General features: G+C 42.8%; 2 protein-coding genes across 5 annotated transcripts; both read left to right on the top strand.

Annotated features, from left to right (window-relative positions):
* Positions 1-46,680: 46,680 nt before the first annotated feature.
* LOC147617249 (AMSH-like ubiquitin thioesterase 3) lies at positions 46,681-138,163 on the top strand. Of its 4 annotated transcripts, none has more exons than XM_086776880.1 (14): positions 46,681-46,946; positions 47,034-47,098; positions 54,809-54,884; positions 55,128-55,277; positions 55,386-55,468; positions 96,542-96,647; positions 96,736-96,782; positions 96,894-97,215; positions 97,421-97,510; positions 97,680-97,742; positions 136,978-137,052; positions 137,145-137,207; positions 137,328-137,380; positions 137,460-138,163. In XM_086776880.1, the coding sequence occupies exons 1-14, from the start codon at positions 46,785-46,787 to the stop codon at positions 137,632-137,634; spliced, it is 1,530 nt and encodes a 509-aa protein (XP_086633006.1). In that variant the 5' UTR covers positions 46,681-46,784; the 3' UTR covers positions 137,635-138,163. The 4 variants fall into 4 exon arrangements, with proteins under 4 accessions (XP_086633006.1, XP_086633008.1, XP_086633007.1 ...); XM_086776882.1 differs by having other exon boundaries at positions 46,683-46,946; positions 137,486-138,163; XM_086776881.1 differs by lacking the exon at positions 97,680-97,742 and having other exon boundaries at positions 46,683-46,946.
* Positions 49,693-51,788, top strand: LOC147617250 (uncharacterized). The gene has a single exon (XM_086776371.1). It carries the CDS (start codon positions 50,557-50,559, stop codon positions 51,478-51,480), a length of 924 nt encoding a protein of 307 aa, XP_086632497.1. The 5' UTR covers positions 49,693-50,556; the 3' UTR covers positions 51,481-51,788.
* Positions 138,164-144,179: the final 6,016 nt, after the last annotated feature.

The raw sequence follows: 144,179 nt of genomic DNA, 5'->3' as shown, positions 1-144,179 counted from the left end.
GGGAAAATCCACCTTACAGAGACTGGTCTTCCATTGAGTACAAACTTTGGGAAAGGAGGGATGAAAAAGCTGGTTGAGGATATGGCTGCTAGTCATGCCATCTCTATGGTTGAGGCAGCAACCTATGGATTAAAGGCAGGTCAATCAAAGCAGGGATCTGAGAATGATGAAGATTATGAGAATGAAGATTTTTGGCCATCAACAATGGAATTAATTGCGTCAAAGAAGGTGTCTAAGCAAGCTTTGCATGAGGCAGGTGACTGTATACGTCTTAAGACTGGTTGGGAGGAGCCTGTGGATTCTTTATCTGTTCATGCCTACATTGCTAAATGCCAAAATAATGAGGCACAGGTAGAGGAGAAGCGTAAAAGGGAAAATGAGGAAGGAGGGCCATCAAAAAGAGTTACACGTGGAAGTGAAAAGAAGGATCCTGGGCCATCACATATGCCTCCACCGCATAGCAGACCTCCACAGGAAGTATCAATGGAAGAAGTGCCAGCAAAAATGAAGCATGAGAAGGAGAAGGGTAAAGGGAAAAGTCCACTCTACAAGCTTCAATCTGATATTGAAGCTGCAACAGATCTCAAAAAGGTGCTTGAAGAGAGGATTCTAAACAGCAGGGTGGAATTTACACTAGGGGAAGTCTTGGGGATTGCAAAGAAAGAATTTCATGATGAGATAATTGATATTATACGAAGGAAAAGGCAGTCCATAATTGAATCTATTCCATCACAAGGGGAGGCAAGCACTTCCAAGACTCATGGAGTACAGGTACAGCAAAAGGAAGAGAGAGAAAATGTGGTAGAATGTAATCACTCTGCTGATGGGGCACAACAAGTGCGCTTTATGGAAGAGGACGATGAAAAAGAAGTTCTTACAAAGAGTCATTACTCCAGAAGCCATTGGGCAAGAGCAACCACTGAAACCCTTGTCAAGATAGGTGATTTGGAAGAGCCATATGTCGCTCTAATTGATCATGGGTCTGAAATAAATCTTATGGCTAAAAATCTCTACAACAAATGTAAGTGGCCAATGGATGTAGATCATGGGTGGATGATTAAAGCAGCTAATAACTCATCTGGAGAGCTCTATGCAGCATGTCCAAATGTAAGGGTAACTATAGGGGATGTGAAAGATGATCAGAACTTCTTTGTTCAGGAGATGTCATCGTATCCCCTCATCCTTGGGCAACCCTACATTACAGCTGTGAGGATGGAAACAAAGGTTTTGGATGATGGCTCGGCATATGCAAGAATAAGGAGTAAAGATGGCAAGAAAGCTGTTCAGTTCTTGACAGTTTGCATTAACCATGAAAGGAATGGTGAGTCTCTTCGAGCACAGTCACTCCCAAAGATAAATAGAGAATTCATGAATTACAGGGAGATGAGGGATTTTGGTCAGGTGCCATTGTAAAGCGGGATTCCAATGGTACAAGGGAAAATGAGTTCTCGCAGGACTCAATCAATGTAAATAACTTTTCAGCAAATTTTCAGGGATTCTCTAGCTATGGGTCACTGGTCTTTGTAAAAAGCAAGGATTTGAAGCGTGGCATGCATAGACATGTACAAAATGAACAAAAAAGTCTTGAGCAGTGTGGTCTTTTGGAGAAGAATGAGTTTATTTCAGGGGTGCTTGATGAGGTGTCATTTGTAGATACTATGGATGTGCTTTTTGATATGGGAAGAGCATGCTTACAGGGTGGAAATGAGATGATAGAGGTGTCATCTGTGGAGATGTATGATATAATCCGGGAATTTGAGGTGGTGGAATGTAAAAACATGAATTGTGAGATGGATGCTCATGTTGATACAAAGTACAAAACAGTTGCAAAGAAGGTGAAACCAGTTGCCTTGCCTTTGCCACCAGGAAGCAAGGAGAAGATAGATGAAGCTTCTATGCAACCAAATCTCAGAGATCCGAAGAAAATTGGGCATAAGTTTACACAGGAAACTTTAAAAGAGCTGAAGATTGGTGAAAAGGATTTTCTGTTGCCAGTTGAAAGGGAATGCTTTGAGGAGATGCTTGTAAAACATGAGAAGGCCTTTGCTTTTCAGTCACATGAGATAGGCTGTGTTGATCCAAGCATAATAGCACCAATGGTGATCTTTACTGTTCCACATGTGCCCTGGAACCTGCGGCCAATTCCAGTACCAAAGGCTCTCTTGCCAAAGCTGATGGAATTACTAAAAGAAAAGATCAGGATGGGAATCTTGGAGCCATCATGCGCTCCATATTCCAACAGATGGTTTACTGTGCCAAAGAAAAATGGGACATTACGCTTTATTCAAGACATGCAACCTGTAAACAAAGTCACAATCAGGAATGTGGGAGCAGGTCCGATTGTGGATGAGTTTGCAGAAGCATTTGCAGGGAAAGCTATATACTCTATGGGTGATCTGTATTCGGGATATGATCAGTTCCAGCTGGATATACAAAGCAAGGACTTGACCACAATGAGAAATCCTTTGGGATTAGTAAGGATGTGTACCTTACCACAGGGAGCCACCAACTCAGTGGCACATATGATGAATGGAATGAATAAAGTCTTGCGAGACTTCATACCACAAATTACTATGCCTTTTTTGGATGACGTACCAATAAAAGGCTGTGATGAGAAAGACAAAGATGGGGATTTTGTTTCAAAGGGGTGCTGCAAGTTTGTGGCAAATCATATAAAGGATTGTGATATGATTCTATCCAGGCTTGAAGAGGTAAATCTTACTTTATTTGGACTGAAATCAGTGTTTGGGGTTGGTGAAGTGCTAATAGTGGGACATCTTTGTAGTACTAGTGGACGCCGACCTTGTCCAGCCAAGATAGATGCAATACAAAGAATGAAAGAGACATGCATTAATGTTACAGAGCTGAGGAGATTTCTTGGAGCATGTGTCTTTTATGTTATTTGGATCCCACATTATGCACACGTAGCAGATCCTCTTTATCAACTTTTGAGGAAAAATCAAAAATTTCTGTGGAGTGCAGTACATATAAAGCTATGCGGAAGCTGAAATGTTTGCTCCAATCATCACCTACTCTGAGGAAGGCAGATTATGAGTGTGGCAGGCCTGTGATTGTTACAGTTGATACTAGTCCTACTGGGATAGGATGGGCAGTAGGGCAAGATGATGAGGATGATCACAGGTATGTAATCAGATTTGGAGCAAAGGTATTAAGCATCCGACAAAGAAAATATCCGCAGATCAAGAGAGAGTTATGGGGAATAGTCACTGCTCTAAAATGTGAAAAAGAATATCTTATTGGGGCATCTGTACTTGTGGAAACTGATTGCTTGCCACTTCTTGGGATGATAGCAAGTTGTACCACTCAAGATATTGCTATGCTTAGGTGGATTGCCTATATCAAGTCACTAAATCCTGAGTTTGAGCATATTGCAGGAAAAGATAATCCAGTTGTTGCAGATATGCTATCAAGAGCCAGGTATGAAGATGAAAAAGAGATGATTAGTGACATTGATGATGTGGGTACAAAGTTCTACACTACTGCATATGCAAAGGGGGGACCATATTTGCCTATCAAATGCACTTGAGTCTTTTACTGAGGAAATGTATGAAGGAGATTGGTTGCTTATTGGTCAATACTTGAGTACTCTGACAAGACAGGAAAATTGGTCTGACTCAAAATTTAAGAGGATCCGCAGAAAAGCATATGGTTATTTTTTAAAGGATGGGTATCTCTGGAAGCATCCTAAGCAGAGGAATGCTATGCCACAGAGAGTCATAAGTGATAAAGAGACTCAAGGGAAGCTTGTGAAAGAATTCCATGAGAGTCTCTGGGCTGGACATCGAAGTGTGTGGGCCACCTTTACCAAAATAAAGGAAAAATATTGGTGGAAAGGAATGTACAAGGATATTTCCCAATATGTGGAAACATGCATGGTATGTCAAATGTACTCAAATGTGCGACATCGTGATGGCCTGCAACCAACCTACCCACCTGCCATGCACTACAAATGGGTAGTGGATCTAGTTACAATGCCTTTGGGAATTTGGCAGATGCGGTACATAGCACTTGCAAGAGAAGATTTGACAAATCAGGTAGAGGGGCGTGCTCTTAGAACAAAGAGTACGGAAACAGTATGCAAATTTCTCTTGGAAGATGTGATTTGTCGGTATGGTTGTGTTGGGAAAATAACAGCTGATAGGGGCGAGTTAGATGTTGAAGAAGCAAGGGAATTCTTTTCTAGAATTGGCATCAAACTGTCCCTAACATGTGCTTACAATCCTGAGGGCAATGGTAAAAGTGAGCGAGGACATCCTCCAATCATTAAAGCTTTGGCTAAGGCATGCAGAGAAAGAATGCGAGAGTGGCCAAGGCTGCTACCATATGCTTTGTGGGTTGACCGTACAACTCATAGCTCAGTGAGAGGATACATGCCTGCAGAATTAATGTATGGTCAGAAGCCAGTAATGCCAGTTGAAGAAGTAGTTCCAACTTGGAATGTATTACCCTGGGTGGAAGGATTGAGCAGGGAAGACCTCCTTGCATTGCGAATAAGGCAGTTGGAGAGGAGGCCTGAAGATGTAGAGCTTGCTAAAGCTCGCTTGAAAGATGCAAGGTTGAAAAATAAAGAAAGATTTGATAGAAGACACAGACTCCGGCCAAAACCTATTGAAGAAGGTGATTGGGTCCTAATGTATGATAGTAGCCTTGACAACCAATTCACTGTTCAAAGAAAATTTGCAAAAAGATGGTTTGGCCCTTACATTGTCAAGCATGTGCATAGAAATACCACGTATACCCTGTGTGAGCTTGATGGGACAGAGATAAAGAATCTTGTAGCAGGCAAAAGGATCAAGATGTTTAAAAGAAAGCTGGATAGAAATCCTTTTGATTCACAGGGAACTCAGGATGAGAGGCTTGATAGTGAAAACATGGACATGGCCGAAGAGGAAGAGGATGATTTTCCGAACAATGTAGAAGATGAAGACGACATCCAGCTATATGTGGATCTTGATGATGATTTGGCACATACCAGAGGATGTGCAGGTTTAGAGGGGGTGGATGTTGTGCCATGGCACGTCTATGGTGTGAAACCATGCATATGAGACTATCAAATGCAAATCTAGATGCATGGGATTAAGTGCTATGACGAGTCATTATATGATGCCATGTACATATGTTCATATTGTAAATGAGGCTCAATAAGACGAGCTGAGGCTGAGTCAGGTCTCGGAGTTTTTGTATATGAGTGTGGTGGGTGATGGTTCTGCTGTTACTCAGACCTCATGGATAAGTTGGAAACATTTAGTTATATATGATGGTATGAGTGGCTCGCCAAAGGGATATGTTAATGATGTTAATGGCTTCCCATGTGCATAATGTGTAGTAGCTTTTTTATGGTATCGATGGGCCGAGTCAGTGAATACCTCTTATGGGAGTGCAAACATGAGGGCATGCCAATGCACAAGGGAATGCATTTACGAAGACATGGAGATATATTTGAGTGAACAATTGGGGGATTCTACAAATCACATGGTCGATGTGATGACACTATAAACCATGGAGGCATCAAGAGCAATGGAGATCAATGGAGCATTAGAGTGACGAAGTCTTTATCGGATGCGGGAGACACAATTGAATGATCAACCTTGTATTGGAGAGCTTGCCTTGATGCCAATGTTGGGAGCATCACATACCTTTAATAAGAGATATTATAAGGGGAGCTTGCGTGGTAGCAACGAAAAAAGACATACCCGAAAATAATGAAAAAAAAAAGAGGGCGCTCTTGTTTTTCAAACGGGGAAATACGAAAATCTGGCTGCAAAAGGTGGTGGGGCGCCGATTTCCTTGCGGGAAAATAAGGAAAAACCAGAGAACGAGGGGAAGCGCAGATATCAGAATTCGGTTTGCAGAAAAAAGAGAGAACCAGTGCGCCTCGACCAGAGGCTCTAAATCCAAACTGGCGACTACTGTTCAAAGCTTGTAGGAGTTAGAATTGAAGAGTAAATTGAGTGCTATCTAGTGATGGGATTTTCAATATATACATGTTTTCTGCCCTTCGCGGCCTGCAGCAAAGCGTCGTATGGGAGTTAACAAAAATCAAGTGAAATTCGCCTTGCTACTTTCAGATAAGTGATGATTTAATTTTATTTTATTTCACTATCCTACCTACCTACGATTTGAAAAATCGTAAAGTCCATAAACCTTTAAAGGTTTTGTAAATCAAGAAGGACTTGATATGAAGAGTTGTGAAATTAATGCATCAAAATACGTGGAATCAAAGCATCAAAAATGCAGCAAGGATTCTGGTAAATTTGATTTGTTTCTACCCAAGTGGTTCTGGAATGCAAGTCATGGAATTTCTTAAAATCATGTGAGCATGTTATAGTTATGCCATATATCGTCTTTTGTTTGTGAGTTGTTGGAATTTAAAGGCAGGTTTTCAGGTGATAAAGAACATCATGAGATGATGGAATTGATGACACTGGATGTATGGAATGTAAATGGTCACATGTATGTTGGAAATATTTGAAGGTTATGTTATGCCTACATGTGATTGGTTTGAGGGATTTGGAAAGAGGAGCCAGTGAATCTATGCTTGGAAAGGGACAAGCACTTGGTACACAATTTTTGTGCAATCATCAGGTTGAATTCAAGGATGTATTGAGGTGAATTGACACATGTATATGTCATTAAAAATGGATATGTCCTATGCTCCTTGGAGAATTTTGTGTGTGAGTTTCCTTGTGGAGTTTGGTACCTACTCTCACAGCTAGAAGTCTCGTACTTTCCCAGCGACACCGTCCACGTCACGACAACATCCATACCCTGCTTGTCCATCTCCCCCTTCATGATTATTGCCTCTGCCTCTGCCTCTACCACGTCCACCACCTGTACTTCCCATTAAATTTAAGCTCAAATTCTTCATAAGATCAACCATTTGTTTCATATCCTGTCACAATCCCTCATCAGAACCTGCAGGAACCATAGGTACTCCTTGACTAGCTTATGGCACCATCTGCATAGCTTGGGCTTCAGTGGGCTTCATCCTCTCAATCACTGCATTCATGGGTGTAGCCCGGCTGTGCTACAACTGGAATCATCCCCAACTGATTCATCCGTTGCAGCTTCCAATCTTTTGATTTAGCAATTTTACCGCATCCTCATAAGACTTGGGCTTCTTCAATTCCACTTTCTAGCGAATACTCCTCTTAAGCCCGGCTACAAATTTGTTTTTCTTCATCATGTCAGGGGGTACCTGATCTTCCCCTAAAGCCCTGCATAGAGTCTCCCATAGCAAAGAAAATTTCTTCATATAATCATCTAATGATTCAAACTCACCTTGTGTCAGAGCTTGCACCTCATGCCAAATCTTGTCGGGGTCTTCTACCTTCTTGAACCTGTTGCTAAGTGCTGTCTTTAATCCATTTTCAGTCATATCAAGATGTGGAACAGCAACCCTCAATGACTCCTCATAAGTCCTGTACCAGGTCCTTGCATCCCCTTTCAAACAGATGCTCAGTAGCCGCAACACCTGTACCGACTCATTAATATGGTTGCTTATGCATGCAACCTCCATTCTTTCCAAGAAATCTGCCACATCCTCATTAGGGCTACCATAAAACTCTGGATAAGACATCATTTTAACCCCCAAACTTCACCTCAAATCCCAAGAAAAACCTTCCCTAAAACTCTCAATTCCTAGGGCACACACCCTGATAAACTGAAGAAAATAGCAGAGCAATCCTCAGTCAAACAATGCCTGAGCAACTCCTCAGTGGGGGCACCAGAAAGATGTGAGGCAGCTCAAGAACACAGGAAGGCCACTATAGCTCGCCGACTCTCCTCGAGCCACTTCAACGCTCTCCTGCGCCCTTGGCCCCAGCTGCGCCTTCTCGCTGCAGCTCCTCTACAAGGTAGTCCCTCGCTTGCACGTGCTTATCTCCACAATCTTCTCCAGCCAGGCTCAGCTCATGCACAAGGCAGATCATCCACTCTCCTTTTTCTACAACGTGGTCTCTCTCTCTCTTTTCCCGTCCGCTCACTGTCAGCTCCAAGGGCGGCTCCCCTTTGCGCACAACAGCAGCTCACATATGCTCTTCTCTCCCTAGTTTCCTCGATGACTTGGGCGCCTTCAATTAGCGCTGTTAGGTATTTTTTGGTAATATTTTCTTGGCATGTGTACACACTCATGCATGGCATTTACAAATAAAGGGTGTCCATCTCCAAGGGCTAAAGGGGGTATAAGGCCACATGTGGATGGATCTAGCAAAAATATGCAATGTGTACAGTTAGTTGTTGGTTTACCTTGATAAATGGGAAATGAAAGGGGTGTGAAATGAGAATCAGTTTCACAAGGTAGGTTTTAGCACTATCATATGTGGACAAGGTTGTTGACAAATAATGTGAGCATGCAGAGCACTATTTTTTTAAAGCTGGACAGGGACCCGTTAGAGGAGGTCAGCTACAGTATCGGTCCTTGGCATTTCATGGGAAACAAAGGTATGTGTGGTGCAAAGTCTTCCTTGAATGCAAGAGTCACCTTGGGATTTAATACAAGGCTTGCTAAAAATAGAAGGTGGCCTTGGATTGCTTCAAAGAATTCGTCAACTAGCCTCGATTGTCAAAGAAGCGCCGAGTGGAGGTGGGGGTGAGCTCTCTGGCAACCTGACATGCCTTGGAGTATTATGAATAATATAATGTTTTTTTTGGTTAAACGGGCAGCGCAGCCATGTGTATAAGAGTGTGTGGGAGAGCTCGTGTTCTAAGGCTCTCAGAGAGCTGCGCAGCCCATGTGTGTAGAGAGGAGAAAGCCTAGCTGTAGTTTTCAGAGTGTGTGGGAGAGCTCGTGTTCTAAGGCTCTCAGAGAGCTGCGCAGCCCATGTGTGTAGAGAGGAGAAAGCGTAGCTGTAGTTTTCAGTTTGTGTGATAGTGAGAGCTCGCGTAGCCATGTGTGTAGAGAGGAGAAACGTAGCCTTGTGTAGGAAGGCGCAGTCTTCTAGCACTCTCAGACAGCCCACGGCGCCCAGTTTGGGTGAGAGGAAGTGTTCATTTATTTGTGGGGAGAAGCTCTCAAGGAGAAGCGCAGACATGCATATAAGAGAGGCTGCGCAGTACTCTGTATGTTTGTGTGTAGGAGGGGAGGAGAAGCTGCAACACAACCTGTATGAATGACGAGAAGGTGCCACGCATAAAGGATGCGGCTCTCTGTCATGATGACAGCCCATGCATGTAAGTGACGGCTGGCCAGTTTTTCTTGTTCTCTTTTTTTGTGAAATAACTCATATATATATGAGGATCACCAATCTGTGGCTTTGGAAAACCCATGTATATGATAATCAGCTCTCTGATTTTGTGGAAAGCTTATGTGTATGAGAAAGACAACCCTCTGGTTTTGCTTGAGAAAATATGTATGTATGGTGGTACGCTTCTTCAACAGACAGAGTGAAGACCATAAAGTGATTGTGCCTCCTAGTCACACACTGCTTGCCAGGTTGGGAGAATTGAAGTTCCTTACTGATGTTGTCTTTTCTTGGGAAACTGAAGTTTTGCAGAAAGCTCATACTTGATGGAATGTAACCTTGTTTATGTCAAGTGGTTCTCTCACCATTTCTCTGTGGTTATCATTTTGCTTATGGCTGTGAGCCTATTTCATGGTGAGGGTGCACCTCTATATGCATATGAATCAATTGAGTAAAGGGTGGCAGATGTTGATGTGCCCATCTCCCCTTGCATGTCTTGATCAAATGTATGTAGGCTTTCCCCAGTTGCTTGGAAAATTGAATGAGGGTAGAGACAAAGTTCCATGCTTGAGATGTTAAATGTTGTGTCAGCTCACTGAGTAGTTGACTGGTGCCCCTTTTTCTTGATGTTGGTGTGTGATCCGAGCTGTGGAAAGGCATTGCTATAGAGGTGTTCCGTGTCTCTCCGCCTCCCTTCACAGCGCCAACACCAGCCTCCTTCTCTTCGACCTCCCGAGTCAACTCTTCTTGCCGAATCCTCAGAGAGCGACCATCACGTTGCTTTTTTCCCCCGGTGACTCCTCTCACCAGCGACCACCCAACCTTTGTCTCTTCAGACCCACCAGCCAGGCCTGCTCCTACATGGCGGCTGCCTTCTTGTGCAACTGTCCCTCTCCTGTACGATCACCAGCCTCTCTCCAGCACCAGTAGGCTGCCTACCTCTTCACGCCAGCTGCTGCAGCATCTCTCCAGGCGGCTACTTAGCCCACTTCCTCTGCCGGCTCATCTACGCTCCACCCGCCAGGCTCCTCACAAGGCGGCTCCTTCTTTACACTGTCTCCGCAGCGCCTTTGCAAGGCGACCACCTTCCCATAGACGGCAACCAGTCCACTCTTCATGCCTGTCAGAGTTACCCTCTACGCTTCATACTGCACTCCAGAGCCCCCACATCGGCGTCCACAGCTGGCACCCTCCAGCCTCTTCGCTGCACTTCGCAAGGCGGCTCCTTAGCTCCACACAACCTGCTGCCGGTTCATCTGTCCTCCTCTTCTCTGGTTCCCTCTCATACCAGCAAGGCGGTCATCTTTCCAGGCAGCGCTCGACAGCTTCCCTCTTCTGCAGCTCCCTTTCGCCGGTGCTAGCCCAAAGCTTCTCTTACTCGGCGGCTATATCTCCGAGGCGGCCATCCTTTCCTTCCTTCATGCTCTTGCCAACTTCTGGATGCTGCGTTGGCAGCCAATCAAGCCTTCTACGTGGTCATTATAGGGTGGCCACATAACATATTTATTTTTTGAAATTTTTTTAAAGCTTCAAAGCCACCAAATGATGGCCACCAATGCCCTCGCATCTCCTTGTTTCGGATCATCACGCCGTACCCACAACCTTTCCAAAACCAGAGCCGCCCACTGCCCATAATCATCAGTTACATCAACTTACCAATCATGAGTTGCCATTCAGTCTCGGTACCATGCATTTAGTAACCACCCGCTCACCATATGTTGCAATAAACTTCCAGATCTCCAGTGTTTGTTCCTTTAAAAAAACACGTGCTTATACCAGCTCACAACAAAACCACTTAGCCTATACATTTGCCAGGGCATTCAGGGCAAAGTTTTATTGCACACCATGCATCCCATATGTACACGGACTCAAAACACCTTTACAGAAAAACGCCTGACAGCTGCCTTACCACTTCTTCTCTGCTGGTGGGCAGCAACAAATGCCTGATCAACTACACGCTGTTGCGTAGCCCTATTTTGCCTGGACTGCGCTTCTTGCAAGAGCTTGTTGACTAAAGTATCATACTTGACAACATCAGGTCTGTCCTCAGTAACAAGTCTCCACGTGGAAGCAAAAGTCTGATATGACTCAGGTAAAGCATCAAGAACAGTCTGCACAAGAGAATGATCAAGAATAATCTCACCTGCAGAAATCAACTGTTCCTTGAGATCTTTAATCTCAGCAAGAAAAACATTCATGTCATCATCTTCTTGCATAATCTTCGATTCTAGCTCTTTACGCAGGTAAGAGATTTTTGCCTCGTTACGACCTGCATACAAACCAGCTAGAATATCCCAAGCCTGTTTTGTTGTTTTAGCTGAACGAATATGTGGAGTGATGTTACGTTTGACAGAAAGTGCAATCAAGGCATGAGCCTGCTCATCTTTACCATCCCAACAAGCTTGTTCAGTAGTAGTGGGTAAAACAGCAGCAACAATAGAGCTGCTAGAACCTGCAACATCCTCAACAGATCCTACATCCACAGAACCTGGACGTACATCCATACCTTGCACAATGTTCCACACTCCTTTTGCAACCAAAACATGCTGCATCATTCATACCCAAAGTGGGTAGTTGCTATCTCCATCCAATTTGTCATCAGCAACAGCAGACAACATGCGAAATACATCATTGCTGTTATCAGCCATGGCCACTGACTGAAACTAATGCAAAAGCTACCTGTAATGAAGCAAAGACTGTGAACAGAAAACAACTTGTACTATGTAGTACGGTCCACAATAAAATACGTATGCCTGTTTTACAGAAAATTGCACTGTCAAAATTTCTGTACAAAATGACGAAAACACCTGTACAGAACTTGTAATGCAAAAACGGAGCCCGAAACGACCTCAGATGTAATTTCTGAGAACGCAAAGCCCTACGAGTTTATCTACAGAGTATAGGGACCTGCAAGCACTCGTGAAAGCTCACCTCAACCAGAGAACATGAGTCGGAGGGTGCTAGCAGCGTAGCCCTGGTAGCCGATGCCTGCTCTGATACCAATTGTTGGAATTAGGGTTGCAGGAAAACACACAAAGCTTGGAGAAGAAGAAGTAAGAATGCACACATAACACAATGCATCTACAAATACATGAAAAGGTAACTCCTAATCTGGTGGTTGGAGAATAGGAGATAGCAAACCCAAATTTATGCGGGAGGTCTTACCTCTTGCCTTATTCTGGACAAGGACAGTGTCTGATCCCATATTTACACTGATGTAATGTGCCCAATACATAATGCGTATAGCATCCATTCTTATGCACATTCCCAAATGCAACTCTGGCTGTGAATAATCTTGAATTTGAGTGTAATTTGCAGGCATTAACCAAGGGTTAAATTCAAAATGATGATTTTCACAAATTTATCAGCACAATTTTACCAGAAATTACATTAAATCAAGGGTAACCAATTTGTACGGGATGGTTGGAGTATCAAACCAACTCCGAATTGCAATCTGAAGTTATAGGGATCTGTATCAGATACCTAATGGTTAATTTGAACCCTCAATTGCACCAAAATATAGTGATTAGCATTGATTAATCACTGATTAGCAAATTAATCCACTATTTTGTGTGCAAAAAATAGAGTATGCCAGGAGTCCAGATCTGCTGCCTTAGACTTCAAATGAGCTCAAATGCTTTCAAAGCCATCAATAGCAATGAGTCTAGTAGAGGATTAAGCTAATAAACACAAGATTTGACCAAATATTGAAAGCTTAATTTACCAAAGTCACCTGTAGATTTGATGAAGAGCTTGGATCTCACTGTAGACTTGATGAAACTGAATTCTGTCTTCACCATCTTGTAGAGAATGCTTGAAAGCACCTTGGGCTAAGAGGAATTAGAGTGATTCACCCTGAGTGAGTGTAGATCTGAGATCTTCTGCTAAAAAACGGAGCCTGCTAAAACAGCGATTTCTCCTTCATCCGACGGTGGTTTGCTATGTTGTTTGGATGAGCTTGAAGAGCTATGAGATACCTATCATTGGCTAGAAGGTTTTGGCCTAATTTTATGTGTGCAAGGAGAGGGAGCTCCTCCACTAGCTGGGGGTACAGAGGTGAGTTGAAAAAAGAGGAAAAAATATAATTTTCTACTAATCCTAATTAGCAAAATAATTAGCAAGATAATGGGCTCACAAATTAGCATGGCTCTAATACCATGTTGAAAAATTAGGGCATTGTGATGAGCTATGGTGGATCAAACACTAGAATTAACATCATTAACAAAGTGATTAGCAAATAATTAAGATGTAATTATTTGCTAATTAGTAGGTAATTAACAAATAGATTAATGTAGGCATGGATACTAAAAAACCAGCAAATTCTCATTAGGGCTATGCCTCAATTTATAGAGTTTACATCAAGCATCTAGTCCCACTGATTTCTCCATGATTCACTCCACCTCTTTTCTATGATTCTTTCCACCTCTTCACTTTTCCCAGAATATCTCCACACTTCCCAGAATATCTCCACACTTCCTAAATCTTCTCATGCTACCCTTTATTCTCTCCCAGTAGATTCTTCTCACCTTTTCACAAGTTCTTTCACATTTACATCTTCTCTTTTACAGCCTCTAACCAAGGGCTTGTTCCCGCACACACCCTATTCACTTGTATTTTTAACATAAATTATGGCTTTTTTTTACGTCTTCAAAAGCATGATATGGTGTCTGAGTTGCCAACTCTTGAGACCCCTGCTATAGACATGTATGTGAGGGGTGTATTCTCAGTAAAATGTATCGAGCATCATTTCCAAAGGTTGGATCTGTGAGAGCTATTAAGAAATTACAACTTATACATAGTGATGTATGTGGTCCTATGAGGACACCATCTATTGGGGGGTATCTGTACTTTGTTACTTTTATTGATGATTACTCCAGATATAGCTGGGTGTATCCATTAAAGTAGAAGTTAGAGGTTTTTATGTGCTTTAGGCACTTTGTATCCATGGCTGAAAATGCATGTGAATGTAAAGTTGGCACCCTTCGTTCCAATCGAGGGGGGGAGTATATGTCCAAGGAATTTCATGTATATATGGCTGAAAAGGCACAAGGCATCAACGTACAGTGCCATACACACCTTAGCAAAATGGTGTGGCTGAGAGGAAGAACAGATCTCTCATGGAGATGGCACGATGTATGGTGAAAGCCCAAGATTTACCTCATGGTTTTTGGTTAGCAAAAACTATATGCGCAAACTATGTGTTGACCTACCAAGGCCTTGCAGTCTAAACTTCCTTTTATGAAGCTTGGCATGGTAGGAAGCTTTCTATGGCTCATTTGCATGTTTTTGGTTGGCTTGCTTATGCTCTTGTGCCTGAGCAACAATGCAGTAAGCTTGATGATAAGGCAATTAAATGCATATTTGTGGGATACAATTCAGAAAGCAAGGCATATAGACTCTACCATATGGCCTCAAAGCAGATTTTGGTAAGTAGAGATGTTGTTTTTATCGAAAACTCAGTTCAGCCCATGCTTTCATGCAAAAAATAAAAGAATGTTTGCGCACATGATATATTTAATTCGCTCTTACCTTTGTTTAATGGAAGGCAGCCATATGTAGAGCAATTGAATGCTCAACCAAGTGCTGAAATTCAACCTTTACAGGTGCAAAATCAGCTTGCAAAAGAGCTTTTTGATGAGGAAGTTATTGAGGATGTAGTGGATGAGGAGAGAGTAGCCATAGAAGAATCTAGGCGTATGCCAAAATGGCTTGTGGAGACATTGACGGATAGCAACTTGGCAACTCCTTTACCTAGTAAAACTCATGCAGTTTCTCATCATGTAGATTATTCTCATGTGGATCATGTTCTCATTTCTACTTTATGTAATGGAGGAACCTATTTCCTTTGAGGAAGCACATGATAATGATCATTGGGGGATGCATGCTATGCAGGATGAGTATAACTCTATACTCAAGAATGACACCTCGTATTTGACAGATCTACCTCATGGCAAGAAGGCCATTGGTACTAAGTGGGTTTACAAGTTAAAATGCAAAGCAAATGGTAGCATTGATCGCTACAAGGTTAGACTTGTTTTGCAAAGGGGTATGCCCATCAAAAGGGCATTGATTATGATGAGACCTTTGCACCCACATCTCATATGACTACCATTAGGTGTCTCATTGCTTTGGCAGCACATCATGGGTGGAATGTACATCAGTTGAACATCAAGACTACATTCTTGAATGGTGATTTACATGAGGAGGTGTATGTATCACAGCCTCCTGGTTTTGCTGTGAAAGGAGAAGAGTCTAAAGTATGCAGGTTAAAAAAGGCTCTTTATGGCCTTAAGCAAGCTCCTAGAGCATGGTATGAGAAGATTCATGCATACTTGGTTGCAAATGATGTTTGCAGTCCAACAAAGAGAGTACCCTCTATGTGAAGAGGAGTAAGTACACATTTTTGGTCATCATTCTATACGTTAATGACATGCTGCTCAACGCGACTCGATATAGATCAGATTTTAGCCTTTAAGGCTGATTTGTAGTCATCATTTGAGATGTCAGATTTGGAGCCCTTGTATTACTATTTGGGGATTCAGTTTATATAGCGCAATGATGGCATTGCTATTCTGCAGTCTAAATATATACAAAAGCTATTGAAGAGGTTTAATCTTGAAGACTGTAAACCTGTGGCTACACCTATGGAGACAAGTACTTGACTTAGTCTTCAAGATGCAGGCGAGGACTAGCCTATTAGGAGCATTGTCTAATGTTGATTAAGAGGTCACACTCCAAAAAACATACCGTTTTGGAGCTTTGGATGTGTTAGATTCATTATTTTTTATTTTGTTTTGAATCTTGTTTGCATTCTAGTTTCAAACTTGGAAAGAAATTTTCATATTTTCTTTGGTGACGTGCATGATTTTGAAGCCCATAAGGCTTCGATTTCATTGCATTGAATCAAGAAATAGTTTATCATTCATGATTAAGATTGTAATAAGCTTTGAGCTCCATTTGGTGTAGATTAGACTGAACAAGCTAATTGTTTTCATGCATTATTAGAATTGGTTGCCTAGAACCATGTTAAATCAACCAAAGATAATAAAAAACACTCAATCACTTATATTAATACCATTAATTAAGTAAGAAGCTTAATCACCCCCCATCAAGTCAAAAAACCACAACAAAAACTCTAGAAACTAAGCCAAACTATCTCTTGGGTTGGGAGAGGTGAGCCCATAGTCCTGAAAAAAATAGAGTCCCATGAAAAACAGATGTGAGTTTGTTTTTCATGGGACTATGGGCTCACGTGAGTCTAGCATATGTCAGTATAGAGACATGAGCCATGATCTTGGAGACATTTGGAGAGTCTAGAGGTAAGTATACCTAATACCAACCAATTAAAATTGCCTTGAAGACTTGTAACCTACTCATATCCTATAAAGATTTTCCTGTCATACAATCTGGTACCAACAACAAATTCCAATAAAAATTCTTATCTTTTGTAATTATTAGAGCCTTACATATAATTATTATTTATAATTTCTCACCAACCATATCATAGGCCCGGAGCCACATGCACTACTTAAAATTTATGCCCAAGTAGGCCCATTTCATAAAAAACAAAAAGTGTTAGCCTATTTCATAAAAAATCTATGAACCCAAGTAGTCATGAGCTATAAGTCTTAAGGTGTGAACCCATAAAATGTGAGCCGATAGGCATGAGACCAAAGACGTGACTCCACAAGATGTGAGCCTCCTAGGAGTTATGTGACTCTAGCTCACTAAACCTACATGAGCCTATTTCATGCAAAAAAGGCATGAGTCTACCAGATTTGAGTCTAGATGCAGGAGACCACACATATGAGCCCAGCCTATAGACATGAACCTTGTAAAAACAAAAACAAAAATTCTCATACTAAAAAAACATCTTATTTTTTACAAATTAAGCAAAGAACACATGCCTGATTCCATTCAAACCGGCTGCTTTCAGAAAGCTCGAGAGTGACCCAGAGTGAAATGCTTCGATGCGAACTCATTCCAAAAACCCATCCAAACTTCACAAACGACCAATACTCGACAAATAGCCCCCTATTAAGAAGGAAATACTCCTTTGGATCTACCTCAAGTGAGGAGCTTTGGGATGATGAAATGAGCTATTTAAACAGAGAAATAAGCGGAGGAATAACAAAACCTCTGGAAACAAAAGTTGCCCATGAAACTTCGAGCATCGGATTCACTCACTAGCTTTAGTGAACAATGCCATTAACTTTGTAAAAATGGCATTAAACCACCCTATCTTTGGGCAGAGCTCCACTGAAGGATAAAGTGCAAGACTAGGAACCTCAAGCATGAAGCCCTCAAACCATGCCAAATGCCATAATGTTTCTAATATTTGGGAAGATCCTAAGGTGGTTTTATAATTACAGCAAATGGAGACATTGTTATGGCTCACCCAAACCCCCATTGAAACACATCCAACACAAGAGATTACCTGGTGAACCGCAAGTGTCGTGTGAGAATCTTTCCAATGGCCAAGCTCGTAACCCTTTAGGTCTCCAGCACTACAACTCCTTGAGAAGCTATTCCACCATGCCTCCCGCAAGCGTTGTCACACCGCCTCATTGCACTACGTGTACTCGTCCCTCCTCTCACCTCACTTCACTCACACACACTCACTAGCATGAATAAGAGAGAGATTAGCAAGAGCAAAACTCTATTGCACAATGGGAGAGTTCTTTGTATTATGAGAGATATTCACTTATATACATAGCCATAAGTGTTCACACCAGGCACTTTAGGCTCATAAGAGGCCTAATGTTATTACAATGACTACTCTCATAATATATCCATGAAGTACATCTCTTGGGACTTCATCCTAACTTACTACCACACGCTCTTGAAGCGAGAATCACCATAAGTATTCCATCGAACCATTACGAGTGCCCGTCCAAGTTATAGATTTGGACACCACTACTTCACATCTTGAATGTATGACCTTTTCATCACTTGGGACTTCATCCTAACTTACTACCACGTGCTCTTAAAACGAGAATCGCCATAAGTATTCCATTGAACCATTACGGGCGCCCGTCCAAGTTGTAGATTTGGACACCAGTGCTTCACATCTTGAATGTATGACCTTTTTATGTATCTTTGATATACGATAATGGTAGTAGCCCTTGTTAACCGTAGGAATGGGTTAACATTCCCCCTTTCCTGATGCCGATTGTATCTTCGTGATCATGTTGAAGACCTTTGTGTGGGGAGAATTGGCAAGCTTTGTTGATGGCTTTTGATGTTGAGTGACGTTCAATGGTCTTTGTTCCTCTAGAAGGAATAAGAAAGGCTAGTTAGTAAATGAAAGGGTTAGAGATTAGCGGAAAGTGCTAACAGGGTAGGGGTGGTGGGGGTTTTTTGCGAGTGATTAAAATTTTATATTTTTGTGAGCATTTTAAAAAAATACTTTTTGCTCACTTCTTTTTTAGCAATCATAATCAATGTTAGTACTTGAGAAATTAAGAGATGTTAATTATAGGGGAGAAGAGAAGGAAGGATGTGGAGGAACGTAGACATAATCATCATAACGAGATTGTAATTCTTAGTTCCTCATCTGATTAATTGAAGCAACATTCATCACTTGAAGAATTTAGCTTTTGATGATGTCCTTTTTGTAGCATGATTCTTGTCAAATGTTGTTGAGTAGGACATGTTCTTGCATGCTTCTTTCCATGTTCTTTTTATACTTTTATGTATATTTAAGTGCTCTATTTGTAGCATGATTCTTGTTAAATGTTGTTGAGTAGGACATGTTCTTGCATGCTTCTTTCCATGTTCTTTTTATACTTTTATGTATATTTAAGTGCTCTATGTATATTTAAGTGCTCTATGAAGTAAATAGACATGAAGGACATGAACTAAGTTAAATACTCTTATTGAGCTGTTACTTGTTGAAGTAGCCACTAGTTGGTGAGGCATGAAAGAATTATGTCGACTTGCAAGGCTAATATTAATATCTTCATAAAGGATTAAAGACCAATGTGTTGTGAAGATAGCTTCGTTTGGAGAGGTTTGCAATTTGAAGGAAAATTACAGAGGCGATGGGTTGTACATGGAAGGTTGTCGTCGATGATGAGGTTTTGGTGCAAATGGCTGCCAGTACATGAGTAATGAGTATGGATATGTACTCATGGAGTTTCTTGTGATCTACTATTTTAGTTAGGCCATTTGTGTGACTCCTTTTTGTTTTTGTTTTCTCTTTTTTTTTTTGTGATGGGAAGAGTGTTAGTAAAGTGAGCAATAATAACACTAGAGTGATGTGGGGAACTAGTAGAGTAATTATTTTGTACCGTGAAGCTTAACACGTGAACGCTTAACACATGAACGCTTAAAGCATGAAGTGTTAAGGCGAAGTGTTAAGACGTGACGAGCTTAAAGCGTGAAAGGCTTAAGACATGAAGGGCCTAAGCTATGAAAGGCTTAAGGCGTGAAAGTCTTAATCTGTGAAGGACTTAAGCCATGAAAGGTTTAACCCATGAAATGTTTTTTTAAAAATTAAATTAAATTTTGTTACCACACCTTGCGAACAACAGGTTCTTGTGGCTATTCTCCTTTTGTAGAGCACAAGTTCTTATGTCTGCCACGTAGCTTCTACATTCGTGCTTTTCATCCAAAGGGGTGAAAAGAGCATTATGAGATTTTCCTCGATGCACTCATAAGTCTTTGTTGTTGCAGACGTGGGTATTGATTTTTGAATTTGTGGCTCAAATGTTGTCGAGGCGGTAGGTAAGGCTAATGGTTGGTTGCCATTGGGATTGACTGAATAAACAAGCTCTTGTGTATATGTTATATGCACAAAAGGGGTTGAGTGGCTTGCCTGGTTTTGTATGGGTCTCCATTCTTGTTAAAGTGTAAATTAATTTATAATTAAAAATTAATTAAACTCTTAATTTTAGTATCTTTTCTTTATGCAAAATTAAGAAAAAGAGAGAAAAATTTCTCCAATTGATGTAATTAGGTGTTTTTCTACATCTAGATACTCTCAATACACTCAAAAACACTAATTTCGACCTCTTACATGATCAATTTTGACCCCAAAAAAACATCATCAAAGAAGACAAGGACAAAATCATCTAAGTGTTCTCTAAAAATTTCATGCATCAATCTATTGTAAGTATCAAGAGCATTTGTTAACCCAAAAAGGATTATTATAAACTCATAATGTTTATACCTAGTGAGTACCTAGTATTAAATGCTATCTTTGTCGCGTTGCTTAATTATAACAACCTAATAATATCTTGACTTTAAGTTAATTTTTATAAACCTCTATGTACCATGAAATCAATCCGATAGTTAATTCTTCTTTTGAAAGAGAACTAGTGCACCCCATGGTGATACACACTGGGTTGTATGAACTAGTGTTCCAGAAATTTCAAAAACTATTCTTTGAGTTCAATTCCTCTAGTAAAACCATCTTAAAATCTCACTTGGCCATTAGCTATGCTCCATGAATCAATTGTATTTCATGATTTACATCACGAGTAGGTGGCATTTACAAGCACGAGTTCCATAGTCTTTACTATATCCAACATAAATTCTAAACCTAAGGGTTAAGGATTAACCATAAGGTAAGATCCTACAAATAGATCTCCTTCTTATCTAAAATAAATCATAAACCTAAGGGTTAGGGTTTAACCATAATGGAAGAGCTTGTAAATAGATCTCCTTATTATTTAAAATCTTTGGTCTATTTTATACTCAATCCTTGATTTTAAAAATTAGAATTCTTTAATTTATTCAAGGTCTTCAATTCAAAAAAATAGAATTTGTCATGGTGTTTAAGTCCTTAGGCCTCTAATTGACTCAAAAGTTAAAGCTCAATTTTCCTTTTGACCATCCTTAAATTTGATAAATTTTGTTAGGTTTCCAAACCTTAGGCATATATTAAAAATATATTTAAGTTTGAGGTCATCTATTTTTTTGGGTAGAGCTTAAAGTGAGTTATTCCACAAGGGTTACAACCTAAAATTACTAGTTTTAAAATAGAAATCTATGTATTATTCTTTAGTGCTAATGTGCACAATTCTACACATATATTCCTATTCCTAATGATCTAAGGCTAATTGTATAGAATAGTTTTAAAATAGAAATCTATGTATTATTCTTTAGTGTGAATGTGCATATTTCTACACATATATTTCCTAATGATCTAAGGCTAATTGTGCACAACAGTGCTTAAAGCTTAGATCTTATGCCAATGAGTTTTTCTTGATTAATGATCCAATACTCCAAAATCAATTTCTAGATTGTAAAATTATAACATGAAAAAATCTTTAGTCATTTCCTATTATAAAAAATAAAGCTAAGGGTAAACACAACTCTTAGAGTCACTGACCAATATTAATTGGTCAAGGAGATTACTTTAAATTTTTTATTCTAAACCAAAATTTAAAGAAATACTTCAAGGGTCACTTGAATAATTATGCCACTATAAGCTAAGGTTTTTGGATCACTATTCTAAAAAATAAAGCTAAGGGTAAACACAACTCTTAGAGTCACTGACCAATATTAATTGGTCAAGGAGATATTACTTTAAAATTTTTATTCTAAACCAAAATTTAAAGAAATACTTCAAGGGTCACTTGAATAACTATAAGCTAAGGTTTTTGGATCACTTTCATAAAAATCAAAGCCCATGTGCATAGAGTGAGTTCAAAACAATAAATAATCATGAATTTTCAGTTATGTAATTGTAATTATAATTCCTAGCATAAGAGAATCTAATTTACATTATTCTTTAAAGGTTTAAGGTTATGTAATTGTAGTTCCTAGTATAAGAGGAGCTAATTTTCCATTATGTAATTGTAATTATAATTCCTTATATAAGAGAATCTAATTTCAATTACGTAATTGTAATTATAAATCCTAATATAAGAGAAGCTAATTGTAATTATAATTTTGAGTATAAGAGAATCTAATTTACATTATTCTTTAAAGGTTTAAGGTTTACATTATTCTTTAAAGGTTTAAGGCTATGTACTTGTAATTGTGAGCTATGTACTTGTAATTATTCTTTAAAGGTTTAAGGTTATGTAATTATAATTCCTATTATAAGATAATCTAATTTTTAATTATGTAATTATAATTATAATTCTTAATATAAGAAAATCAAATTGTAATTATAATTCCGAGTATAAGAGAATCTAATTTACATTATTCTTTAAAGGTTTAAGGTGAAAGGGCCTTTTTCCCATTATAGAGCTATATTGATTTTTACCTCTATTTATGGGCTTAACCAATAATTAAATTTAATAAATTTGAGTTTTAAAATTTAAAAACTAAAGTATTTGATTAATATTTCTTTATTGAAACTAAAGGAATTTGATTAATATTTCTTTATTATACTTTATAGAATTATTGTACTTTTGAATAGTCTCAGGAGTGAAAATGAATAAAGAGAGGTCAAAACACTTGCTTACTTATTGATCTGCTTTAAAACAATGAGGAAGGGATGCTTAATTTCTACATGCATGGAAGAAAAAGTCTCTTCTAGAAGCCTCAAAAATCACTTGGGAAACAATACAAACTCCCAAGTGTGCATGGTAGTATGACAGTTGTCCGTAGCCCTCATAAATTCATGAAAAGGATAGTACTATGTACCATTGTCTCCTCATAAATTCATGAAAAGAACTCTCACAACCTTCAAGGAGAAAATATGCCTACTTTCATGAGGGAGAGGGGCCTTTTTTTTAATCCCAAGGTAGGTCTAAACATGCAAAGTAACTAGTGCCAAGTGGTGGGATAACTCATTTTACTCAACTCCCTTTTTTAAAAGGAAGGCTTGAAATTAATAGGAAATGGACATTTACACCCAATTTGTGTAGACAACTCACACACACCATTGTTGGTAATTTGTACAAGAGAGCACATCCACAATAGTTAGTGAGGATCTAACCTAGGACCTCTGGGATAACAACCGTCCTCTTCTACTACTAAGTGAGCTACTACTGTGGTTGTAGCTCTCACTTTTGCATGTAAATAAACATGACTTATCTAGTTCTAATTTTAGTGGTGGTTAGATTTTGACTTAATTTCTTTTCAACTTCCACAACTCAATTCTCTCCCCTTTAACATCTAGTTCCCTATACTATTTAATATATTTAACCCGATTAACCCTTGCACCATAATTTACTAAGGTTTCTTCCTTACTTTAAATAGACCTGGGTGCATATGCACATCTATGCATGGTTTAACTTTATTTTTCCAAGGCTCTATTAACTTTTGAATTACTCCTTGCTCCAAGTTCCATAGGAATTTTATATTTTTAACTTAAATGTTTCTTGTTTATATGTACAAAATTTATATGTACAAAATGTATTTTTTGGGAGGGGTGTACTCACAAAATCTCAAGGTTCTTTAAATCTTTATTTCTAGAGTCAATCTCCTTGATGGCCTAAGTGTATTTCTCATTGCTCATGGCTTGTTGGCCATTTTCTTGTGGTGGGTAGTAAGGTGTCAACTTTCTATGCAGTACCATAAGAAATTCCACCACTTCATTCATAAAATGTGTACCTTGATCGTTTACTATTTCTAGTCACAAGTAACCAAAATGATTAATCACATTTTCAAGAGAAGGAACTTGGCGGTAGATCGCGCATGAGCTTTTTGTGTAGCTTTGGCCTTAGCCTACTTTGTGAAGTAATTAGTATGGTAACTATGATAAAGTACACTTGGGTTCCCTTAGTGGCTAGGCTAATGGGACCCATGAATTATAAGCCATGGTTGTTCCAAAATTGTGGCTAGGCTTATGGGACCCATGAAGTCTCAGCCATGGTTGTTCCAAAATTATGGGGGGTTAGGGGATATAATCCTTCTCTCTTAGTGGCTAGGCTAATGGAACCCATGAAGTCTAAGCCATGATTGTCCCAAAATTATAGGGGTTTAGGGGATATAATCCTTCTCTCTGGCATTCATCATAGTGTTTGATAACTTCATATGCATTTCCAAAGAGTGCAGGCCACCATAGTCTGGCCTTAAGAACCTTGTGGTATATTATTTATGTCTCTTATAGAGTGTTCTCTACCTATCCTAGAATGGGCTTGCTCAAGGATGACAACAAAGTCATCTTCGTCTGATATCTTAACCCTTCTTGTAAAGCATCCTCATTACAATTGATAAGGGAACGCCTTCTTGATGAGGCATCTGGCTTTATCCTTATATTCAATTAGGAATCCACTAGCTAATTCCTTCACTCCATTCTAGTACATGATCATGGAGCATCGAGAAGATCATCTTCCACTCCTAGAGAGGGTTCTTAGGATTTCTGGAAAGGTCATCGCCTTCTAGATGAGGTGCTTGGCTCTATCCTTCTTAATGGGATAATAATTAGAAATCCATTGGCTAATTCCTTCACTCCATTCCGGTACATGATCAATGCAAGATAATGGAGCATCGAGAAGATCATTGTTATGGCTTACCTTAACCCTCCTTGAAACACATCCAAAAAGAGCTTACCTGGTGAACCGCAACTGTAGTGAGGATTTTTCCAATGGACAAGCTCGTAACCCTTGAGGTCCCCAAGCTCTACAACTCCTTGAGAAGCAATTCCATCGCATCTTCCGCGAGCGTTGTCACACCGCTGCGTTGCACTACGAGTCCTCGTCCCTCCTCTCACCTCACTTCACTCACACACACTCACTAGCATGCATTAGGGAGAGAGACTAGCAAGAGGATTAGCAAGAGCAAGACTCAATTGCACAATGGGAGAGTATGTTGTATTATGAGAGAAATTCACTTATATGCATGGCCATAAGTGTTCACACTCACTTAAACTATGGTCGACCAGGCACTTTAGGCTCATAAGAGGCCTAATGCTATTACAATGACTACTCTCATAATATATCCATGAAGTACATCACTTAGGACTTCATCCTAACTTGCTACTACACGCTCTTGAAGCGAGAATCGCCATAAATACTCTGTCACACCATTACGGGCGCCCGTCCAAGTTGTAGCTTTGGACACTATTATTTTATATCTTGAATGTATGACCCTTTGGTGTATCTACCATGACTCCTTGATGTAAGATAATGGTGGTAGCTCTTGTTAATCCTAGAATTGGATTAACATTTTCCCCTTCCTGAGTGATGAGACGATCCCATCTGCGTGATTGTGTTGAAGACCTTTGTGTGTTGATAATGAACAAGCTTTGTCGATGGCTTTGATGTTGAATGACGTTCAATGGTCTTTGTTCCTCCGGAAGGAATAAGAAAAGCTAGTTATTGAATGAAGAGTTTAGTGGTGTATTAGGAATTCCTAACAGGATGGGGCGCTATGTGAATGATTGCATTTTTTTATTTGTGTGAGTCTTTTTTGTTTTTTGCCCCACTTTGTTTTTGGCATTCATCGACAAAGTTACATGTGATTTTTGTTAGTGGGGACACTAAGAGATGTTAATAATGGGGGAGAAGAGAGAGAGAAGGATCCGGAGGAACGTAGACTTAATCATCAGAACGAGATGGTGATTCTCAGTTCCTCATTTGATTCATTGAAGCGACGTTCATCATTTGAAGTAATTGGCTTGTGATGATGTCCCTTTATGTGGCAGGATTCTTATTAAATGTTGTTGATTAGGACTTGATCTTGTCTTCTTCTGCCCATGTGCTTTTTATGTTTTTATGTATAATTAAGTGCTCTTATAAGGTAGATTCTTCTTCTGCCCATGTGCTTTTTATGTTTTTATGTATAATTAAGTGCTCTTATAAGGTAGATTTACATGAAGTACAAGAATTGAGCCATATAGACTCTTATTGAACTACTATGTGTTGAAGTAGCCACTTGTTGGTGGTGAGGATTGAAAGAATTACGTCGACTTGCGAGGCTAATATAGATATCTTCACTAGGGATTGAAAATCATTGAGTTGTGAAGATGGTAGCATCATTTGGAGAGGTTTATAATTTGAAGGAAAATTCCAGACGATGGGTTGTACCATTGACCAGGCTTCCACCCACCATGGCCCCCCCATCTAGAGATGTACCTGGAAGGCTTTGGTGCAAATGTTCTCCAGTGCATGAGTATGGATATGTACTCATGGAGCAGCTGCTACATTAATTTAGCCAAAATAATAGTAAGCAATAAGCTTAACAAATATATAGTGGCTATTGTGTGATATGGCTTAATCCGTGATGAGGCTTAAATCGTGAAAGTGCAGGTTCTTAAGCCATGAGATGGAACTCCTTGAATTGTAATTCCGTGAGATGGAATTCCGTGAATTTGTAAATTTTGACTCTCTCTTTTTTTGGGTCTTCTAGGTTATGACTTGCAAGCAACAGCTTCTTGTGCGCTCATTTCTCACTACTAGAGGGGTGACAATAGCATTGTTATTCTGTTTTTGATGTGCTCCTAAGTCTCCGTATTTGATCTTGAATTTGTTGCTAAAATGATATCGAGGCAGTAGGAAAAACTGATGATTGTTTTCTTGAACAGACAAGCTCTTGTGTTGGTGCGCTGAATGCACGTGAGTGATTTGCGTGTTGTTGCTTGGGCCTCCATTTTTATCAAGCTTTAGGTGAAGTTGTTGGGGTTGAAGTTGGTGGTGAGGTTTTCTTCACACTATTCGATTTTGGCAACCATATGATGGAATTACCATCATAGTATCGTTGTTGAAGTACAGGCACCCATCTTTGATGAACACTGTAATTTGGTTGCCGATGTGCTTGGTGTTGAGGTTTTCTTCTTTGTGCAAGCTTAGGGGACTTTGTGATGCGCTTGGGGACCTAAGCTTTGGTATTTCTTTGGTAGTACCCTTGTGCTTGCAGTAATGTTTTTGGTACCCACACTTGTTGCATTGGTGGAGTTCTTCGAGGAACTCGCATAGGTTTTGTGTTTGTGGAGTACTTTTTTTCTTCCTTGGCTTTGGAGTGCTTGAGGAAGAGGTTTTGACTGTCGAGGCACCCAATTTTGATTGGCACCTTCATAGTAGCCTTGAGCTACAAGTAGCTACTTCTCCACCCACATTTTGATACTATTAAGATATCGTGATTGTGGGAATCTTGGTGGAGTTTTCTTCCTTGGCTTTGGAGTGCTTGAGGAAGAGGTTTTGACTGTCGAGGCACCCAATTTTGATTGGCACCTTCATAGTAGCCTTGAGCTACAAGTAGCTACTTCTCCACCCACATTTTGATACTATTAAGATATCGTGATTGTGGGAATCTTGGTGGAGTTTTCTTTTGGGTTGGTGTGGAAGGTTTGGGGCTCTTCGTGATTTGGGTTGGCGCTAAGGCTACAGGTTTAAGACTCATGGGCATTGTTGATGATGATGAGGTTAGAGTCTCTTGTGGAGTGGCTGTTGATGACGAGGCCTTTGAGCATGTGATTGTCTCCTTTGATGAGGCTTGTTGATGAAGATGCATAGGAGTCGGGGCCTTTCCTTCGAGTTCCCTATTCGAGTTAGATGGTTGGGCTCTGGGAATTTCTTCAGGAATAGCTGCTGATTGTGAGGTTTTGGCATCGAACTTCATAAATGAGGATGGGGTTGAAGGAGTAGAGGCTTTATCGGAGTTGGTTGTTGACGCAGATGGTAGTTCATTGTGTAGAGAGGCTTGTATCCTTCTGCGTTCAGCATCATAGATATCCATTAAAGTTGGTTCCTCTTCCTGACAGTATGGTATTGTCAACTTTTTATCGTTGATCATCATGATGACTCTATCGCTAGCAAAGCATAGTGGTGCTTGGGCAGCAACAGTCCATTTATGCCCCAAGATTAAATCTACTTCTAACACATACTCAACCACAAAAAACTTGCAAGTAAGGGGGTTAGTTTCAATATACATTGTATGTTCAAAGTACCCCAAACATGGCATGTTCAAGTCTTGTGTAAAGTGTGTTCTTTCAGGATATGCCGTGAGTGTTGGTTGACCTAACAAACCCATAGCTCGAGGGTCATGAGATTGTGTTCTCGTGTTGGATAAAGATGTGCTTGAGCTGTGGTGATTTTATTTGCAATTTCCAATCCAACCAAAATCCTAGGGATCTTTTCAGTAAGATATGTTGGAAGTTCCAGCTCCTACAAGGTTTCTTCCTCCCATAAATAGCAATTGTACATTGCAAGCAGGAGTGTTCAAGGTGACTGTTTGCATGGATTCATCTAGTGAATACAACGATTCACTTATCCAAGGTCTGCCAACGATGAAATCATACTCAAGGGAATCTAGAGTGACATGAAATGTAAATTCCATATCGCTATCGATTGTTTGAGTAGTGTATGTAAATTAACCTGGAACTTCAATGTTTTGTTCATTGGTTCCTTTTGTAAGACTATTGCTTGTCGGGGTGAGTTTAGGTTGTCCCAATGACACCCAAGTGTCTGTTGTCATGATGTTATGACTTGCTCGATGGCTAATCAATGCGCGTTTGCCGCTAAACATCATTGCCTATAGGGGAATCCAACCATACCATAAAATAGAATCTTCCAAAGGAACCATGGCTGTTTCGGTTATTGTTTCAGCTTCAAATCCTATGTTTGTTTCATATTCCCATTCACTTTCATCCTCTATTTGGGTCTCAGCTTTTTCAAGAGTACCCAATGCGTATAATGGCACACTTGGCCCTCTGACAATTCTTAATGAGGGCTGTTTGGAAACTTGCGAATCCTGACATTCCTGTTTTATGTAGTTCGTTATGTCCTTGTATAACTCAGGTTGAGCCATTAAAGGTGCAAGTGTTGATGTGATATTGGATTTATCATGAGAGAAGAGCATTCCTTCGAATGAGGTTTTGAGAGACTATTTTAATCTTGTAAGGGAATTATAAAATTTCTCACGTGCTTTCTCAAGCCTATAGTTCGTATAGTCTATTTCAAATGACTCTTCTGTAGAGAGTATGTCTTCCTCTTGAAAGGGAAAGCAGTACTCCTCTAGGCTTTGTATCTTAGTTGCTATTTTAGGTTTGGCATTATGAAATTCAATCACAACCGGTGATCCTGTAAGACATTCAACCAAAAAAAGCATGCTCTCTTGAGCTTGCTTTTTGCGTTCCGCATATATCATGTGATCATTATTATCCATTTGGGGTGGTTGGGTGGGTTCTAGTTTTTTGCTTGGTCTATGTGGTGCATTGAGTGAAGAGCAAGAACTTTTTCATCCTCACTTAGTGATGTACTAGAATTTGTTTCATTCTCTAACTTTCTTTGGTTTGTCAGTTTTTCATTATGTTTACCCATGCGATGAGATCGAATTTTCTTTTGGGTTTTTGTATCCTATGTCGCACGTATGGGTGTTGAGGTTTGTGTGGTGGTCTTTGAGGTGGATGCTTTTGCATCCTGTATAGCTTTTGGCTCTTTCGTGTTTATGTCCTTTACAGGCTCCTTTTCTCTGTCTTTTAACTCGACCAATTTGTTATCTTTTGTTTTTCTTGGGTTTAGAAGGTTTTGTTTTTTGTTTTAGGTTCTGTTTTAAAGCATGTTCTTCTACCCATGTTGAGGTATTGTCTTTTACGTTCTTTTTTATTTTTTGTTGTGCCTTTGCTTGTAAGCATGTAAGCACATTCAAGGGCATCGTGGACAATTGCCCGTTTTGTATACTTAAGATGTTAAGAGTTGTATTTTGTGAGACAAGTTGCATTGAACCAACTCGTCTTGGGCAATCTTGGAGCATGTGATCAATGCCACATCATTCACATTGGTCGCAAGGTGTTAGTGACTATGGGCATGGAAGTATTCCAAACTGTGCAGTCTGCCACGTTGTGAGGTCCATGACAATAGAAACACTGAAGTGTCCGATTAACTACTTCCTGAGCAGTTTCTACCCTTTGGACTATTTCTGTTTGGTGCACGGGAGATGGAGGTTTTGAGTCGATTGTGGATGAAGTGAGACACTTTTTACTATCATGGTCAAAGGTTTTATAATATATGCAGTATAGAAGAACAGGTGTCTTGTATGCACAATGAGGATTGGGATGGTCGTAGTGATTGCATTCAACACAAGGCATTTTGCTCGTCACTTTTATAGGCATTAAGGATGTTTAGTTTTGAAGGTTTACATCCTCTCTTATAGATGTTGGCTGTAAGGTTTTAAACAAGGTTGCATAAAATTTTGGGAATGTTAATTCGGAGATTGATCTTTCTGTTGCCATTGCTTCACTTGGTTTAGATGAGGAACACCTCGTGGCATGATCATCTTCTAGCATGTTGGCACCTAAACGTATTGCTTCTTTGCAACATTGATCGAATGTTTCTAGATTGGATACAATGATCAAGTTGTGTAAGCTGTTATTCTTCAAGCCCATCATAAAACATCTCCTCAATTGAACATCGTTTAATTTTTCCTATGACTCACAACGTGAGTCCAAGAGTTTTATCTGAAGGATAAAATCTCTAATGGATTCATTTGGTTGATGCTCAATTGAATAGAGTTCTGTTACTGCACTCCATCGATCACCTTGTCTGGAAAAGCCATGTATAAAGACTGATTTCAAGGTTTTGAAGTTGGTCTTGATCGCCAGCATTAATGTGATGAACCATCGACTAGCTTTTCCTTCTAAGCATAAGTTCAACGCATGTACCTTAATGGGGCAGTTGGGATTTCCAAATGCTTTACATCTCTGTTCAAACATTTGAACGAATTGAACAGGGTCTGTTGTTCCATCGTATTTGCCTATAATTTTAAAAATTTGTACGGCCGTATTTTTGTATGAATCATTGAGACCGTATGTGAGTGCTCTTGTTGGAAGAGATTTAGTGAGTCCTTGGGCCACCCCTTCCTAGACTAGTCAGTATGTCCAAGGTGTGGGCATCCAGGAAAGGGTTGGTACTTATAGGACTTGCGAGAATATTAGGCAAGGGGCTAAAGCCCGGTGGAATCGAAGTGACAGGGGGGGGTGTAAAACCCGATGATACACTTGTTATAGGCATGGCCAATGGCATTGGGAGGTGAATTTGTGGCATGGATCTCAATGGCTCGAAGATGTCAGCCATTGGATTTAGTCCTTGTGTGACCTCTGGCAATCCCTCCATCGTGGCCATGTCAGAGTGCCTAAATGCTTCTTAATGAGCAATTACAGTTTTTTTTTTGCTTTTTTTACTTTCCCTTGGCCCGTTATACAGCCTCAAGAGGCTTGGCGTACTCTTCGTTGGATCAAATGGGTGTCTGTTTGCCCTACGTAGCTTAGGTGTTATACGCACGTGAACCTTTATTTTTCGTAAAAAGCGTATGCTAGGAATTTCCCAGATGGAAGAGGAGGTCCTAAAACCTATTTTCCATCACTGTCTCAAGACGGAAAAAATTTCCGAGACCTCTCCCTATTTCGTAGCACGTTTTTAAGGGTGTTCTAAAAGGAATTTTGAAAAACTCTGTATAAGTGAGTTGTAGTATTTTTGGATTACTACAACTTTGTTTCCTTAAGTCATCCGTGATTTTGTCGTTTAGACCCTCAAAAACTAGCCCGAATATGGCTCGTCGTCATTTTTGCACTGTTTTTTTACGATTTTTCGTGGATTGACTGTTTTTGCCTCGATTTTTGGATCAAATTTTGAGGCTGCTAGTCGGAGGCCAAAATGATAGATTTTGACTTCGGACGACCCATCCAAAGTACCCATCCAAAGTCAAAGAGCTCAATGTCACCTTTTCGATGAGCCCTAGAGTGCCTTCATCAGATATATGGTTTAGGAGATATGGGCCTCCAAACAGGGGTGTTTTTCAGAGTTAAAAAAAACGCCAGATTTCTGTTCACGTCGTTTTTTCGTTCATGTCGTATTTCCATTCACGTTAGATTTTCGTTCACGTCATTTTTTCGTTCATGTCGGATTTTCGTTCACATCATTTTTTCGTTTACGCCATTTTTCCGTTCACGTTAGATTTTCGTTCATGTCGAATTTCCGTGCATGCCATTTTTTCGTTCGCGTCAGATTTCTGTTCAAGTCATTTTTTTTTGGCCACATGAACTGGTGTTTCACGCCATGAAATGGTTTTCATGTGGAAATTAAATTTCGCTTTTTTTCTTGGCCTGCGTCGTGAACTAGTGTTTTACGCCATGAAATGGTTTTCACGCGTGAACTAGACTTCATGTGGAAATCAAATTTTGATTTTTTTGGTCCGTGTGAATTAGTGTTTTACGCCGTGAAACAGTTTTCACATGTGAACCGGACTTCACGTGAAAATTAAATTTTAATTTTTTTTGAGTCTAATGAAAAATACGAATATCCCTTTTTTAGGGAAATATTTTTTGAATTTAAAATGAAAGGGATATGGGCATTTTTCCAAAAAAGGTAAGTGAAATAAAAAAATATAAGTGGAATAAAAAAAGTCAACCTTTTAATAACACACCTTACACCCTTCATAAATGACCCCCAAAATGGACAAATTAACAACTCATGAGCATCTTCTCATTGAATGCTCATTAGCTTTAATGAGTTATGTAAAAAAGTAATTAAGAATTAATTTAAAATTAATCTTTTTACTAATCTTTCTCTCTTTTACATAATCAAAGATCCTAATTAACTACTAATCCCTAATTAATTCACACAATTGAGCACACCATTGGATAAAGCAAGGAAAAACTAATCTTTGTGCATCAAAAATTATGTAAATTAATCTAAATTAAGGAATTAATTAGACTCTTAATTATAGTCTCCTCTTTAAGGCAAAATTAAGCAAAGAGAGTCAAATTTCTTCAATCGATCAAAAAATTGATGTGATTAGGTGTTTTGATGCATCTAAATGCTCTCAAAACACTCAAAAATCCCAATTTCGACTACTCATATGATCAATTTAGATCGCAACTAACCCATTTTCGACTACTCATATGATCAATTTAGATTGCAACTAACCCATTTTCTAAATTTTGGCCTCTTAAATAAGATTAATCACCCTTAATGACAAAAACCAGTCCATTAAGAGAAATTAGTCAAATTCAAGGATTTTTTGATGGTTTTAAGAATTTTTTTGAAAGATTAAGCTTCTCCTAATACTTACTAACACTCTAATCCAAACAATTTCAACAAAAAACACACAATAAAACTAGAATTAATGATCTTAGATCTATGTTTAAACTAAAGAGAGCTAACATTCACTAAAAATTGCATTCTATTGCATTGTTTGATGCAATGGATGCAAACTAAGCCTAATACAAACTATGTGCAAGCCCTAAGAACATGAAAAACCACCAAAACAATAAGAAAAACAACAATTTAATCTAAAAATTAAGCAAAAAACATTCTTTTCAAAAACAAACAAGAGAGCTATTCTACACCAAATCTCACACAAATCACCCCCATCAAATCCACATCTTTTTCATGGGAAACCATTAATCAAGATAATAGGCAATGGGTTATGCATAGATTAGAGACAAAACGATGGAAAAATCTAAGGGATGGCTCCCCGGTAGCGGCGCCAAAAATGTTATGGCTCATGTTGGAATTAGGGTTGCAGGAATGCACACACAACTTCAAGAAGATGAGGAAGCTTGAGCACAACACAGTAGTGTATTATGAGTGCCAAAAATGAAAGATAACAAGCCCTAGAAGATAATGGGCGTATATACAATGCACGGGGGAAAAAACCTCCTAGTGAGGGAAAAAGTGCCCCGGCGGTCCTAAGTGTGTTCACACACATCACTACTATAATATGGTAACAAATCCCCCCTGGAGTGATGCGGTGAACAAGAGCTAGCACTCATGTATAGGGAAGTGTCTAGCTATGTGGACGAATCCACAAAAGGGAGTAAGCCCAAAGCTTTGCGAAAAGCTTCGAACTTCTCACGAGGCAGAGCCTTTGTGAAAAGGTCTGCAAGGTTATCCTGTGTTGGCACATAAGCCAAACTGATCTCTCCTGCAGAGAGTCTCTCCCTGACATAATGGTAGTGCACCTCAATGTGCTTCGTACGAGCATGGAACACTGGGTTCCGCGCAACTGCCAATGCGCTCTGACTGTCAGTGAAGATGGTGGTGGCAGATGGCTGCCCAACACCCAAATCAGCCATAAGGCGTCTGAGCCACACACACTCAACCGTAGCTGTGAAAGCTGCCCTGTACTCAGCTTCACAACTAGAAGTGGCCACAGTAGGCTGCTTCTTGCTCAACCATGATATGCATGAGCTTCCAAGCATGAAGCAAAAACCACTCGTGGACACGCGTGTGTCATAACAACCAGCCCAGTCAGAATCTGAAAAAACATGTAAATCTGGCGGCAATGATCCCCCCTTGGGATAAAACAACCCAAGATGCCGAGTACCACTCAAATAGCGAAAGATACGCTTCACTGCCTGCCAATGCTTAATGCCTGGGCTATGCATAAATCTGCTCACCTGTGAGACTGCAAACTGAATGTCTGGCCTCGTAATGCATACATAAATGAGGCAACCAACAGCTGTCTGATAGAGTGTGACATCAAAGTGATCTCCAGCATCATGAAGACTCAACTTCAAACCTGTCTCCATTGGAGTAGCAATAGGCTTGCAGTCTTCAAGGCTAAATCTCCGCAACAATGTTTCAATATACTTTGTCTGACACAAAGCAATACCTCCATCACACTGCTTAAATTGTATCCCCAAATAATGATGCAAATGCCCCAAATCTGACATCTCAAAAGAGGCATTCAAATCAGCCTTAAAATCAGCAATATGACTCTCATTTGGTCCTGTGAGCAGCATGTCATCGACATAGAGAGCAATGATTAGATGTACACCATCCACACGTTTAACATACAAAGTGCTTTCTGTTGGACTATTCTGAAACCCATGTGCAGTCAAATATGCATGTATTTTTTCATACCAAGCTCGTGGAGCTTGCTTTAAACCATATAAAGCCTTTTTTAACCTGCACACTTTGTTTTCCTGCCCTCTTTGAACAAAACCACGAGGCTGCGATACATACACCTCCTCATGCAAATCTCCATTTAAGAACGCAGTCTTTATGTCCAGCTGATGTACATTCCAACCATTATGAGCTGCTAATGCACAGATGCTACGAACAGTGGTCATACGACATGTGGGAGCAAAAGTCTCATCAAAATCAATGCCCTTCTCTTGAGCATAACCTTTTGCAACAAGCCTAGCCTTATGGCGATCCACTGTGCCATCAGGCTTACGCTTCAATTTGTATACCCACTTAGTGCCAATGGCCTTCTTGCCAGGGGGCAAGTCACATAAAGACCATGTACCATTCTTCATAATAGCATCGTATTCTGCTTGCATAGCAGCCATCCAATTTTCTGAACTTTGTGCCTCATCAAATGAAACAGGCTCACTTTCATCGCACATACTAGAAACAGCCAATGCATAACAATCTGACGCATAAGAGGCACCATGAGAGCCAGAACGAGTGCGACTAGACAAAGGGGCATCCAACTTGCTGTCACGCAAAGTCTGCACCAGCCATCTAGGCATATTCCTAGAGCCCTCAATCTCTTGTCTCTCATCCTCAAGTGCATCATGCACATCTGCATCAGATATAGGCTGATCTGTGCCATCATTTAAAACCTGCATAGGCTGAAAAACTGCCTCATGAGGTATTGCACTTGACTGTGCACCACTGAAAAGAGGCAACAATGTATCATAGACATCACGTGAGCTGATATCTGTCTCCTTAGTACATGAAACCAAGGGCTGAACTGCATCTTCCACAAATACAACATCACGGCTAACCAAAATGCGCTTTGTCTGTGGATGATACAAACGATAGCCTTTGCTCTCAGCACTATATCCAACAAAAATACATTTGACAGCTTTGTCATCCAATTTTTTGCGATGTTGCACAGGCACTAATGCATATGCCAGGCAACCAAAAACACGTAAATGGCCAACAGATGGCTTGCGGCTATGCCAAGCCTCATATGGAGTGACAACCTGTAATGCTTTGGTGGGACACCTGTTTAGTACATAAGTGGCACACATGACAGCCTCAAGCCAAAAACTATGTGGTAGACTTTGACTCTTAACCATACATCTTGCCATTTCCATGAGAGACCTGTTTTTTCTCTCAGCCACACCATTTTGCTGTGGTGTATACGGCACTGTACATTGGTGTTTTATCCCACGCTCAGCCAGAAATGCATTAAATTCTGAAGACATATACTCCCCCCCTCGATCTGAACGGAGGGTGCCCATCTTACTTTCTGACACATTTTCAGCCATAACCAAAAACTGTTTGAAGCACAAAAACACTTCGGACTTTGCCTTCAAAGGATATACCCATGCATGCCTGGTAAAATCATCAATGAATTTCACGAAGTAAAGGTAGTTTCCAAATGATGGAGTTTGCATGGGACCACAAACATCACTGTGAACAAGCTGCAATCTGCGTTCAGCTCTCACTGATCCATCTTTGGGAAAGGAAGCACGCTGCATTTTACCCAATATGCAGCCCTCACAAACATGCTTGACAGGTGCCTCAAGCTTAGGCAAAGAAGACACCATTTCAGATTTCTGCAGGCGCAGCAAACTTGCAAAATTCAGATGACCAAAACGTGCATGCCACAGTTTTGCATTTGAAATAGCCTGCGTATCCATAATAGCACATGCTGAATCCTCTACACATTTGCCATCCATATTGAGCTTATACAGCCCTCGACATAGTGAACCAGATGCTACAATGATGTCACCACAAGAGAGATCATGAACAGTACATCTGTCATCCACAAATTTTACAACCAAACCTGTTTTGGCAAATGCGGAGACTGACAGCAGATTCTTTTTGATCCCTGGCACATACAATGCATCAAAAAGTGTAAAGGTGTTGCCATTTGCAACATTCAGCACAATCTGTCCAACTCCTTCAACGGGATAAGAGGAGTTATTGGCACAAGTGACAGTATTCCCTGTGGGAGCAGACTCAAACATCTGAATCTACTGCAGACATACATGTGTCATGCAAAGATGGGTCATAACTGCACTGCGCATTGAATGCCCATTCTGTATCTAGCACAACATTAGCAGATTCATTGTTAGAAGGAGAGGCATCTGCAACAGCCATACCAGCCTCTTTCTTCTTAGCCTCTTTCGCAGCCAGCTTAGGACACGCTTTGATGACATGATCATTTCCCTTACAGTACTTGCAAAATGTCTTCTGTTTGTCACCCTTCTTCTCATCTTTGTCTTCCTTCTTTGGTTGCGCAGCATTTGCAGATTTCTGCTTACTAGAAGAAAAGCCAGCTTTACCTTTCCCGCTTCTCTGACTAGCAACGAAAGCTTGATCTGCGACACACATAATATTCCTGTTTTGCCTTGACTGGTCTTCTTGCAGCAAAACAGAAACTAACTCCTCAAATGATAAGGCATTGGGATTGCCTTTCATCATCAAGCGAAGAGTGGAAGCAAAACCCTGATAAGAATCTGGTAGACCATTCAAAACAGTCTGCACAAGTGAACTGTCTGACAGGATTTCATCTGCAGAAATGAGCTGCTCTTTGAAATCCTTGATCTTTGTCAAAAAGCTATCCATAGAATCACCTTCGTTCATATGCTCACTCTCCAACTGTTTTCGGAGGTAAGCAACACGAGCCTCATTTCTTGCCTGATACAATGTGGCAAGTACATCCCAAGCATCCTTAGAAGTCCTACAGGAGCGAATATGTGGGATAATGGTACGTTTGACAGACAGCGCAATCAAGGCATGAGCCTGCGCATCTCTACCATCCCAACGAATCTGCTCTGCTGAAAGTGGTGGTTCTCGAACAGCTGCTACAGCACTTGTGCCTGCACCATCATCAACAGTACCTGTTTCTGATGTGTTTGCAGCATTCCCAGCCACAATAGGACGTGCATCAATACCCTGCACAATGTTCCATAACCCCTTTGCTACCAATACATGTCGCATCATATATGCCCACAATGGATAGTTGGTGCCATCCAACTTATCCTCAGCAGCCAACATGCGGAATACATCATTGTTGTCAGCCATGGCCAATGACTGTACTACTAGATGTAAATGCTGTCTGTAAGAGGTAAACCTGTATAAAATCGACCTGTGCTATGTAGCACAGCCCAAAACAGACGAATGGGCACCTGTCCTGCAGATTTTAAACTTGACAGAAAATCTGCACAGTAGGACGATTTTGCCTGCGCAGTACTTGGAATGCAAAAACGGAGGGCGAAATGACTTCAGATCAAAATTTCTGAAACAAACAAGCCCTACGGGCTCCCCCACGGCATATACTAACCTGCAGACGCTCGTGAAACCTCGTTGCAATCGGAGGAGATGAAGCGGCAGGTGCCGGTGATGCTGCCCGGGAGGAGGAAGCCTGCTCTGATACCAATTGTTGGAATTAGGGTTGCAGGAATGCACACACAACTTCAAGAAGATGAGGAAGCTTGAGCACAACACAGTAGTGTATTATGAGTGCCAAAAATGAAAGATAACAAGCCCTAGAAGATAATGGGCGTATATACAATGCACGGGGGAAAAAACCTCCTAGTGAGGGAAAAAGTGCCCCGGCGGTCCTAAGTGTGTTCACACACATCACTACTATAATATGGTAACAGCTCACCCTAACCCTCCTTGAAACACATCCAAAAAGAGCTTACCTATTGAAACGTAATTGTCGTGATGAGGATCTTTCCAATGGCCAAGCTCGTAACCTTAACTCCAAGCTCATCAATTCCTTGAGAGAAGCAATTCCACTGCGTCTCCCCCGCGAGAGCGTTGTCACACTGTCGCGTTGCACTACGAGTCCTCGTCCCTCCTCTCAGTAGGGAGAGAGATTAGCAAGAGGATTAGCAAGAGCAAGACTCAGCACGATGGGAGAGTATGTTGTATTATGAGAGAAATTCACTTATATACATGGCCATAAGTGTTCACACTCACTTAAACTGTGGCCGGTCGGGCACTTTAGGCTCATAAGAGGCCTAATGCTATTACAATGACTACTCTCATAATATATCCATAAAGTATATCCATAAAGTACATCGCTTAGGACTTTATCCTAACTTGCTACCACACGTTTTTGAAGGCGAGAATCACCATAAATACTCTATCACACCATTAACGGGCGCCCGTCCAAGTTGTAGCTTTGGACACTATTGCTTTATATCTTGAATGTATGACCCTTTGGTGTATCTACCATGACTCCTTGATGTAAGATAATGGTGGTAGCTCTTGTTAATCCTAGAATTGGATTAACAATCATCTTCCACTCCTCGAGGGTGTTCTTAGGAATTCTGGAAAGGTGATTGCCATGGATATACATTGATCTCTTTTGCACAGTGATGGTGAAATAAAATTCCAAAAGAATGAACAACCATCTGGTGATGCGCCCTATGGTGTAGGGCTTTTTCACCAATAATAAAGTAGTTCTTTTGATGGTCGACGAAGAAAATATATACCAAATCAAGATCCCGAAAATGATCCTTGTTGATGATTTATGGTATCAAGCAGCACCACTAATCCAACACCCATTGGTGCATGATATTTGTTATGTTCTACCCCAGTTATATAAAGTCTACACCTACCAAGGTAGGATCAAAACGTACGGTACGGATCCAATCCGTACCGTACGGGGATCCGTACATTTTTTTTGGGCGGCGTGCCTGCGTCTTGTGTCTGGACTCTGGAGGCCATACGACCTCAACCTTCCAGTAAGGGCCAGCCGCCATGCTCTCTCCTCTACAATCGCACTCTCTCTGTTCGCTACTGTCGCCGCCGCCTTCTCCCTGGGCCGCCCCTTGCTCATCGCCGCCTCAGTTCGCCTCTGCCCTCACCGCCCCCGTTCGCTTCGCGCCTCTGTGCGTAGCCGCCCTCTCTGTTCGCCACCACTGGCGCCCAGTACGGCTGGCAATATGCTGGCCCGGTTGCTTTTCCCGACCCACCCTTGCCCAAGGCCCCAAGGTAGCAACATAACTCTCTCTCTCTCTCTCTCTCTCTCTCTCTCTCTCTCTCTCTCTCTCTCTCTCAGAGCCTTAGCCCACCATCTGTGGGGACGACTCACTTGTGACAATGTGACTTGTCTTAAGTAATAAGTATTAAGTATTAAGTATTAAGTACGATTAACTTATTAAGTATGATTGACGACTTGTGATTTAATTTCTCACTTTTAAATTAGTAGGTTTGTGACCTTGTTGTGTCTCTATTTTGAAAGTTTTATATGTCAATGTGGACATGGACTGAAATTTTATGTAGGTGGCTGAAATTTCTGAGATTTTATATATTTTTACCAATGGTACGTATTTTTACGTACCTTAATTTTTTTTTCCGTACCAAACAACGTACAGTACGTACGGATCCGTACAGTACATAACGTTTGGTACCACCTTGACACCTACACTATAAACACTCCATGGGTAAATAGAAACATCTTTATGTCGACTCTACTTTGTTATCAATAATCCATTGGTAGAGATATCCCTTTATAGCATCTAGAGGTGGTGGATTCTCCTTTCCTTTGTAGCATCTAGAAGTGGTGGATTCTCCTTTCCTTTATAGCATCTAGAAGTGGTGTTTTCTCCTTTCCATGGTAATATCTAGTCCTTATGTCATTTGTGATGTTAAAATGCTCAACCCACTCACTCCAAGATTTATTGGAGCTATCTACAGTTCTTGCATTAAAAAAATCATTACAATTCTTCTTGAAGCACTTTGTTTTGCTGCATTGTGAGAAGCATGAAATGTACGTGCATAGATAGGAACTTGTGTACGCAGATAAGATGTGGAAACATGCGTGCATAGAAGTGAACGCGCATACAGGAATGTGGGTGTGCTTTTTGAAGTCATGGACTCAAGTAGAGGGACTAGGCTATGGACCAACATGTGAAACAACCAAGAGAATAGGGTATTCAACTTGAGCCCATAACTTTGATAATAACCAGCATGTCCTTGGCAAAGCCAAATTTGAGATAAGCACATGTGAGAGGGAGTAGGCTCTGTACCAATAAGTGAGACACATAAGGCTTAGGGTCTTAGACTTGAGTCCAAGAGTATGATATTCTAAGGGTCTTAGACTTGAGTCCAAGAGTATGATATTCTAAGGGTCTTAGACTTGAGTCCAAGACTATGATATTAACCAACCTATATTTGCCAAAGCCTTGGACTCTGGGCCATGTGAAAGAGGGACTATGCTATGTACTAATAAATGAGACACCCACCAAGGCTAAGGGTCTTGGACTTGAGTCCAAGACTATGATATTAACCAACATGTGTTTTCCAAAGTCTTGGACTCAAGTACAAGATGAGGCCATGTGAGAGACTAATTAGGGGACCAACACTTAAAAGAAACTTAACCAAGGGTCTTAGATCTATGGGAAAAACCACAACGTGATTTTTGAACCCATGGACTTAAGTCCAAGAGACAGACTAGGCATTATCTTGGACTCCTAGGTTAGCATTAATGTGTTCTTATCAAGGTCTTGGACACAAGTCCAAGACTAGGCCATGGGAGAGACAAGAGTCCATGGATGAACATTTTAAAGAGACTAAGCTAAAGGTATTGGACTTGATGTACCTAAACTTATGGCAAGAAACATTTGGTGGATAGCTTTAGCTAGATAGCAAATTGTGATTCTTCCCATAGATCTCGGACCCTTGACTAGATCTCTTTTAAACGTTGATGCTTACAAGGTTCTTGGACATATAGGGAGAACCACAATGTGCTTTGTAAAGTCATGGACTCAAGTCCAAGCACATGTGAGAAAGATTGGGCTAGTCTTGGACCTATGGGAAGAAACACATTGTGCTTCGTAAAGTCATGGACTCAAGTCTAAGACTAGCACATATGTGAGAGAGATTGGGCTAGTCTTGGACTCAAGTCCAAGACCAATATTTAATACTACACAAAGATTTGATGAGTCTTGGACTTAAGTCCATGACTCGTGTTGGAATTTGAAATTTGAATTCAAGATTTGGGTAAGAAATTTACCTCCATAATTTGGATTTGGATTTGGATTTGGATTTGAGTCTCTTTGACTTAAGTTATGCCTCCAAAAACTAGTATTCAAATTTTAAAATCCTCTTCCAAGTAGATCATAAAATTAAATTTTTTTGCAATTCAACAAATGAGAGAGACAACTTTAACACATTTCAAGTAAGGTGGTTTGAAGCTTGGAAACAGTGGGACCTCGAGAGTTTGCTGATTTGTGGTGCTGATTGGAGATTTCTTGGGCTGTTCGGGACTTGGAGATCGGGTAGAAGGCAGCCATCAACGTTGGACAGCCATCTTGCATACTATTTGTAGCCTCCTCTTCATTTTTTCTCCCACCCACTCTCCCTTCACAAGACCTTGTGAACCCTTGAGATGGCAGACTTGCGTGAGATGGCTGAGAAGCACGTGAAGATCCCTACACTCCCCACATTCCCGGTGGACCAACAATTGGACGGGAACAACTACGGCATATGGAAGTTAATGATGGAGTCCATCTTGGAGTCTTATGACTTGGCTGATTTCATTGTAGTTGGTGTTCCACGACCGGAGTTGGAAAACGGGGAGTTACCCTCTACACAACACAGTTATGGAATTGTGTCAATGCCCATGTGCATCTTCCTTAATAATTGCACACCAAAGGTGATTAATCATATAAAGCACATAACGTTGGCAAGAGGGATTTGGCAGCATTTGGCTTCTTTGTATAACATATCACCAATGAAGCGGATCTCCTTGGAAGTGCAGCTAATTCTCTGAGTAATTTTTATTTTGAGGTAAATAGGACTAGGTGCTACTATGAGAGAGAGAGAGAGAGAGAGAGAGAGAGAGAGAGAGAGAGAGAGAGAGAGAGAGAGAGAGAGAGAGAGAGAGAGGACTATGTTGAAAGCTATCGTGGAAGGTGAAGGTCGCGTCGACTATGCAAACCACCATGCATAAGGTGGGCGTGACGGTGTTGTAAAACTTCATTTGCCAAAGTGTCTACTCCAAGACTTCATTCATCGGGGCATGGGATTATTACAAGTTGTAGACGTCTTCAGCATGTATATGTAGGTCATGAATTGGCACATGTATCCAATAGTAGGCTAGGGTTAGTTTAGGTCTGTATTAGGTTTGCTTCATAATTTTACATGTAAAATTATCAATAAAAACTTTAATTTCTTCATATTGGGTTTTCTTGAAAATTTTACATGCTACCACTAGTCTAGTATGATTACATGATAATTTTAATAATTTTATACTAGTGGTTAACTAATAAAAATTCCACTTATTGATATCTATTTAAAATCCTTCTAATAAATCAAAGATTAAAAAGTATTTAAGAGTGATGATATTATTCTACCAGTATGCATATTTACTTCAAGATAGGATAAAATTAAATATAAAAACCAAAATATATAATATTGTAAGGATTTTTAAACTACTATGATCTTTGAAGATATTCCAAAAATATATATTGCTCTTTCCTTGCAATTCGCCTCTTTATTTGCAAAAGGATAGTATATTATGCATTGCTTAGAGAGAGAGAGAGAGAGAGAGAGAGAGAGAGAGAGAGAGAGAGAGAGAGAGAGAGAGAGAGAGAGAGAGAGAGAGAGAGAGAGGCAAATAGAGGCCCACATTGTCCATGGAACTTGAGTCCAATATTATGATAATAACCAACTTGTGCTTCCCAAAGTCTTGGACTCAAGTCTAGGACTTGGACATGTGGGAGAGACTAGGTCATGGACCAATATATGCAATATTCTAGGTGATTGTCTTGGACTCTATGGTTTGAATCAATATGTGCATGTTAAGGTCTTGGACTTAAGTCCAAGACTAGGCCATGTCTAGTTGACATATTAGCCCATAGCCATGTTGAGATCTTAGACTCAAGTCCAAGACTAGGCCATGTCTATTTGACATATTGGTCCTCGATTCAAGTCCAAGACTACTCCATGTCTAGTTGACATATTGGTCCATAGCCATGTCAAGGTCTTAGACTCAAGTCCAACACTAGGCCTCGTCAATATTGGTACATAGCCTAGTCTATTTCACATGGTTGAGTCTTTGAGTTGAGGACTTAGCATAGTCGTTATGCCTTGATGCAACATCCTTCTTCAAGGATGAGTCTGCAATCTCATCACTCTGACCTGATACATTATCACTTTGTACATTGCCTTTGGGAGAGGCATCATCCTATGCCCCAACGTTCTATCCTTGGCAAAAACCTAGCTAAGGTAGAGCATTAGGCTATGTTGCTTTAAGGAGCACATTTGTGTTGCCTCCTACAACCCCTAGCCCTAGGGCAGTCCCACACAAAGTGGTCCATCTAGTGACAGACCTAGCAGGTCTACTTGACCTAACCTAGCAGTGGGGTCAAGTCTACTTGATGTCTCCATATGTTGTTTCAAGAAACCATTAGGTGTTGGAAGTAGCACAAAATCCTCAAAAGACTCACTGTCACACGAACCAACACCATAACCCCAGGAATAGCATTCATGAACTATTACAATGGTATGCATATCATTGAGAAGTGTATTGTGCATTTTAAAGGTACACATGTAATTATTTACGTTGCATGATGTACATTTTAAGTTATTCATGTACAAGTTGTATGCATATCATTGAGAAGTGTATTGTTCATTTTAAGTTATTCATGTACAAGTTGTATGCATATCATTGAGAAGTGTATTGTGCATTTTAAGGTACACATGTAATTATTTAAGTTGCATGATGTACATTTTAAGTTATTCATGTACAAGTTGTTTTATGTAGATTTTGATCCTGATTTTGATTTTTGTATTCTTCATCCCTTGGTAATCTTCACACTAGTTGTGGAAGCCAATTATTTTACCTTTTCTAGTTCATCATATGATGACACTCCCTCTTGATTATCCTTAGAGTGTCGAGATCTAAGTCAAATGACAGTCCTCTTATTAATTTTGTGTATGATTTTAAATTTTCAAGAACTTGTTTTAGATCACAATTTTGCTTGTTCTCTCTATTTCACTTAAGATATTATTTGCTTTCTTTCCTACTGCTCTATTATAGCATCTTCATTTTAGAGTTCGATTCTTTGGTTCCTCAAGTTTCTCTTTAAATTAGCAACATTGGTTCACAAAAAGGTGCTAAGTGCATAAAACATTTCCTTGTCCCCTTGGTGAACTCATTAGTACATCCTAGATGCTTTAATAAACCATTGAGCATCTATCACTATGTTTCTCAAAATATTGTTTTGTGTTTTCTTTCAAACTATCTCCTTTTTTTTTCATTTTTTTCAAACATGGCTTTAAGGGTTCATGCCAAACGTTTTCTTTCAACCCAACATTTTTTTCTCTATAAATATGATATGCACAACTTCAAATCAGTTCCCAATCACTCTTTGCAAATTTTTACATAGTGTAGTAGCATTTTTTCGCTGCTAATAATGCTACTCAGTAACATTATTTTGCTGCTCAACAATGAACTATCACTGTTCAGCATCGACATAGCATTGGGTAGCGCTAAAAAATGCTGCTCAGCAATGTTAAAAAAACCTTGACACCCACGTTGCAAGAACACTACTAGAAAATGCTATTGTGCTCTTGACGGGTTGTAGTGTGCCTGTGCTCCACCCTCCTCCTCATATTCCATGGTAGCTTCAAAACTTCAAAAATCCAAACCCACAAATCCATGCTAGAAGAAAAAACTAATTAACATGCCTTAATCACACCCTAATGAGTAGTTATCCGCCTGATCTACAATGGAAACCTAACCTACACACAAAAAACAACCCTTCAATCTCTTCCTCATAGACCTTATCCATAATCTACATAGTTTGCACAAAATGAGGCAAAATGGTGGGAAAAGACTAGTGTGCTAAAGAGCTCACACCCAAGAGCTTAAGAAGCAACTGTGCTTCCCCACTTGCAACGGGGTACCAATGTTTCCCTAGCACATGCTCAAGAGTGCATATCCAACACAATAGCTTGTGGAAACCAAGGAGAAGACCAAAGTGCTACCTTTTACCTTTAGATGTTGTGGGAAGGTAGTTGCAACCCAGAGACGACTCTATGGAGAAGCTCCAATAGCAAGCAACAAGGTGAAGCTCCAATGGTGTCACACCCATTATTGTGGTAGCACACTAGGGGAAACCCCTTAAAGTTGCAAGAAGAAACACTTTTTGAATTGCATTTTTTTTGTGAAATAAATGGATTGACAAGAGGATTCTCCTTTTTTTACACACTTGCAATGGTGGTTGGTTGTCCAATGATGATCACAAATTAATCCCCTAGTAATAAAGAAAAGGTAGCATATGTAAAAAAAGTATCATATACACTCGGTGCAACTGCTATGTAGCATGTTAAAAAAAAGTATATGTATGGATTTTACAATGTTTGAAATATTTTGTTAAATTGTTGGAGCAAATAAAAATCTTTTTGAATATTTATGCTTGGAACATTTAGTCATAATTACAAAGGTAATTATCAATATCACAATCACAAGTAAATCCAGGACATGATTTGCAAAAGTGATTTGCAAGGCGTGTAGTGCAGTGGTAAAGGGCTTGGCCTGTTTTGTAAAGGGTGCAAATTCGAATCCAGTTGCCCTACACTCACATTAGTTGCTTGATTGCATAGTGATGATGTAAAAGGGGACATGGACAGAAGGTGCTTGTGTTACTTTTTTTTAATATTGCCATGATTTTACCCAACACACTTTTTATTCCACCCTTTGCTACTCGTGTTACTTAATAAAGAGAGCTTCTCTAATTTTTTTTTGAACTTTTTAAAGGTTCTTAACCATGGCTAGGACATTACCACCATAAGGTAAAGAAATGTATAAATGCTTCCTCCACCTTCGTGTGTTTTTGAAATCTCCTGGACAATGAAGGGAGCTCGATTCCGCCCGCCCATCAGCATAGCAGCCAGCACAACGAAGGTTGACGTCGACAATCGATTTCCCCTCAATAAATACTACCGCACAGCAGACAATTTGCTTAAACAGGTACCCTCTCCTTAATCCTCTTGCATCTGGATCTTAAGTAAGCACTAATCTAGCCTGCTTATCTTGCTTCTTTTTGCCTTTGCGCAGGCTCTTATCTATCGTGAGGAGAAAAATGTCGTTGATCTTTACATTCTGCTCCTTAGATTTTCCAGGTTTGTACGGCATTTCAACCCAATCATCACCATTTTTTCTTTAATATGTTTTCAGGGCTAAATGACCTTTTACAAGCTTGTAATTTCATAAAGACATGAAACTATTTTTTTAGAACTAAAATTTTAACTCAATTGTTATTATTTTAGTGTTTGAAAAATGCCGTGTATTATTGAAAAAAATGCTGTTACACCTAGATGACTGTTACATGTGGAAGCTTGAAGGACCTTTCACTTATTAGATTGTAGAGATAACATTCACTAGAGATCTTCAATGTGTGTGAGAGAAAGAAAGAAAGAAATATATTAAGCGTCTACTAAAGATCCAATTGGCCTATGAGACAAAAGTCATACAATAATGTCCATGGCATATCTCATTTGTAATATAGAAACAAAACAAAGCTATCTCACTGAGGTGATACAAAATTGTCCATGGAATATCATATCAGAATACCAAGAACGTGGAACATGAGAGGAGCATCAGCCCCCAATAGATGGTATACCACTCTCCAAAATATCAAGCATGGGGCAAATGAGTATGGCCGAGAGGTCTCCCTCAGCTATGTCACGGGGAAAGGTAGCTCGATGGCGGTGGATCATGTCCTGGATTTGGAGCTCACGAGGGAGTGGTTGACATCTCGGGGGGTGGGGCATCCGGCACGTTGGAATGTGGAGGCCCGGTTCAAGGTAACTCCTTTCGAGCGAGGTGGGTCCGGAGCAGCACGAGATGGGTCCATATGATCCACTGTATGGGTGTCCTCCACCTCTTGGGTCCGGAAGAAGCCGGTGATGGTTGGCTGGCGAGGAAGGGGTTGGGTGGCCGGGGGCGAAGCTCTCTCAAAGAAGTGTCCTTGTGTCTGCAGAGCTCAAGCAGGAAGAGCCCTAGGCAATGTTGGTCCAGGAAGTCAATGATCTTGGAGAGTGGACCAAATCCTTCATGAAACAAACAACGAAACCTCCCGCGGATCTCATAGTATACTTGGCAGCGACATATGTAATGCTCCTCTGTCTCAACCTCTGTGTGGCATAATCGGCAAATCCTCTCCTCCTTGGGTCTCCATATGAGCTTCGCGGCTCTGAAGACGCACTCAGCTCTACCTGTCTCCACTCTGAGGCGGTGGGATGAAACCCGTATCTAGCCAATCACAATTTGCATGGCATGGGACATGTGAACACTCAAGTAGCCTGGCTGCTGGATGGAGTGAGCATGAGAAAGTGATCTTTGTAGAAGTGCATCTTTGTTGGGAGCTCCGAAGGTGTGATCCATGTGGAGAGAGAGAGAGAGAGAGAGAGAGAGAGAGTCGTATTAACGTCTTCAAAAGGCCAAAACGACCTATGAGACCAAAATGTTACCTCATGTCCATGGAATACATCATCATGGTACTACAAGTAAAACTAAAAGAAAATATCAAACAAAGAGCCTCAAGCTCTCACATTAGTAGAGAGAGAGAGAGAGAGAGAGAGAGAGAGAGAGAGAGAGAGAGAGAGAGATCATGTTACCGTATGCTGAGGCCGTATATGGCCTATGAGACCTATACACAGGCATGGCATGGACATACAAAGGGGAGCTAGGAAGAAAGTCTCTCTTGATGGCGGAACATCTTTGCAATGAAGGTGGAAAAAGCAATGCCTTTTTCCTTGTGTGAGAGGAAGGTGTGAATGTTGGGTTCTTCCTCAACAAAGTGAGAAAAACGTGTGTAAAGATAGCGTAGGCTGGGCATGCCAAGAGAGCGTGTTGCTTTGTCTCACGTACACGAGGAGAACAATGTGTGCATGTTTATTGGGACTTTGAATCCCCATTCCACGATCGAGTCTCACACCATAAGCTTTGGGAGTTGAGTCGGAAGGCAACAGTGCTATGGATAACATACTGTGGTATTGGCTCTCGCACTTATGAGGGTGTCCTACAACCTCTCTTTGAAATGAAAGTAAGCTTGTAGGTAGGATCAATTATTATTGTGCAGTGGGCATATTTGGAACCACTTTTGTCCCATTTGGTAAGGCATTGTCTTGCTGAAGGAAAGCTTCATTGACAAATGGGTCAATAGACACATCACTAAGAAGTTTCTATTAATGTCTACAAAAGACCGAAGGGTCTATGAAACCAAAAGTGTTACAATGTGTCCATGAAGTGATTGAATCATGGAAAAATCATAAAAAATTCCAACTAGAGCTGTAATACAAACTCAGTACGAAGGGCTTCGTGTGAATATATGTTCTTATGTGTGTGTGTGTGTGTGTGTGGAGTGCGTGTGTGAGAGCACTTCTTGAGAGTTCTACACCCACTATTAGGCACTGATGACGTTAGTGGGGATGTTGTAGTATCTAGTACTATGCATAATGGAGTTGATACTAGATAGTTATATAGTCTTGTGGGTTGACTACCATGAGTATATAACATGCACGTTCCTAAAAGGTGAATTTGGGCATGTTCCTGGATTCATCTAGGTATATAATTCAGCCATATTAGCGGACATGTAGATTTCACATTGTGAAGTTTTTGTCCGAGTTGCGGCCAGTTGATATTGTGCTAATTCTTTCAATCTTTAGCGGTGCAGCCTTTCCTACATCTCTCTCCTACTCTCACCTGCATAATTCCATTGCTCAAGGCTCAATCCTCTCCTACATCTCTCTCCTACACTCACGGTCTCACCTCCTCTTGCTTTAGCCTCTCCTACATCTCTCTCCTACACTCACCTCCATTGCTCAAGCCTCCTTGGCACTTGCCTCCATGGCATCTTCATCGCGACCATCCCCCGCACCTCGTTCCGGCGGCGCCAATACGAATAGAGGAAGGAGGACCGAAGGTTGGTCTTGGTGGGAAGAGGTCAACTCCGATCATCCCGGAAGTGGAGGAGGCTCTCGCCCATGGTCCTACAAGCTATGTCCATATAGGCGAACGGGTGGGGCGGATAAAGTGAGAGCTCACCTCTTGCATGAGCCCGGTCATGAGGTCCGATTTTGTGATCAGGTCACACCGGAGACGAGAAGGAGGCTTCTTGAACGTGTTGCCGCACATGAGGCCTTGCTTTCAAGGAGGAGAGTGCCGCATGTGGCCGTGGATCCCGCAACACTAGTGAGGCCATCCCAAGGTTCGGCATCCACATCGGCATCCCCATGTGCATCCACTTCATCGGCACCCGCGGGCGTATAACCCGCCCCACAAGAACGGGCCCCAACACCATCCTTCTCCATGCCGACCGCATCCACACACTCACGCCGACAAAGTACTCTTGAGGGTAGTTGGGACCCCAAGAAGAAGGAAGAGGTGGATACGGCCATAGCCCGCTTCTTCTTTCATGACCACATTGCTTTCCATGCTGCCAGGTAATCAAGAATTAAGATGTCTAGCTTAAGATCTATCATTTTACAATGTTCCTCTTACAAGTTACTTGAACTTTGAAGTTGATCGGTTATTAAATTATTCATTTTTTGTGGATAGATCGGACTACTTCAAGGTCATGGTGAAGAAGATAGGGGAGTATGGTCCAAACTATACGCCCCCATCATCGGAGACCTTGCGCACCACATTGCTAGAGAAGGAGAAGAGGCTTGTGGAGCAAGCAACAGAAAACACGAAGCGACAATGGGCAAGGAATGGAGTGTCCCTGATAGCCAATGGATGGAGTGATAAGCAGAAGAGGTCCATCCATGGCCTTGTCGCATATTCCCGCGGTGAGATGTACTTCATCGCCTCACATGATGCTTCTGGGACCGGGAAGAGTGCTGATGTGCTAGCAGCAGAGTGGGCTAGTGGCATAGAGATCATTGGCCAAGACCTAGTTGTGGGCTTTGTTGCTGATGGGGAGGCTTCAAACAGGGCAGCCGGAGCGATCATTGAGAGCATGTACCCCAACATCACCGTGTCATTTTGCATGGCACATTGCTTAAATGATCTCTTGAAGGATATTGGGGACTTGCCATGGATCCGGCCTATCATCCAAGTGGGCAGCCAAATAGTGACATTTGTCACAAACCATCAGTTCCTACGCCATGAATTCTCCAAAAAATCTAGCCGTCAGCTCCTCAAATACTCAGATACGAGGTTTGCCTACAACTTCTTGATGCTCCACCGATTGAAAGAGTGTAGTGGTGCATTGAGGCAGTTGTTCATTAGTGACGAGTTCACTTCTTCACCATTGGCTTCCACTGAGACAGGAGCTCTATGCAAGGAAAAAGCAGAGAGCCTTGATTTTTGGGAAAAAGTGAAGTGCATTGATGCTATGGTTCAACCTATTGTCCACTTGATGAGGCTTGTGGATGGTATGAAGCCATGCATCGGCAAAGTATATGAGGCTATGGATAGCATGATAGAGAAGTTGAGGGATTTGGAGCCAGATGAGGACAGGTACGAGGAGATCCGTGCCCTATGTGTGCGTAGGTGAAACTCCTACTCCTCTCCTTTGCATGCAGGAGCCTATGTGGTGGACCCTGAGTTTTAGGGTAAAGGGCAAGAAAGTGACGCAGAGGTGAGCAAGCTATGGAGACTTGTCTTGACTCGACTTGTGCCTGACCGAAATGTTAGGCGGAAGATCCGTGACCAGTTGTCCAGGTATAGGAGCTTTCAGGGCTCTTATGGAGACATGGATGCACACGATGATCGCTTCAAAGTTGGGGCTGCTTTGTGGTGGGAAGATTTTGGTTTGGATGGACCTGAGCTTCAGCATCTAGCCATCCGCATTCTCAGCCAGGCAGTGAGTTTCTCTTGCCTAGAGTAACTTTGGAGCTCATACAGTCACGTTGCATCGAAGAAGAGGAACCGTCTTGGGGTGGAACGGGCAAATGATCTAGTCTTTGTGAGTGCAAACTTGCAAATGCTTTGCAAGAGTGCAACTGCAAAGGCTGATGCATTTACCGAGTGGGAGATGTCTCAAGATGATGAGGAGTTGGAGGAGCAAGTGAAGGACATCTCTATGGAGCCTGCAGGCATTGCAGGGACCCATGATCGTGAGGCCAGCACTTCACATGCCCCTTGAGGCTTTTTGACATATGTACTACTCCAGTGATAGTCTCTTTTTTGTATGCCACTTACGTGGTTAGGGCCTAGGCCTTTGCCCTTGTCTTTTGCTTTAGCCTTTGGTGATTGGGTCCTGGGTACCTGATCTCCTTTTTTGTAACACCCGTGAGCCAAGGGCACCATTGGAAAGAGGAGACTGAGCCGGACCAAAAAGCTAAAAGGCGCTTTCTCAAAAAGCAGCTCTAAGGCCAAAAAGCAAGGCCTTAAAGCCAAAACAGAAAAGCACCAAAAGTTGAGTAATATTTTATTAATAAAAGTAAAAAGAGCAAAAGCAAAGGCAAAATGAGAAAAGCAAAGCAAAAGCATGAAGGCTTTTTGGCAAAAAGCAAGGTCTCTTACAAGTATAAAAAGGATTGGACTTCTCTTGTAGTACCATGAACAAATCATTGAAGATTGAAGGAGATCATGGAGTGTGTGTGGGCATCATTATGATCATGGAGAGCTTCTTCTTCGCCATCAACACCTTCTCCAACTTGCTTTTCAGATGTACGGTTAGCCCTAGACTTGTATGGGCATATGCATGGGCGATGTGGACGTGTGTACGGAGCTGTACAAATAGAAATTTCAGAAACCCTAAAACTGCTCCAAAAACTGCTTTTTGGAGTTTTTTATCGCCCAAAAACTATTAAAACAGGTTTTATATCAGTTTTCTTGCTAGAAAGAGCTTTTCCATGGTTTTCTTCATCGGAAAGGTTGTAGGGGTTGTGGAGATTACTCATGGGAACTTGGACTGCTGGAACTTGGATATGATCTTGGACTTGGATATGAACTTGGACATGGAGAACTTGGGCATAGAGCTTGGACATGGAACATGAAGCTTGGACATAAACATGGAAGTTGGACATATAGCTTGGGCATGAAGCTTGGACATATAGCTTGGGCATGAAGCTTGGACATGAACATGGAACTTGGATTTGGATTTGGATCCAAACTTGGATTTGGATTTGGATATTAGATTTGGTACTAGCCCAGTGAGAGATACTTGTGGGTCATCCCCGTGGTGTGCTTGGCATTAGAGGTCTCGTGCCTTGACATCGACATCGACTTGGATATTCTACATCGGCATATCTGTTTGTTTTGTATTCATTGATTGTATTGATCTTGGCCAGTGTACCCATGGATTATTCCTGAATAAATTCCTGAAAGGGGGCGGGGCCTGTTCCCCGCTCAATGTGGTGTATTGTGCAAGATCCCTATTCCCTCCTCTCTCTCCCCTCTCTCTATATCTCTATCTCTTGGAGACGTGGTTGAGTTTGTCACGGCACGCCCCGCTGGGCTGATAGAGAGATTGGGTCCCAAATAACTCTGTGAAGGGCCTTCACCCGAAAGTGTATTTGGTTCTTTTTGCTGGAGAAGTATGGGACTGACTTGGGCTGAATCTGGCCCTTGGACTGATTGACCTGTGGCTTGTGTTTTCCCTTTTGGGAACGTACTTCTTAGCTGCCTGGGAGCTGCTAGATCTGGCTGCCCCTGGCTGAACTGGAGACTTGCATTTGGCTGACTTGGAGCTCTCCTTTTGCTGAGTGTACCTTCAGTTGGGTGCCCTTTGGCTGGTAGAAGGTTCATGCAGTGGGCTGGCCCCTATGGACTCTTATATAGCCCCTCCTAAGCTGCCCGTCTAGGGCAAAGGGGCTGGCTGTGGCAGACCAGCCCTTAGGACTGGTTGTGGCCTTTTAAAGGGTCCATACATACCTGGCTGCTTGTAGGGCTGCCTAAGGGTGCTCACTGAGCTGTCTGCAGCCCTTAACATCCCTTTCACATGGGCTACTGTTAGTACCATATTTCACGTGCAACCAACTTTTACATGCCCTATGGATTCTGACAGGCTGTCTGGGCACCTGACCATAGGTTTAATAAGTGTCCAAGATGCCTGGAGGCGCTTGTAGGGCTGCCTAAGAGTGCCCACTGAGCTGTCCACAACCTTTAACAGGGACTTATACTTTTGCCTGCTTTCACAGGGGCTACTTTTAGTACATAGACTTATGGATTCACATGCACCCAACCTTTTACATGTCCTACTAACTGTGACAGGCTGTCCAGGCACCCAACTATAGGTCTAATAAGTGTCCAGGATGCCTTTACATCATTGCAACATACAAGAGGGTTACATCTGGTGTGCAGGACTGGCATGACTTGATGGTGCAAGACGACTTGACTGACCACCCTTGGCAGTACACTAGTGACACGTCTTTGGACAAGGGCTGATGATGAAAATGCTCGGTGTCTGGCCTTAGGTTCTTGCATGTGTCCTTTAAAGTATGTCCGTGTGGCATCCAATTGCGGAATGCAGATCCATTTAAGGACATTACAAGCATGTAATTGCCCTAAGGAATAAAACTAAAATTGTTTATTTATTATAAAATACATAAAAAAAAAGAAATCAGTGCTTCTTTCTTCATCAAGCATTTTTTGTTAATATAACATTATGCTTATATACTTATTTTCTTGACCTTTAAAAGTGATGCAATGCTTATGCCTGATTTCATATAGTGTTTAAAGGGTTGATGTGATGCAAGCCTCAAAATCATGGATTGATTAATGAATGCTAATGCCGGATTACATGTATTGTCAAGAGGGTAGCTTGATTAGATGTATAGTTTAGAGGCTAATGCTGTTTGTGTGGATAGTTTAGAGTAGTTTATTGGAATGGACTCATTATCCATGGCATCTTATGCATGACCTGGTGTGTGGTACAGTCTTGTCGGAGAAACCATCCCTGAGCATCATGAGTACCGCACATCCTCCCCAAAATTGAGAGCCGAATACAAGAAGGTGTGTTTTGATTGATCGTGTGTTTTCAAAAGCTTTGAAGAAGTGCTGTGATGCATGGTATTCTTAGGTCCCTTACACGTAAGGCAAATTTCACAAATAGGCAGGGTTTGGATGGGGAAGTTGCCCACATCCAAGTGCAATTACAAGTGGGGGCTTGGACAGGGACGACAGATGTCCCCCTCACCTCGGGCTGCGCTTGTGTGTAAAGCCCCTTGATCTTCTGTGTTTTGTGGCTGATTGCAGAGGTTAAACCAGGTATTGTCAGAGCTGGAAATGCTAAAACCGGAAGCTCAAAGGGAGCTCAAGAGATTAAATAGTTCGGTTGCAGGTGTTCTGGCTAATGAGAGTGATGCAACAAAACAGTATGAGTGGCCTCCTGTGTCAAACAATCGGGTATATTTATTTGATAACCATGATCAACTTAGGCATTCATTTTCTACTTGTAAGGTGCATTTCAGACACCCTATGCAGAAATTAAATTTTGATTCATCTTGTTTATAGATTAGCCTGGCAACTGTATCAAATGGAATGGCGCAGACTCTCCAGACGACGCCTTACCAGGTGGAGGACCATATGAATAGCTTGTAAGTGTGGCAAGCCTTTGAATCTGCATCTATTTTAGAAACTTCATTATATGAAAGGAAGGAAACACAACAAAGACACTAACTCCTCAAGTGATGCAACATAGTGTTATAGAACCTCAACATAGAAAGATAAAGGCACAAATGACCAAAATAAGACATTATGAAGCCTACAACTCATGAGCTCATAAACATTCTCAATGACTCATAATTTTTTATTTTAATGACTCTTAGACCCATATCAACCAGCACAAGGAGGTTATCGAAGGCATTACCACTTGCCCGCGGTTTATGTATTGACAATTGTTAACACCACCCCAGACTTTGCACAATATACTTATCTGGATTCCATCTCTTAATTTAGGCTGAGCAGCAACTGATCCTTTCTAGAAGCAGGTGTTGGGGAACTTTTGTGGCCACTTAATGCATTCTCCATGGGCAACTTAATGCATTCTCCATGGGCAACTCAAAAGCTTGTACATCAGATGTCACATGCACCCCGCATTCAGGTGCAGGGTGACAAGACAGTACCAGTACAGCAAGTTTTGGGTTAGTGATGTGCACTCCGCATTTTGTGAGCCCTAGTCCAAGGACCAGTCAGCCAGTCGTGATAAGGGTGGGACAAAGTAAGTCCAGGCAGTCATATGTGCGCAAACCCCAAACAGTTATGTAATCAACGTGAGGTTGACATCTGTACAGACGTCCAAGACGCTTAATAGGCCAAGTGCTTTGGTGTGGGACACTCAGATAGTTGGTCAGTAGGCAAGCTGCCCAAGTCAGGCAGCCAGGCAGCCCATCTGGACAGGTCTGGTCTAAGGCTGGCGGGCAGGCTTGGACAGTTGCTGGACAGGTAGGGTTGGAGAATTTTTCTAAACATGTTCTCCAATAGTCCAGGAGAGAACTTGATGTTGTGATTTGACTTCTTCATTTCTCAGTCACCTTTTGCACTAGAGATTCAGTTGTAACACTTTCTTCTTGTACATAACACAGATCAGTAGTTTAGACATTTTGTGCGTTGTACATGTTTGATTCTGTTCCTGTTTTTTCTATCTCCGAAAACCCTAGCACATGGCCACAAGCATTCGACATTGGGGGCGTCTTAGAGATTTGTGGCACGCCTGTTTATAGGACTATCTGCCCTTCTGTGGGCTGCCCAACCTATCTTGAATAGAATCAATACGTATCCTTTTGTATCTATACATATATATTTTTTTGGCTAAGAGGAACACACACAGCCTTTCTTTCACCCTTTTTGGAGTGAGGGGGGAGGGGTGGGCGAGACTTTAATAGATATATATATTTTTGACAAGCTTATGGGCACCTTATCTTTTCTATGTATTCTTTGTATATATTCTATAATGGCCAAATGTGTGTGGCAGATACTTACGAAGGAAGACCCGTCTCCATACCCTTGGAAGAAGATGATGCAATTGTCCTAAAAATAAAAAACAAACACATGAAATTCACGTCGGCTTGATATAAATGCTCACAACAAGTGATAATATAGTATGTTTTCACATGTGGGGGCCTGTCCACCTTGGCCAGGCCTTGTCCCCAGCTGCCCATATTGCTGCCCGCCTTGCGTGCGCACACATCTCTGCTGCTGCTATCTCGGCTAGCCGACCTGGGCTGCCATGTGGCACCGTAGGTGAGGTGTGTCACAACCAATGATGTCAAAAACTCTCCACCCCAAACACCTTTGGTGGCTATGAAGATTCTTCCTATCATACACTGTTGGAAATTGTTGTTTTACATCTGTGGTATGGGGGTACCCCATTCAGTAAACTTCAAGTGCTTTGTCAACTCATGCATAACTTAGCATAACCTGTTCAGGCCAAAAGTATTAAAAATTGCTTTTCATAGTTGTGGGCTGGCCGTATGCTGGCTGGCCAGCCTACCAGCAGTAAGCTTTTTATCGTTGTGGGCTGGTCGGATGCTGGTGGGCTGGCCAGCCTATCATCAGTAAACTTTGTGCTCTATTTAAATGTTACCTGTGAGGCACATGTAGAGTACAATCAGGATTAGCAGACCTCCGTTAGGGATGGGCTGCCCACTGGATCTCAAGAATGGTGCTAGGCAAGGCAGGACCAGCTTTGGGCCTTGTTTGGACGTTGGTCAGCTGCGTTTGGTCTGCCAGAGAGGTGGCGGGCTAGGTTGGGGCAGCAGGCCGACCAGCAGTGGACCAGCTGATCAGGACTTTAGGGGGCTGATGGGACTATGGATAGCAGCCTCCCTGCCTCCCCACTTCATCATCAGTCTTGCTGAGGAGGTTGACCTCGAAGCGGAGGAATCAAGTTCTGGATAGACACAAGTAGATGATCTTGAGGAGAGATCTGTGTCGGGAGGTCCACATTGCTTGGTGGATAGGAATCTACATATGTTTCTAGAAGGGTCGAAGAGTGGCTTGACGAGACCGATTTCGTGGAAAAAATTATCAGACAAGATGAATCATCATCATACATGTTCTTGATAGACACATGCAAATGATCTTGAGGAGATCTTTGTGTCAGGAGCTCCTCATTGCTTGGGAATCGAATAGGAATCCACACTTTTCTACAAGGGTCCAAGAGTGGCTTGACGAGACCGATTTCATGGAAAGGATTATTGCACAAGATGATTTAACGGATAGAATTATTTGATCTTCCTTAGGATGGGAAAAGCTTTGAAGCTCCAAAATGATAACTTTGGTTATCGCCTGCCCACTTGTTTCAACCTGTGCTTCATAATCCGTAGATATACCCAATCTCCTTTCGAGAAGATCACATCTCTCCTGTCCTTGTTGGCCTGTCTAGTATAGGCCTCCTGTGTAAAGAAACAACACTTTTTCCAGCCCTAAAAAGGGACTTTTTGGATATTTATATTTTATTTCTGGGGGTTTTTTGTCTTGGCTGCTGGCCTACACCTTTTTGGTAACCGACCAGCACCCCCCCTTCACTATATATAGCATTGCCTATACCTCATCATCCATGTACCACTTCATTGCCATCTTAGGTACCATCTGGCCGCCTACAACAGGGGCTCACTTCTGCGTTTTCCTCTGCTGGTCCAGGCCGCCTTTTGTAGGGCTCACATCAGCCTTACATCAGGCTGATCTTGGCGCTTACATCAGGCTTTCTTCTGCTCCACATCTGCGTTTTACTTCAGCACATGTCGACGCCTACATCTGAGCATACATCAGCGTTTATACATCGGCTTACGTCAGCGCTTCGCTTCAGCAATCATCTGCGTTTTGTTGCAGCATACATCAGCGCTATACATCAGGCTTACGTCAAGGCTTATATCAGCGTTTATCTCAGCCTTACATCAACGCATACATCAGGGCTCACATCCGTGCTTACCTTCAGGATATCTTGTGCGTTTTGGCACAGCCCTTGGGACAGCAGGCCTCTTTGCTACTTCGGGGCAGTAGCCCTCTCTGCTATACATCGGGACAGCAGCCCTCTTTGCTACATCAGAACGGCAGCCCTCTCTGCTTCAGGTGCGCAGCACCCGTGTCACCAGAGCTCGCACCACTTGGGACAGCAGCCCTCTCTGCTTCAAGTACACAACACCCATGTCTTCAGAGATTGCACCACCATCATTGTCATCGACGTTACCTTTTTCCGCTGCCACTATCACCTCGGAGTGCTTTGCCTCACATCGACGCGAGCCTTCGTCATCGACCGTGCTTCAACTCCCACGTCTTCTTTGCTTCAGCACTGGTCTTCTTTCTGCTTAGAGTCACCTCTCATATGAGGGCTCTTGTACATATTTGCACTCACCCTTCTATATATATTTTACTTTGATCTCTCGTATATCTGGTCCTCCCGTCCTTTCGCTCTCACATCCTGCACTTTAGCCAACCTGTCTTTCACCGACTCCAAAATCTCCTAGTAAGACTGGCTTACTTTGGGGCTTGAGATCAATCTTGTGCTCTACTAGGGTAACTTGGCGTACTTGTGAGTAGCTGTTTGCAAACAGGTTAGGAAATCCATCCAACATTTTTAAGTAATTCTCCCTTTTAGTACTACCTGCTATGGACTCATCAAGAAGAAGTTCATTCTGTTGGTGAAGACTAGTGAGGTCCACATCTCCCTTCTTGCACATGGTTGAAGAAGCTTCCCCTTCCAAGGCTCCATTGTCTTCAGCATCTCCTCGATCCCTTCCCAGGGAAAGACCAAATGCAACTCCCTCCACCTCCCCTTCTGAGATGGAATCCTCGGAGCTACCACTTGTCTCCTCTTCGTCGGATGACTCTGACTCTGAACTTTCGAAAGTTGAAGGTTCACCTCTTACCACTTTCTTGCGACGACTCTTGATGTTGTAGTGGACCTTCTTATTCTCACCTTGTAGATCACCTGTCTCCCACTTTTGAATTGCCTTCACTTGGTGAAGCCATGACCTACCCAATATCAATGGGTAAGCCCTAGCATCAGGCTTTGTAGGAATGACCTTGAAAGTTGTAGGTACAGAAATTCCACATACATCCACTCCCAAAATATTAGCTTCAGAAATTGAGAAGGACGTCCTAGTCAAAAAAGATTGGAACGGTCTTCCAAATGCTGCCTCATGCCAATAGCTAAATAAAAAGAGTCATTCAACACAGCTTGAACTAGACAAAAATTGTTTTACCTTGTTAGTCGTAAACATAAAACTTAAGCACGTCGAACGCCAATTGATTATAAATCTTTGTTTGGCTATCCGTCTGTGGGCGAAATACAGTGGCAAAATTCAACGTAGTCCCAAAGTTATGAAATAATACCCTCCAAAAATGGCTGGTAAACTTGGCATCACGATTTGACACAATGGTTCTAGGTATGACACCTATAAGGTACCACTGCCTGATGAACAACAGATCTACAGCTAGTGTTTGGTGGAACATCATTGTTCTTCATAAACTTAAGGTGTTATATGAGTTTGGTCATCTTTTGAACAGAATTTACAGCCATAATTGTGGTACGTTCTTAAAGCTTTTGCTAATAAATATAGAAACTAGTTAGTAGGATGATGTAGGGGCTGCCTGTGTTTGTGTGCTTAAGTCTTCTGTCCAAATAAATACTCAGTTAAACACTTGCATTCAGCTCGATAGTCTTACATCCTCTGAACTCCTCTTCCCATCCCCAACTCCCCCTTCCTAGTGCATAGTATACTAGCCTGCTGCAGCCAGAACCTGCCCCTTCCTAGTGCACAGTATACTAGCCTGCAGCAGCCAGAACCTGCCCCTTCATAGTGCACATTATACTAGCCTGCAGCAGCCAGAACCTGCCCATGCAGTAGAGAAGCAGAGCAAAATGGGAGCTTTTAGTTTACAGCATTACCTTGCATTCTACAAACGGTTTTCTACAGTCCATTGCTCGGTTCCTGGCTTGTAAGAATTAAGAGAGGATGAAAGGAAAATTTAGAATACAGCTTGAGCTGGAGCTCCCCTCGCCTGTGCACCTGCTCTCCCCTGCCATCACCCTTCTCCCCTCTTCCCCATCCTCCTTTGTGCGTCCCCCGCTTCCCTCCTCTTGAGCGGACCGGCCCACCATTGCCTTCGCCCACCTGCCCCTCCTCCTGTGCGCTGCCTCCCTGCCCCTTCGCCTTTGCGCTTCCCTCCTTTATCCTCCCTCGCGTGCCCCATCCTCTTCCCTTTTCGCGCACTCCTCTGTCTCTGCTTCTTCCGGCCATCTTTGCCCCGCCCCGCGCCCCCCCCCCCCCCCAGGCACCCCCCTGTTGTTGTCCTCCCTCTGGCCCCTTGCCTTCTTCGCCCTGTCGCCGTCTTCGCCGTCTTCTCCTATCTCCCTCCTAGTAGGTCCTAGCACTCAGGTGGTGGTTTTTTCAGTGAGAGTTGGCGTCTTTGGTCTTTACCCATTCGGAAGGACTCCATGAAAGCGGCTTTGTGATCCCCAACTGAGTCTACTACCCCTTGCCAATTTTCAAAAGCGGACCTCCAGCTCTTGTTGGCTTATAGTCTCCTCCCTCATGGCCTCTCGTGGCCTCTTCACTGATTTGCAAGCTTGTTGGGAGCCACCCAACACACGGTCAGATTCGGGATTTGCTCTAAGCAGCCCTCATTGGTGAGTCAGAAAAATCTTTGATATTCATTTTCTTGGGCACGGCTACTCTCAGATGGAGTTTGATTCACCCACAAGATAGCTGATGGTGTGATGCAGCAAAGCCTCATCGCGATATGTCACTTGATGGCACCACCGCTTCGACCTCGCATTCGACCCCCTTGCAGGTTTATCTGCTTCCCCGTCACAGTCTACCTCCCAGGCCTCCAAAAGGGCTATCTTCCCTCATTCATACGATTGGGTAGGTTTTGGAGCCCCTTGTCACCATTTGGTCTCTTAACCAGTCTTGACTAGTGTTTCACACACTGAGCAGAACCAAGGTGTGAACGGGGATTTTCCATAGAAGAAAGTTGGAGCATTTACTAGAAAAGTTTGGCCTGAAAGATGGCTATGCAGTATGGGCATCATGGGATTTTTATCAATAAAGTGACTTATAATGTTTATAACACAGTGTGTTCACACATCATTAAAATCTGGCTGGATATATTATTATTTTGGGCATGGATAGGTGGACAAAGGGAGGCGCCTACTTGAAACTTGGGAAGCAAGGTTGGGAGAAGCATAAAGTTAATATTTTGGGCTGAAACTTGGGCATCAAGCCAAGAAAAGCATAAAGTTGATATTTTTGGGCAAGCTCACCTATTTTGGGCAAAAAGGGAAAAGTGTTGCAAATATAGTTGGTTGACTTCATTAAAAAGGGGTAGGGCTTCTCCTTTCAGGCATGCGCATCCATCCTCTGCTGATTGGAGTTTCTCTCTCTTCTCTGCTAGTCGACTATAGCCATCTCTCTCCTCTCTCTTGCGCTGGCCACACAACAGCTTCTGGTGTTGTTTTCTTGCGCTGGCCGTACAACATGCAGTTTAATAAACCTAATGTTCATATCCATACATCGAATAAACTGTTTCAACTTATTCTCCTCGGATATACCTAAATGTTGTGCTGATGTGATTACTTTATTAGAGTATGTCAACATGGGTGACCCGTTTTGGGAGAGTTTGTAAAACTCGTCCTCAAGGTTGATCATGTATTGTGGAGGTAGAAACCATTTCTTTAGGTCGGACACAAAGGTGTCCTATACATACTGTGGAGCCCCGATGAACGGGTCTACATGTAGACTCGACCAATGCTGCCACCAAGTGACTATTTCATCGGAGAGGTGAGGTGCTGCCAGGTGGACTCGTTCTTGCGGATCTGAAAGCTTAGCCAATGGGAAATATGCTACAAATTGATGAATGAATTGCATTACTATAGCATGATCACACTTACCATCATACTTACTGAAGTTCGGTTGAACTCGTATGATGGTTGGTGGTAGTTGGGGTGGTGGAGGAACTCGCTCCTTGGTTCACGCTTGCATAGTGACTGTCAACTGTTGGTTTTGGAATCGCATAGCTTCACGTTCAAGCCTTTTTTGGTAGCTTAGTCTGCTGTAAGATTCCTCCCCCACCCCCTTTTTGATGTCTAGTATCTTCCCCTGTAATCAATCCCTCTTCAGAAATATAAAGACCTTGTTTCTAACTATTTTAGCCTAGAGAGAGAAAATATTCTAGAGAGAGAATATTCAGATTTTGAATATTTTTGGATAGAAAAATATCTCTTATAATTCAGATGAGTTCCCCTGAAACAGAAATTCAAAAAGAATTTTCCAATGTGCAATTGGAATTAATTGGAAATAGGTATAAAGAACCTTAGTCTAAGGGTCTAGATTTTCAGAAATCTTTAGACTATGGTCCAATTAAGGTTTCTATGGGCCAATAGCATCAATCCATGTGTAGGGAAGAGATAAATCCAAATTTGTAAAAAGAAGATACCCAAAAATGAGTAAATGCTCACATAAGGTGAAGAGTTGAAAATGTACAAGGTTTATTAGTAAAAAACTATGAGCAATATTAAAATGATGCCATTATGACACATATGTAAGGAAGGGGAATTCTTTAAAGGAGGTGCATATTTCACATAAGATGAAGAGTTGAAAATGTACAAGGTTTATTAGTAAAAAACTATGAGCAATATTAAAATGATTCCATTATGACACATATGTAAGGAAGGGGAATTCTTTAAAGGAGGTGCATATTTCACATAAGATGAAGAGTTGAAAATGTACAAGGTTTATTAGTAAAAAAACTATGAGCAATATTAAAATGATTCCATTATGACACATATGTAAGGAAGGGGAGTTCTTTAAAGGAGGTGCATATTTCACATGCTTGAATGAGTTTTAAACTCATAAAAACTGAGATATTTCATCTCTCCTCTCTCCTCATTCAAGTCTAGTTTCAAAAAGTTAGCTTAACTGACCTAAAAATGGTCAAATATTGACCAAACTGATTTAGAAAATTCTAGAATCAGTTTGTTTGGTTAGGAGCTCAATTTTTCCTATAAATAGAAGCCTCCCCCTTGTTGAAAAATAGATAGTGTTTATGCATCGTTACTCTACTCCACCTAAGCCAAGAACTGTGAATTCATTTAATAATTCACTAGTTTTTGGAGTTTCCCTCTTTCTTCAATCCCCGTTAGTGGCTCCATCAACATACTTAACCAATTGATTGGTTGGGGGCCTCTACCGTGAACAAAGAATCAAGCAAGTTGTAAGGTAATTAGTGAATATTGATCTTTCTATAATTTCTTAATGTTTCTCTCTTCTCAACCCCTCTCAAGCTTGAGAAGCTTAATTGGTATGTTGTTTTTAAATGCTATTGAAGTTTATTGGTGAATAGTAGTGAAGAGTTACATAATTTAATAAATGCTATTGAGGTTAATTTTCATTTATGTTTAAATTCTAATGATTTTTATGTAAATTCTCTCTCTCACTCAAGAAATGGTCATACTCATGACCCATTCTCAATCCAAATCAAGCTTTTCCTTAACCCAAGATTAAGCTATGCTTAAGGCCAAATTAATGGCTTTTTTCTATGCTTTTAGTTTATGTATATTGATGATTCAATCCATTATGGATTAAGGCTCCAATTAGAGATTATTTTAATTATTTCCTTAATGATAAGCTTTATCCCTTAGAAAAATTGAGATTTATCAGTCATAGCAGCGGAGCTATAGCAAAATTTTTATAAAAATTATGCATAAAATAATTTCATTCAAAGTATAAAAAGAGGACTTCCTACCATATTCTAGGAATTATCATCCTAGATTAATTGAAAGAATTTCATTATAATCATGGAGAAATTAAAATTTAATATCATGCATAAAGGATAAGTTTTTATATCAAAAGTGTTATTTTTACCATTTTTATTTCATGCATAGAAGTATGCATAAAAGAAAAAATTTTATATCAAAAGTGTTACTTTTATCATTTTTAATTTTCATGCATAGAAGTATGCATAAAAGAAAAATTTTTATATCAAAAGTGTTACTTTTATCATTTTTAATTTTCATGCATAGAAGTATGCATAAAGGAAAATTTTTATATCAAAAGTGTTACTTTTATCATTTTTAATTTTCATGCATAGAAGTATGCATAAAGGAAAATTTTTATATAAAAGTGTGACTTTTATCATAATTGAATTTCATGCATAGAGGTATGCATAAAAGTTGATTATTTTATTATAAAAGTGTTACTTTTATCATAATTGGATTTCATGCATGGAGGTATGCATAAAAGATATTCTTTTTATACTAAAAGTGTGATTTTCATCATAAATGGATTTTATGCATAACTTAGATGCATAAGAGAAATTCTTTTATTCTAAAAGTGTAATTCCTACCAAATTGACTTTATGCATAAGAAGATGCATAAAAAAAATTTGATTTTTAATTCAAAAGTGTCATTCTCATCTAAATTGAATTTATGCATAGGAAGATGCATAAAAGATTGAATTTTAATTCAAAAGTGTCATTTTCATGAATTTATGCATAGGAAGATGCATAAAAGATTGATTTTTCTTCGGAAGTATTAATCTCCTTAAATGGAATTTATGCATAAGTAAATGTGTAAAGAAATCTTATATCAAATATAAGAATTCTCTTGTATTCTATAAATAAGATATGAGATGTGATAGGATGTGATAAGAGGTGTATAAGAGGTGATAAGAGGTGATAAGATGAATTAAGATGTGATAAGATGTGTATGGGATGAGGTAAGAAGTGTATGTGATAGAATAGGATGTATATGGGTTGTGATAGGGCGAGAATGGATGTGATGTAAAAGATTAGATGTGAAGACATATGGGGTTACATGAATGGGAATGTGGAAATGGATGTATGTATGTGGATGTGTGGATGTGGAGATGGGAGTATGGATGTATGAATGTGAAAGTGGATGTATGAATGTGAAAATGGATATATGCATGAAGATGTATATGCATAGATGTGAATGTGGATGTAGATGTGGATGTATAGATGTGAATGGGAATGTGGATGTGGATGTATGTATGTATGTGGATGTAGATGTGAATGTATAGATGTGAATGGGAATGTGGATGTGGATGTATATGAATGTGGATGTAGATGTGAATGGGAATGTGGATGTGGATGTATGTATGTATGTGGATGTAGATGTGAATGTATAGATGTGAATGGGAATGTGGATGTGGATGTATATGAATGTGGATGTAGATGTGGATGTATAGATGTGAATGGGAATGTGGATGTGGATGTATGTATGTATGTGGATGTAGATGTGGATGTATAGATGTGAATGGGAATGTGGATGTGGATGTATGTATGTGGATGTGGATGTATGAATGAGGACGTGATAATGGATGTATGCATGTAGATGTGGATATATGGATGTGAATATGAATGTGGATGTGGATGTGGATGTATGGATGTGTATGTATGAATGTAGATAAGAGATGTGGATGTATAAATGAGGATGTGAAAATGGAGGTATGCATGTAGATGTGGATGTATGGATGTGGATGTGGATGTATAAATGAGGATGTGAATGTGGATGTGAATGTGAATGTGGATGTGAATGTGGATGTATGGATGTGGATATGGATGTGTATGTATGAATGTGGATATGGGATGTGGATGTATAAATGAGGATGTGAAAATGGATGTATCCATGTAAATGTGGATGTATGAATGTGAATGTGAATTAATGTGTCGTCGATATGAGGAAATGGATGAGAATGAGTACACATTGAATGGAATGTGGAATAAGTAATGTGGACTAAGGAGGGATAATGTGGAAAGACAAGAGTTTGATTTAGAAACTGTATTTTGTGACTGTTTGTAAATGACTGTTTTATGTCAAGAATGCTGGGGAAGCATTTTGACCATCTTGTGGATTAAGGTCATGAAGACCTAACTGTTAAAGTTGCAACTGCTGACGGAGAGTCAATGGAGGACGTCTCGCGTAGCAAGGTCGACCGAGGTCTTGACCAGCCTCGGTTCGATTTAAATGGTGAGCTTCCGGTACGGTGGATGAGGGACCAAGGAAGCGGCCTATGAGTGAAGCGCTAGGTCACCTGCGAAGGATCCTAGAGGGTGCTGACCATACGGTGCTCGGGCTCTGGGTCGCCCAGGATACCCACGCGTGCGTCGAGGAAGATATTGGAACAAGGAGTAAGAGTTGTTTTGTGAAACCGGGCATGGATCTGGTTGATTGACCTTGCTGGTCTTCAATGGATGAGTCCATGGCTCTTTATATGGATCTGTTGGTTGATCTTGCTGATCTTCAACGAGAGTCCATCTTGAATTTTTATAAGTGATTATTTTGCCGAGTATTATGGGCTAGGAACTATTGAAAAGGCCCCTGTGTGGATAGGTGGTGAGCGTTCTAGTTGCCAATGATGCCATAGATACTCTGATGAAGGAATGCTGGGAAATTATGAATCAACCGGATAAATTGGAAGATTGTGATCAGTGGTACTATGGTTTCATTAAAGGATTGTTTTAAAGTTAGTTGATGCTAAGAAAAAGGCAATTTCATATTGGGTGTGTAAGTGGTGTGGCTAGTTTTATGTTTGCATGAACTTCCGGCTAGGGGACCTTGGAACTCTTTTCCTTGGTACCCGGGACAAAACCTAACCAAATTCCAAATTGGATCCCATCACTACAGTGGTTGGGCGGTTGGCTAACCCATGGGATCGGATGGGGTTAGGCTGGACTGATGGATCCGTAAATCGAGATTTAATTTCTATTATTACGATAGATGAAGTAAATCCCGGATAGAAATTGTTCTATGGATAGGAATCAACGGCTGTGCCTCTCTTGATGGGGAAAAAAGCGTTGATCCCAATGATCCAAGTGCAAGTTTCTTCCTTGATTTGACCAAGTACCGTTAAAGGTGCAGTCAGATCAGTTGATCCGTAATGATCTTGACTACGTTAGAGTTAAGAGTTATCCTGGTGGAATCGCCCATGCTTTCCGGGTAAAGGAAGTTTTTCCGGTTTCGGTTTTGGACAAACCGACGGATTAGTCTCTTGTCCGGATATCCGTGGGCGAGGCCCCGAGTGTGGGTCCCTGCCCCGCGCATGAAGTGCTACTTCCGCTGCTAGTACCCCGAATTTGTTGCGCGGTGGAGACCGGGATCTCACAGTTGTGCCCATTTTTGGTCTACCTCACCCTTGCGTTTAGCGTCCTCGGCCCTTCGTTCATCCTCACGTCGAACTTCTTTGGCCCGTTCTTCTTCCGCCTTTATGACATCTTCTTTTTGCCATTGATGCTCCATGAGAAGAAATAATTTTTCCAATTCTGATAACTCTTTTGGCTTTTTTGCTTCTTCTTTGGCTTTTTCAGCTAGTTCTTTGGCGTTTTCAACCTCTTCCTTAGCTTTTTTTTCTTTGGCCGCGTCTTCTTCTTTAGCCTCGATTTGTTGCTTTAGTAACTTGTTTTGCCCCAAGAGCAATTTGATGCAGTCTTCATTTGCGGAAGCCTTTCTATAGTGGTTGTGTCTTCCTTGTACATCTCTTCTTCAATATCTTCTTTGTAGCTTGCTGACAATGTCTCTCCTAACATTGTGGAGGCCTAGGTGGTTTTTCTTAACTGTAGTTTTACCATCCACGGAATGCTCTCACTTTAGGGTATCCAAGTTGGGTTACAACCTACAGCTCTAATACCAATGTAGCATGCAACAGGTTGATCGTCGTAGCACGCAACAGAGCCTTCTTTATACCCGTGAGTTTATGCAATTCCACTTTGAGAGAGAGGAGAAGAGAGAGACAAAAGTTAGTAGTCGACACAATGTTGGGTCCCCATTACCCACTAAAGGGAAGGGCCCCCCCTACAAGTAGGAGTATTTGCTTATATTTCTTTGGAGAACTTTTACAATGAATATGGATGATGACTGAGGACTACCAAACGCAACGTAGACCGAATGCAACAAGCTGATCTAGATGCTGTCCAAGCACCTTTGAATAGCTCTTCAATGACCACTATGCAAGCCCAAAACTGAGGGATGCATATATGCTGGCTGAATGCTGAAGATACTCTTCAAGGAAGCCTTGGGAAGGAAGCGCACTGAAGTGCTGAGTGCTGAAAGTATGCACCAGGAAGGCCACAGGATTCAGGCACACTTGAACTGCTTGGAACTGTTGTGGAACTGATTTGTTCATGGATGACTTATGCTGAATGCTGGGTGCTGCTTATATATGGATTTTTAATGCTAGTCAGTCCATACATATGTTGTCGGCCAACTAATTTTGGACCCCAAAAAAAAAATGCTTGTTTTGCAGCATTAAATGCTGCGCATTTTTCCCTTGCTGCCCCTGATGCGTGGCTGACCGGCAGATGTTGGCCAACTTGTTGTTGATGGGCTGGACGGGGACGAGGACGGGACGGGGGACGGCCATAAGTAGGGAACAGGGACGGGGGAGGGAACGGCACTCAAAAAATACTTTTTTTTAAAATTTTTTCTACTCTACACTTATTCTACTTTGGAAGTACATCAAAATGAGCACAAATTTACACTAAAATGGTAAGCTTTTGAGTCATATTAATAATTAAGTAGATACAAAATGAGTCATGACTCAAGAGTCAGGAGTCAGGACTACGCCTTAAGGAGGCAGAATACATGGACGGACTCAAATGAGTCAATGACAAAAAAGTGCTGAAGACTAGAGGCTAGAGGCTAGAGCTAAGTAGTAAGGCCCATGAATCATGATCCATGAATGATCATCCACGTGAAGTGCTCGCCTCATGGTCATGGGTAGCTTGTGCCAAAGAAGCATCAAGCTCATCCTCAGTCTCATCCTCACTGGCATGCTGCTCCCGCACCTCATCCTCTTGTTGCTCTTCTTGTTGACTCATCTCCAACTTGGTGAAGGAATCTGCCTTCTTGGTCACGCTCTTGCAAAGCATTTGCAAGTTCGCGCTAACGAAGACAAGGTCATTGGCACGCTCTACCCCGAGTCGGTTCCTCTTCCTAGAGGCAATGTGGCTGTAGGTACTCCAAAGTTGCTCCAAGCAAGAGGAGCTGACGGCCTGGCTAAGTATGCGGATGGCAAGCTGCTGCAGCTCCGGTCCATCTGAACTAAAGTCCTGCCACCATAGAGCAGCACCAACTTTGGAGCGGTCAACCTGTGCATCATGACAGCCATAGGAGCCATGAAATGACCTGTACATCGAAAGCTGGTCCCTGATCTTGCGCCTAACCGATGCATTAGGCACAAGACGATCCAAGATGATCCTCCATCCAGCGCTCACCTCCCGGTCGCTCTCCTGCTTGTTGCCTTGGAATTCTGGGTCCACCACATAAGCTGCTGCATGCAATGGAGAGTAGTAGGAATTCCACCTTCCTAGACACAAGGCATGGATCTCCTCATATCTGTCTTCGTCAGGCACGAAGTCTTTCAACTTTTCTTAGTTTTTGATGCTTGTAAGAGACAATAAATAACTTTTAGGTCATCGGCTTCTACCTCTGGGGGGTACCACGTCGGTGTTTGAAACTGGTACGTCAATTGAAGCCGTCGAACTTGCAGGTTAAGAATGCCGGGACTGCATGTTAAGAATGCCGAGAGTGCATCTGCAACATGAGAGTCTCCAAAGTCTTCTGGAATTAACTTTGCATAGCCGCCATTTGGGTCTGCTTCTCTTGCTACCATCGCGTGAGAACGGGTTCGTCCTCAATGATTGGTTCATCTGCCATGGTAAGAGATGGAACTAGATTACACTGCTGCAGCTCCTATTGGCATTGTTGTGCCCTTGTGAGAACCATCGCCTAAAGGGCGAGTCAATGCCATGGAGGAAGGTCGGAGCGAGGTTGTCAAGGAGGGAGCAGGAATAGACCACCCCGTATAGCGAAGGGAAGGAGGGGGGGGGTCAGCAAGTACGTGATCGAGCTAGGACTCTCGGGTACTGGTGTACTAGTCCAAGGAGAATAGTCAGGTCAGGCAATGCCTCCAGAGAGTACTGGAAGGGTGGAAGTCTGTCTAAACTGAACCCATGGAGCTCAAACCAGGATGCTATCTACGCATACCAACATGAAGTGTCTGCCTCCATGGCTAGCTAATGAGAGGACTCTAAAGCAAGTCGTGCATACCGGTGTCGGGGAAGCTCCTAGGTGCTATGAATGAAGAACACTGATCTGGCAAGTGCCTCGACTACGATCGGTGGTGCTCCCATCTTGGCTCTGATAATCTCATGGGGTACCGAGGCCTTAGCCCGAATCATCCTGGGGAGGGAGAGAGGGAGGGGGAGAGAGAGAGAACTGCCTCTGTACGGCCAGATCTTGTACGACCAGCAAACAGCATCTGTATGGCCAACACATCACATATCTATGACTGGACTCTCACTCTTGCTCAGAATCAAGAAATGATGTTGAACGGAGGTAAGCCCAAGCAACTCCAAGCAAGCTTCAAACCCCAACAACAGTCATCAACCACCCAACAGTCATCATCTCAGGGAGGGAAGGGGAGCTCAAAATAGCAAAGATGCTAAGAAAGAACGCTAGAGCACCTCAGGAGGCAAGAAGGATAAAAACTTCATGCCTATGAAAACACATGAGGAAAAGGCCAAGGAGGGTATCGTTGGTGGATACCTCCAACTAGAAGAGCAAATGCTGTTAAAATATAGTATCTCATGTGGAATTAAGTCGTAACATTGTGAGTCGGCCAACCTTCATATGTGGATATATAAACATACCCATGCACACCATTGTAATCAACTATTCATTGCTAAATCAAGTTCAAGTTGTTCGCCAACCTCTCTCTCGCTCTCTCTCTCTCTGCGTCAACTTTTCTCTCTACGTGTGAGTGTATTCCGCTGCACCAACTCTGTCATGGTATCAGAGCTGAGGCTCTAGGGTCCTTGGACAAGCGCATAGAGAGTGCGGTTCGCTGCCGACGTCGTGGCTTAAGGTGCTGCAGGCGACGGCTCTCTTGGCAGAGGCGGCACAGAGGCGCACAGGTGATGCACAGGGCTGATACAGGCGTTGCAGGCTGTGCACATGTCAGAAACAGGCGAGGTAGCGCAACCAAGCAATAGACAAAAATTCAGACTGGACTTGGGCCTGTTTCGTGACAGTACCAGCTGTAGTAGTGGCGCACAGCTAACAGGGCTGAAGTGGTGCTGCTGTCGACAGAGGCGCTGCTGAACAAGGTAGCAAAGTACATAGCCCAAGGCTTGAGGAAACGCACAAGGCGAGCAGACCGGGTCGACTGAGAAGAGGTGGACGGAGTTTTCGAGATGGGACTCCCGTGTTCGAGCAAGGATGACAAACTGAATGGCGACAACTATGCGCATTGGAATTTGATCATGAGGCTGTGGTTTAGCAGAAAAGGCTTATGGGACATTGTTGATGGTTCGGAGGAACGTCCCCGAAGGGATAGCAATCGGTTTACACGTCTTCAGGAGGAGGAGTTTCTCAAATCTCTTGTGGATTGGGATGCTCACAATGCGAAGGCGATGTCGGCGATTGCAGAATCTCTCACCAAGGAAATTTCCCCTGCCATTCAGACTTTAAAGACTGCCAAGGAAATGTGGTCAAAGCTTGCAGGAATGTTTGATCGAGACTCAACAATGCGAGCAGTAACCCTTCTCGGCCAGTTGTTTTCTATCAAGTTTGAAACCGGGACCTCTATGCAGTCACTTCTAATGAAGGCAAAGGTTATCCATGATCAGTTATCGGCTATGAATAGTGCATTAACTAGTACCCAGTTAGCTGCCTTGGTTCTTACGAAGTTGCCTGAGGAGTATGAGATGGTCTCAAGGGCATTACGCTTACAAGTCACGAAGGAAAAGCTGGAATTTGATGATCTCAGCTCTTTTCTCATTGAGGAGGAAGCAGTGCTCATCTCTCAAGGCAAGATTCGAGTTCCGAAGGATGTAGAATCGGCACATGCTGCATCGGAATCCAATAAGAAGTCCAGGAGCCGTTGTTATAAGTGCGGAAAGCGAGGGCATTTGGCTCGGGATTGCAAATCCAAAGCTAAAGCTCAAGGCTCGACGAATGACAAAGGCAAAGGCAAAGCTGACGAGGATGACAGTGACAGTGATTCTACTAAGGATGCTACGGCGTCTGCCGGTGTGGCGAGGACTACACTGGCACATGCTCCAGCATTCTAGCTTGGTGGATGGATGCTATCACGTGCTTCAGCCAGAGAGAGGCATGTGAGTGGCAGAGGGGGGCAGTCTGTGCTCCCGTTTTTTGGTGATTTGGACCCGTGTGTCGGAGTTCAAGGCACATGCATCTGGCATGGAACAGCTTGACAAATCTATGGATGTGATGAGTTCGTAGTTCATTGGTAGCAGACTATGGATGGGATGAGTTCCTAGTTCATTGTCAGAGAATTTTGGGTGTCATGTGTCGACAGTTCAAGGTTCAGAGGATTTTTGGACGTGATGTGTTCTCAGTTCAACGAATGGGGGATCATGGACGTGGAGTCATCTGCAGTTCATTATTCTATGTGGCAGCTGAAGCTCAAGATGGCATTTTCTTGTGGAGACAGGTTGATTGGTGCATGATCCGAGGTGTACCTAGCAAAGGCCACGCTAGGGTGTCCATGGTTGCATCTGCATCGACTTGGTTTCTTCATCTATGCCCACTATGAGCTACAGAGAGGGTGTTAAAATATAGTATCTCATGTGGAATTAAGTCGTAACATTGTGAGTCGGCCAACCTTCATATGTGGATATATAAACATACCCATGCACACCATTGTAATCAACTATTCATTGCTAAATCAAGTTCAAGTTGTTCGCCAACCTCTCTCTCGCTCTCTCTCTCTCTCTGCGTCAACTTTTCTCTCTACGTGTGTGTGTATTCTGCTGCACCATATAGTATCTCATGTGGAATTAAGTCGTAACATTGTGAGTCGGCCAACCTTCATATGTGGATATATAAACATACCCATGCACACCATTGTAATCAACTATTCATTGCTAAATCAAGTTCAAGTTGTTCGCCAACCTCTCTCTCGCTCTCTCTCTCTCTCTCTGCGTCAACTTTTCTCTCTACGTGTGTGTGTATTCCGCTGCACCAACTCTGTCAAATGCAGTATAAGGGGGAGAACAGATGTTTCTTCAATGACAGTGTGGGGCATGGTAAGAAAGACTGTACCAAGGGGTAGGCTCCAGAAGCTGCCAAAGCCTGTGCCTCCAATGTAGCTACCGCCATAGCTGCATCCACACCTCCCTCAACGTCATTGTCTCACCTCTTTTGGGGTGTGAAATGCATCTTCCCATTGAACTTGGGAGGCTTCAGAAGCTTCGTTAGAGCTCGATTCTCACGAGGCTTGAAGGAAGAACTTGGCAAACTGGTAGTCTCGTGACGACAAGTCGGTGAAGGCGAGGTGGAGGTGTCCAAAGAATCCAGGGGAGAGGGACTCCGTGAAGGAGACTGTCGATGATGCAAACGGTGTCTCTCTTGCTGTCTACGCGCAAGTGTAGAATGGCGACTGCCACAGTAGGAGTGAAGCTCATAACATCCTTGCATGCATCCAAAGGAGTGAAATATTCTCCTCCAAAAAGTTTTGCCACTTCGTCCTCCGAGTCGTCCAACACTTTCTCGGAAGCATGAGCCCTTATAGATTTGAAACAGGTCTTTGTAAGGGCTGTGGCATGGGTACTTAACTTATCTTCAAGAAAACAACAATATCACGCGTAAAACCTTGAGATAGTTTGAAAATAAACAAGAGAGAGAGAGAGAGAGAGAGAGAGAGAGTAGAGAGAGAAGACACCACACTAGGGGTTGAAATGACCCCCTATTAGATAAAAAATTCCTTGGAGGAGTCTTGAGTACAAGTTTTTAGAGCTAGGGAGGTCTCTTGTCTTTGTACATGTCCTAACAATGAGAGAACAGCTGAATTTTTAGTTCTTGCCCAAAAGCACTTGAGAAAAGCGTTTTTTTTTCCCCAGAAAGAGACTTCTATTAAGTATGAGAAAAACATACAACAATCACAGCTATAAGTCGGTGATTTCAACCACTGAGGAGCATCATGATGCCATGTAAGACCTGTGGTACTAGAGGAAAAGAAGATGCCATGGTCCCATTCCCGCATAAATATCACACGCTTCGCCTGCGCTCTGTATCCTCCTGGCCTGGCAGAGCAATGACTTGCAAAGGTATGCCTATCCTCGAAAAAACTCCCAGCCAACTCGGATGATAGTCTCCGTGAAAGGTCCCAGAAAGCCACTCATGCGGAATAGCTACATCAATCTGATCAATATGAATGCGAGAGCCCCTAAGATGCTGAGTGGATGTAACTCTCCGATCCTCCGGAAGACTCTTAAAGGTCTTCCAAGCAAGAACTGTGTATGCGCATCTCTCCCATCCTGACCATTGCATATAACGAGATGCACCAAGTGGCCGACCAGCCTCATTCCTAATGAACTCGTTCCACATAATAGGTTGTCGGTCAGCCTCGTCCAAAGACCTAGGAATCCTTTGTCTAAAAAAATATCTCATGCTTCTCCATGCTCTGACAATGGCTGCAATAAGAGGGGAAGATGGTGCCCTAATATCAGCCTGTGTGAACAAAAAACGTGTGTTGGGCATCCAGTCTCTCCCGACCCTGGGTGTACATGTGGAAATCTGAGACAAGAAAAAATCCTTCCAAGGCTCAATGCCTGGTAGGAAACCTCTAACCACAAGTTTGCAAAGCAACGCCCTGCACTGAACATCCGGATCGATAATATTCAAGCCCCCCTCTCTTTTGGGCTGAATAACTGTGAGCCAAGCTACCCTGGCACGAGTGTCTGAGGTGCCATCCAAGCCCAACCAGAGAAAATTGCGGATCAATCTCCGCAATTGGCCAATGCACGCACGAGAGAAGCACCAACAAGAGGCAATAAACCAAGCTGAGGCAAGCAAAACCTGATTAGCCACCAAAGCTCTGGAGGCTAAATCTAATCTCCTGGAGCTCCAATGGAGGAGCTTCTTCCGGATACTCATAAGTACCGGAGAAAACTGCTCTGCAGGAGAAATATCAATCCCAACTTGGCATCCCAAATATCTAGCAGTGCATCCTCTGCTGATCCAAGTAAAACCAAGCTCTGCACCCCAATCAACTCTCGGTGAATCACTAACCGAAAAACCAACAGATTTGTGCCAATTAATGAGTGCCCTTGCTGCCAAAATGAACTCCTCTAGTGCTACCCGGAAGGAACATAAGCATATATGTGAAGCCTCCAAAAACAGGGTTGTGTCATCAGCTAACTCAGAGTCAACCGACTCCTCATGACTACGAAGAGGCAACCTCAATCTTGAAATACCAGCAGTGGAGCAGAGAAAGATGCTCATGGCCTCTGCAACTATGATATATAATAAAAGGGCTAATGGGCAGCCCTGTCGTACTGAGCGAGAAATCTTAAACCGCTCTCCTCTATCACCGCAAGCAAGAACTCTACTGTGGGCATCACAATACATGCATGAAATTCCCTTGATCCATCTCTGAGAGAAGCCCATTTGACTAAGAGTACCCTCAAGGAAGTCCCAATCCACTCTATCATAGGCCTTCTCAAAATCCAAGAGCAGAATGGCTAAGGGCTGATTGCTCGCTTTAGCCCATTCGACGCCTCCCAAAACGAGAAAATGTTATCAAAGATGCTCCTGCCGTGTAAGAATCCATTCTGGGTATCATGAATAACATCCTGCAAAATTGGCTGCAACCTGATGCTCACTGCCTTAGCAAGAATCTTATAGGCAGTCCCAAGTAAGGTGATAGGTCTCCACTGGCCAATCAATGTCTTATCCCCGCTCTTAGGAATAAGATAAATAAGCCTCTCAGTGAGAGAAGAAGGCATAGAACCTGGGTCCCACATCTCTTGCAAAGCCGATGTTATCTCAGCCCCAAAAAGTAGTGAAAAAAACAAGGGAGAGGCCATCCTCCCCCTGGACACTTACCATGAGGTAAGGCATGAAGAGCATGACTGAACTCCTGCATAGAAAAAGGGGCATCCAGAGCGGCACACATCTCCTCAGTGATCAAATGTGGCAATGCATTCCAAACCTTCCTCTGTGTCCTATGTCTCAGATCAGAATGCGGCTCAGCACTAAGAAGCTAGCAATAGAAATCGGTGGCAATCTGTCTAACCATAAGAGGATCTGAGTGAAGAGCGCCATGTGAATCTTGCAACTGCCTGACACTATCTCTGGCATGAGATGGGCCGTGAGAAGCAAAGAAATGTTTGTTACATCTTCCACCCATTTGTGTCCAAAAGGATTCTTGGGCATGGAAATGGTACTTCGCGCGTTGCTCAAGAGAGTGATGAAGTTCTGCTCTAACAGTACATAAAGAATCTGCAACCCATTGAGCATGAGGATGTTTCTCGTGCTCTTTCTGCAAGGCAGCCAATCTACGTCTAATAGACCTTTCTAAGTCCAATGCCTCTTGCCTCTTAGACAGGGCACATGTGTGATAAAAGTCACTGATATCACAGAGAGCAAAGGCGAGGCTTTGAGAGGCCTGTAAGAAGTCATGAGATCTCCAAATATCAAGCATACGACGCGATAGTTCTGCATCTGAAAACAAATGATCAGGGATGCGTACATGGGGTGCTGATCCATGGCAATTCGGATCTCTAATACATAAAATCACTGGGCAATGATCCAATCTGGAGGTGCCTGTAGCAATCAAAGTATGTCCACCTCTGTCAAGCACCCAATCATCCACATAAAATCTGTCTAACCGTGCATAGATACATCCTACATCTCTTCTCCTGGTAGACCATGAATAAAGAAGAGTGGATGGACTCCTCAAAATGTCATCCTCATGCCAACAATCTCTACTATGAATGGAGAGTATAAACCTCTCCCAAGACGCTCTTTCAAAAGGATGCACCAAGCCCTCATGTCCACCTCTTTTATCCGTTGGCATCTCAACCATGTTAAAATCCCCACCAATAATCCAATGGTCGGCAAGAGGCATCAATGTAGTGAGTCAGGTTTGCCTGCAATCTCCATCCTCTGGCGGAAATGAGATCCGTCAGGTCTCTGAGATAACATGATCATCACTAATCGATGGTTCAGGAACAAGCACAAGGACCCGGGGTACACCATCAAGAGTGGCAGTCACGGTTGCGGAAGCTGAGGTGGGAGAACTCGGGAGGATTTGTCAAATCCCCACGGATCCCCTCGTGATCGATCTTGGTTCGAAACTTGAATCCTGCAAACAAACGAACAAACAAACACGCAAGGGGGTGCAGGCTTGACTCACCTCCCAACCATGACAGCCGTGGGCAAGCCCACAGTCTTGGCTGTCCCCACCGAGCCACGAGCTGAGCTAACTAGGATGACGTACCGACCAATCTCCTCCTCGCGACGTCCCATACCGCCACGAAGCTGCCCTCGCGGGCCTCGAGATTGCTGCCGGCCTCGGCTGCATAAAGCAGGTGCACGTCTGCACTAGATCCAGGCTCCAAGACCATAGAGCTCTCACAAACTCGCGAGACTCTCTATATTCCAATAACTAACCTTGGCCACCCTTTTATAGGCTCTTGGCCGGTCATCGGGCGTCCACACTTGGCCGCCCGCCCGTCCATACTTGGGTGCCTGCCCGTTAGTATTTCCCTAACTTAGCTCGTCAATCAGCCTGCCTAGTTCCAAGCTTCCCCAAGCCTCGAAACTAGTCTTGCATGCGTATAGCACACGGTAGATACCCACTGTGCACATGACATACTCCCCTTCCTCTAAGAGCTCACTCCTGAGCTCACTAAAAAGCCAGGGTAATTTCTTTGAAGAGTAGTCAATGTCTCGCATGTAGCGTCCTCCTCAACACGATCCTTCCACTTGATCTTGTATTCCGTGATAAGCGTACTACGCAATCTTCGTTCACGAAATCCAAGAATCTTTTCAGGTTCGTGCAGAACAAATGTCATGTCCTGGACATCTATAATTTCTTGAGGAGTAACTAACTGATCTGCTCCACCCAGTACTTCCTTAAGTCTACTGACATGAAATACAGGATGAACTTTCACATGAGAAGGCAAATCCAATTCATATGCAACTGAACCAATCCGTCGTGTAACACGAAATGGTCCACAGTATCTAGGAGATAATTTCGGAGATCTACCTGTCCGTAAAGTCTCGGAATTTTTCGGAACTCGCAAATACACCATCGTTCCTTCAGAGAACTCTCTAGGTGAACGATGTCTATTAGAATAAAACCTGTCTCGGTCTTGAGCACTTCTAATAGATTCCTTTGCAACTTGTAACATTTCTTGCATATCTTGCAAAAAATTACGTGCTGCATCATGCTGAAGTCCTGAGAATCCTACTGTAACAAGTGATCTTGGTTGAAAACCATACATAAGCATGAAAGGACTAAACCCTGTACTCGTATGCTTAGTACTGTTATATGCAAATTCTAACATAGGAAGATAATCCTCCCATGAACTCTGTCTTTTGGATACATATGCTCGAAGCATATCCTCCAAAATCTGATTCACTCTTTCAGTCTGGCCATCAGATTGAGGATGATCAGAGGAACTTAAATTCAAAGTTGTTTCCAACTTCTCAAAAACAAGTTTCCAAAAGTCACTCGTAAACTTAGAGTCCCTATCACTGACTATGTCCTGCGGTAACCCGTACAGTCTAAATAATTGCTCGATAAACTGTTGAGCTAATTGCGTAGCTGTAATAGTCTTTCGGGTCGGTAAAAATCTAGCCATTTTTGTCAAGCGATCTACCACAACCCAAATAGAATCGTGGCCTTGGCAATCCGGTAATAAAATCCATGGAAATACTTTCCCATTTATTACCTGGGATTTGCAAAGGATGCAACAACCCAGCCTGTCTAAAGCGTTCAGCTTTATTTGCCTGACAAATCTGACACTTGAGAACATAATCTTCTACATACCCTTTCATCTTCGGCCAATAAAAAGTGTGTTTCACTAATGATAGTGTCCTGTGTACCCCAGGGTGTCCAGCAGAAGGGGCGTCGTGACACTCCTTAAGAATCTTGGACCTAATGTCCGGGATCTGTGGTACACAAATTTTGTCATTACGGAACAGTAAACCATTCCGAATCATCCACTGGCCTCCTGCAGCCTGAATAGTAGACTGCTCAGTCATCGAGTCTTGGTCAATCAATGAGCTCCGGTCCTGGATCTTCTGCCAAAATGGACCAAAATAACTATCAGTCCTGCAAAGCCCTCTCAATGACTGAAATAAGTCAGTAGAAATCTCGGTGAACGACAAAGTATTCACCTCTCTAATCCGACTAAGCGCATCTGCAATATTATTCATGGACCCTTTCCGATAACGGATCTCAAAATCAAAATCTTGCATTAATTCAGCCCAACGAGCTTTCCTGCCTCTCAAATCATCCGCATCACACACATACTTGATTGACTGATGATCAGTCAATACCACAAACTTGGAGCCATACAAATAATGTCTCCAAACCTTGAGAGCATGAATCACAGCATAAAGCTCCTTCTCAAGGGTTGGCCAACGAGATTGAGTGTCGTCTAGCTTTTTACTTTCAAAAGCAACCGGTCTACCATCTTGAAATAAAGCAGCCCCAATAGCATAGTCACTGGCATCAGTTTCAAGAACATAAGGCCGACTAGGATCAGGCAATGCTAAGATAGGTGCTTCCTTGACTTTATCTTTCAAAAGTTTGAAGGCCATATCCAAATCGTTATTCCAAGTGATAGGCTGATTGGACTTACGTCCACGACCTTTCAATAAGTCGGTCATCGGTAGTGTGAGCTGAGAGTACTCCCGTACAGATTTCCGAAGAAAAACTACAAAACCGAGAAAAGAACGAAGTTGTTTCACTGTTCGCGGTATAGGCCAGTCCAAAACCTTTTGAACTCGGTCATAGTCAATGCTCAATCCATCTCTAGTGATCTTGTGTCCCAAGTAAATGATGTCGGTCATAAAGAACTGACATTTACTCAACTTAGCATATAGTCGATTCTGTCTTAAAATAGATAAGACAATCGTGAGGTGTCTGACATGATCCTCAAGAGTACGGCTATATATCAAAATATCATCCAAGAACACCACCACAAATTTCCCTAAATGTTCACGAAAAAGATCGTTCATCATTTGCTGGAAAGTGGCTGGAGCATTGGTTAACCCAAAAGGTAATACGAGAAACTCGTAATGGCCATACCTAGTCCGAATGGCGGTTCTTTCGACATGCCTTTCATGAATACGTATCTGGTGGTAGCCAGTACGTAAATCTATCTTTGTGAAATATTTCGCTCCTGCTAACTGGTCAATCAGGTCATCTGATCTAGGGAGAGGATAACGGTTCTTAATGGTCAACTTGTTCAATCTCTTGTAATCTATACACATTCTCCAAGTATTGTTCTTTTTTCTCCTAAGCAACACCGATGCACCCCAAGGTGATTTACTTGGACGGATCTGGTCCATCCTCAAATAATCTGCGAGTTGTTTAGCCAACTCATCTTCCTCGGCTTGGCTCATCCTATAAAGTGGAATACTCACAGGATGAGCACCAGGGATCAAGTCAATACGATGATCTACTGCCCGTTCAGGTGGTAAACCCAATGGCAGTTCCTTAGGAAATACATCTTGAAATGAATCAAGTATCTTCTGTAATTCTTTGCTTTCAAATACACTTAATTCATTCACATCCATGGAAGGGATGAGAAAAGAAGAAAGTGGAATCAATACACAATGGAAAGCGGTATACAAAGAAGAATTCATTATATTTCCAAAATCAATTGTATTTACAAGAGGTCCCTGAGAGGGATGGATACAATCACCTAAAATACTATACTTGGTGTCCCTATGCTGAAAAGAAAAAATATGACTAGACCAATCTATCTGGACGTCAAGAGTCTTAAACCACTCAATCTCTAATAACAAGTCGACATTTTCCAGATGCATAACATAGCATTCCAGAGTATCTTTGTAGTCCTGAATCTGGATTGGAAGCATCTCCACCTTGCGATTCCAAACTTGTCTGCCCGCAGGTAGACGTACCTCATAGGTATGGTCACTGAGTGTCGTATCAAGACTCAATTTCTGCACAAGTTTGTAGTTAACAAAATCATGCGAACTGCCAGGGTCTAAATGTGATATGCAGCGGAAGTCTTTGTATTGGTTGATCCTGTCACACAATATGCTCACACCGTCTTCTGTATCCTGAGTTTCGTGAGTTTAGTAATCCACTTTAATTACTTCAAACTTTAAAGAGTTGAGAGAGAGATAGATGAGAACTGTACACCAGATTGGGTCCCGAATCACCCACTGAAGGGCTATCCCGATAACGAGATAGTATTTGCTTTATTACTTTAGAGAGAATGACTTTGGACTGTAGATAAGCCAAACGCAAGATCTCGGAGGATCGGAGAGTGGCTGATCTGTACACTGCTGTAGAAACACCTCAATGACTTGATCTCGAGCCTATGCACTCCTCCCAAGGGCATGAGGAAGGGCTGCACACCTGAGGCTCAAAGAAGAAGAAGGTGGACTGTTCTACACACTGTTAGAATGCTGAAAACACATATGAATGCTGTGTTACCTTCACCAGATGACTGCTGAATGTGTGGATGATGCACAGAAGGCTGGACACTGATGCAAACAACTGTTTCAGGGCTGGAAACTGCTGTAGACTGAACCTTCAGGGCTGGAATCTGCTGTGGACAGAAACGCTGAGCTGTGGGGATGCTGTGGACTGAAACGCATGAGCAACAGGGGACTGCAGGGCTGCTGTACGGCTGGAACAGAAACGCAGCACTGCTGCTGTACTGCTGTGCAAAAACGCAGGTGAATACAGGCTGCAAACTGGCGTTGAAGTGAAGGTGAAGGGTATGCTGAATCTGGGCCTGAACTGAGTGCTGAATTCAGGGCTGAATGCAAGCACCTAGGGCTGAATGAAGCTAGGGTTTCTCAAGGGCTGGAGACGCAAGCTTATGGGCTCTAGGGTTGGATTAGTCTTGGGCTGAAAGCAAGAGAGAGGAGAGCTCTTAGCACAATGAAGACTGAATGAGCAAAAGAGGCTCTAGGCAAGCCTATTTATACTAACTGGAGGTTGGTCATTTAATAAAGTTAATATTTATAAATGCCCAATAATGCAAATAATGATAAATAAATACTAATAAATATGGAAAAAATACCAGATAAATCCCAGTAAATTCCCTAAGGCTTTGGGGATGTTCTAAATGATGCACAGGCATATGTATGCATATTATGCAAGATGCAGAGTGCTTTCTGATGCAAACCCTAAGGCTTCTACTGACTCTACATGCATGAATGATTCTCTTCAAGTGGGTTAAGGGACTTGACTGACTGACTGACCCACTAAGGCTGAGGAATGACCTACGTAGCTCATGCCTGACTTATCCTGGACTGAGGATGTACAATGGGGTCACGGTGTACGACAAATATCATCCTATTGGGTTCTAAAACTGTACAAATGTTGCACTTCTGATGATGAGCCATCTTGTCACCATGCACTGAGTGCAGAGTGCATGTGACATTCCCTCCTGATTAGCTTGGCGGCAGGTTCATGGCTTTCAAGTAGTCCGCCAATAACTGGGGGTACTCCTGGAAGAACTCCTGGTCGAGCCATACGGCTTCATGGGTGCCTCGATCTCGGAACTTTGTATAGAACTGACGAATCCGTCGACCGGAACCATGCTTCCATCGATGAAGAAAGATCTGCTCAGGCTCAATAACTTCTGCCTCGTCTACCACGTCTGGCTGCTGTTCATCTGAAACATCAAACACTTCTGGACCAACATATGGTTTTAGCCAAGAAACATGGAAAACATCATGCATTGTCCAATTGGCAGGCAACTTTAACTTCATTGAGACATCACTTATCTTCTTAACTATTGGAAAAGGGCCAAAACTACGGAATGAAAGCTTGGGACAACGTTTGCCCACTTGTTTCAATCTCTGCTTCATGATACGCAAATAGACCCAATCCCCTTCCTTGAAGTGGACATCTCATCTAGATTTATTTGCCTGTCTGCTATATGCTTCCTGAGCTTTGGTCAAGCAGTCTTTGACTGACTCAATGATCTCGGAAAATGCTTCCGTGGTTTTATTAGCCTCTAAAGATGGAGACACCATTCTCGTCAAAAGAGAAGAAAAACGGCGACCAAAGGTTGCTTCATATGGAGTCCGTCCGACACTGGATGAATGAGTGTCGTTCAAGATAGCTTGGACCAACGGAAGATAGTGCTCCCATTTGGACTGCTGGTTATGACAGTATGACTTGAGGACATCAAAGGCCAACTGATTATAAATTTCTGTCTGGCCATCTGTCTGGGGATGGAATGCACTAGACAACTGCAACTTAGTTCCAAAGTTTTCAAATAATGCCCTCCAGAAAGGCGAGGTAAACTTGGAATCTCTATCTGATGTTATGGTGCTAGGCAAACCACATATTGGATACCAATGCTTGAGAAACAGACGGGCTACGTCCTCGGCTGTGGCCGTATGCTTGCAGGGGATGAGCATGCAGAACTTACTAAAGCGATCCACAATGGTAAAACACTGAGTGTTACGGGATCCAATGGATGCTGGTAGAGGCCCTACAAAGTCCATAGATATGTCGATAAAAGGTCCGTCGGGGATAGGCAAAGGCTGAAGTAAACCTGCCTTCTTTGTATGGGGAACCTTGACTTTTTGACAAATCTTACAGGCTTGTACATGTGCATAGACATCACGCCTCATCTTTGGCCAATAAAAGGACCGTTCTAATTTCTCGAGGGTACTGTTGATACCCCTATGTCCTCCAACTAAGGAGTCATGGGCATCGTGGAGAAGAGCGGAACGCTTTTCCCGAGTAACACAGAGACGGTTCTTGTAGAACAACCAACCGTTCTGTACTGAATAGTGGCCAGGCTCAGAAGTGAGGGCCAAACTATACTGAGTACCAAACTCAGGGGAGTCGACATATTGGTCTTTCATACTATCCAAGTCCTTCCCCGTGATTTCGAGAATGGTAGCTTCTTGGACTGCCTGGATGCTGGACTTTCGACTGAGAGCATCTGCTACTGGGTTATGCTTACCAGGGATGTATTCAATCATACCTCCAAACTGTTGGAAGATTTGACTCCACCTGGCCTGTCGATCACTCCACTGGGCACTTGGCATAGTCTGAAGCCACTTAAGTGCTTGGTGGTCTGTTTTCACTGTGAAAGCCTGCCCATAAAGAAAAGGCTTCCAATGTTTGAGCGCTGTGATCACACCCAAAAGCTCTTTGTCATATACCGAATAATTCTTTTCGGCGACATCCAACTTTCTGCTGTAATAAGCCACGGGTCTATTGTCCTGCTGGAGGACTGCACCTATGGCTACATTGCTGGCATCGGTGATGACCTCGAAAGGTTCGTCCCATGATGCTAGCTTTAATACAGGTGCTTCTGAGGCAGCTTTTTGGAGTGCACGGAATGCATCAAGTGCCTTACCTGTAACTGAGATTTTCTGCTTGCGAGTCTTCACCCCCTTGAGCAAGTCGGTAAGAGGTGCTGCAAGGTTGAAAACTGATGGACATGTGTGCTATAGGCCTGACAAAGACCTACGAATGAACGGATTTCTTGGGCGGTCTTAGGAATATCCCAATCTAAGATCTCCTGAACCTTTGATGGGTCCAGTCTAATCCCATTGGAACCGATGATGTAGCCCAAATACTGAACTTCCTTAACACCAAAGATAGACTTTTTGGCGTTTATGTAGAGCTGATTATCTCGCAAAAGTTGCAAGACTTTCTCCACATCTTTCTCATGGTGCTCCGCAGTGGCTGAGAAGACTAGTATGTCATCAAGGAATATGAAAACACACTTCCCAATGTGGACTGCGAAAATCCTAGACATCATCTTATTGAACGTTGCGGGTGCATTTGTAAGCCCAAAAGGCATGACTACGAACTCGTAGTGACCACGCTCTGTCCTGAAAGCTGTTTTTGGAATGTCAGCTTCAAAAATGCGGACCTGATGGTAACCACTCTTGAGGTCGATCTTAGTGAAAAATTTAGCTCCAAAATGTACTCTATCCAGGGCATAGGAAACTTATTCTTGATAGTGAGTTTGTTTAATGCCCTGTAATCTACACAAAGACGTGCAGACTTGTCTTTCTTTTGGACAAATAGGATAGGTGCAGCAAATGGGGAGGAAGAAGGCCGAATGAATCCGGCTCGGAGAAGCTCAGATAACTGCTTTTCCAACTCGCCCTCTAAAGTCTTGGAAAGACGATAGGGAAACCTGCTAGGAGGGTCTGATCCAGGGACCAAATCAATGTGATGGTCCTCAAGGCGAGAGGGTGGGAGACTGGGTGGGAGATCGTCCCAAAGCATAATGTCCTGGTGTCTGGATAGGAGGTCTGCTAACTGAGGGACTGAAGATGTAAGGGATGCTACTAATGAGGGAGGGGCTGTTTGAGCACGAACATAAAGGAGTGCTCCTTCTGCTCCCTTGCGGATAGCTCGTCTGGCCTGGAGATGTGAAATCAATGGGATGCCAAGAATGCTTCTATCCCCCCGAATCATGACAGGCTCAGGAAAACCTTTACAAATAGTAAAAGTGTCCTGCCCCCAATTGGGAATAGGCTCATATTGACGGAACCACTGAATTCCTAAGATCATGTCACACCCCAACAAAGGTGAGACGACGAAATCTCGTTGAAATGAGGCCTTCTGAACTTCAAAGGCAAACTGCTGTGCCTTCTGGGAAATGTGGGTGCGAAGACCAGGTGTAAACCCGTCCACATCCAGATGATATGGGACTAATGTGCAGTTCAAGATGGCGTCTTCAGAACTGCCCATATCGAAAAGGACTACAAACTGTCGGCCCTAGGCAGAGCCATAAGCTCGGATAAGGCTCTTCTGAGCAGCATCGCTCTCACCCTCCTGTTTAGCATCAAATACCACGGCTCGCATAGGATGCATGGAAGGTAAAAGTTGAACTGCATTTGAGGTAGTAGGCGGGGCTGGAGGAGCTGGGGAGGCTGTGGCAACTGTGGCAGAAGGAGCTTTGGCAGCTTGTGCCGCTTGCCATTTGTGGCAATCCTTCTTACCATGCCCTATAATATGACAGAAAAAACATCTATTTTCTGATTGGTACTTCCTTTGCTCCTCTGGAGGAAGATAACCTCCAGTAATGCCTGCTTTAGCCTTTTCATCAGGGGTTTTCTTAGGTTCTTTATCCTTCTTACCCCCTGAACTGGAGCTATTACTGCTGTCCTTCTTAGCATCTTTAGAAGATGCGTTACCTTTCCCTGTCTGTGCAGCTGATTGCTGCTGCTGGGGTTTGGTACTGGACTGAGATGTCTGCTTGGGCTTGCCCCCGTTGAGCTTCATTTCTTCATTCTGAGCGAGAGTCAGAGCCCGGTCATATGTACTTGGTTCAAAGTTACGAACTGTGAACCGAATGTTGGAATCCAATCCACGAATGAATTGCTCCATCTTGGCCTGCTTAGATAACCCTAACTGCTGTGCTAAAGTAATAACCTTACCGGAAAACTGAAGCACTGGGGAACCGTTCTGTCTGAGTCCATAGAACTCGTCTTTCAGACCGGTCATGTACTGGGACGGGAGAAATCTGGTCTTCAGGTCATGGACAAAGATGTCCCAGTCAAAGGCTGTGACACCTGTGGCCTGGTCAGTATGAATACTAGACCAATGCTGCCACCAAGTGACTGCCTCACCAGTGAGATGGGGAGCCGCTAAGTGGACTTTGTCTTGTGGGTCTGTGATCCTAGCTAATGGAAAATGAGCATTAAACTGATGAACAAATTGATTAACTGAAGAATGATCACACTTACCGTCATACTTGCTGAAATTCGGTTGACTGCGAATGATGGTGGTTGCTGCTGCGGGATGCTGGCTGGTGACACCCATGACTGGGGAGACTGAGGAGAGCTACTGATACCTCAGGTGTATGGCCTCCTTTTCCCGTTGGTGTTCAAGTAACATACGTTCTCGATCAAGCTCACGTTGGTGTTCCCGAGCTGCGAGTTCAGCCTGACGCCGGTCTTCGTCGATCCTGCGTTGGGCTTCCTCATAGTCCCGTCTTTCTTCTTTTTCTCTTCGCCTTCGGGCCTCGTCCTCTCTCCTTTGTTGTTCCATCTGAAAGAAGAGGGAGATGTAGTCGGGTGCTGCTGGAGGTGTAGAAGGACGTGCTGCTGTTGCCTCCAAGAGTTGGAGACGCTCCATGAGTAGCTGGTTCTGAGCTCTAAGAAGAGCTATGGTGTCTGTTGTAGGCGGAAGAACAAGGTCTCCTTCGGGGGAGACGTCTTCCGGCTGATGAGTACTCTCTCCTGTAGACATGATGCTGAAGTCGGTGGTCGTGCCGGAACGCAATCTAACCATCCGAGGATGCCCCCACGCTAGGATACGGTGTCTGTGGACTATCTGAATCTGATACCAATGTGATATGCAGCGGAAGTCTTTGTATTGGTTGATCCTGTCACACAATATGCTCACACCGTCTTCTGTATCCTGAGTTTCGTGAGTTTAGCAATCCACTTTAATTACTTCAAACTTTAAAGAGTTGAGAGAGAGATAGATGAGAACTGTACACCAGATTGGGTCCCGAATCACCCACTGAAGGGCCCCCTATCCCGATAACGAGATAGTATTTGCTTTATTACTTTAGAGAGAATGACTTTGGACTGTAGATAAGCCAAACGCAAGATCTCGGAGGATCGGAGAGTGGCTGATCTGTACACTGCTGTAGAAACACCTCAATGACTTGATCTCGAGCCTATGCACTCCTCCCAAGGGCATGAGGAAGGGCTGCACACCTGAGGCTCAAAGAAGAAGAAGGTGGACTGTTCTACACACTGTTAGAATGCTGAAAACACATATGAATGCTGTGTTACCTTCACCAGATGACTGCTGAATGTGTGGATGATGCACAGAAGGCTGGACACTGATGCAAACAACTGTTTCAGGGCTGGAAACTGCTGTAGACTGAACCTTCAGGGCTGGAATCTGCTGTGGACAGAAACGCTGAGCTGTGGGGATGCTGTGGACTGAAACGCATGAGCAACAGGGGACTGCAGGGCTGCTGTACGGCTGGAACAGAAACGCAGCACTGCTGCTGTACTGCTGTGCAAAAACGCAGGTGAATACAGGCTGCAAACTGGCGTTGAAGTGAAGGTGAAGGGTATGCTGAATCTGGGCCTGAACTGAGTGCTGAATTCAGGGTTGACTGCCAGCACCTAGGGCTGAATGAAGCTAGGGTTTCTCAAGGGCTGGAGAAGCAAGATTATGGGCTCTAGGGTTGGATTAGTCTTGGGCTGAAAGCAAGAGAGAGGAGAGCTCTTAGCACAATGAAGACTGAATGATCAAAAGAGGCTCTAGGCAAGCCTATTTATACTAACTGGAGGTTGGTCATTTAATAAAGTTAATATTTATAAATGCCCAATAATGCAAATAATGATAAATAAATACTAATAAATATGGAAAAAATACCAAATAAATCCCAGTAAATTCCCTAAGGCTTTGGGGATGTTCTAAATGATGCACAGGCATATGTATGCATATTATGCAAGATGCAGAGTGCTTTCTGATGCAAACCCTAAGGCTTCTACTGACTCTACATGCATGAATGATTCTCTCCAAGTGGGTTAAGGGGCTTGACTGACTGACTGACCCACTAAGGCTGAGGAATGACCTACGTAGCTCGTGCCTGACTTATCCTGGACTGAGGATGTACAATGGGGTCACGGCGTACGACAAATATCATCCTATTGGGTTCTAAAATTGTACAAATGTTGCACTTCTGATGATGAGCCATCTTGTCACCATGCACTGAGTGCAGAGTGCATGTGACACTAAAAGAATGTGAATCTTATGGCGATTCACTTCTCCATAAACTCGGAGAAGATCATGCATGCCAAATATCTTAGAATTGAACAGACAATCAGAACAAGTACTAGGACGAGAAAGTACAGTAATTGACGTACCTGTCAAAGACAACTGGTTAGCTGCCTTTGGCTTGGGTCCTACGTTTGACTTGGTACCCTTTTGCTTTGGGCACTCGTTACGCATGTGTCCTTTTTCTTCGCAGATAAAACAACGTCCTTCCTTCTTGAGTTTCAAAGCCCGAAGGAGTCGTTTCTTCTTCGCTGGTGTCGAACTTGAATTCTTCGAAGGTTGGTCCGAAGACTTTCCCTCAATCGTGTTAGCCATAGGTGCGGAGAACTTTCTTTTATGCTTGTTCCCCTGCTCGATAACGGGTTTCGACTTGGAAGAGACCATCGTATCATCATAGATACGAGCTGAATGAATGGCCTCGTCCAAAGTTTTACATTTGTTATTTTTAACCTGTAATCGGTACGAGTCTGGTAAACCAGCTACGAAAAACCCCAACAGAGTAGTGGTATCCATCTTTGTAGCTTTCATGTGCAAGTGACGAAACTTCTGGAGGTAGACCTCATAAGTGAGGTGCTGCGAGGTCATGGTCAAAGTTGAAAACCGGGCAACAACATCGTAGTCATCCTCTTTCTTGAGGAATTCTTTCTTGAAAATGTCTTCAAATTGTGCCCAAGTCGTTGGCTTAGGGTTCAGTTCCTTCCACCAAAGCAAAGCTTTGCCGGACAGGAAACCTGCTGCTAATTTGATCTTCTTTCCATCATCATATGGATGAAACTGAAAGTGAACTTGCCACTTATGTAGCCACGTGTCCACGATCTCCTTGGTTCGCTGCTTTTGCTCGCCCCTGAACGGTTTCGGAGTAATGTTGGGGCCTAAAGCTGAAGCCAAGGTATCCATACCCGAGAAAGTAGAGAGGGTAGTGGTCATTAGAGCGATGGAGTTCTGCAAAGCTTGCATTTGAGCGTCGATTTGTGCTTGACGTTCCGACGAAGAAGCTTCGAGAGCTACTTTGAACTCTTGGAAATCTGATTTTGACACAAAATCGTCAACAAAAAGATCGGCATCGGCACCTTCCGTAGCCGGCAAGCCTTCGCGTTCCACGAGGGGCTCCAACTCCGATTCTTGGGTTGACATCGTGAAGAGGGTACGTGGAGAGAAAATTCGATCTTTGCACAATGGAAGTGCGAGCGAACTTGAGAGCTTGAGAGCTTGAAAAGTTGAGAACTTGAGAACTCGAGAGATGTGTGGCAAGAAGCCCACTTCAGGGGGTTTATAAAGGTTTCCCAAAAGCCAAAAAATCCCCAAAAGCTAAGCTTAGCTTTTGCTTTAGCTTTTGTGTTTTTTTTTTCTTGAATATATATATATATATATATATATATATGGATATATATATTCTCTTTTCTTAAAAAAAAATAAAAATAAAACACCTTTAAACTTTGGAGGAGGGTCTTTTAAAACTTAGAAAATTTTAAACTCTAAAAAAAACAAAGCTAAAAACGTAAGCTTTCCTTTGTTTTTTTTGTTTTTTTTTTCTTCTCCTCCTGGATTAACCCGCCGGGCTGCCATCGTGGACTGCTGACGTCACCTGCAGCCAATCGGCTGCACCTTCGCTCGAGCGCCTGCGCCAACTTGTCCGCCAGCGTGCGCTTCGCCAGCCTGCTGTGCGTGGCAACCTCATCACCAAGCACTTCCTCATCAATAACCAGGGCATCCATGTCTGCATCCTCCTCACTGGATGAAGTGTCTTCTGTTCCCTCACTAGTAGTGGTGCTACTGGTCGTATCATAAACACTCGAATCAGCTTCACTTTCCCTTTCATCATCAACTTCTGTCTCCTTCGTCTTCTCAAGGGTGACCACATCTATCACCTTAGTTTTGCCTTTCTCCTCATTTGTCAACCCACTGGTCCCTGCGTCACCTTTAATTTCAATTCCATAATCATTTGCCTTGTTGGGAATCTGAGAGGGTAAGGGATACATATCACCCCCCATTCGCTGAGGCTTATCACAATCAGGACTTATATGCCCCAAGCCTGGGCGCCAATCTGCTGGACGTGGCCTGGACGCCGGCTGCCTGGCATGAGCGCTGGCCTGCCTGGCCTGGGCGCCGGCCTGGCCTGGGCTGCCTGCGCTAGGCTGCGTAGGCCTGGCTACGCAAGCCTAGGCGCCTGGCTGTCTGGCTACGCAGGCCTACATGGCCTTAGGCGCCTGCCTACAGGGTTTCTTGCGGCCCATACGCACACCCGCCAGCAACGCGTCAACCAACACTTCGCTCGCTCTCTCTCTCTCTCGTTCAATCAACGAAAAGCAAACTTGCTTTTTTCGTTTTTGTGTTTCTCTCCCTGCAGTTTATGCGACTGCACAACACGACTCCTCTTCCTTGCAAAGCAAGCGACCCTTATTACACTATCATCTCCCATCAACATGGGTTTCTTTGATGAAGAAAAAACACATACTAAATCTGAAAACTGCAGTACGCACAGAAAAAACAGCAAGCTTTTTAACACATACCGTTCTTCGACCTCTTCTTCTCTACCTACCGACTTGCTCGTTCACGAGGTATGCTCTGATACCACTGTCAAATCCCCACGGATCCCCTCGTGATCGATCTTGGTTCGAAACTCGAATCCTGCAAACAAACGAACAAACAAACACGCAAGGGGGTGCAGGCCTGACTCACCTCCCAACCATGACAGCCGTGGGCAAGCCCACAGTCTTGGCTGTCCCCATCGAGCCACGAGCTGTACCGACCAATCTCCTCCTCGCGACGTCCCATATCGCCACAAAGCTGCCCTCGCGGGCCTCGAGATTGCTGCCGGCCTCGGCTGCATAAAGCAGGTGCACGTCTGCACTAGATCCAGGATCCAAGACCATAGAGCTCTCACAAACTCGCGAGACTCTCTATATTCCAATAACTAACCTTGGCCACCCTTTTATAGGCTCTTGGCTGGTCATCGGGCGTCCACACTTGGGTGCCCGCCCGTCCATACTTGGGTGCCCGCCCGTTAGTATTTCCCTAACTCAGCTCGTCAATCAGCCTGCCTAGTTCCAAGCTTCCCCAAGCCTCGAAACTAGTCTTGCATGCGTATAGCACACGGTAGATACCCACTGTGCACATGACAGGATTGGTACCTCTAGAACTTGGCCAAAGGATGCCCCTATGGAACCTAAAAGCTTTCAATAGGACCGAGGAAGAGCAGGGAACCGTAGTGAGACCATGGTAAGGCGCTGATCCTCCACCACTGGATCAAAGCCTACCCGGTATTGAAAGAAGAAAATCTTCCTAGGACCAAGAGGAAAGAGGCTGCTAGCCAAAGCCTGAGAAGTAGCTCCTGAAGAATGAAAGTCCACCTTGAAGAAGCCTCGACCAAGTAAACGAGTATCCTGAAAGTGCACAATCAGCTCCAAAGGGAGAGTTGCTAGAAGCCATTCACAGGCTTGTGAACGAGAGGGGTGGGAACCATAAACTCTCGCAACAAGGGTAGTCTAGACCTCAAGGTCAACGTCGTGCTGAAGAGAGGTGAGCTCGTCTTGTGAAAAATTGATGATTCTCCCGGCTAGTGGGGGTGATGAGAGATTGGCTACGGCAGAAAAAGCCATAAGACCAATCAAGAAAAGTGGACGGCCGACTTGAATCCAAATAAAATAGCTGCTGGGAAAACGGGAGTAGAGGAAGGGGGGCAAAGGCGGGGAGCAGTTGGGGAAGCAAGGGCAAAGGGGCAGGTGGGGGCAGCAGAGGGGCAGGCGGGGACTGAAGAAGGCAGGGGGTGGGCAGCAAAGGGGGAGGCGGGGCAGCAAAAGGGGGGCTGGCGGGGGCAGCTGAAGGGCAGCGGGGCAGCAAAAAGCATCTTTTTAATAATAAAGGCTCCTCTTTTTTTTAAAAAAGCTTTTAATCTTTTGCTTCCCAAAAGCTAATCACATCATTCCAAGCCTGTAAGGTGACGTTGCGTTGCTTTCTTGTCACGTGTCAGTGCCACATCACCATTGCCATGTCACTTAAAAAAAATCAAATCTTTTTTTTTTGGGGGTGGGGGGGGGCATATCAACAACTTGTATTTTGATGCTTCCGTGACAAGATTCCAGATCTGGAATACTAGGTGCTTAAGGTGCTGACTCTATCCTGTTAAGATGGGCAGATATAGCATCCATTTCATGGATGCCTTCATGGTGAGAAGCAAACTAGTGAGTGAATCCATGACAACCATCAAGTGATCAAGGACCGGGTGAGGGATTTCAGCCCTACGCAATGAGGTAAGGTTTTGGTGGGGCATGGAAGCACAATATACGCCAATTAACCAAGGTGTAATAGAGAGAAGCACAATATACGCCAATTAACCAAGGTGTAATAGAGATAACCCACATATTCACTCTTCCCAAGTGCTCTACTCTAGCCAAGCAGTCAACGCACACGAGTGCTAGAAAAGGAAAAAATTTTGCAAGTTCCCTAGGCTCGAATACCAACTGTAGAACACTTGTGCCTATGTGCTAGGGTGTTTTCCAAAAATATAAAGAAGAGCGCGGTAGAATCACACATACAACACACACAAGAGGCTTGAACTATTGCTTTGTAATATGTACAAGAAAGAAGTAATGCAACTAAAATTCAAGTACAAGATGTGGCTGAGAATGAAGACATCAAACCAGAGTCATGTGACCTATTGTACACTCTTGGCTAGCACTTCGCTTACGGAGATAATTATGTGAATTTAATCAAATAATCAGACGTTTTGAGCCACTACCTTTTACACCTTCCTAAGCACTAGTGCTTTAACTTAGGTTTGATACCAAGTTTCAAGATACTGATACTGCATGTGCAGAGTCATCATTCAGATAGAGAATTTATACAAGGAGTAATCTTAATTATGATGCATAAGACTAGACAAGTAAGTGAAGCACCATACAACAAAGCCTTGCTCTTGTAAGCAGGTTGAATGCCAGAATTCTGTCATGTGGCTGAATGTCTTCAACGGAGGCCGGGATGCTGCTAGTGGGCTGTTAACAAACGCACATAGTTCCACATTTGGGCCTTAGACATATACTTGCTGGCCGGCTGGCAACATGCTTCTTCCTATTGCCTACTTTCAGTCTACTTATTTTCCCTTGCCCAACTCACCACCTTGTTGTGTCTGCTCTTATTCTGGCCATGTGCTTGCCTGATCTTCACAAGAGTGCATGGTCAGTCACATTTTCTGGGTAGAGTATGCCAAGGCTAGTGAAGATGCACTTAAACTAATGACTTTGGAGGTCATCCCCTTGTACTTATTTCTGGTCTTCTCTACTAGCTGCGAAAACATCCCATGTAGTTGCTGAAGGATCGGAGGTCCTATTGCAGTCTACGTGCAGGGTTATGGAGACTCAAAGATATGCATGGCTGCGCTGTGCGCATGTAGAGAGAGAACGAAAGTGATAAGAGAGAGAGAGAGAGAGAGAGAGAGAGAGAGAGAGAGAGAGAGAGACAATAATATGCACGACTAAAATAGAATTGATTGATGTATCCAATTCCACCAAGTACAATTACTTTATGTAGGTGCATGACCTTATCTTTTGACTCAATCACACATACTAGATGAATGATACATGGCATGGCCATTGACATCACTGCTTACTACACACACTAATATCTTATCCACCTAAGGGTAGGTGTGCAATGCGATATTGGAGCACAATTATTTTAACATGGGGAAACTCACATAGGGTTATTTTATCTCATTTTTTGGGGACTTCCCCGGCAGAGAACACGTAAAATTTTGAGGTAGATTCCCCCCCCTTGATGGTGATGGTGAGAGCTGCCTCTTGCGCTGACGTTTTGAAGCCATGAATGCTTGGGGTTCACATACCGGTGATGATGATTTCATTGACAAAGCACATGTCGATGAAGGCGAGAAAATTGATTTATTATGTTCTGTGTAAGGCTACGGGGCATTGCTTGTGAGCAAGGTGATGGTGACTGTGACAGATTGCCACCTACGGCAGCCGACGAGGCTGTGCCAGTGTATCGTCGTACAGGAGTGTGCCTTGCAGCACCGGGAAGGGGTATCCACTTCACTATCAACGTTAGCTTTCGCTACAATCTGGTGATGTTGATGAATGTGGGCGGCACAAGCGAAGTGAAGATGACCTATAGACTCGAGGACGGCCAGGTGGCAGGGCGGCGCTAGAACTGACGTTTACTGATGGTAGTCGGCAATAGGGTTAGACTACCTGAGTGCACAGCAGAGAAGGCATAGTGTTGGAGGGTGCTGGTGTTGTGGAGACCCTGTGCAAGGTAGCGCAGCAAGTGGCTATGGCAGGCAGCTCAAATGATTGGCGGTAGCAGTTCAGCAGCACAGAGGGCCAGCACGCGTGTGTTGCGCAGCAATAGTTGAGGCGATGACGGCGGCCAGCTCTGACACCAATTGAAGGATCAAAGGTCCTACTGCAGTCTATGTGCAGGGTTATGGAGGCTCAAAGATATCCATGGCTGTGTTGTGCGTGTGTAGAGAGAGAGACAATGATATGCACAACTAAAAATAGAATTGCTTGATGTATCCAACACCAAGTACAATCCCTTTTTGTAGGTGCAAGACCTTATGTTTTGCTTCAAATCACACATACTAGATGAATGACACATGGCATGGCCATTGACATCACTGCTTACTACACACACACACTATCTTATCCACCTAAGGGTGGGCTCTCACACATAAGCACACTTACACATAAGTCAGTGTTCTCACCCAGTTACACACTTTGGCTACATGCTTGCCCTTTGACTTTGGAACCCGTACAATGATAAATGGTGGGAGAACATATGTTGTCTCCAACAGTTGCTATGCATTCAAAGCTTTTAAAAGCCAACTTGGAAGAAGATTTTGAGATGGAGCACTTTTTTTTGGGGACGTGTGAGTGCAGGTCACTTAGCTTACCCCCTCCAAAGTTTGAGACTTTATCAAGACACTCATTCTTGGGCCAAAACGGCCTTCGAGCTCATTGGGATGTGCCTGTCTCACAAGCCAAGGTATGAAAACCTCTTCCTGTGGAGGGTGTTTAAACGCTGATGTTATTGTGGACACAATTGCTTGACTGGGTAGCGTTCTCTACTGCAGGTTCAGTATCCTAGCTATATTGATGCATCACCAATTGAAATCCCAAGGTTTGACATGCTTCTTTGTATGTTTTTGGCTTTTTACATGTTGTCATTAACACGCCTTATTTTTGGGTCTCTTGTATCTCATTACAGTTGCATGCTTGTGTATGAATGAAGCTTGAACCAAAATCAAAACAAATGTGTTACTGTTGTGGAGGCTCTAAGTTCGGTAACCACATTGGATTTTGATCCATTTCCGAGGGAGACAGATGCAAGGGAGGATGACATTGCTTCTCAGCTGACCTTGATAAGGCAACCATCTCCTCTGCCTGTGGCTGCACTTGTCCAAAATGCACCAAGCATTTTACAACCAGCGGAGCCTTCCGTGTCAGTAAATCATATGCCGCCTTGGACAGTTGCTGACCCATTCCCAGGGCCTATATCAACGGGGAGAGACGAGTTGAAGCAAAGGGGGGAAGGACCAAAGCAACTATACATTGTAAGTGCTTCAACCTTCCTTAGCTTCTCTTGGTTGTCAACAAAGACTGATGGTTACTGTGGTATGTCTTGAACATGTCTTTATTGTCTTCTATTTGATGCTGGGATTGTAATGCAGTCAGCAAAGATGATGTCTTCATGGTTGCTGTGGTATGTCTTGAACATGTCTTCATTCTCTTCTATTTGATGCTGGGATTGTAATGCAGTCAGCAAAGATGATGGATGAGTTCTTGAAGCTTGCCAGGGAGAACACCAATAAGAACCTTGAGACTTGTGGGGTACTTGCAGGCTCCCTTGTGAGTGCCAGCACAATGTTTTGAAAGGATTTCTTAACTTTTTTTTTTTTTTGGGGGGGGGGGGGGGAGGGGTGTGGGTGGGTGGGTCATGATAGGACATTGTTTGCAGAGTTGTTAATGTTTTTTGAAGCTCTACGCCTCACAATATTTGGGCTTTTTATGTATTCAGAAGAATGCTACATTTTATGTGACAGCTCTCATTATCCCCAAGCAACAGGCCACCTCTGACTCTGTGAGTTAACTCATGATATTTATGATATGCCATCCATATCAAGAGTTTGGATCAAGACCTGGTATGTGTGTGTGTGTGAGAGAAAGAAAGAAAGAAAGTTATATTAAACGTCCTCAAAAGACCCAGTGGGTCTATGAGACCAAACGTGATACAATGGTGTCCATGTAATCTCATCATGGTACAAAAGAAAACAAAGAATAGAGCTATGAGCTGAGAATGTCAAATCTGAGCCATATGATACAAAGTGGGACCATCATCATACAACCTATGGAGCTAACCCCCCGGTAGGGGAGGGGGCTGTCAAGGATATCAAGCATGGGGTTAGCCTGTAGAAGGCTCTACAGATCCGCTGGGCGTGGGAAGGTGGCTCTGTGCCTCTCCAAGATCTCCTCAAGCTGGGGCTGATGTCTGTGTTGCTAGCGAGGTCCAGGGAGTCTGGAGCATCGGGCTTGTTGTAGTGCCATGGCCCGGTCTAGAGTCACGCCAGAGTGGGGTCTGGCGGGGGGTTTGGCACTCAAAATCTGTGGCTCAATGAGGTGGTGGGTATGTCATCCATAGCTGGTGGGGCATCCTCTTATGGTCGAAAGAATTGAGTGATGGTCGCCTGGGCCAGGGTGGGTGTCTCCCATGGGGTCTCATTCCCCAATCAGCGAGTTCTGTGACGGTAAAGCTCTAGTAGGAAGAGGCCCAGGTACTGCTGATCTAGGTAATCCATGATCCTAGATAAGGGTCCAAACCCCTCTCTCAAGAGACAGTGGAATCTCCCTCAAATCTCATAATATATAGGGTGCATCTGCATATGAATTGCTTCTTTGACTCGACCTCCTGTTGGCACATAGTGCATATCCTCTCCTCACGAGGTATTTGCATGGCTCTCCCTGTCTCTATTCTTGGGCGGTGCGATTACAGCCGCAACTGGCCCACTGCGATCTGCATGGCATGTGTATGTCAAGATATCTGGCCCTCAGAATGAAACCATCCTCTGTAAGCCTCATGAAAGTATCCATGCAGTACTGCCGTTTGTGTGAGAGTGGCTCATGTGTTGTGATCCAGGTTTCCTATATATATAGTCCCAATAAATCATATCTGATCACCCGGTTCCTATCATCCTGAGAGCCCGATGAATGGGGAGTCCTGGTCATACTGGAGAAATGAAATGATATATTAACGTCTTCGGAAGGCCAAAATGACCTATGAGACCAAAAAGGTTACAACAATTGGTGGATCTAATACAATGTCTGTGTAAGAAAAGCTAAAAACAACTAAACAACTAACTGAAACTGAAACAACTATGAGGAAAAGTACGGTACTAGGAGCTCCTAATGGATAACATCTGGGAGGAAAACTCCAGCAACAAAGGTAAGCATCATACACATCACTATCCAAAGATGTCTCTCATCGGTCGATGGCAGATATCCTCAATGTCCTCCATGGTGAGTACTCTGACTGGACGTCTCCCATGCCGTGCTAGTATGGTCCTGATCCTCTGTTGTAGTCTCCGCCGGTGTCGAGATGGGCCTCTCATCTTGGGGCGCCTGGACCGCCCCAGCTCTATAGCCCGATCAATCAGTGTACCTCTAGTGCGGCTATACTCTGGGGCTAGCTGCAATGCCTGCTAGCCTGACTGCTCAATCTCTGGTCGAAAGAAGTCTGTCCCTCTCTGATCCCCTCCCTCTCAAGAGACCCTCTCTATGTCTACGCAGCTCCAGCAAGTATAATCCGAGGCATCTCTGATCCTGGTATCTCATGACTCTGGAAAGTGGTCCGAAACCCTCTCTAAACCTGTAGTGAAAATGGCCTCGTATCTCATAATATACTGGACAGTGACATATGTAATGTAACTCTGTCTCTGGCTCCATCTGGCACAGCTGACAAATCCTGGCCTCAGCTGGTACTCCTCTGAATCTGCCAGTCTCAATCTCTAGCTGGTGTGAGGATGTGCGCATCTGACCAATAGCACACCGTACCCCATGAGAAAGATGAGTATCCATGTAGCTGGGTCTAATCACAAACCCATCCTGCGTGAGCTGGAGAAGATGATCTCTATAGAAAGCCATCTTCGTACCAAGCTCCTGTGTCGGTTGTATCCATGTCCTCCTAGTGTCCAGCTGAATCAAGTCCTGCCTGATAAGTTTGGTAATCTCTGCCCGTGTGTGAGAGAGGGAGGGTGCATCCAGGGAGTACTGAAATGGAGGTAGCCTGTCCATACGAAAGCCATGCAACTGGAACCAAGCTGTCATCTGTGCATACCAACATGATCCGTCTCCCTGTGATGCCAACTGTCGTGAAGACTCTAGGGCCAAGCGAGCATATCTGTCTCTAGGGAGAGCCCAAGTGCTATGTATAAAGGAGACTGATCGAGTGAGTGCCTCTACTACCAATGGCGGGGCAGCCATCTTTGCACGGATAATATCATGTGGTATGGAGGCCTTGTGTCACCAGCCTGGACATTTCCCAGTCTGAAAGGGGTCTGGTGGACTCCAGGATGCTTAAATATTTGGAAAGTACAAGCTTTGGGAATGGGGGATTATCCTAGAATACAAAGGACCACACTCCTAAAATTTAGGAGAGTTGCTATTTTTGGCCCGACTCCGATGGAAATTCTGTTCGCGTCATTACATGTGGAATTGAGCAGATACCAAGAGTTGGCAAAGTGCCTATGACAGAATGTCTACCAGTTGGGATATTTTTAGAGGTAAAGATTATGGAAGGACCCATCTCTTAGATTGGGACATGTGGCAAGAAAGTGGACCAAAGTGAGACAAGTGGCCTGACACTTGTTAGAAAAAGGGATCAAAGTGAGACAAGTGGCCTCACACTTGTCACTTCAGCTATTGTGTGGCTCTCCACTTGTCATCGTAACCTTCTCTTGCCATTTTAGCTCATGGGAGGCCCAAATCTATAAATTGGAGCCCTCTCTCTTCATTAATAAAGGCTCTCTTGCTGCACACTAGCCTCTACCACCGTTACAAGCTGCCCTAATGATGGCTACTCTCTTTCTCTCTCTCTTGAAGGCTGCCCATGAAGAATACCGGCTGTTGGGGACTGTTTTGGAGGCTTCCATCGCGAAGAAATACTGAAGGCAAGGGTATTCAATCATTTATTATGATTTCTAGCCATTGTATGTGTTGTATCAGCATTTGTACTTGTTGTACCTGCCGTACCAGCCACCGTACCGGCTGTACCAGCCACTGTACTTACTGTACCAGCCATTGTACCTGCTGAATGGAGAGTTGTACTTACTGTACCCTTTCTATTGCATGAAGACCCGTGGTTTTTGGGGAAGAATCAGTACCCACACGGAGGTATATGGATTATATTGTTGGCTCGGCATTTCTACAGCCTATGTTTCCGGCTTGGTTGCCTCGTGTTGGGCTGTGTTATGGCATTTGTATATGGATAATCCGGCATCTCTCGTGGGGAGAGTAAGGCCCTCAAAGCTTGTACATGATATTATTCTCCTTGGGTAATAAAATACTCCAAGGGGGGGGGGGGGGGTCGGCCCATTCCGGCCTCTATGCGGTGTCACACGTGCAAGCTCCATTTTCAGCATTTGTGGATGTTTTGTCCAGCTTTTATGTTTTATGCAAAGTAATGATGGATATGTGTTAAGGCTGTGGCCATGTTTAAATGTTTTAATATGCATTGATGGTATCAACAAGTGTGTCAAAGGCCCTAGTCCCCCGGGCACCGCCGCGAGTTTCATTGGTATCAGAGCATAGACTTCCTTGGAAGCGGAGGCTTCCTTCTATCAATAAGGAAGAGAAAAGATCTCAAGTGGAGACCACACTTACCATCATTGCTATTAAGCATGGCCAGCCACTTTAGATCCTATGAAGCAAGAGCATGAGCAATAGACAGCTTGGTCTAAGGATTTATGAATTCACAAAATTTATCTTGGAAGTGTGGAGTTGGCTTTATGTGCACACGTTTAGCACTCTTTCCATATGGATATTGTGGATTATATTTGTGAAAGTGAGGGATAGGTATGAATGATCCGCCCCAATGGGGCATGGTGGTACGGTGAAGTGAGACACCATATCTGCTGCCTCCCGGGATCCCATCACATAATCCACTGTACTACTGCCGCCTCCCACTGGAAAGCAAGTCAACCCACCTGAATCTGGCCAGTGAGTCATCCCGTTATAAATAACGAGATGGTGTCGGGCCCCAAGCTCCAGCAAATGTTGCCCATATCCAGTGCTGTCAGCTCCTCCATCAGCGGAGATCCGAGTGGTCCCTGTATCCTCTGTAGCTAGCGGCTCTAGTCTCAAGGGATCCTCAAAGTCATAGATCTCGCACTGTCTGCTCTGAGTCCGTGCATTGAAGTCCCCCATCAAGAAGACTTCTCCCAGTGTCGAATAGTGTAAGATCTCCTCAGATAAGACAGAGTATGGAGACTCACTAGCCTCTCCTCCAGCCGGCTCCTCGGTGGTGGCAAACCGCGACCCCTTCGGAGGAAAGTAGTAAAGGGCGATATAAATCCATCTGGTCTCCGAGAGACGTAAGCTAATCCACATGTATCTCGCCTCCGAGTCTCGTGCTACGACTCGAACATGCTCATGTAACCCATGCCTGAAAAGCACTTCAATACCTCCTGAACCTCGGGAGGTGGCCTGTCTCATCCCCTATCGGTGAGCTGACTCCCACTGATAACCCTCAACCCGTGGTAAACCCCTCTCCGGGCTCTCATGTGTCTCTGTCATCAAGATGATATCCCGGCCCTCCATCACCTCCTCAAGTCTCCCTGGATGTGTCCATAGGACTCCATTACAGTTCCAGATTGCTATGTGTATCTCTTTGTCTTCATGTTGTTTCCTCCGTGTCTCATAGGCCAGATGGTGCTATTCGACCCTCTTCCCATCAATGTAGATGTGACCATCCCTATAATGTGCCTTCTTCCCTTCTTTGCGTGCCGCCTTGATCTTCGGCATGCATAATCTTCTGTGCTCCAGTTGCATCCATGTGAGATCATCATCGAAGTAGATGGGGTCCCCTGGCAAGCTCCTCAAGATAGCCCGTCTTCTCATAAAGCTCATCCTACTCTCCTCGTCCGGGAACTGTAGCACTAAGGCCTTGCCTTTGGTGGAGTCCTTTGGGGTTGTCCTCCATACTCTAGTGAATGGGAGCGGCTCATCCTCCTTTAGTCCTAGCTTGGTACATAGGTTCCGCCCGTACAGAGAGAGAGAGAGAGAGAGAGAGAGAGAGAGAGAGAGAGAAATGAAATGATATATTAACGTCTTCAAAAGGCCAAAATGACCTATGAGACCAAAAAGGTTACAACAATTGGTGGATCTGATACAATGTCTGTGTAAGAAAAGCTAAAACAACTAAACAACTAACTGAAACTGAAACAACAACTATGAGGAAAAGTAAGGTACTAGGAGCTCCTAATGGATAACATCTGGGGAGGAAAACTCCAGCAACAAAGGTAAGCATCATATACATCACTATCCAAAGATGTCTCTCATCGGTCGATGGCGGATATCCTTAATGTCCTCCATGGTGAGTACTCTGACTGGACGTCTCCCATGCCGTGGTAGTATGGTCCTGATCCTCTGTTGTAGTCTTCGCCGGTGTCGAGATGGGCCTCTCATCTTGGGGCGCCTGGACCACCCCAGCTCTATAGCCCGATCAATCAGTGTACCTCTGGTGCGGCTATACTCTGGGGCTAGCTACAATGCCTGCTGGCCTGACTGCTCAATCTCTGGTCGAAAGAAGTCTGTAATCTGCCTCTGTAGGTGTCTCTCCCTCTCTGATCCCCTCCCTCTCAAGAGACCCTCTCTATGTCTACGCAGCTCCAGCAAGTATAATCCGAGGCATCTCTGATCCTGGTATCTCATGACTCTGGAAAGTGGTCCGAAACCCTCTCTGAACAGGCAATGAAAACGGCCTCGTATCTCATAATATACTGGACAGTGACATATGTAATGTAACTCTATCTCTGGCTCCATCTGGCACAACTGACAAATCCTGGCCTCAGTTGGTACTCCTCTGAATCTGCCAGTCTCAATCTCTAGCTGGTGTGAGGATGTGCGCATCTGACCAATAGCACACCGTACCCCATAAGAAAGATGGGTATCCATGTAGTTGGGTCTAATCACAAACCCATCCTTCGTGAGCTGGAGAAGATGATCTCTATAGAAAGCCATCTTCGTACCAAGCTCGTGTGTCGGCTATATCCATGTCCTCCTAGTGTCCCAAGTCCTGCCTAATAAGTCTGGTAATCTCTGCTCGTGAGAGAGAGGGAGGGTGCATCCAGGGAGTACTGAAATGGAGGTAGCCTCTCCATACTAAAGCCATGCAGTTGGTACCAAGTTGTCATCTGTGCATACCAACATGATCCGTCTCCCTATGATGCCAACTGTCATGAAGACTCCAGGGCTAAGCGAGCATATCTGTCTCTAGGGAAAGCCCAAGTGCTATGTATAAAGGAGACTGATCGAGTGAGTGCCTCTACTACCAATGGGGGAGCAGCCATCTCTGCACGGATAATATCATGTGGTACGAAGGCCTTGGCCCTAATCATCCGGGAAATCATAGAAACCAAGGGCCTCTCCATACATCTCCATCCATCAGTGCTACTAGCTCGGCTGTGGTGATCCAGTGAGGGTCCCCATATCAGATATCTCCACTCCATACAGCATGGCCGAAGTGACCAAAGTGTCAAAGAGCCAGAGCTTTGTTCAAGGTTCCTGAAACTGAACCTGCGAACACATCCTCTCTAGTCTCCCCAATGTTGCATAAGCTCTGGTCAATCTGGTCTCCGCTGCTCTCCTCACAAGGAAAATAGTGGGCCACTAAAAACCACACCAAGGTAAGTATATGCATCTGTATACTCCACTGTCTCCTGACCATATGTAAAGGTGGGTGCTGACCTCCTAACCCACTGTGCTGTGGTGTTAAACACCATCACCTTGGTTTTACCAAGGTTAACAGACAATCCACTGTCCTGACAAATGTGTGCAATGCATCCAAATGACGCTGCATCCCCTCTGGAGAATCTGAGATCAACACAATATCATCAGCATACAATAACAGCGGAATCCATGTCCCTGCTAGCTGTGCTCTTCTGTCACCCTCCTGCTCTACATAGTCCGAAACCTCATCCACGTACATCCCAAATAAGGTGGAAGAAAGGGGGCAGCCCTGTTTCACCCCAATAGTGGAGTGAACCATCTCAGATATACCTTGAGTAGTACGTACTTGCCTCACAACTATCCTGTATAAAGCCATGATTCCCCAAATCAGCTCTGCGGGCACTCCCATCTCCTGTAGTCTGCGCATCAGTCTGACTCTCGGTACTGTGTCAAAAGCTTTGCGGAAATCCACAAAGCAACAATAAATCCTCCTGTCATATGATCTGCCCTCCTCAATAATAGCTCTGAGTGTCAAGATATGGTCAAGAGTGGAGAAACCTCTCCTGAACCCTGCCTGCCTTGATGCACGTATGCCCTCTCTCTCTGCCCATCTATTCAACTCCTACTCAAGAATAGATGCATATAATCTAGCCAATGTGTGACCAATCATGATGGTACGATAATTCCCAGGAAGCATGGGATCCCCTGACTCGAAGATAGGCACAATCGTGGACATATTCCAAGTCTCAGGAAAACCCTCACACATGGCGCGGTTAAACATCATAGCAATAAGCTCTGCAAGCGTATCTCTGGCATGAATAAAGTGCTCTGCTACCAAACCATCATGATCATATGCTCTCCTAGTCCTCATCCTGTCAATAGCTTTCCTTACCATCTCAGCATATGTCTCTGGGCATGGCTCCGATGGGTCTGGCAGGGGTGGTTGTCCTGGTGCTGTGTACAGGGATGTTGCATACTCACCCCAAATCTCTGTGGAGGTAATGGCTGGTGATGGTGAATGCTCATGGAATAGTCTCCATGCCTCGCCTGAGTCCTGACTCATAAATAACTGATACAAATCCCTCTCTAACTAAGCAAGATAAGCCCTCTTCGTCCGTCGCACTAGGCGCTGGAAGGTAATCTGTGACTGTCTGTGAGTGGTAACACCCATGAGCACCTCTCTCTGTAATCTAATCCTCATCTCTTTGCACTCCTCATCATACCAGCTGTTCTGGGGCATGTTCCCAGATCGTCTCCATGTAGGCTGACTATGGGGATATGCCTCTGATGCTGCAGCATGAAGCGTCTCTATCAATATTTGAGTGAGCTCATCTAATGGCCGTCCCGGCTCCTCGGCACATAAGCGTCTATATATCTCATCCGTGTACACGGTGTCAGTCTCCCTCGTAAAGGTATAACGAGTGTGTGTGGAGACCTGTCTCAATGGAGCTGTGCTGAACTGAAATGTGAGAGTGAAGGACAAGATAGCATGATCCACTGCTACTCCAACCGGCCTAGTGCCTACCATAAAATCCTGAAAAGAGGGAATGAGACTGGGCTGAGCCATAACATAGTCCACTGTATTAGCACCATGCCGATGTGGAAAGCAAGTGAAACCGCCCGCTGCCGGGAATCTCTGTAGGCCAATACATGTGCAGTCCCCATGTCTATCAAATACCGCCCATACTCAGTGTGTTCCTCATCCTGTGAGAGTCTAGATAGGCCCATATCCCTAACATCAAGCTCCCTCAACATCTCCTCTGAGGTATCATAAAATACTGTCTGGTTATGGGCGGTCTTGGCATTGAAGTCCCCCAGGAGAATGATGTCACCATCCCTGGAGAACTCCCAAATGTCATCATCCAAAATAAAAATAAAAAAGGGAGACTGCCCTCTAGGCGATGCATACACTGATGTACTCGGAGCAAAATAGCATATAGCAATGTAGAGATATCTGTCCGTTTCTGCCCTCAGTCTAACCCACGTGTACCTAGCTTGCTCATCTCTGCGGACTATATGTATCAGTGGCTGCAGCTCCTCTCTAAACAATATTGCCACTCCTCCTGAGCCCCGTCCTCTATGCTCTGAACGAGTCTTCTGTCTACAGAGAGAGAGATTAAACATCTACTAAAGACTCAATAGGCCTATGAGACCAAAGTGATACAATAATGTCCATGGCATTCTCATCATGGAATGGAAAATAAAACAAAAACATAACATAGCTATCTCATTGGGGTGATACAAAAATGTCCATGGAAACTCATCATGGAATGGAACATGAGAGGAGCATCAGCCCCCAATAGATGGTATACCACTCTCCAAAATATCAAGCATGGGGCTAATGAGTATGGCCGAGAGCTCTCTCTCAGCTACAGTGCGTGTCACCATTTGGCCACCCAATTGGTCCACGCGTGCTTTCTTATCATGTATGTACATTGGATTGGTGTCCATGGCAGTTGTATATGCCGGGGATTTATGCCACTCATGTGATACTGTGGAATCGGCTTTCCGTTGGGACTTGTGCCTCCGTGTACATGCTCGGAAATGCTTGGTGGATTGGTGTTCCATTGGGTCTGGTATCTGGTGTACTTGCCTGGAGCACGTCTATTTTGGTATAGTCTCATGAACGGGGATTGTCCATACCAATGCTGCATTGCATAGCATCTTTATGTGCTTGCTTGCAATTGAAATTGCATGCTGTTTTCATGCTTGCTTGAGCAATGTGTAGTTCCGCCCGCGAACCGTGCGTGTGAAACTGTCTGCTGACATGGTTATGTGGCATGTGACAGGTGGTAAGTATTGGTCATAAATCTAGCCTTAGGAGTTAGCACTAATTTATAAGTGAGTGTGTACACACTTCATTAAGTTTTGGGCAACCAAAACTCACTTATAAATTATGACCAGCTCAGTGTTCACACACACTGATGTCTCGAGGTGGACATAACCCAATGTCCACCACCCAGACCTTATCCCCTTTGTACAAAGGGAGTAACCAGCCAGCTTGCTCCACAAAGCACCTGCCTGCCACCTACATTGGACAACTCACCACCTCACTCCTCCTCTCTCTAGAGATTGGCGCCTCCTTCATGAGTGCTGTTGGGCTGCATTTTCTGCACTTTCTCCTTCCCAACTCCATTTCTAAGCTTGCTAAGGTGTTTCTCAAGCTTGCTTCCAAGAGTGTTTCTGGATGCTAATCACTCTCCTACACACTCCCAATGACTGAAGTTAAGCAAAACAGCTCTCTTTATTGCTGTAATTTATGGTCTTTTTGCTGAAAACCCTAATTTCAGCCCTCCTTTCTCAAGTTGAACCATAGGGGAAGCTTTCCCAAGGCTCCCTTCATCCTCTTGAAGACTTTTGTCACGAAGAAAGGTGACAAATCGAAGATCTCAACACTCCAAGGACTTCCATCGTGAAGACTTCCGCTGTCATAGACTCTACTTGCTATTGGTAAGCTTTTATGCTTAAGTATGGAAGCAAGTAGCAGGAGGGAGGAACCGGATTATGAGATCACATACCTTGTGTAGTGTTCTCTTGTCCTACGTGCTGTCTTACAGATTGTTGCTACCATGTGTTGGTGGAACAATAGAGAGCAGATGGTAGGGAACATGGACACTTGAGAGGGTAGTGTGGATTGTAAGTCTATATCAACAACCACTTGTTTGCAATACTGTATCCATATGCATTGGTATGGAAATTTGGTCAGAAATGCCCATGACACTATGTACTTGATTCTCCCAAGATCAATATACTTTATTTGAGGGAGGGGTCGGCCATTCCGGCTCATTGTGTGTCTCTTGTCAATCCAGCAATTTACTTCTTGTATTTGAGCAAGTGTCCATCAAATCTTAGTGTATTTAAGTGTATTGATTAGCATTGTGTTCGACCAAGTTACATTCGTATCAGAGCATACGGTTCTCTTTCACTTCTATCGTGAGAGACGATCACCGTGAACAATAGCTATCTCTATAGTATGTGGAAAGGTAGCTCGATGGCAATGGAGCATGTCTTGGATTTGGAGCTGATGAGGGGATCGTGGTCCGCATCTGGGGGGCTGGGGGACCGGGGGCATCGGGCACGCTGGAGTGCGGAGGCTTGGTCCGAGGTAACTCCTCTCGGGTGAGGTGGATTCGGAGCAGCTCTAGGTGGGCCCACAAGATCCACTATATGGGTGTCCTCCACCTCTTGGGTCCGGAAGAAACTAGTGATTGTTGGCTGGCGTGGGAGGGGTCGAGGTGGCTGGGGCCAAAGCTCTCTCAAGAAAGCGTCTCTGTGTCTGCGGAGCTCCAGTGGGAAGAGGCCTAGGCAATGCTGGTCTGGGAAGTCAATGATCTTGGAGAGTGGACCAAATCCTTCACGAAACAGACAACGAAACCTCCTGCGGATCTCATAGTATACTGGGCAGTGGCATATGTAATTCTCCTCTGTCTCAACCTGCGTGGCACAATCGGAAGATCCTTTTCTCTTTGAGTCTGAGTATGAGCTTCCCGGCTTTGAAGATGCACTCAGTTGTACCTGTCTCCACTCTGAGGTGGTGGATGAAACCCGTATCTGGCCAAGCATAATCCGCATGGCATGGGACATGTGAACACCCAGGTGGCCCGACTGCTAGATGAATCCATCCTCAGTGAGCGTGAGGAAGTGATCTCTATAGAATTGCATCTTGGTTGGGAGCTCCGAAGGTGTGATCCATGTGCAGTGGGTGTAGAGGCTGAGAAGATCCAACTGGATAACCCGGTTGGTGTCCTCATGAGAGAGCTGGAGAAAAGGAGAGTCCAAGCTGTACTAAAGGGGTGGTAGGCGGTCCATGTGGAGCCCATATACTGAGAACCAAGTGGAAACTAAGGCATACCATACTCCAGAATAGCCCTTGAGTGCTAGCTGTCTCGAGGACTTGAGGGCAAGCCTCGGGTACCTGTGGGGATCCATGTGACCGATGCGATGGGGGTATGTGACTGTTAGAATTAGTGCATCTCTGTGTTATGAGGCCATCCTATTTATTGGGTATTTTATACATTTTTTCCCTCGTGTAGCTAGTCGTGAGCTGTCGGCCTGTTTCATCATGCAATCGGCCAGGTTCACACTCTACTATATAAGGCAGCTCCTCATTGCTCACTGAACCAATCCATTCCCGTGCACATTGTTCAACACTTGTGCTGGCTATTCCCATTGTAAAGCTTGTTGCTATTATAAAAGGTGATCTTGTCCAACTCTCTCCATCTTCTTTGCTCTCTCTCATTGTTGTTTTGTTGATGCTTCCGCCTGTGCATTCTCCAACATGGTATCACTCGCTTAGGTTCAGGCTGCTCCATCATTCTGCAATTTGCTTGCCATCTTCTTTAATTGTGCTGTGTGTTTGCTTCCATTACTTCTCCTGGCTACAGATCATCATCAAACAGTGGCTGCGTTTTATGACCTTGCTGTGTTTTGCTGGTCCAGCCAGCCATCTATTTGCTGTCGGCCAGCCTTCTTGGCTGCATTTTCTTCTATAGAGGCAAGCCGTGAAGTTTGTGGCTGCGTTTTCTGTTCCAGCATTAGATGAGTGGTGAGTTTCTTGCATATGGTGTTGCCAGACAAGCGGCACTACATTTTTCTTCATTCTCCACGAGTCCCTGCCCTTCCGGTAGGTGGTTCCCGGTGGTTTCTTGGACTGTTTTGTTGCTGTCCAGCCTCCTCCTCTCTCAGGTTTGAGAGGGGACTGATTGTTCTTGGTGCCTCGCTTCGTTGGAAAGCATTCGAGAGGAGTCTTGGAGAGCTGAGATTTGTGTTCTTTGTCGCTGTGGATATGGTTTAGGGCAGTGAGAAGAAGCCCGAGCGTCCTTAGAACTCTAGGCGGTGGACTCAGGATCAAGAGGATGAATTCCTTGCAGAATTACAAGATTGGGAGAATTGGGATTCGATGGCGCATTCAGTGCTTGTTCGGACCATCACACAGGAGGTCTCACCAGCCGTGTAAACTCTCACCACTGCTCACTAGGTATGGTCTAAATTGGAGGATCTCTTTGCTCGAGATTCGTCAATGAGGGCAGCTACCTTGCAAGGGCAACTCTACGGTTTGTTATTTCCTACAGGCAGTTCCATGCAGTCGTTTCTTATGAAGGCCAAGGGTATCCATGACTAGTTACTGGCAATGGGTGTTGCTTTGTCGTCTGCTCAGCTGGCTGCACTTATCCTCACCAAGCTTCCCCCAGACTATGATGTGATTTCTTGATCTTTGAGGTGCCAAGTCACATCCACTCAGTTGGATTTTGATGATCTTAGCTCCCTGCTCTTGGAGGAAGAGTCCGTCCTCGTTTCTCAGGGTAAGATAAAGGTGTCTCTTAACAGTTTTGATTAGGCACTTATTTCAGTTCAAAAGAAAGGTCGGAGTCACTGCTTCTCTTGTGGGAAGAGAGGACATCTGCTGCCCAAGGATTGTTTGTCCAAGAAGAAGGACAAGACCAAGGACAAGTCTTCATCTCAGAAAAAGGGCAAAGACACGACACACGACAGTTATATAGATTCTAGTACCACTTCTAGGGCTCCCAAGGAGCTTCCTTCTCAAGAGGACCGTGATGATGTACTTCTCTAGTATACATGCAGTTTCCCCCGTGTACTTCTAGCCAGAGGGGGCTTGTGGGGCGGGAGAGGGGACTGATTGCAGCTCCACTTATTGGTGCATGGGGGCTCTAATTCAGTGTTCCAAGCATTAGACATCTAGCAGGACATGGTTATTTTTTTAGCAGAGATTATGAACTGGATTTGTTCAGTTCATTGTTCGAGGCTTTTGGGACGTGATGTGTTTTCTGTCCACTGTTGGGGATTATGGGTGCGGTGTGTCTGGCGGCTCATCATCTATTCTTGGAGTTCACTGCACACTTGTGTGGGAATTCGTAGCCAAGCAAAGTTCCTTGCCGTTCGTGGTGGCATTTTGTTTTAAGGAAATAGGTTGGCGGGTGCTCTCTCTGAGGTGATTCGAGTATTCACGGTGTTGGAGGGTCCATGGTTGCATCTTCATCAACTTATCTTCTTCAGACTCTTGCACACTAAGAGCTACAGAGGGGGTGTTAGAATTAGTGTATCTCTGTGTTATGAGGCCATCCTATGTATCGGGTATTTTATATATTTTTTCCCTTGTGTAGCTAGTTGTGAGCTGTCGGCGTGTTCATCATGCAGTCGGCCAAGTTCACACTCTACTATATAAGGCAGCTCCTCATTGCTCACTCAACCAATCCATTCTTGTGCACATTGTTCAACGCCTCTGCTGGCAATTGCCATTGTAAAACTTGTTGCTATTATAAAAGGTGATCTTGTCCAACTCTCTCCATCTTCTTTGCTCTCTCTCATTGTTGTTCTATTTATGCTTCCGCCTGTGCATTCTCCAACAGTGACTGTCTGGAAGAGTGCATCCTTTACCATCGAGGCTGCAGCAACTTTGCTTGGATAATCTGGTGTGGGACTGATTGTTTGTTGCGGATCATACGGGAGAACATCATGACATGGGGCCTCTCAACTCGTTGCCACTCCTCATCGGATAAATTTGGTCCCTATCTAGAAGGTTGCTCCATACATCAAGGCTGGTATGATGAGGGTGTCAAAAAGCCAACCCTTCATCCTGGGCTCCTGGAAATGTGCTTGGAAGCACTATTGCTCAAGTAAGTTGCATATCCCCTTGTCACTCTTTCATGTGCTGTTCTGAAAATCTAGACCCTTAGGCTAAGGTCCTTATATCATTTTTAAATGATTGTTAATGCACTTTGGAAAGTTTATTTTGAACTTCTGTTTCAAGGGAAACCATTTTAGACACTAGGAGGATTTTTATATCCAAAGATATCTCAATTTTGGATTATCTCTCTCTAGGGTAAAACAAGATCTTTCTTTTATTTTAGAGAGGGGAATAATTACAAGAACAGAAGAGGAGGTTCTTACACCTTTACACTTTAAAAGCTGGAGGGAGGAATCTTACATCCTACCCCACTTAAAAAACGCGAGATGTCCTTATCTCGCAGGTGGAGTATAATCTCTTTCATCTTCTTCCTCTTCAATCACTTCCAGCGTTACTGCCTTGGAAGTGGACGGCCGATTTGGGAACATCTCCCTTTGACTTCCCCTATTCTGAGACGAAGTTTTTGGTGAAGTGTGGGCTACTGAAAGTGACTCCAAGGTAGACATAAGATGAAACAATCTCCAGAGGATCCCCTCTGTATGTGAAGCTCAATTTGGATGTGAAGGGGTGGGAAGTATTAAAGACCATTACCTTGGTTTTACCAAGGTTAACAGAGAGGTCCCGCTGAGTGCAGAAGTCATGTAAGGCATCCAATTGTCTCTAAAGCCCCTTGGTTGAATCTGAGAGGAGGGTGATGTCATCTGCATAAAGTAGTATGGGGATCGATATGCCTGCCAATGTGGGACCAGCCCTGCCTAATCCGTCAATGAAGCTCAAGATCTCATTACTGTAGAGGCCAAAAAGAGTGGGTGATAGAAGACAACCCTGCTTCACCCCAACAGTGCTGGAAATCTCCTGCGATGTACCTCTCCATCAGCTTTCACTCATAATATACCTCTCAAGACTTTCAAGATATCTCGTTGGTTTTGCTCTAAAGTCTGGGTTCTTTTAAACAACTCCAAGAGGGTTTCATGTGAAACCTCTTGTGCGGGAACCTCATCGGGTTGGGCATCTATGACATCCTCCTCCTCGATGTCTAAGAGGCCCTCATCGGTGTCTAAGTTCATTTGGGCAGTGTTTGATCTACGTCGTTTGCTCCCAAATGTGAGCCATCTTCAGCCGCTACAGACTGATCTATGGGGTCGTCAAAAGACAATGGTAAGGTGTGGGTTGCACCATGAGAACTACTAGTCTCGTGCGTGCCAAGTCAAGTTGTCAGTGGAGGACGAATAGCCTCCGTCTGACGTGCATGTATTTCTTGCCATGTACGAGGAAGCTCGGCTTGTGTCAAGCCGGAGAAAGGTGACGAGACCCTAGAAACACCCCCTAAGGTACCCCTTGAGGTCGGAGTTGGGCTATCACTCAATGCCATGAGTGCAAACGATAAATTATGCAAAAAGAATGATGCAAAAACGAACACAAGTGCCAGATTACTAGATTTCTTGCGAGTGTACTGGCCCAATGCGATGTCGATGCCGAGAACAAGCTACATCGTCATGGGTGCCCTCTGGAAGGACCTCTGTCGCGGGGGGTTGGGCACGCAAGAATGTGTGGCTCGATGAGGCGGTGGGCATGCCATCCATAGCTGGTGGGGCATCCTCTCGTGGTCGGAAGAATTGAGTGATGGTCGCTTGGGGCCGGGGTGGGTGTCTCCCATGGGGTCTCGACTTCCTAATGAGTGAGTCTCTGTGGCGGTGATGGTCTAGTAGGAAGAGGCCCAGACACCGTTGATCTAGGTAATCCTTGATTCTAGACAAGGGTCCAAACCTCTCTCTCAAGAGACAGTGGAACCTCCCTCGAATCCCATAATATATAGTGTGCATCTGCATATGAAATGCTTCTCTGACTCGACCTCCTGCTGGCACATAGTGCATATCCTCTCCTCACGAGGTATTTGCATGGCGCTCCGTGTCTCTATCCTCAGGCGGTGCGATGACACCTGCAACTAGCCCGCATGGCATGTGACATGTATATGTCAAGATATCTGGCCCTCAGTATGAAACCATCCTCTGTAAGCCTCATGAAAGTATCCATGTAGTATTGTCGTTTGTGTGAGAGTGGCTCATGTGCTGTGATTCATGTATAGTCCCAATAAATCATATTTGATCACCCGGTTCCTGTCGTCCTGAGAGAGCCTGATGAATGGGAAATCCAGGTCATACTGGCGTGGGGGATCATGAGTCCCTACCTCGTGAGCCAGGTGCATTCTCCGCTATACCATGACTCATACCCATCTGCTGCTAGTTGTTGGGAGGATTGTAGGGCGAGCCTCGGGACTTGGGAGTCTCCAGGGGGGCATGGCACTGATCCTGCGAATATATGTGACGGTTTGGAAGAGTGCCTCTACTACATGGGTGCTGCAACAAACTCTGTTAGGATAATATCATGTGGGACCGATGGTTTCCTGCGTATCATACGGGAGAGCATCATGAACTGAGGCCTCTCTATCCTCGGCCATTTGGCTGCTGTAAGATCAGGTGCCCAGAAGGGTGCTCCATACATCAATCCCAGAGTGACCAAGGTGTCAAATAGCCACATCTTGGTCCTTGGCTCTTGGAAGTGGGCCTGGAAGCACTGTCTCTCCATGAGAGCAAGAGAAGCATACCCTCTCATCAGTCTAGCCTCTGCAGCATGGCTCATCGAGAAGACCGGTCTTGTAAAAGTGACTCCCAAGTACACATATGAGTATGCAATCTACACTCTGCTGCCCATGTAGGTGAAACTCAGTCAAGATGTGAAAAAGGGGATGTGTTGAAGACCATAACCTTGGTTTTCCCAAGGTTTACTGTGAGATCTTGCTGTGCACAAAAGTCCTATAAGGTGTCAAGATCCCTTTGGAGAGCCTCTGGAGAATCTGCCATAAGCACGTCATCAGCATAAAGTAGTATGGAAACAAGGATGCTTGCTAGTGATACACCTCCTCCCCCTCCTCTATCAATGAAGCCTGAAATCTCGTCGATGTAGAGGCCAAAGAGAGTGGGAGACAGTGGGCATCCTTGCTTCACTCCAATGGTACTGGAGATCTCCTTTGATAATCCTCTTGGGCATCTCACCCTCCCTATGACCGACTCATATGATGCCATGATCCCCCAAATCATGTCTGATGGTAGTATGGTACCCCCAAATCTTGGAGTCTCTTTAGTAGTCTAGCTCGAGGCACTGTATCAAATGCTTTGCGGAAATCCACAAAGCAACAATAAACCTGTTGTTGGTGTCGTGCTCTGGCCTCCTCTAGGGTGAAGATGTGATCCAAAGTAGAGAATGACCTACGGAAGCTTGCGTGCCCTAATGCTCTATGCCCATGTCTCTCTAATAGTGTGTTGAGCTTGAGCTCAAGTACCGACCCATAAAGTTTGGCCAGTGTGTGGCCAATCATAATAGTCCTATAGTTGTTGGGGTCCATAGGATCTCTGGCTTTATGGATGGGTGTGATGATATGGGCTGTCCAAGTGGGCGGGAAGCCTTCCGAAAGAGCTCATATGGGTGAGGAGGGGTGCCAGAGTCTCCTCTGCATGGGAGATGTGCTCTGCCAAGAGGCCTTCGTGGTCCTGTGATCTACCATTTTTTAGTCTCCGGATGGCTCGGGCTACCATGTCGGATGTGATGGTGGTGGGATGGGGGGCTGATTTGGTACTTCATATAGGGATCGTGCATATGTGTGCTATATGGATGGAGATTGATGGGTGTGGGTGAGCGTTTCTCCCGGATTTTCTTCCAGCCCTTAGTACAATTCACACCTTTGAGAGATTGGTATAAGTCCTTGTTGTGGCATAAGAGGATCGGTCACATAAATTTACAGCGGTTGAAATCCATGCAAAGCAAGGAGATTGTGTGGATACATAAAATATGACCATGTGTGCGAAGCATGTTAGTTTGGGAAACAATCCCATTCACCATTTGTCACGCCATCGGGATCTAGATATTACATCACGTTCATTGATGATTTCAATCACATAACATGGGTGTATTTCTTGAAGGCCAAGCGTGAGGTGTTTGCCGTTTTTTGTGAGTATAAAGTAGTGGTAGAAAAAGAGTTGGGATGTTACATCAAATGCCTACGCACGGATCGAGGGGGAGAGTACCTCTCGAGCGAGTTTGATGCTTTCTTGCGTGAGCATGGGATACGGAGACAAGTTACATGTAGATACACTCCGCAGCAGAATGGAGTGGTTGAGAGAAAGAACAGGGTTATTGCTGAAATTGCACGTGCCATGATGAATGAGATGTATATGCCGTTGAGTTATTGGGTAGAGGCAGTGCATATGGCTGTCCACATCATGAACAAGATGCCTACAGTGCGTACGCATGACAGACAGTTGCATACTTGAAAGTGTTTGGCTGCGTATGTTATGTGCATGTGCCCACTGAGGTGAGAAGGAAAATGGAGCCAAAAGCGGTCAAATGTATCCTTCTTGGTTACCTAGTGGATAAGAAAGGATACAAGTGTTATGACCCCACAAGGCAAGTTTACATCAGCCGGGATGTCAGGCTTAAATAGCATGAGTCTTGGTACAAGCCTTAGCCCGTTATGCTAGATGATGCATACAAAGAGCATGATGTTGGGGCTGATTTGCAGCATGCAGGTCCCTCCGGAAGGACTATGTCTGGGCCATTGAAAGCACGGGAAGTGTGAATCCTTGGAGTGGCAGACTCAGGGATCATGGCAAGCATGTAGACAAAGGAAAGAAGAAGGTAGATGCCAATGAGAGTTCCGGTGATGAAAGTATGGATGATGAGCATGGCTTGCTGCATGTAAGAACACCAGGCACAAAGCAAGCAGGCAAATATGTGCCACTGCATGCAAGAGGTGAAGTGCAAAGTACACCAAAGTTGAGAAGCTCAGAGAGAATCAAGTATCCGGTTGAGAGGCTTACATACAACGGGTATATGCACATGCATTATGCATATATGGTCTCTCGAGTACAATATGTTGAGCCGTCATGTTTCAATGATGCAGTTGGAAACCCATAGTGGGAAGAAGCAATGGACGCAGAGATGGAAGCGTTGGTAAAGAACAAGACATGGGATCTTGTCAGGTTGCCCGTAGGGAAGAAGGCAATAGGTTGCAAGTGGGTTTACAAAGTAAAGTGCAATGTAGACGGTTCTATAGAGTGGTACAAAGCAAGGCTAGTTGCAAAGGGTTTTGCACAGACATATGGATTGGACTGTGAGGAAACATTTAGTCCAGTGGTGGCTAAGATGACGACCATGAGGATGGTGATTTCCTTGGTGGCGAGTTATGGCTAGAAATTATGGCAGATGGATGTCAAAAATGCTTTCTTGAATGGAATGTTACATAAGGTGTACATGGAGCAGCCCGAGGGGGGTGTGCATCCAAAATACCCAAATTATGTGTGTAAGCTCAAGAAGACATTGTATGGATTGAAGCAAGCGCTGCGAGCGCATAAGCGTCTTATAAGCATTGGTTTCAGCCAATCAAAGGTTGATCATTTGCTTTATGTGATGCACACAGATGGTGGAATAGTAGTGATAGTCATATATGTAGATGACTTGATCATTACCGGTGACAATGACAGGGAAATCACATGCATCAAGAAGAGGCTAAGCAAGGAGTTTGACATGAAAGATCTTGGAGCCGTTGAGATACTTTCTTGGGATTGAGGTGATCGATACACCGCACGGTATATGGATGGTTCAAAGGCAGTACATGTTGGACATGCTGGTGAAATATGGGATGATGATGGCATGCAAGCCAATTGACACACCGCTTGTTCAAGGTGTCAAGTTCATAGATGATGGGAAATACTTACAGGACGTCACTATGTATAGGAAGATGGTTGGAAGTCTGCTATACTTAACCATCCTCACGAGACCGGACTGGAGCTATGCAGTGGGCCCGACCAGTCAGTTCATGCAAAAGCAATGTAAGAGCCATCTAGATGCGGTGAGACGGATTATGAGATGTGAAGGCCGCATGTGCATAAAGACCTTGAGATGCTAAGTTTCATTCTTTTGCCAGCTTTTATGGGCAGTTGACACTCAGAGTTTTCCTCTCAAAGTTGGATGTCAATATGGAGGTCTATGTCCCTTTTTCCAATACACACTTCTTCCTTTTCCTTCTTTGTGCTAAAAATGTAAGGGCAAGGCAAGGCTACAAATCTGAGCATGTCCTCTCCAGTCATGTACACCATAGATACGCATGGAAGCTGATTCCAGTCCGCTTGGACGAGGAACAAGGAGCGTGGGAAAAGGTCAAGAACTAGCTCTAGGAACCACTTGCAACCTAGGGGTTTCACAAGGGAAACCACCTAATCGGTCCTTAGGCTTGCAACCTCACAACCAAGCAGGTGTAGAATCAGTGTCAGTGGAAACCGTGGAGGCCAACCCCATGGGGCTTGGAACTCCAAACATAGGAACATAAGACCATGTGCAACCATTTCATTACATTCCGTCACCACAAGAATACACCGCAAACATGTTCAGGATGGCATAGAAAGTAGGAAGGGAGGTTGTCATAAATATGGCACCGAGAACCATGGAATCGACTAGGACTAAGCTAATCCACATCTCAAAGCTGATGACTAGATTTGATGGAAATGGAGATCCCATTGAATATTTGGAAAAGTTCAAACAAGTCAATGAGGCCATGGGGAGGATTGACAGTCCTATCAAGATCTATTCATTTGGACTTTTCCTTGATGGCACAGCGAGCGAGTGTTTTAGGTTACTAAATCCACATAAAAAGGCCACATATGAGGTCTTGGGACACAATGCTATAGTCGGATTCTTACCAAGTGGAGGTAGATGGAGCCCCATCACTCAAATGTATAACCCCTAGTAGAAGAAAGGAGAATCCATTCAAGACTACATAATTAAAGCCAAATATCTCCACATGAGATGAAATCCTTGAGAAAGACTGGATGACATGTCGCTCATTGACCAATTCATGGTCAATCTAAAGAGCAAGAGGCTTCACGACCATCTCTACAGGTCTAGGCACTACATCTCTACAGGTCTAGGCAGTTCACCTAGTAGACAATCTGCAAGATAGGGATGAAGAAGTTGTCCACCTGAACCAAGAGATAGGGGACGCATCATCCAAAGCCTCTACATCCAAAGGAGCCCAACCACCACCATAGAACGGGCTCTAGTCAAGGACATGAGCGTAGATGAATTGGCAGATAATTTACTCAACAGACTAGGCCTAGCATTGGTAGGGTCTGGTCCAAGGGTAACCGTAGGCCCAACCACAACTAGTAGTTTCACAAGTTGGACACCCTCATCTATTCCCACGAAGAGATATGGTGCTATGCATGGTTTGTTGCTAAAACCATACAAGCATAGAGTGTCCAATCCTAAGACCAAGGCCACAATAGTTTTGTGTTCATTGCCAACGCTATGAGAATCACGATACATCTCATTGCTGGTACCAAGGAAACCCAGCAGGGTGGATCACAGCACCACTCTAGATGCTCCTAGTGCCAAGGCAACCATCAGACCTACCGGTCCCACTAGCCGCTCTTCAACCACCTCATGCCTGAGTGCCCGCCTACCAAAACTCCTTACTGAGAGGTATGTAGACCGCCATAGATGCCAAGGGCTGTAGTTGTGCTATTTGTAGGTCTTCTTAGGGCACTGGCTCATGGAGTGTCCCATTGAATGGAAAAAGAAACGTATGTTATCTTTGCGATATTGTGCCACTTCTAGTGGAGACAACTTCCTAGTGAGGGTTGGTTAGGACTAGAGGGGAATAGGCTACAACCCTATCCTACTTGTCTTTGTATTGCTAAATGGATGCATGCTTGGGTAAGAATGGTTGTAGGGTCTCCCTCTTATGAGCTTTTCCCATCTTTCCACCTTTTGTGAGATTGATCCATGGTGTAGGAATCTTCTTCTTGCCTCCATCTAGGCGGTTCAAGCTCGTCCTCCACACCCATGGCTATGGAGCTCTATGGCGTGAACAACGTTGAACGGAGTGAAAATTCTGACGACGGGCTAGCACACCCACAATTGGAAAGTTGCATTTCGTGGCTCTAAGGCAAAGCTCCCAATGACACATGTTTAGGCAAGGCTAGGTAAGCTTTCAACTTGAACACTCATTCTTCTTCTCCTCAATGGATTCAGAGAGCAACGCTTGAATCTCACCTCCTCCAAGAACTGTTGGATCTTAGCCAATGGCTCTAGAACTAGTGTAGGCTTTGAAGACTCAGACTCTTGCACCTCTTGGTTGACTGCGATTTGCAGAACGCAGTCTATATTGCCTTGGCCTTGGTCTTCAACCGCCGGCCTCTTGTCTACTCTTACTGTGCCAACACTTCTTCATTGCTTGTACTTGGCCTCATCAAAGCTGCCAATACGTTCTCCAACTGCTTTGGACATTTGATTTGTTGCTCTTCTTCTTGGACTTGGCGTCGTTCCCTTTTTTGCTTTGCTTCTTCAATACAAGTGCTCCAACAAAGGTTAGTAAAACATCGGTTTTACTCAAGTACAAATATGTGGACACCTAGATGTCCCTACTGTAGAAATGTCATGGGTATCCTTTCCAAGGCAACAGCCTGCACACAAATTGTTTGTCACGTTGCACACCTTCCAACGGTGTGATGTGGACACATTATTATCATTTAGGGTTAGAGGGTGTGTTTGTGGCCGAGTCTTGGTCAATTTTGAGGCTTTTCAGACATTTCATTGTATAGTCCAAGCGCCCAATGAGTAGCCAAGTGTGGACACAACTCTTCTTATTATTTAGTTGTTTTAATAAAGTAGCGTTGGCAGCCAACAACCAGTCCATAGGACACTATAAACAGAGGGCTAGGGCTGAGAGTCATGGTGAAGTCAAGCATTCACCGAGTAGAGAGCTTGGAGACAAGGGCAGCTCGTGGTTCTCCCCAACATACCGTGAGCTTACTTCAGGAGTCAGCAAGTGCCATCATCATCATCATCAATAGGGAAGCACCCACTTCATCAGGGTTGGGTTTACCATACTATAGAAGAAACATTGAAGCTTTATTCTAAGACCACTCCACCACACACATACACAATAACCACAACCAATTTCACACGATTTCGTACTTCCACACAAATCTTATCCATTCTTTTTCTACACAATGCACTACTAGAATGCAACGGCAATCATGAATCTTATGCAATGGGAGCTGAAACTCCAAGAGGAAGAAAGAAACAAAGGTGTTTCCTCGGCAGCAGTGGCAAAAATGTTATGGGCTACCACACCTCCAAGAGGGAACTCAATGCGTTTACCTAAAGGATGAGCAATAGATCACAACTGTCGTAGGGCACTTACCAATGCTTCGAACTTGAGTCCTTTGAGGCCTCTAAGCTCACTTGTTAAGCTCCACCTCCACGCTGTCACTGAAGAGTTCATTGTACATATTCATGCATAATGGAATATACATTAGATTAGGACGACATCTCTCTCTCTCTCTCTCTCTCTCTCTCTCTCTCTTGTCTACAGTGTTTGACAATCATCTCTGTGTTAATCTGTGATTAATTGCATTAATATGTGGGTAATGTTAATCTCATAATTAAGTCTTCCGTTGTTAGTTAGCATGTTACATTGGTATTAGAGCACAGATTCCTGTTGCCAAGAAATTCATATCACAGCTGCTTGTGTAAGGTTTCTCAAATTACGGTTTGCGTTTCACGGCTTTCAGTCCAAAATTAGGGTTTTTATATTTCGCACCAAATCAGTGTCATGTACAAGACATGTGCAGGTTGAACCCAGGGCTGATCCTTGAAGGGCAAGAGATAAATATATGATTTTGAATGAGATGTAGGAGTATATGCAGCCTGTGTGGGCAAGGAAGGACTTGTGGAGAATAAAGGAGGGTTGTCGGCCAGCGCATAGAGAGAGAGAGAGAGAGAAAGAAAAGAAAGAAAGCTGTATTAACGTCTACTAGAGGCTGAACTCGACCTATGAGACAAATCAATGTACAACTATCAATGTCCTATGAGAGAGAGAGAGAGAGAGAGGTGTAGTAGTAATTGTTGATAAATGTAATCGAACCGTCTGAAGGTTGTGACACTTGGCCGTCAGCTTGGGGATTAATCCCACATAAGATTGTGAAAAACCTTGGGTGGTGGGTTAAAGGCAAGAGAAGGGAGAGGCCTCATTCATCCCCCGTGCACGTTTTTGAGCCTCTCCAGGTGTCACGTGCACACCCTCTTGAGTGTGACATGGACCAATTTCTAACCATTGGCCAACTCAGAGATCGAGTAGGTTGCTGGATTTATGTGTTTGTGAGGGCTATTGTGCTAGATCTTTGTAATATTGTCCAAGCGCTCAATGAGCAAGCCCAATGTGGATAGAGTTGTTGGGTTATTGTGTGAACACACCTGGTTGGACATTATCGGCTACACCCACCCTTCTTCCATTGCGAATTTGCCTAGTCCTTGACCACAAAGATGTGTTTACTTTCTTAGAGTGCAACAGACTCTAAAGGATGACCCCAAGGAGCAGACACTACCAGGTTGTTTGGAGGTAATTGAGACAGATGGAGATTAATCCATCACAGAGTCCATTTCCGTTTCCGAGGACAAAGAGGAGTCAATATGTGAACTTCAGAATTTTCTCTCCAAATCCATTGAGGAGGAGAATGCGATGAGCGATTCCACAATGGTGTCTACCATGGTAGCTGAGCATCTAGAGGCAGAGGGGCTAGCTCCAATGCCCGCAGTTCCCAAGGAGGCAGTGGCGAGACATCATTGGAGACAATAGGTCTAGTAACCATGCTATTGGAGCTCGGACCGGTGTGTGGAGCAAAGCACGAGTTCGTCAAAAGATCTCTACCGGGGTGGAGCGGTGGAGCATCAGTTGCACCCGTGCTCCAAGTTAAGTAGAAGGGGATGCCACATGCACACACTCCCGAGTGTGATGTGAACATGCTTCTAGAATCTAACCATTGGCCAACTCAGAGGTCGAGTACGTGGCCGGATTTATGTATTTGTAAGGGCTATTGTGCTAGATCTTTGTAATATTGTCCAGGCGCTCAAAGAGCAGCTGAGTGTGGACAAAGTTATTGGGTTATTTTGTGACCACACCTAGTTGGATAGTATTATTAGGGTTGGTAGCCACCAACATTAGACACTAGATAGGAGTCTAGGCTTTAGCCATATTCATTTATTGATCATTATTGAATCATTGAGAACTCAACAGTACTACCATTGAGTATCTGTATTCAGCATTGTATACATTTTATGGTAGTAATACATGGTAGATTAGGTCATCTCTCTTTGCTGTGTATTGAGCAAGAAGAAGCAGCAGTTTGAACATGGGTTTAAGTTTTTGATTAGGCGCTAATTGCAACAATCAATCAATTCATAAACATGCTTCCACAAGCACCCATATTACACCGGGACCTACTATTTTTTAAGCTAAAACCCAGGAAATCCCAAGCTAAGGTATCACAAAAGAGGAGCAATTACTAACTTTTTGAGAAAAATCACATGATCCCACCAGCATGTTTATCCAAGAAATATGAATATATTGTTAAATTATGTATTTTTCACATTTCAAGAAAGAAACATTGATATTACATGATGGCTAGAAAACAAGCACAACTGAATATTAGGAGTTACATGTGAGGGTGGGATGGAGAGAGACTTGTGGATTTAAGACGTGAAGGTAGGCATATGTAAAGGAGACCATGCCCATGTAAGAGAGACTGGTGGATTTAAGACGTGAAGGTAGGCATATGTAAAGGAGACCATGCCCATGTAAGAGACTCCTCTCCATGCACTTAATCAACAAAAGTAGGAAGGACAAGGAGTTCATGGGTCTGTAGAGGAGATCATCCCTAGATACATAGTAGGATAGACTTAAGTAATATCGTTGAAAAAAGCATAAGAAATAGCTTTTAAACTTACCCAATTGCAGATCTAGATCTTTTTTTTTTAAATTTCATAGTAAATCATGTTTTTTTGTAAGATTTAGCCCATTGAATGCACTCAAATGGCATTTTCCCTTCGATTTGAGTGGCTGGGTGACTATATTTGGACATTAGATGTAAGGGTTATGGCAATTTTGAAAAGTTGTCCCAAGTACTTTCGCTAGCAAAAGTGCTTGGGCTTGCCTTCTTTCACAAGCTATCCCAAGTACTTTCTCTAGAGAAAGTACTTGGTTCTTTCACACCAAGTTATCCTAGTTCATGTGCATGTAGAGGAGATCTTGCTATCTTAGGGACTCCTCCCTAAGTACTTTTCCTAAGGGGGAAAGAGAGAGGAAAAGGAGGTCATGGTAATGTAATGGAGAACATAGCCATGCTAGGGACTCTTCCTTAGGTACTTTCTACAAGTAAATAGGGAGGATATGGAGGTCATGTGTGCTTGTAGAGGAGGCCATGCCAAGAAATTTTAATGAACATGTATCCCCACTAACTCTTTTTTCTAGTATGTTGTGTAATTTCTTGGATAAATATATGAATTAATGCATGTGAAAAATTATAGCTCGGCATTTTTAACTCGGAGGTTTTAGCTCGGTAAATGTGTATACCCTGTTACATCGGGGCTGGCTAGGAGATAAGGTTGGGTCCCCCGCACTCAGACTCCCTTGGTGGTATCAAGTCAGTATCAGAGCCTTCTCTGTGTTGCATGATGCCTCTGTTGGCTGGGTTGTGGTGCTGCATGGTGGTTGCATTGCTAGCGATAGCGATGGCGATGGCCTACAGTATTCGGGTGGTTGTTGCTTCTCTGTGTGGAGCTCACAGTCGTGAAAAGGTAGACCTGGGTGTGTTTGTCCATTGCCAAGAGGATGGTTGAAGCTAGTTAAAGGATGGTGGCAGGCTGTGTTGGTCAGATTGTGGTGGTCGACGTTGTTCGATTAAGAGAGGCTGTTGATAAATGTAATCGAACCCTCCTAAGGTGGTGACACTTGGCCATTGGCTTGGGGATTAACCCCACATGAGATGATGAAGAACTTTGGGTGGTGGTATAAAGGCAAGAGAAGGGAGAGGCTTCATTCATCCCCTATGCATGCTTTTGAGGGGGGGAAGCCTCTCGGGGGTGAGCTTAGAGACGGGGGGTGGGGCCCTTACACTTGGGCTCCCTTGGTGGTATCCAGAGTTCAAGTGTAATACTGTGATAGAAGATACACGTAACACAAGGCATCTCCAAAGTCCTAGAAAACATTTTTTTTTTAAAAGAAGCCGCCCTAGAATCACTAGTGTCAGCCGTGAGATGAGGGAATCTATCATTTATCAGATATTGATAGGGTTACATGTCTGTCTCACGTTCTCTGCTGCTGGAGACTCAATGAGATAAAAATGGGTCCTCTGTGCTGGTGGGCATGTCCAACTCTGCTGGGTCTCAGGTCTCTATCAAGGGAGAGAGTAGGTGACCCATTGTGAGACGTCTAGGGCACGTCACCTCAACCTTTTGTTTCGTGTTTACTTTTGGCTTGTTATAGCCAACAACATGTGGCATTTGTCAAGTGGGCAGAAATGAATATTGCCTGTGTGTGTCAGCAGCTAGTGTGTTGTAAGAGCACTCTAAAAGTGTTGAGCAGTGATGGCCTGAGTATATACAGTGTGTATCATGGAAATTTTGCAGCATGCTAGATTAGACTAAACCCAGATATATGAACATACACTGTGACATGCGGGAGATTGGTTGTAGTAAAACAACCTTAGGCTTAACTAAACTTCACTTAATGATGCTTAAGAGATAGACAATGGTGTCAATGCAATGAAGCTATATTAAATGCAATGGTTACAACTGAGATCTATGAATATATCTTTGTTGAATATCCTTCTCAGAATGATGCTAAAGAGATAGACAATGGTGTCAATGCAATGCAATGCAACTATATTAAATGCAATGGTTACAACTGAGATCTATGAATAGATCTATGCTGGATATCCTTCTCAAAATGTGAGAGATATGCTGAATGCTAATGATGATGATTGATTCCTTCTCCAATTCTGAGGTCCACACTTGGATGCCGGCTTTCCTCTATGTAGGAGGTAAGAAGATGACTGAATGCTGTCTATGTGTCGTCTACTGTTTATCTGCTGAATATACTACTGACTCCCAATGCTCCCAAGGAGGAAAACACTGAGAAGAGATGATAAACTGAATGTATGATGCGTTGCTTATATATGCTGTACTGATGCTGGTCGGGCAGGTATGCTGCTGTGGGCCAGGTGTTTGAGACCTCACGACTGCAATAAATGCCCTATTAATGATGTCGGCCGGTCATAACAGGCCCCGACCTGATGTAGTAAATGCTCTATATGCTATTAAATGCTTTATGTGCTGATGTAAAAGCTGAAACAGTCCCATACATGCAGCAATAAATGCTTGAATGCCTGAATAAATGGATTAATGCCTGGATAAATGGATTAACGCCTGCTAAATGGTTATGGATGCCATGTCACTTGTGCAAACCATAGGGTGTGCACGTGACATGTAAGATTCTCCCCCAACCTTCGAGGTATACAGGAGTAAGAATCTCCCTTTTTGATCTTATAATTATTCCATCTCTAAAATAAAAGAAAGATTCTGTTTAAAAAGGGAAGACCCTTTCCCCAAAATACTTCTCAAGAGTCCCACCTGTTTTAAGGATTCAGAAAAATGAGTTCAGAAGTGAGAATCGGTGTTTTGGATACCAAGGTTTTGGTCTTCATTCGAGTATGACCCAAAAGAAGTTCTTTATCTCTTGGAAAGTATAAGAAGTTATTTCCCAGATATTGTGAGCCTTATCTGAATTCAAAGAAAGTAGGTGACTTAGCCTACGAGCTTCTTTTACCTCCTCATCTCAAAGTTCATAATGTATCTCATGTAAGCCTTCTATAGAAATATGTGCCAAAACCAAATCATGGAAAGACAGTAAAACTTCAGTGGCAAGATACTCGTTGGCTTTTAGGTTACGCTAGTTTTTTCTTTTATATAAGTCGTAACTCTTACTTGTCGCTCGTAGTAATCTTACTTCCATCGATCTCCTTTCTTCTTAATCTCCTTTATGGCTTGGCAACAGGAATTGGTTTTATCCATGATGATTTCTCACCTTCAAGACGCAAGCGAGTCTGTGAAGAAGGATTTTATAGAACTGTATGAGCGCTCACTTTTCTCTCACTTGGGAACTTCTGTAGCTCAGACCAAATGGCGGACCTGTCGAGATATAACTAGGGTAACACCGTGGACTTCCGTAACAATGTCCGCTTGGCTATGGTTATTGAAGCTTTGGGTTTGCGTTTCCGATACTACTGCGTGATGAGATCAAGGCATGGTGGATTTTCTGAGCGGGTCTTCTTACTAGCGTGCTTTCTTTCTCACCAGAAGATATGCCTTTATTCCGTTTTTGGCTTGCCTCTTAGAGGTCCTTTTGTTAGATCACCTCATACCACTGAGGTAGGTGCTGCAATAACCGGCCGAATTATTCCCATAGATGAGTTACCTTATACGTGTGCAGCTTGTGAGTGCTGCTTTTGTGACCATATGATGGACGGGCTTATGGAACTGTAAAAAGTCCTTCTATCTTTGCTGTATATGTTCCAAGAGTGAATAAAGTTCAAACCTTTGTTCTTGTCTTGAGTCTTGTTCTCTTTGAGACTTTTCTTCGTGGTTAATCTTAATTAAAAATTTTCTCTCAGTCTCATATGCGTGCATCTTGCGAAATTACCCCCAGTTTGCGAGACGAGGGTATCTCGCGTTTTTCAAGTGAGAGAGAATGTAAGATTCCTCCCTAACCTCTCAAGATGTCTAGCATCTTCTCTTGTAATCAATCTCCTCTTCAGAAATATAAAAGATCTTGTCTCTGTCTATTTTGACATAGAGAGAGAAAATATTCTAGAGAGAGAATATTCAGATTTTGAATATTTTTGGATACCCAAAATATCTCATATTTTTAATATTGCTCATAGTTTTTTACTAATAAACCTTGTACATTTTCAACTCTTCATCTTATGTGAGCATTTACTCATTTTTGGATACCCAAAATATCTCATATTTTGAATATTGCTCATAGTTTTTTTTACTAATAAACCTTGTACATTTTCAACTCTTCATCTTATGTGAGTATTGAAGGGACTCCCCTTCCTTACATATGTGTCAAAATGAAATCATTATACCCAAATATCTCATACTATTAAAATTACTCATAGTTTCTTACTAATAAACTTTATACATAGTCAACTCTTCATCTTATGTGAACATTTACTCAGTTTTGGGTATCTTCTTTTACAAATTGGATTTATCTCCTCCCTACACATGGATTGATGCTATTGGTCCATAGGAACCTTAATTGGACCATAATCCAAAAATTTCTGAAAATCTAGACCCTTAGGCTAAGGTCCTTTATACCCATTTCCAATAAATTTCCATTGCACATTGGAAAGTTCTTTTTGAATTTCTGTTTCAGGGAAATTCATTTTAATAATATGAGAAATTTTTCTATCTAAAAATATTCAAAATCTGAATATTCTCTCTCTAGAATATTTTCTCTCTCTATGTCAAAATAGACAGAGACAAGATCTTTTATATTTCTGAAGAGGGGATTGATTACAGGGGAAGATGTTGGACATCTTGAGAGGCTGGGGAGGAATCTTACATTCTCTCCCACTTGAAAAACGCGAGATGCCCTCATCTCGCAAACTGGGGGTAATTTCGCAAGATGCACGCATATGAGACTGAGAGAAAATTTTTAATTAAGATTAACCACGAAGAAAAGTCTCAAAGAGAACAAGACTCAAGACAAGAACAAAGGTTTGAACTTTATTCACTCTTGGAACATATACAGCAAAGATAGAAGGACTTTTTACAGTTCCATAAGCCCGTCCATCATATGGTCACAAAAGCAGCACTCACAAGCTGCACACGTATAAGGTAACTCATCTATGGGAATAATTCGGCCGGTTATTGCAGCACCTACCTCAGTGGTATGAGGTGATCTAACAAAAGGACCTCTAAGAGGCAAGCCAAAAACGGGATAAAGGCATATCTTCTGGTGAGGAAGAAAGCACGCTAGTAAGAAGACCCGCTCAGAAAATCCACCATGCCTTGATCTCATCACGCAGTAGTATCGGGAACCCAAACCCAAAGCTTCAATAACCATAGCCAAGCGGACATTGTTACGGAAGTCCACGGTGTTACCCTAGTTATATCTCGACAGGTCCGCCATTTGGTCTGAGCTACAGAAGTTCCCAAGTGAGGGAAAAGTGAGCGCTCATACAGTTCTATAAAATCCTTCTTCACAGACTCGCTTGCGTCTTGAAGGTGAGAAATCATCATGGATAAAACCAATTCCTGTTGCCAAGCCATAAAGGAGATTAAGAAGAAAGGAGATCGATGGAAGTAAGATTACTGCGAGCGACAAGTAAGAGTTACGACTTATATAAAAGAAGGAATTAGCGTAACCTAGAAGCCAACGGGTATCTTGCCACTGAAGTTTTACCGTCTTTCCATGATTTGGTTTTGGCACATATTTCTATAGAAGGCTTACATGAGATACATTATGAACTTTGAGATGAGGAGGTAAAAGAAGCTCGTAGGCTAAGTCACCTACTTTCTTTGTATTCAGATAAGGCTCACAATATCTGGGGAATAACTTCTTATACTTCCCAAGAGATAAAGAACTTCTTTTGGGTCGTACTCGAATGAAGACCAAAACCTTGGTATCCAAAACACCGATTCTCACTTCTGAACTCATTTTTCTGAATCCTTAAAACAGGTGGGACTCCTAAGAAGTATTCTGGGGAAAGGGTCTTCCCTTTTTAAACAGAATCTTTCTTTTATTTTAGAGAGGGAATAATTATAAGATCAGAAAGGGAGATTCTTACTCATGTATACCTCGAAGGTTGGGAGAGAATCTTACATTCTACCCCACTTAAAAAGTGCGAGATGTCCTCATCTCGCAAGGTAGAGGACAACTCTTTTTCATAAGATCAAATTTATTCTGGGGTTCCTTATATTCAGGTCAACCCAACAGAATACGGGGATAAATATCCCTTATATAGAACTCATCATTAAATAACAATTCATTCAGATCATATCATTCATATTTTTAACACGATAATGGTCCATTAGACCGAAAAATTTCCTTCTGAACATTCCTCCACGGAAATTTCAGTTAAGTAAGTTCTCAATTTGACATCCCTTAATTTGATTATCCGGGTCAAGTATTAACAGTAGTAATTTGACAGCACAATCCACTAATCTCATAGTGATTTGCTGAAATCATTATCATCATTTATCATCACAGGGACTCGTCACATTCATCCTCATTGTGGTTTTGCTCAGGTTATTATATTTCAACTAAATTTTAGAAATCATCATTTTTCAATCAGAATCCAAATCAATTCATCACTTCTCAAATAAAATTAAAAATCATATCAACCACATTCGAAATCATCATCTGGATAACATTAACGCTTATAATTTCAAGTCTTAGATTTACTCGTATATAGTGTCAATAAAGAGCTGCAGCTATACTCTCGGTATATACGGGTAGTCACGGCCCTTGGAATTATAAGGTAAATACCATCATGTCTAGGTTTCAAGCAAGTCAGGGATTCTATATAATTGCGTTACTTCCATTTGAAGACCCAATTACCAAATTACGAATTTCAGTTTGAATATCAAATTGTATGAATTATATCACACAATTACAACCTTTTTGTGCTTCTTGATAAATTTTTTGACATATTTGGCTTCTCAGTTGATCTTTATTAACCAATTCGCTTTGATACCAACTGTAAGATCCCTATCCCCACCGCACAATGGATTCGGATGCTAGCAGCGGAAGTAGCACATCTTGCAAAGGGCAGGGTCCCACACTCGGGGCCTCGCCCACGGATATCCGGACAAGAGAATAATCCGTCGGTTTATCCAAAACCAAAATCGGAAAAACTTCCTTTACCCGGAAAGCACGGGCGATTCCACCAGGATAACTTTTACTCTAACGTAGTCAAGATCATTTCTGATCAAGCTGATCCGACTGTATCTATAAAGATACTTGGTCAGATCAAGGAAGAAACTTGCACTTGGATCATTGGGATCAACGCTTTTTTTCCCATCAAGAGACACAGCCATTGATTCCTATCCATAGAACAATTACTATCCGGGATTTACTTTATCTATCGTAGTAACAAAAATTCAGTCTCGATTTACGGATCCATCAGTCCAGCTTAACCCCATCCAGTCCCATGGATTAGCCAACCGCCCAACATCTTATCACATCTTAATTCATCTTATCACCTGCTAACTTATTTCATAAGCATCTTATCACCTCTTATCACATCTTATACACCTCTTATCATATCCTATCATATCTCATATCTATTTATAGAATACAAGAGAATTCTTATATTTGATATAAGATTTCTTTACACATTTATTTATGCATAAATTCCATTTAAGGAGATTAATACTTTCGAAGTAAAAATCAATCTTTTATGCATCTTCCTATGCATAAATTCATTTTAAATGAAAATGACACTTTTGAATTAAAATTCAATCTTTTATGCATCTTCCTATGGATAAATTCAATTTAGATGAGAATGACACTTTTGAATCAATCTTTTATACATCTTTCTATGCATAAATTCAATTTGGTAGGAATTATACTTTTAGAATAAAAGAATTTCTCTTATGCATCTAAGTTATACATAAAATCTATTTATGATGAAAATCGCACTTTTAGTATAAAAAGAATATCTTTTATGCATACTTCTATGCATGAAATCCAAATATGATAAAAGTAACACTTTTATAATAAAATAATCAACTCTTATGCATACTTCTATGCATGAAATTCAATTGTGATAAAAGTAACACTGTTATAATAAAATAATCAACTTTTATGCATACCTCTATGCATGAAATTCAAATATAATAAAAGTAACACTTTTATAATAAAATAATAATCTTTTATGCATACCTCTATGCATGAAATCCAATTATAATAAAAGTGACACTTTTACATTAAAATAATAATCTTTTATGCATACCTCTGCATGAAATCCAATTATGATAAAAGTAACACTTTTACATTAAAATAATAATCTTTTATGCATACCTCTGCATGAAATCCAATTATGATAAAAGTAACACTTTTACATTAAAATAATAATCTTTTATGCATACCTCTATGCATGAAATCCAATTATGATAAAAGTAACACTTTTACATTAAAGTAATAATCTTTTATGTATACCTCTATGCATGAAATCCAAATATGATAAAAGTAACACTTTTATGTTAAAATAATAATCTTTTATGCATACCTCTATGTATGAAAATTAATTATACATAATATAAAAATCAATTTCTCTATGATTATAATAAATATCTTTCAATTAATCTAGGATGATAATTGCTAGAATATGGTAGGAAGTCCTCTTTTCATGCTTTGAATGAAATTATTTTATGCGTAATTTTTATAAAAATTTTGCCATAGCTCCGCTGCTATGACTGATAAATCTCAAATTTTTTAAGAGATAAAGCTTATCATTAAGGAAATAAATAGAATGATCCCTAATTGGATCATTAATCCATAATCGATTGAATCATCAATATTCATGAAATACATAAACTAAAAGCATAGAAAAAAGCCATTAATTTGGCCTCAAGCATAGATTAATCTTGGATTAAAGAAAAGCTTTATGAAAAGCTTCATTTGGATTGAGAATAGGTCATGAGTATGACCATTTCTTGAGTGGGAGAGAGAAATTACATAAAAACCATTAGAATTAAGCATAAATGAAAATTTATGTATTTCTTAACTATCATTAATCAATTAACTTCAATAGCATTCATCAAATTATGTAACTCTTTACTACCATTCATCAATTAACTTCAATAGCATTCAAAAACTATTTCAATTAAGCTTCTCAAGCTTGAGAGGGGTTGAGAAGAGAGAAACATTGAGAAATTATAGAAAAGATCAAAATTCACCATTTACCTCACAAATTGCTTGATTCTTTGTTCACGGTAGAGGTCCTAACCAATCAATTGGTTAAGTATGTTGATGGAGCCACCAATGGGGATTGAAGAAAGAGGGAAGCTCCAATTTCTTCAATTTGGAGAGAATTTTAGAGAATAGTAAAAATTAGCATTATTTCAGCATAACTTTAGTATAGTAAAATTCTCCTTCTTTTTTTCAAAGAGCTCATGTTCTATTTATAGGAGAGAGAAGCTCTAACCAAAGCTAACTGAATTTTAGAATTTTTCAGATTCAGTTTGATTGAATTTGAACTAGATTTGGATTTAGTTTGGTTCCTTTTTTATTCGGTTTGGTTCCATTTTGATTTGGTTTGATTCAATAGAGAGGAGAGATAAAAATATCACAATATTTTTGAGTTTAAAACTCATTTAAGCATGTGAAATATGCACCTCCTTTAATGGACTCCACTTCCTTACATATGTGTCAAAATGGAATCATTATACCCAAAATATCTCATATTTTTAATGTTGCTCATAGTTTTTTACTAATAAACCTTGTACATTTTCAACTCTTCATTTTATGTGAGCATTTACTCATTTTTGGATATCCAAAATATCTCATATTTTTAATATTGCTCATAGTTTTTTACTAATAAATCTTGTAGATTTTCAACTCTTCATCTCATGTGAGCATTTACTGATATCCAAAATATCTCATATTTTTAATATTGCTCATAGTTTTTTTTACTAATAAACCTTGTACATTTTCAACTCTTCATCTTATGTGAGTATTGAAGGGACTCCCCTTCCTTATATATGTGTCAAAATGAAATCATTATACCCAAATATCTCATACTATTAAAATTACTTATAGTTTCTTACTAATAAACTTTGTACATAGTCAACTCTTCATCCATGGTTGTCACGGTACGAAAATACGATACCGTACGATACGATACCGTACGAGAATTTTTAGTACGATATGAAATTTTCGGATACCGTACGATAAAATACGGTTTTTATTTTTTACACTTACAACCTATGGAGCTTCAAGCTTGAATGTGAGAGAAGGTTGGGAGGGGAGGAGTCTACAGTGCTTGAGGAACCAGAACATGGATATGTGTCTCTCCCGGTTGGATCTCCTGATTGTCTCCAAAAAAGAACCTGGATGGGTAATGCAATACCAACGGTCTCCCAGTGTAGCGTTTATGACTAAGGGACCGTCCTTGCACAAATACGAGGAGTGCATCTAGGGTGATAATGTTAGGGACTCCTCTCTAGATCAAAATGGCCATGTCCAAATCTTCTCCCTCGTACATAACTTGAGAATCTAATTGTCTAGCCTACCTATACCAGGGATCCCCAAGTGATGTAGCAAGATTCTCTCATCCTATCAATCAAGTGTACACTACCAGTCTACCTCGCCAGATTTTTTAGGTCTCTCAACAACCCCATATGGAATACTGAGTGGACACAAAAGTTGCGAAGTATTGCGAGCATTTGGGATCTTCGTAAAGCAAGGTTTCTATATTTTTTTAAAGCATTTGGAAAAAAAAATTTCAAGGAAAATTGATTTTTTGGGAGGAAAAAAAAAACCTAAAAATACCTTATGATATCGTACGGTATCGTACCACTCGTACCGTACCGTACGAACCTGTTCGTACGCGTACGAGAAACAACTATGTCTTCATCTTATGTGAGCATTTACTCATTTTTGGGTATCTTCTTTTACAAATTGGATTTATCTCCTCCCTACACATGAATTGATGCTATTGGCCCACAGGAACCTTAATTGGACCATAATCCAAAAATTTCTTAAAATCTAGACCCTTAGGCTAAGGTCCTTTATACCCATTTCCAATAAATTCCCATTGCACATTGGAAAGTTCTTTTTGAATTTCTGTTTCAGGGGAATTAATTTTAATAATATGAGAAATTTTTCTATCTAAAAATATTCAAAATATGAATATTTCTCTCTAAAATATTTTCTCTCTCTATTTCAAAATAGGCAGAGACAAAATCTTTTATATTTCTGAAGAGGGGATTGATTACAGGGGGAAGATGCTGGACATCTTGAGAGGCTGGGGAGGAATCTTACATGACATTCCCCTCTGCTAAATTGTTGCTGGGTACACCTGGCAGGTTGCAACCTTTCGACTCCTCTGCTGATCCTCCTCCACTGAAATCACTGCATCTTCTCACTTCTTCTACTGGGATTGAGGTCGAATTCAAGAGTTGAATCCTTTGAGCCAACGACTTCTTCACTGCGGGAACCGAATGGCAAATGCTGCTAAAACTGCTTGGAAATACCTGAGTCACCCTGACCTGTCTATGGAATCCTTTCACACACCATCTCCCTCGTTCTTGAACCTTTGAACCTCCTGAGGCGATGTTGGAGCAAACTTCCGCCTTCTTATGTGGAAGAGAGCCCCCTGTTGCCAGTGAAGCCCAAAACTCCATTTACTCCTTTGATGACGGATGCCATTCTTCCCTAGAAAACTCATGGGTAAAACCTATATACCTTGCAGATGCAAGATGCTAAACTGACTGCTAGGATGACTAAAATGCTAATGCAAGCCCTGTGCAATTCTATATGCTATGCAAGAATGTAGATGGATGGGTAACGGGTTACCGATGCATGCCTAAGGGGAAAACCCTAAGGATGGCCCGGCTTGCAAGATCTTGAGATTTGGATTTAACTGAGCGAAAGTGACTAACATGCTGACTTACTGAATAACTGATAGAATGAACATGAACTAAGACTGCTTACCCTGTAAAGCTCCTGATACCAATGTGACATGCGGGAGATTGATCGTAGTAAAACAACCTTAGGCTACTAAACTTTACTTAATGATGCTTAAGAGATGGACAATGGTGTCAATGCAATGCAATGCAGCTATATTAAATGCAATGGTTACAACTGAGATCTATGGATAGATCTATGCTGAATATCCTTCTCAGAATGAGAGAGATGTGCTGAATGCTGATGATGATGACTGATTCCTTCTCCAATGCTTAGGTCCACCCTTGGATGCCGGCTTTCCTCTATGTAGGAGGTAGGAAGATGACTGAATGCTGTCTATGATGTTGTCTACTGTCTACATGCTGAATATACTGCTGATCTGCTGACTCCCAATGCTCCCAAGGATGCTGTACTGATGCTGGTCGGGCAGGTATGCTACTGTCGGCCAGGTGTCTGAGACCTCATGACTACAATAAATTCCCTATTAATGCTGTCGGCTGCTGATACTACTGTCGTCTGGTCATAACAGGCCCCGATCTGATGTAGTAAATGCTCTATATGCTATTAAATGCTTTATGTGCTGATGTAGGAGCTGAAACAGTCCCATACATGCAGTGATAAATGCTTGAATGCCTGAATAAATGGATTAATGCTTGCTAAATGGTTATGGATGCCATGTCACTTGTGCAACCCATAGGGTGTGCACGTGACATATACTGCACGAGGACTTTGGGCTGCTTAAATATATTAATTGCCGACTTTGTGGGCTATCCTTTCGTGACAAGAAGTCCATATATTTCTTAAATGCTGATACTACAGTCGGCTGGTCATAACAGGCCCCGATCTGATGTAGTAAATGCTCTATATGCTATTAAATGCTTTATGTGCTGATGTAGGAGTTGAAACAGTCCCATACATGCAGTGATAAATGCTTGAATAAATGGATTAATGCCTGCTAAATGGTTATGGATGCCATGTCACTTGTGCAACCCAAAGGGTGTGCATTTGACATACACCGCACGAGGACTTTGGGCTGCTTAAATATATTAATTGCCGACTTTGTGGTATCCTATCCTTTCGTGACAAGAAGTTCATACATTTCTTAAATGCTGTGTTCATGATTGTGTACTTTTTCAGTGTCAAACATTAAATGAGGAGGAGATATTCGATTGGCAAGACAAGCGTAATCTCTTTCAGTTGGGGTGGATCCATGTAAGGGAGTTGTGTGATGTATTAGATTTGTCCTCTTATTAATATATTTGTTGTGTACTTGGTCTAATGGGTGGTTGTTTTCTTCTCTGTAGACGCATCCGAAGCAAACATGCTTTATGTCCTCAATTGATCTTCACACTCACTATTCTTACCAGGTGGGGATTTGTGATTTGTCTGACTGTCTTGGACATTGTTCGAAGCTGCAGTTGTGGTCTGCATCATGCTTTCAAGGGTTCGCGTCTCTTAACAGTAATCCTAATGGGTTTTTTAAACAGGTGATGCTACCAGAGGCTATTGCCATAGTAATGGCGCCCACTGATACCACAAGGTACCTGATCAATTGAGAGGTTTATCTTACAATGCATCTGCTTTGAGGGCTCAATATTGATGTTTTTTAGGGTTCACAGGAACTGTGGCATTTTCCGTTTGTCAGACCCGGAGGGCGTCGAGGTTATACAGAGCTGTCAAATGCGAGGATTTCATCCCCATGAGCAGGCGTCCAATGGAAGTTCGATTTACGAACATTGTGGTCATGTCCTCATGAGCTCACGGTTGAGGTACCAAGTGGTAGACCTTCGGTGACAACTCTCTCGAGCTAGAACCCACATGTGAATGCATATGGACATTCCTATTAGCCAGGATATGGGGCTGCCCACAGATTTGTCTCGGGTGCCGGTGCCGAGAAACTGTAAGTCAGCACCTGAACTAGTTGTTTTGTGCTGTTGTATAAGGAGAAAACATGAAGGGCTTCATGTAATGCTTTTCTACCTACATCACTACTTTGTGTTGGTGTCATACATCACTTCAAACCCCTTCCACAGCGGTGTTTTTGCAGTATAAATGTACAGTGGGACTGCACTGATGCATGATCCTGGTCGACTTTAAGAATGTGTTGCATAGATGTACATTAGACTTTGTAAGGTTGTATATGTCCTTTCTATCAACACTTGAAAAGGTTTGTACTTCCTTTGGAGTACAAACCTTAAGCAAAACTGTCAAAAATGGCATGATAATTTGATGCCCTTATAATTATGACTTTTTGAAACGAAAAAGGAATCAAAAACATGAATTTGCCACATTTAAAAAATGGGTTTTCTCTTTTTTGGTGGCCTTTCTTGCATCCCGAGGGTATTCCATTTTTTTGGCTGTTCAAATGGTGGTCAGTGCTGTATTGTAGATTTTTTGGGTCATTGAAGACGTTTGAAAATAATGTCACATATCCGGATTGCATTTAGAGACTAGCCAACTTTGATAATCACACAAAACCTCACATAATTCTATCATCCAAAGTCATTTGCCATATCAATTTACACATGCCCCCTCACCCAAGCACTTTTTTTTTTTTTTTTTTGGTCCAGGAGACTACTTATCCATATTCAAAAGACATACTTTTATGGCAATTTTCAATTGAGCAAGCTAGACTTAAATAAACTCAACTGACATACTTTTATGGCAATTTTCAACTTAGACTTAAATCAACTCAACTGCCTCAATGTTCATTGATTGAGGTAAGTTTTAGTCAGCAAATTATGTTGACATAATGAAAAGTGACGTTGCAGATATTTATGGTTTACTTATAATTTGCATAATGCAAGTGCTCACATTTAAACATTGGCAACAATGCTAGGAACTTGTGCAGTAGATTCATTCACACGTCTTTCCAATTCATGTGCAACATCATGACACATACTAGCATATTATTCTTATTCTATAATGAATTTATTTTCAAATTAATTATATGTTAACCACTCAGTAGGTTAACATGGTTTTATGCATTCGACCTACCATAAGGCACTTTGTTATCTTACTCGCTTGAATTGGCACTTGTTTTTTGTAAGATAATGTAAGTGTTAACATTTAAACATTGGCAACAATATTAGAACTCATGCAATAAAAGAGTTTAGAAAGATAGATTCATTCACATGTCTTTTCAATTTATGGGCAATATCATGACACATTAGCATATTATTCTCATTTTATAACAATGTTATTTTTAAATTAATTACATGTTAACCAATTTGTAGGATCACGTGGTTTCATCCGCTTGACCTATTGTAAGGCGCTTTGTTATCTTACTCGCTCGAACGGACACTTATCTTGTAAGATGGTGTTACAATATATAAAGCATATTTACCTTGTGCTTAATGTCAAATAGAAAAAGTCTAAAGACTTAGTGCACATACTTGCTTTAAGACTATTAATAGTGGTCTAAGGACTATTTTCAAGAAATCTAAGGACTCTATGTATATACTTGCTTAAGATTAGTAATAGTGGTTGGATCATTTTTAAGTTTTTGGCCAATCTAGTGTGAAAACTAATCACTTGTAGATAAGTCATTTTTAACAATAAGCAATAAACAATCATTCTTTTGCAATTGAATACTTGTGAGCGTTCCTCCTCCTTTACTCTTGCATACTTATGTTCTATTGAATCTTGCATGCTTGATGGATGCTTTTGCTAGATAGGATTGTTTTTAGATTTTTTACTTGCATTAGCTTACTCTTCTTTCCTTGCCTTTTATGGGAGAGAACCATTGTGAATGATCATCTCTATTGGCAAAGAGGACTCTTTTCCCATTGGTAAGGAGCATTTCGGTGTCATAATGAAATGATGAGAATGTGACGACGCATGAGCTAGTGCACCCATATCGAGAAGTTGCAATCGCGGCTCTAAGACAAGGTCTAACGACACATGCTTCGGAAAGGCTAAGGTAAGCTCTATTTAAGCGCCATTAACGGGGACTAGCTTAGAGATTCACTTTGTTCATTTGTCCATTCCAAGTTACTGGAATCACCTTATATTGCCTAGTGTTGAGTAGGAGATCACACTCCGAAAACATATGTTGGATGTGTTTGGTGGTTGTTTTTTTATTTTGATTTAAAGATTTTACATTAGAGTATTCTATTTTCATATCTTGAAAGTGAAAAACCATGGTTTCTTGATAATTTGTATGATTTTTGGAGCCCAAAAGGTGTAGATTTCATTGCATTGAGCCAAGGAATAGCTAAACAATGGATTCTTTGAAAACATGAGCATCAAGCTCTAGTAGGTGTGGATTAGAGTGGGATAGGTAACTTTTATTCATTCATTTCAAGAAAAATCATAAGAATAAAAAAAATCCTTTATTTTATGTATAATCATCATTAATTAAGATTAGGATCCTTAATTACTTTTCACTAAGTTCAAAAAATCTCAAAAACTCCAAAAGCCAAGCTAAACCAACTGTCAAGTTGAGGAATGTGAGACCAGGCTGTTGAAAAATAAAGACGTAAATCTAGACACGTGAATTGTTTAAGTCAAAAGCTTATCTTAGCCTTGTGAAAGCATGTGACATTGTTCCTTACCTTTGAGCCGCAAATACAAATTCCTGATGTGGGTACACTGGCTCATCCATCGTGTCGTCACTCTGTTGTCACATCAAAATGCTCCTTACCAATGGGGTGAAGAAAGAGCTCTCTATGTCTAGATGGAGGCAAAAATAGATTCGTCTTCATGGTGGTTATCTCTCACAAAAGACGGAGGAAGAAAAGGAAGCTATTGCAAGAGAGAAACCTACAAACAAACCTATCTAGCCATCAAGCAAGCAAGATTCAATAGCATAAGTGCAAGAGGGAAGAGAAGAGCCCGCAAGTATTCTATTGCAAGGGAATGGTTGTATATTGCTTATTGTAAAAAATGACATATACTTTTCACAGTAGATCGACCACACTTAAATGGTTCGACATCTATTACTAGCCTTGAGCAAGTATGTACACGAAGTCTTTAAACTTTCCATATTTGAAATTAAGCTCAAGGTAAGGCTACTTTAAATATTTTAGTGCCGTCTTACAAAAGATAAGTATGAGCGGGTAAAATAGCAAAGCATCTTATGGTAAGTCAGGTGGGTGAAACCATGTTAACCTATAGAGTGGTCTAACATATCTCTCTTCTTCCTAATAGTGATGACCGTGTTCTCATGTCACCCAAGTGAGTGGTGAAAAGTTGTGGACAGGTTGAAAAGGTGTGGATGGTCTAGGATACAGTATGAAGTGGGCAGGAAAGGTGAAGTGGTATGATTCAAAACTAATCCGGGGTTGGATGCAAAGCAACAAAGTGGTGAGAAGTTGTGGTGGGTAATCCTGGGGTTGTAGACATCTTTGTGAGATAGCATGGAAGGTGATAGGCAATGTAGAGGCTCTTTATGCTAGGCCTCCATTAGTTGTGGAAGTGGAGTGGATCCTTCAAAAGTAGGTAGTGGGAAGAAGCAGTCCTCCGTACCCCACCATGGAATGATTAGCATGGGTAGATGGTGGTCCAATACGCTTTGACGCATGTAGTAAGGTATTATGATGGAGCTCTCAGTATGATGTAAAGATATTAGGCATCTTTGTGGTGAACATGCCTGCCGAGGTGACATTTTATTGGTGTTAAATTGGAGTCGAAAGAAAGTTTGCATGCATTGAATCCTTTTTGAGGCACCTACAAGGTCGAGGGTTCTCAGGCGATGGATCGTACCATGGGCCAAGCTTGTGCCCGTGCTAGTGTCTCCCCTTCTAGAGATATACGTAGAGGGTTGACTTTGACGAGGTTAGTTACAGATGCATGTGGTTGTGGGTGCTGTGAGATGTGACAGGTGAAAAACAATTGTGATGTGCGTAGTGGAATATGCAGGTGACGTGCATGGTGCCCATGTGTGTACATTTCTCCAACTTAACTGCTTTCTTCAACTCTCTTTGTTTCTCTTATTGATATTTACTCGACATACACTTTTTGGGGGAGTCAAGATCATTAGATTGGTGATGTAGGGTAGTTGGCTTTGTCCATAGTTATAATGGAGTGGGGTGGCCCTTGGGGCTCGAAGGATTGGGTGTTGTCAAGCACTCGGATAGAGGCAATGTGGATCCATGGTTGGTTTGGTTAAAGAAGAGGTTATGGTTCCTGCTAATTTTAGGAAGATTTAGGCGATGGGTTATACCATGGGCCAGGCTTGTGCATGCCGTTGATCCTCCCATCCAGAAACGTACGTACCGAGTGTGGTCCCATAAAGAATGTGGAATTTAGTAGACAGGGCTCGGCATGGGTGAGGCTTTCCAAACCCGCATTGGTTCCAAAGATACCACTAGTTTCATAGAAGGATATGATGAAGGGCTTATGAGAGAAAGCCATTGACCGGATTGATGTATGATCTCATAGGGCTTTCAAAAGTCAGTATGTATGATCTCAAAGGGTTTTGTACTGAGTGTGGTTCCATAAATAATGTGGAATTCAGTAGATAGGGCCTGGCATGGATGAGACTTTCCAACTTGCATTGGTTCCAAAGATACCACTAGTTTCATAGAAGGATGTGATGAAGGGCTTACGAGAAAGCCATTGACCGGATTGATGTATGATCTCAAAGGGCTTTCAAAAGTCAGTATTTGGCATGTCTTCAAAAGTGACCACTCTGTGGCCGTGGAGTATTTAGCCATGTTGTAAAGAGTTATCTCTACTAGTGGTGGACCTTCATTGAGGTCGAAGACCAATTGCTCTTTGCTTGTCCATTGGTTCTTGGGAACCTCCTCAAGGATGAGGGTGACGAGTTGGAAGAACAGGCACATTGCGATGATAGCAAGGTCGGAGACATTGGCGTAGTAGAGGTCATTGAAGTCCTTCATTCGGAGATGCATCTTTGTAGGGTGGTGAGGGGTGCAAGGCCATCAATGTATAGAATGTTGTAGGCAAGCCCTTTTCTTTCCATGCACAAGAACTTGTGCCACGACCACCTTCTTTGAAGTTTTTCATTCGGAGATGCATCTTCATGGCGTGGTGAGGGGTACAAGGCCATCAATGTATGGAAAGTTGTAGGCGGCCCCTTTTCTTCCATGCACAAGAACTTGTGCCATGACCACCATCTTTTGATTGGCATGTACTTGGGGTTAATGCAGACTTCTCTTGGGTGAAGTCATGTATTCCCGCCACTTTTTGTGGTGGTCGTTGAGGAGATAGGGCACATCATGAGATAGGGCATGTCCCAGTTAGGTTGAACTCTTACGTGACCTATGGTTGGGTAGTCCCTGGGATCAACAAAGCACCAACCTCCTATGGTGTGTTGTAGATGGTCGATCTTTTACTGGACAAATACATGATCCATGTGTTGATTCCCAAATGGATTTTGGCCATGTCAAAGGGTGTATCCAAGTGGTTATGAAAGTTAGCCATGTCAAAGGGTGTATCCAAGTGGTTATGAAAGTTGCCTTGGAATGTACGGCTGGCGGGTATGTGAGATGTTGTTCATGGATAGGCAAGGACACCTTTTTGAGTAGTTGTGGCAGTGGTTCGTCATTCAGATCCGGCCCCTCATGGAATAATTCAAGGATGGGGTCTCGTGGATGTGGTTAATGAGGTGGTTTAGTTAGGGGATAATTTCGATGCTTTGGGGTTGAACGATGGTTAAGGTAGGGGCTTCCATGATGGAAGATGGTGTAGATAGCTTGACTGGAGCGTTATGGATAAGGGTTAGAGTTAGGCTAGTTGGAGAGGTGGGTGGGTTTGGCTCTCCTAGAGATCTACTTTGGGGCCCAATTTTTCCAAACATGGGGCTTGATTGACTTGTGGGGGGGCTTCTTCTTTGAAAGGTTGGTGCCCCTCTTGGTTTCCTTTGGAGAATTTGTCAAGATTATCCTGCTCATTTTCAGGTTATGTCTTTGTAAAAGCAAAGGCTTCCTGTGCCTCGTCCATGGAGATGTCCTGCGGTGGGTAAGCCACATGAATTTTGTGAATGATGGCTTCATTCTTGGTGAGGGCTTATTCGAGGTAAGTGTAGACTATGTGATAAAGGGGGAAGATGCCTAGTGGATTGTACACTGATTGTTAGGCATGTTATGAAGATGGTGGAAAGTAGAATTCATTGCTTGGAAAACAATGGTCTTCATGGCTCTTATGGCCAAGTAAAGGGAGAATACATGGATGGGGAAGTTTAGATGGTACGAATGTTGTCTTCGCTAGTGGCGAGGGCTTGTTCAAGGTAAGTGTAGACTATGTGATACAGCATGAGGATGTCAAATGGGTTGTGCTAATTATTGAGCATGTTACAAAGCTCACGAAAAAGTATAGTTCAATGCTTGGCAAACAAGGGTCTTCATGGAGATCATGGCTGAGTGAAGGGAGAT

Source organism: Cibotium barometz, chromosome 37 (assembly GCF_041138505.1).
Source record: "Cibotium barometz isolate CiBa-2024 chromosome 37, ASM4113850v1, whole genome shotgun sequence".
In the NCBI taxonomy this organism is placed as follows: Eukaryota; Viridiplantae; Streptophyta; class Polypodiopsida; order Cyatheales; family Cibotiaceae; genus Cibotium; species Cibotium barometz.
Note: the sequence above shows the minus strand (reverse complement) of the source record. Positions and strands in the feature narration are given on the sequence as shown.

Excerpts from the sequence above, each read along its gene's own strand:
- LOC147617250 (XM_086776371.1), top strand. The coding sequence starts at position 50,557 with ATGGTGAAGAAGATAGGGGAGTATGGTCCAAACTATACGCCCCCATCA.
- LOC147617249 (XM_086776880.1), top strand. The coding sequence starts at position 46,785 with ATGCTTCCTCCACCTTCGTGTGTTTTTGAAATCTCCTGGACAATGAAG. Across the intron at positions 96,648-96,735 it reads TGCCTGTCTCACAAGCCAAG|GTTCAGTATCCTAGCTATAT; the intron begins GTATGAAAACCT and ends TCTCTACTGCAG. Across the intron at positions 137,053-137,144 it reads TTCAGTTGGGGTGGATCCAT|ACGCATCCGAAGCAAACATG; the intron begins GTAAGGGAGTTG and ends TCTTCTCTGTAG.